We start from the raw sequence: 129925 nt of genomic DNA on the forward strand, positions 1-129925 counted from the left end.
ATAGATCTCGAAATATAGTCACGAAAATTATTAGTTTCATGAGTTTTTCTGGAACCATTATACTTTATTTGTCTCGGCCCTTCAATAAATTGTCTCTATTTGGATGATACAATTCCAATACTTGCTTGATTAGAAAGATTATGACTAGCCTATATAGATTGGCTTTATATAATTTATATTGACTTATATTTTGATAACCCCTATTGAGCTACCAATGTAAAATTGTCTCCTCTCACTCTCTTCCAGAGCATGCACTTTTTTTTCTTTTTTAAAGAACGTTGAAGTAATATCATTATTCTACAATTTCTACATTTCATTGCATCCCCCTTTTCTTTGCACCCATCCTGTCGCTGTCATAGTTTACGTTCCTAAGTGTGCATATAATCTGTTAACCTCATTAATGATCAAATATACCAAGTACATATTGGATGACCTTCGGGCTATTTGATTTTTATCTTATTGGCACTTGTAAATTAACATTATTTAATGTTATTTTCAACTGGTCCCTCTTGGTTTTTTTCTCCTATGTAAATATTTATTTTTTATTTATGGAATTATAATCACAGGGCTCAATGCTAAGCTAAGACAAGGGGAGAACGCTCAGAGTTGAGATGCCACTAAGGGAAAACCCAATAATTGCAATATATAGACAACAAAACGAATGGAAGCACAAAAGCGTAACATCATTTTCTCTGCCAGTGCTTTAATGTTCCTCCATCTTCTTCGATTTAACATCTTCACAATGTCACACTGCACACTAGTTTTGCTACCTTTCATATGACATATTTTAGCAATTTCCACTGACCCCTTTTGATGTTCTATTTGCAGATACATTTTCTTAAAAAAATATAAAAATGCCTCTTTTTTTCTTAATCATTGCCCATTGGCCCCCCAACCCCCTTTGCAAAAAAAAAAAAAAAAAAAAATACAATGGCAGATTTTTATGGTGTAAATTTGGAAGTTTGCATTAGGGGCGTATCCCCCAGCAGGCTACTTGAACAAGATCCTCATGGTTTTGTCGATTTTCTATATATATACATATATATATATATATATATATATATATATATATATATATATATATATATATATATATATATATATATATACAGTGGTACCTCTACATACGAATTTAATTCGTTCCACAACCAACTTCGGATGTAGAAAATGTTCGGATGTAGAAACGAATTTTCCCATAAGAATACATGGTAATTCATTTAATTCGTTCCTCAGCCTAAAAACCCATGATAAATCCGTAATAAATGGCTACACATAATTACACATAACAATAACATAACTGCATAATATGAAAGAAGCATGTAAAAAAGATAATTATAAAGAAATAATAAATAAAAAATGTGTTTTATTGCCACTTTACCTTAGAGACAGGCCAACGCAGGTGTAGGATTTGCTACGCCAGGAGAAGACGGATGATCGGCGAGAAGATAGACATGGTGTTAACATGTTCTTTAAATAAATACTCTCTCTCTCTCTCTCGTTCTTCTTTAATGTTAGTGTTAGAAACGTCTATTAATTTTTTCTGAGAGAGAGAGAGAGAGAGAGATTAAACAAAAATTAGAGATTAAACAAAAATGTGTTGTGTACATATGATTTTTAACAGCGTTAACGAGTTGAAAGACAGTTAAATGTAACTAAAAAAACAATATCAGCGAATCTGAATTCCTTTATTAACTAAAACAAATATTGATACAAACACACTCGTGTGCGTATGCGCAAACACACACACACACGCACGAGGAGACACGATCGGCGAGGTAGAGATGGTGACTGCGATAACATACCGTAACTTACACCATGGAAATTTTAATCTAACTTAGCTTATTTATTTTTACTTTTTATTTTTATATTTCATATTTTTTACATTTTTTTTCTTTTGATTTTTTATTTACATCACTTTCAGTGACGAGTTACGGTATGTTATCGCAGTCACCATCCCTACCTCCTCCCCGACCGTCTCTCTTACTGCGTAGCAATTTTTGCACCTGTGTGTGTGTTTGTGCATAGCACACGAGTGTGTTTGTATCAAAATTTGTTTTAGTTAATAAAGGAATTCAGATTAGCTGTTATTACTTTCTTAGTTACATTTAATTGTTTTTCAACTCGTTGACGCTGTTAAAAATCATATGTACTCTAAACACATTTTTGTTTAATCTCTCTCTCTCTCTCTCGGAAAAAAAAGAATAGACATATCTAACACTATAACAGCGAAGAAGAACGAGAGAGAGAGAGAGAGAGATTTTATTTAAAGAACATGTTAATGCTATGTTTAGAGAGAAACAGAAAAAGAGAGAAGTCTTATTTAAAAGAGCTTATTAATGCTATCATGGTTTTCTTTGCTTCACTTTTTTCTTTCTTTCTGTTCATCACGCAGGCCCTTCTCACAAATGATCGTTGCCAACAATCTCTTTGTCCTTTATCCCTATCAACAAAAGGCGTTCTATCTCTTCCAGGGTATTGCTACGATGTCTTGTAATAATGGTGATCCCCTTCGATGGTTATTTGCTTTAATGGCTGCCTTCAGCTTGATGATCCTCGAGATCATAGGCCTATTCCGGCCATATTGTTTAGCCATACAGTATCACTCACATGAACACTGCTCTCATGTTTTTCTATAATTTCTTGCTTCAATTCTAATGAAAGAATTGCCTTCTTCCTGTACTGAAACTTAGCTTCTTAGGCACCATGATTATAGGTAAAATCAAAAAGGAAATGTGAGAAAAGGAAGAAAATAAGCACTGTTAATAACAGACCAAACAGAGGACAACCGCACGATACACACAAGAATAGAGAACTGAGCACTTGACGTTCAATGGCGTAATGTTTACTTCGTGTGTCGAAATAAAATTCGGGTGTAGAGTAAAAAATTTGCTCGAATTTTACTTCGGATGTTGGAAAATTCGGATGTAGATACGTTCGTGTGTAGAGGTTCCACTGTATACAGATTACTAAAATACCTGAGAGAGAGAGAGAGAGAGAGAGAGAGAGAGAGAGAGAGAGAGAGAGAGAGAGAGAGAGAGAGAGAGAGAGAGAGAGAGAGAGTAATTACAAAACAATTGTATTTACATTACTATCACCTACTGATTATTCTATTTATTTACAATATAAAAAGCATACAAAGGGGAATGAGAACAGGCAGCATGACTCCCCTTCTTGATGGCTAATTAGGCACTAGAGCATTTCATGGATTTGCCTTCAGTGCTATAATAGCATTTTCAAGTCCCCAACTAACATAATAAATGCCCATACAACGAGCTATGAAGGTGCACTAATTTAAAAATTTAAGAATGTCAGATAACTGAGCTAGCCAGCCTGGGATGACTTCTGAAACACGTCATATGATGCGGTTGACCTATTATGGTTTAACTCTTTTAGTTTTCTCAATTTCAATCGTTTGACTGACTCTTCTTTTATCCATCACTACCAAATCACACTACATCAGTTTATAGTATGTTGTATTGAACATGCCTCAACTGGTATAACATAAAAACCTAAGGATTGTATTTGATTTTAGAAGGTTACGTCTAATGACTTGGCACTGGAACAATTATTTTGTTTAGTACAGCATTGCAGACAGCTTAGAACTACAACAGTGATGAATTGGTTACAAATAATGCAGTAACTTGAAAGAATACTTAATCTGATTATTATCATCATTACTAGCTAAGCTACAACACTAGTTGGAAAAGCAGGATGCTACAAGCCCAAGGGCCCCAATGGGGAAAAATAGCCGAGAGAGGAAAGGAAATACAGAAACAAATAAACTGCAAGTGAATTAATGAACAATTAATTTAAATTATTTTTAGAATAGTAACAATAAAATAGACCTTTATTGAACCTTATTGTGAAAAAGACATGACTTTTCGATTTAATTTATAGTAGGATAGTACTGTCTGGGAAGATCTGAATGCAAAGGATGGTGAGTTATGAAAAATATTATGCAACATGTATAAAAAACTAACTAAACAAATGCAGCAATATCCCTCACCTTTATAACAATTTCTTACATTCTTTGATTCTTTTTACCACCCCTTTACAGACTCGGCATTGTGCGTAATGTAGCAATTGGTCTCCCAGCAGATAATAGGGGCACCCCGTGAAGGTTTGGTACTTATTGAGGAACAGACCCTGAGACTCTGAGACAGACACCCCTTACACATTCTTACTCTACTGCAGAGCACTGTGCACCAGTGCATGCAAGATCATGTCATGCACATATGACAGACCCAGAGCTCAATACATTAAATCCTGTCGGATTATTACAGGTACCCTAAAAGCAACACCTCTACCATCTTTATAAAAAATAGCCGGTATCACACCACCCCATATCCGACAATCAATGCTAGCAAAAACAAATTACTGTAACGATATCCCACAAAAGCTTCGCAACAGTGGATGAACTTCGCCAATCCATGCAGCTGCTCATAGGCTAGAGAAGTGGCAGGGAAGTGACCGACAGCCATCCAATAAGGCACTGCCCAGCCCAAATGAAGGTTTGCCCAGTGGAACAACCCTCACTAGGAAGGACTGGGTAACCCTAAACAGAACAAGGGTAAAATTGCACAAAACGAGAATACCGCCACAAGTGGGGATTAGCCACTAACCCTGAATACCAATGTGAGGCACTGCCACAAACAATTGAACACATCATACGAGGGTGCCCATTTGGCCCTCATTGCTCAGATTAACACCTCAGAGAGGCAAGCGACAACAGCCCCGTGTGGGTTCGACATTGGTGCGATAAGATATGACAACGGTGACATTCTATGAACATAAAAAATTCAAGGGGAATCTACTGTAGTGCTGTTGGTTAATCAGTTACATCACAATCTGACTTTTCAACTATGCTAATAAAATCAATGAAATTATCATTCAGTGCTTGAAGTTGGAGCTGATAAAAAGAAACCTATTCTTGGTAACAAAAAATTGTGAAGAATGTCAAAACTTTTCGAATATAATTTTCACATATCTAGGCAAAATTGATTAAGGTAGAATGAAGCTTTAGTTCTTACACAATCATGTAAATTTGATTTATGAATTTTCCCAGCACTAAAGCCTGGGAGGCCATTCAGTGCAACTGGGGAAAACCCTTTCTGTTGCAATATAAAGTTAAAAGTTAAAAGAGGTTGGACAGCAAGATGGAAGAAAGGAAACCTCAAGGTATGGCAGAGGTGTTAAAAGGGACTGCAGCTGGGAGACATAGGTACACTGCAAAGTCATTACTGTACAGTACTCAGGTACAGTGTAAAATACTGGTATTTACACCAATTATAGTGTCTTGAGAAGGGATGACAAAAGATCAATAAATGTCACCATGCATGTTCTTCTTCTAAGGTACATCAAAAGATGGCCAACCTTCCCTGGTAAAAAGCTTCAGGAACCATACTTGTACAGATATCTCCTGTACAGACATTGTGAAAAGCTTTCAGCGAGGAAACTGGAAAGGCTCCAACCATGAAGTGAAAGTAACTTCATGGAATGGAGGTACTGTATCTTAAGGTGCAACTGACAGGGTAGCTCTCTAGAAATGTTAACAAATCATGAACCATTCGGCCTGTGGCCATCTGGGAGGAATGAGGGTCATCCTGTGACCTGGTGTGATGAACGCTCAGTTGGTCAGCTGGTGAAACAAGCTGAACTGAGGAGAGATAGGAGTCCAGGTGATTCCATGAGTGTTGGAGGAACATCCTTGAAAAATGTTTGTGGGTCTGGACATCCAACCTACAACCTGCCCCTGGCAACTGAAACTGTATGACAGTATATTCCTCTTGTCTGGACAGTAACTAGTTGACAGTTTTATGGTGTTGGTACATGATTCAGATGTACATCTGCTCTGTCATCTTGCAAAGGGGGATGGGGAACGAGGCTGTGGCTGCCATTGCTTGTTGATATAAGGTGGAGTTGTTGCATAACACTAAAGAGAGCCTTCTCACACATTCTTGGAATGTTTGCAGGTAGACATGCAGCATACATTGCAGGAATACTTCAACTAACCACACACCTCAGGTGATCAAGTCCCTCAGGTGTGGGCCCCACCCCTCATTTGACACATCTCAAAACTGTTACATGTCTAGAGGTGGAGAGTCAGGAGGGACTCCCTTGGTAGGGTCTTCCTCTTCTAGCCTCCAGGAAGATATGGCTGTGCCTCTAGCTCTCTGGGACAAGAGGCTTTGAGAGATCGCTGGAGGCTGACCAGTTAACCTTCAAATACCATTGAAGTTATCTCTGGTGGAGACGCCCGTGTGGTAGGAGCTTCTCCAGAGGAAGGTGACCGAAAGACACTGGCGGTGCCAAGCTGGTGTGATCAAGGCACTATCTGACTAAGAACCAGGGGGGAGAGGGGATCAGTGATTCAGAACAGGTAGCATGTACCCACCCCAAAGAACACTTGCTACTCAGGACTCGGCCTTGTTTTATCAGGATGTTCAAGGCATAACAGACATCCCACTAATTGTGGCAACAGGATTGGAAATGCTGACATCAGCTTCCCCTTCTACCTTCTATCTTCCCCCATTTATACCTACCAGGTTGGGGTCCTAGAAAGGACTGTGTGCACAAGATCACTTCAAGAGAGAGAGGTCGTATGTGGTCTCAATTGGGGAGTAGCGCCTTCTCATACTTGATGTTACAAACGATTTAGCCTTAGGCACCTTTGCAGAGGTGAAGCCCTTGAAAAAGACTGCAGTGCATGATTGATCAGGGACGCCCGCAAAGCAGTCCTTCCTTCTTCATAGCCGCCTGCATGAAGCTTCCCAGTAGGAGAGACATGATCTTGTTACCTCTGGACCAACTTGTTTTGAAAAGCTAGCCCACTGGTATTTTAACTGGTGTGCCAAGCAGGTAAATACCCTCCCACTCCACAGCACAGGACTCCTGTACTTTTCCAAAGACTCAGTGGTGAAAGCTCTTGTCTTTGTGAAGTACATCCCGTGGCTGAACATTGTCAGGTAAGGAGACCGCTTGTAGGAAGGCCAAGAAAGAAGCTGAGATGGACATGTCATCTGATTTTAATCCCTCCATGAGGAGTATGCTCATTTATCATTGGCCAATGGCCATTAGTTGTGTGCAAAGATGACCTCAAGAGGTGCCATCTTCTCAACACAAGATACCAAAGTACCCTGTCTAAAAGAGCAGTAGTGCCCAACTCTTCCAAGTGGCAGACATAAGGAGTACTGAACACAGGATCAAATGAGGCCATGCACTTTTGTCTTGCCTTACTACTGGGTAACTACGAGAACTCTGGGTCACAAGGCATGGGGCCACAGTCCCAATACTGGTGCATCCATCCTGGGAAGCCATGACATGAGGCTAAGGTAGCCTTTTCCTTTGGCATCAGGACCACCTGTGTTATTTATTCCCCCAAAAGAGGTGATGCTGTCAAAAACCATATTCTTGCAATAACTGACCTTCCTGGACTTCATCTTCTTGGAAGAAGTATCAAAATCAGAAACGGAAGGAAAAGAAGGAAGGGGAATCCTTTTGTCCGCTTACAAACTTTATCCCCAGGCTCCTCTGCATGTAGGGAAGTCGAGGTTCAGGGGACCATATGACAAAGCTTTCCCAAGGGGAGAAACCTAATGTGTTGCTCCACCAAGATGGGATGCCCTCTTCTCAACACGCGATATGGCAGTAGCCTGTACAGAGAAGGGAGTAGAGTCTACCATCCAGGACGGAAAAGTAAAGGAGAGTTCCCAAACTCTTTCAATACATTGCTGACAGAAGGTTGACAGGCCTCGTACCTCTGTCCGACCTGGCTACCAAGTAGCCAGGGGGACCAAGGTAATGGCCCCTATGGCCACAGAACAAGCTTGGAGTCCTGGCAGACGCATTGGCCTAGGGTGTGCATCAGACCTGGGATATTGTGCATCGGCATCCCTGGGATGTTGGATGGCTCGGGAGATCATGTATCGGCCTGCCATGGTACCTTGTGTTATCCGCTCACCCAACAAAAGAGAACAAGGAGGATGACGAAGTTCAGAAAGGAGAGGGAGCAAATCGCTCCTTCCACTAATCAAGTTTCTCTTCAAATTCTACAAGAAAGGTCGAGGTCTGCAGTACCCTGATTAGAGAAGCAAGCAGCGTCCCCTATCTGGGTAGGAGAGAGCCCAAGCTCTTTCAACACAGGCCAATAGAAGGTACACAAGAGCACAATATGCCCCTGTCCCACCTGGGTACTGCGTGACCAGTGGAATACGGGTGACACAGGACCACAGTCCCGTGCAGGGCACCTGGCAACAGTCCTAGCTCTGTGCAGTAGCCCCAGGGACCATAAACCATCTGGGTGTCATCAAATTGGCCAACCCAACAAAAAGAGACAGTGTTGTTAAGATCCCTATCTCGTGACTACTATTGGCTTTCCTGGAATCTTAATTTCTAAGAGCATATAGGGCTTTCATTTTAGGAAATTCAACCTAGTGCCTAACTCAACCTAATAGAACAAGAGGCTTATGTTTATAACACTTATGCTAGTTACAGAAGAAGTTCAAAAATTTTATCTTTATTCTATTTCCCATTTTGGAAGGGTAATTTAGATGTTTAAATTTTGTAATTCCATTATCCATTTGTGACTGATTTTTACTTGGTGTATATTAGAAATTACAAAACTTTTTTTTTTTCAAGGGGGTCTAAATTAAACTTCTTCCTAGCCACTCATTACATTTTTGTAATTACAGCTTCTTTTAGTTATGTTGGCCGTCGCCGAGTAAAGTCATGTCTGCGTGGAGCTCTGTTCAACACTTGCCCTGAGCCGTGTTTTCATGTCTTTAGCTTATGTTTCTCGTTTGTGAAACCATGGTAAAAGATATTAGTTAATCTCATGGAGAGACTAAAGTGAGAAGAAATAGTACATTATGTCTGTCCCTGACTCCCTATACTGTTCTACCAGGAACAGGCGGCTGTAGAAACCTGGTCCTGGGTGCAGGATCTCCTCCATGGCGCCCTTTTCCAACATCGTGGACACCTCTTCTTGAAGAGCCGCCGCCTTCAACGGGTCCTTGGGTGCCAACCACTCCGACAGGCTGGCCGGAATTAAAGGCGGGGGTTCTGTCAAGAACGGTAACCTGTACCCCTCCTTCAGTACGGATACTGTCCAGGGCTCTGCTCCGTGAGCCTTCCATGCTTGCCAATGTAGTCTGAGGCATCCCCCAACCTGAGGCTTGGGCAGGAGTAGGGGGCCTCCCACTCTACCTCCTCCTGGAGGAGCGGCCTGAACGGCCTCTCCTGGAGGCAGAATACCGTTCTAAACGAGGCCGACGCTGCTGGAGCTCCTCTACGGGGGGGCTGAGGCACTGAAGCCCACGAGGAAGAAGGGGCTTCTCTCCTCGTCAGGTTAGGTGGGGCCTGAGAAGTAGAGGGACCGTCTGAGGCTGACCTCTTGTAGGGGGGCCTCCTTACCGGTTGAGGCCTGGGAGCGTTCACTTCTTTTCTTTTAGCCACCTTTTCCATCATCTCCTCTAGCTCTTTCAAGGGGAACAAGGAGTCACCCCACACAGGAAGGCTACTCATGGCCCTCGCCTCCCTGTCTGGGACCTTCTGGGAAAGCTTCGCCAGAATGGTGTCCCTTTTGCGAAGAACCCAATTCGCTGACAGGGCAAGGGACTGATACGTGAGGAACTTCAGGGTCTTGCCCCCGGTGATAAGCTCCCTCAGGAGGCTTTGCTGTTCCGGGTCCGTCAAGTCATATGTGGCTTGAACACCTACCAGTGTGGAAGCCCACCAGTCCAACCAAGAGGAGACGTGAACTAAGTCTTTCGACATCTCCTCCATCATCGCAGCCTCCGACTGCGAAAAACAAATCGGGGCTGAAGAGGCTCTGTCCTCCGAGGCACCCTATCCCAGAACGTCGAAGGCAGGCTCCACCTTGCAGGCTCCCGGTCGTTGTCCCTCTGGAACATAAACCCTGCTCTATGTCTTGAGCCCTTAGAGCAACTTCGAAGAGCTCTGCGTTTTGGGAGCTTCGGCATTGCCTGCCACAACTTTATCGACATGAGCCCGTCCCAGGACGAGATCTCGGGCCACAGGTAGGGCCAGGGAGGTTTTCTGTTGGACGGGTGCCTGCATCAAGCGGGTCAGGCTGGACCTCCAGTAGTCCTCATCGGTTGTAACCGGTCCTCAATTCTATGATGCCTTCGAATCAGGCCTATAACCCTCCGATAGGCCGAGTCCTCGGTCGGGGAACCTTCTCTACCGTCAGCAGAACCTTCGGCCTGATCCCGAGGAGCCGGGTCACCGGGCACTCCCACCGGGCGCTTTGGTTCTGGAACAACAGGCACTCCCCTGCGGTGGTACCGGTCTTCCCCGGCGGAAACCTCCGCACCAGGTTCGGGGGTCAGAACTGGCATCGCCGTGCCGGCGAGGACTACCGTTCGTGCATTCTCTCTGGGGGACGAGGACGCGGATCCCGTGGGCTGACCTGACGGAGGGAACCGTTCCTTAAAGTCCGAGGGCCGATCCAGCTGTGCTGATTCGGCCAGGCTGCCCGTAAGGAAGCACGGTTCCCCCCGTTGGGCGGGGTGAACCGGAAGCTTCGCGGCCTTACGCCCTCCGGAAGCGGCCTTCTCGCATTTCTCCCTACGAGGGTCATATCTTCGTCTGGAGGATGGCCTCCGTGGCGAGAAATCACTGGATTGCCGGTCCGGGGAACACTGCAATTCAGACTTACGGGGAACGAAGACCCAATCACCACCGGGGGACCTACTCCTCCTGTGTTTCCTCCGTGGAGAGCGGGACCGTCTCCTGCTGAACCTCGAACGGGATCTTGAGCGGGAACGCCTGCTCCTGGACCGCTCCCTCCGGCGCCGATGTCTCCTCCTGGTTTCTTCTTCTGAAGAGAACGAAGCCCCACCATCCGAAGAGCCCGACGAAACTGTACCACCCGCACGACGGGCAGAAGCGGGGGCTACGGAGGGCTTCGCGACTCGCTGTGTACCAGAGGTAGAGGGTTGCAGGAAGGTTTCTGGAACCGCCGTCAGAGGAGCTGGAAGAGGGCTGACGCCCTACACTAGGGAACCAGGTATCCAGGCCCTCTTCCATTCGCATTGGGGACCTTGGGGACCTACCTGGCGTTTTAGGGAGCTTCCACCCGAAGGACTCACTTACTGTGGAGTCTAACTTACCCTGGGCATCGCCAGCTGCCGAAGAACCTGAAACACAGGCCCACGAAGCGGGCGAAGAAACAGGCACAACATTACTACACCATAAGGGGTCGTCGGAGGAAACGTGCCCCCCCCCCAACCACAAGGGCAGAGTCTCCAGAACCCCCCGACATAGCACTACCAGGGCCCCCACTAGCCTGAGAAGTCCCAGCAACCCCCACTTCACACACATTAGACTCCTGGGGAAGAACCCTCGGCTCTTTCCCCGCAACGGACTTACCTCGTCCCCTACTCTGGGTAGGGGAAGTCGAGACAGAAGCCCCGTCGGACCGTCCACTGGGCGACGGTAGCGGCGAAGAGATGCTAGATTTCCTGGGCGAACGTTTCGACGACTTCTTTTTCTTAGTGCCGTATCGCACCCACTGTATCTCACTCCAACTAACACACTCAATGCACGTATCCGATGGCGAACACATCCTGCCCCTACAGGAAGAGCAAAGGGAGTGAGGGTCTACTTCGGGCTTGGAGAGGAACGCTCCACACGACTTTCCAGCTCTAGGCCCAGGACAACGGCGGATCTGCTCCATAGCACACAACCACAAGGCACAGGAACGAAGGGAATCAAAGGGATACACTTGGGAAGCACAAGGAAGAGTAGTGAACACGCAAGAACACAAGGGATAAGCACAAAGCTACCACGCGGTAACCACGCGTGACACACGAGGCGGACACAAAGGGTCGAGAGAGACGAGAGCGACGTGAGAGTATGGTATCACGTCGCGACCAGAGAACTTACTGACTCACGGGACCCAAGCGGACCTCGACCTAGCTCAAAGGCTACCATCAAGGCACGTTCTCTCACTCCCGGGTTAGCCCTCCATAGAAAACGGGTATAGGGTATACTACACAAAACTCTGGTTGGTAGAGAGGAGATTACAGGTAACTCCTAAGAAAGTAGTTCGAGGTAAGTATTTGTGTTGGAACAAACTATCATTGGCTGCACAGTAGAAGACATCATCAGCTTCATCATCATCATTTCTACTGTACAGCAAATTCATCGCCATCATCATTCAAGTTTTTCTTGAACTTCTTTCGTGGTGAGTACAGTAACGATCTTTATTTTTTACTTTAATATTCTAACATTTTAATATTTGTGCCTGTTTTAGTTTAGTACTGTATGCATTAAGTTAAAGGGAAGGTTTTAAAAGTCTGAAGAGTATACATGTTGTAACCTATCATATTTTTTTTGTTTAAAATTTACATTTACGTACGTAAAACAATCTCTCTCTCTCTCTCTCTCTTGTAAATTTTTTCCTGCTTTGCTACGTACAGTATGTACTGTATGATTTTATATAGATACAGTAAATAATATTTGTAATAACATATTTTCTAAAAGCTTTTACTGCAAATATCATTATTTATCACTTTCATCATGCGCGTTAAATGCCTTCTTTGTTTACTGAGCGTACTTTATGACGCCGTCGTTTCAGGCGGCGTCATACAGAAAAACATTTCATTTGGAAGTCCTAAGAAAAATTAAGTAAAACATTGGTAATAACAAAATCAACATACTGTATAATCAATATAATCGATGCAAAAACTAACCTATACACAGATGTGTACAGTACACTAAATGCGTTTGTTTCTTCATTATGATCAGAGAAATGTAAACAAAACATTGGTTGCCATTTTTTATTGTGCTTTTTGGCGTGTTTAGGAAACGCATGATATAAAATCGCCTTTAATATTTGTGCCTGTTTTAGTTTAGGGTACTGTAGTACATGCATTAAGTGTTCTGTACATTAAAGGGTAGTTTGTTAACAGTACTACGTACAAGGGAAGGTTTTAAGTCTGAATATACATGTTAAATAAATAGGTAAATATGGTGTCAATACCTCGCGGATTTTCACCGATCGCGGTCGGGTCTGGAACCTATCTACCGCGATAAATGAGGGTTCACTGTAGTTCTAATAGGAGACACTTCTAAAGGGAACATCTTATCTGCATAATCAAAAAGGTATAAATCCCCACTCAGTGCATTTGGGGGGATCTAAACATAGCAGAATAGTCTAGGATAGAAGCATCCAGCAAATGTGGCTCAGGAAGCATAGCTGCCGTAGCCAGGAGATCCGCGATAAAAACAGGTTCAATTTTGTAATGCACATTACTGACACTTGGAGATATGTTAATGAAATTAGGGCCATTGGCTTCCGTAAAAGAACTTGTTGGGGGAGGCATCGCTCAACAATGAACTTACCTTGTGTTTCTTCTCACCACTCCACGAGGAAGGAGAGTGATCTCTCCTTGTTCGCTTCTTCTGACGAGAACGATATCTATTCCACTGGGAGGATGACAACTCACATGAAGATTCCACCACACATCTCTTTCCTCTACAAGATGGATATACTGTATCAGGTGAGGATCCCATCTATCCTGCCCATAAAGGTTCCACAAGGGTGACCATTACAGCTGAGACAGAAACGCATGGAGTTCATAGTCGAAAGGCACACACTTTAATTAAAAAATAATGAATACGCTAGTGACAAATAATGTCAAAGACACAAAGACAAGCAAAATAAGGGTGACAAGCAGGCAATGCGATTGTCTAATCATAGGAGTGAAGACAGGCCCATCTGACTCCCCAAGACAGCCAGATGTGTTATGACTAGACGCTCGGGACAAGCATATAGCCCATCATGTGCAGTAGCTTGCCAAGCAGCATAGCATGACACAATCTATGGAATTTTTTTTGGCCATAAAAAACAAAAACCACAGTTAACCCCTTTAAATGACTCAGAAGTTTGTATTTGCATAGGAATAAATATAGGCAAGCTTTTGCATTCATTTCTATTTGACAAAATAATGAGAGGGTTCAGGAGACACTGGACAAGCCTATAGGACTGTGGGTTCCAAACCTCCCATCACATGGTCTAAAATTACCCCTGGTATAGTTACCTTTGGACAAGGAGAGAAATAAATCTATATTCACTACAGCATGTGAAGAAAAACACTCAATTTAGCTTAAATTTATATTATGAAAAATCTGGCAATTCACAAGGGTTAACATTAAATTCTTGGTAATGATTAAGTTTGAAAAATGGATATTCTTATATAATCAGATAATATAAAGATTTGAGGATTAAAAAAGAATATCTATATAAAAATCAATTTCAGTACACTGTACAGTACTGTATTATGCAAAAACCAAAATTTAAATTTTAGGTTAAATACACAAATCATAATTTCTTTAGCTTAAATGAAGAACACTAATCATCATAAAGTGAAACATGCAATATAATATTTTTTTACAATACTTAATGTATATGAATGCTATTTAAAACCTCGTTTCATAAATGGGAAACATACAAAGATAAAAATCTAATTTACCTAATACACTCATAATTTTATCGAAAAGTATTTGAATGTTTAGGCATCTTTGACCTTCCAAGAAGCAGATATTTAGCCAACAATACTTGTATCACAGATTGAACCACCAGGTATGGTACTGGATAAAAACCAATTTCCTGCTTATAAAATTGATATCTACTGAGAAGAAACTGCTTGAAACATTCCTGAGGTATTTTATCCTTCTTCAATTTTATACTAGTAAATTATATCACTTATCTAAACAATAGAGTTAATCTAATTCAGCTTGCACCTTTACTCTGAAATTCATATTGTCACTAGTTCAACTCCAGTAAGCCACTTCTCACAAAATCATCATGACATAGCTTAAATGATCTTTCTTTATTTGTTTTAAAAGTGTCATTTACTGTTATGAATGTACAGTATATCGTGAATCATTGAGACAACCTTGAGTAAATACTATAACTAAAAGCCACCAATAATATATACAGGCAATAAATGATTCAAGCCAGATATCAGACATTCTAAATATGCTCAAGTGACAATATCTCAAAGTTATAAACTAGTGTAACTCTAGAAACGGGAAGGAACAAAATATTGAAACATGCCACATTAACTGTTATGCAAACTTTGATAAGTTCAAAGCCATTCGAACTTTACAGTTTTCCCTTTTTTTAACGAATCATAATAACTTAAAAGAAAATTGTTTATAATTTATCATGAGTTATGAAGATTCTAAAACAAATAAACATTTCATGGAAATGTCATTCAGCCACCAAATGATAGAGCTGTAATTAAAAAACTACTTAGAGCAAACTTATCATCTAGAATCATTGACTAATCTCTTTTTGCCCTTAGGGCTAGAGAGAGTAATAAGTGAAACTCTACGTGGAGTCTTGGACGTGCTTGTTGGTGTTTTCACTGGCGAAAGGTTTCTTGTGGATTTTACAGGACTTTCATTATCTCCTTCAAATCTCTTTGTTACTTCCTCATCTATTTCTACCTCTGCAACTCTGTCATTCTTTGGACTTGAAACTGTTTTCAAAGGTAATCGCCTTGGAGTCTTCTGTGCTATCTTTGACGGAGACTTGGCATCATTCGTAGCTTTGCCCTTAGGACTGGATACTGTAGTTAGAAGTACCCTCCTTGGGTTTCTTTGAGTACCTGTAGCTTTACTAGGTGAAAGGCTATCACTGGCTACCTTTGACGGACTTAGATTCTCTGCTTCTATTTTCACAGATGAATCTGTAACTGAATTCTTCTTTTTATCTTTAGGACTAGAAAGTGTGGTTAAACTAATGTGGCGAGGAGTCTTTGATGACCTTGTTGGGGTTCTAGCTGGGGAACTGGCAGTTTTTTCTGGACTTTCCATCTCAACATCTTTGCTTTGTTCCTGCACAGGAAAAATCAACCAAGAATTAAACTTGTATCCTATGCTTAGGATACAAAATAATTTCATCCTCAATGTACTGAATTATATTTTATAAGGATATCTGATTACAAAATAACTTCCTTAAATTTCACTATAGTATTTCAAAACATCGCTATCACTGTTGATACCTAAAGTTTAAAAGTACAATAATAATGCCCATTTATCATCAGTATTGAATTTTAATTGAGGGAATTATACATTTTAAAAAATACTCATTAAATTAGAATATGAAACACCAAAATTAAATGAAATAATAAAATCTCTATATCATCATTATCAAGTATTATTTCAGACCACCAAGTATTATTTGTAGACTCAAAGGATATGCTCACATATACATACATACATATACCAAGGCACTTCCCCCAATTTTGGGGGGTGGCCGACATCAAACCAATGAAACAAAAAAGGGGACGTCTCCTCTCTATGTTCCTCCTGTATTATAATCCTGTGAGACATCAAAGAGATGCTCACATATGGAGAATGAAAATTGAAGCAAGACAGTTGAAGTTCTGTTATTGAAAGGCTCGGTGGGACAAAATGAAAAGTATAATACTGATGATGTTAAAGACTCTTTGACAACCTGGCTGAATCAGTCTCAAATAGTGAGGGTTTTTCTGCTATTTCACAGCCCTTTTGAGGCAACTGTTATTTGGATGGAAGTGCCACGCCAGAATACACCCTTCTTAGTCAAAATAATAAAGATAAACTTGGAATCACTGATGGATCTGCTGCTGATAGGAGATTTCACCTTTCCCTAAGATTTTAATCAATTCTTAGAGGATTACCTCAAGGGCTCGCAGATTTTATGGAACTGCAAAGGTTATATGTGGTCTTTCTTTCCAAAAAAAAAACTGGATGCCTATGTAAGCATGAAGCAACAAGGTGATGGCTTACCCATCTCAAGAAACAATCAGGGCAGCAGAATTCAACGCTTAACAGTTTTGCTTTTTGTGTATGTTACGCCCTCCCTCTCAGAAAGTTGGAGCTACCAGTAGATCAGAGTACCTGCTCAGCTATAGCAAAGTCATTGTGTAAGCCTACATATGAGGTTGTACAGAACTTGCCAAAATTATGTTTGAGGCAATACACCAGGTATTAGTATCTGTCCTGTAATTTGGAAAATATTGAAGTAATTTTTCTACAGTAACTTTCTTCATGAGTCCCCTTTTCCTCAAGCCTTGGTGGATAGAGCTAGGCCAAATGCTTTGGTGACTTATACTTCTCTTACAGAAGTGGAGAAAAAAGAAGTTTTATCAGGGGCTATAATATAATTGTGATCAGTAGCAGTGCAACTTGCAACGAGACCGGCATCCAAACAGTTTAAGCACAGCCTGTCCAGTATGGTATCAATTTCCCTCAGGGTGGTTGAAGGCCACTGCAACAACCATCTTCTTGGACTAAAGCCGAAAATAATTTGGGATACTTCCACAGGAGGGAGAAAGGTAGGAAGTAGACTAACGAAGGTCAGGGTTCACAGGCCTTTTCTCAGGAGCAGCAGCATATCATCAGCTCGTGAAGAATGCTTTGCTGAAAGTATTTGAATGCACGGCAGAAGGATTTCGAAGTAAGTTTCAAAGTTATAAAAGTTCACAAAGGTGAGACCACTCAACATAGAGTTGCATTTAGCCTTGCTAGAGTATGTTTTCTGTGGAAAAAAGTCCAGCCACAAAGCGCTACTGTGAAGGATATGCTGTTAGAACAACAAAGCCTCCAGGAAGAGTTGCTACTGCTGTTACCCAAGAAGTAACGGGAACAGAAATGGCTGCTTCCTTTGTAGAAGCAGATGATGAGGGATGGTTCGTAAAAAATGGAAGTACTGTACTAGTATATTTTCAGCAAAATGTGGTACAATGAAAACAGTGATGGGCGTGGTAGGACATCAAATACTAGCCATAATGGATGGTGGATCTACAACCATACTGCTGAAGAAGAACTTGGTGCCCATTGAAAGTTTACCAGCAATACTGTGAATATTGTATTGGCAAATTCTACAGTTTATTGTTACCCAGAAGCTGAGATCGAGATAAAAACTTTGTACTTTAAAGGTAAAGTAAAAGCTGTATGTCTGATTATCCAGTTATTTGACCTTATCATTGGCAATATCCCTCCTTTTTTCCAATGGTTTAAAACCAGGATATAACACATGCTGTAGTAACACATAATAAAGCAAAGAAGAAAAGGTCATCGCCAAAAGTGAAAATGGCAGAACTCAACCAGATAAGTCAAGATAAGGATAACAGTGATCTTCAGAACAAAGCTAAATCCATAAACAACTAAAGTATGTTAATGAAGAAGAAAAAATGCATTATTATCATTAGCTAAGTTACAACCATAGTTGGAAAAGCATAATGCTAAAAGCCCAAAGGCTCCAACAGGGAAAAATAGCCCAGTAAGGAAAGGAAATAAGAATATAAATGAACTATATGAAAATTAATAAACAAAGTAAAATATTTTAAGAACAGCAACAATATTACAAAAGACCTTTCATATCTATAAAAAGAGACATGACAGTCTGTTCAACATAAAAATGTTTGCTGCAAGTTTGAACTTTTGAAGTTCTACTAATTTGACTACCCAAATAGGAAGATCACTCCACAACTTGGTCACAGCTGGAATAAAACTTCTAGAATACTGTGTAGCATTAAGCCTCATGATAGAGAAGACCTGAATGTAAAGGATAGTCAGAATCATGAAAAATTTTATGCAACATGCATAACGACTAATTGAATGACTGTGCCAGAGATTAATATCTTGATCAGGAATAAGAAATTTAATAGACGGTAAGTTCCTGTCTAACAAATTTAGACGAGAATCAGCAGCTGAAGACCAGACAGGAGAACAATACTCGAAAGAAGGTAGAATGAAAGAATTAAAACACTTCGTCAGAATAGATTGATCACCGGAAATCTTGAAAGACTTTCTCAATAAGCCAATTTTTTGTGCAATGGAAGAAGACACAGACCTAATGTGTTTCTCAAAAGTAAATTTGCTGTCGAGAATCACATATTCTCCTAAAATTTTAAGTGATACAGAGTTAAAGAAACATTATCAATGCCAAGATCCAGATGTTGAAAAGAAACTGTCCTTGACCAACTTACTATCACATTTTTCATTTTGTTAGGATTCAACATCATGCCATATAACCATATAATTTGCACCATGCACTAATTATAGCTACATCTCTATTAAGGGATTCAGGAACCCCAGATCTACATTCAGGAGATAGAATTAATGCAGAGAGAGTAGCATCATCAATATATGCCAAAAGCTTGTTTTCTGGGACGATCCACATGTCATGTGTATATAGTATGAAAGTAATAGGCCAAGAACACTATCCCAAGGAACACCAGATATCACATTCCTATACTCACTATAGGGCCCATCAACAACTCTTTGCAATCTGTTACTTAGAAATTCAACAATTCTAAGAAAAGACCCATTCACTCCCAACTGTTTAAGTTTGAAAACAAGGGCCTTGTGATTAACATGGTCAAAAGCAACACTAAAATCCAGGACAATCATACACACTTCATGACCACAATCAAGGGATTTCTGGACAGCATTAGAGATTGTAAGAACGGCATCGTATGCTCCAAGGCCTTTACAAAAGCAAAGTTGCAAACTATGTAACAGATGATTGCCTTCTGTAAACCTATTTAGACGTTTTTCTGAAAGTCATTCAAAAACTTTAGATAGTATGGGAGTTATGGAAATTGGGCGGTAATCAGTTGGACTTGAGCTACAAACCCATTCAAATAATGGAGTAACATCACAGATTCTCCAACAAGCACTAAAAGTTCCTCTTCTTGCTAACTTGCGCAAAAGAAACAAGATAACTTTGGAGCTAAGAAATCTGCAGTCTTTATAAAAAACAAAAGGAAAAATACTATTTGGGTCTGCACCTCCATAAGCATCAAGGTCCATCTAGAGAGCTTTAATTTCACGAGATCAAAAAGCTGAACTAGTTAATTTAGCCTCAGGAAAACTGGAATCAGGAAGATCAAGTTTCTCATGAATCTGCTTACTGACAAACACATCAGCCAAAAGAGTTACCTTTTTCTTTGGACAATGAGTGACAGAGCCATCTGGTTAACGTGAAGGAGGAACCATTGCGTCTACACCAGAGTACAGATTCAAGGTTAGCCCACTGCTCATGTTTTTGAGTTCTACAAGAAAGGGTTTCTTTTATGGTTAAATTGTATTCCTTTTCAGTTGAAGTATAAACCCTTTGAGCCAAAGCTCTTAGCTGAGTATAGTTATTTCATGTCAAATCTCCTGCTTCTCCAAATAACCATGTCTACAATCATCATTGAACCAGGGTTTGTCTTTCACTTGGTACCTTAGGACACGAGAATGGATACCCTTATCAATAATGCTGACTAGATTTTCATTCAAGGGAGCAATAGGATCAACACCATTAGACTATTATGACCAACTGAAGCCCAAAAGATCACTCAAAATGCCATTTCAGTCTTCTTGAGATTTTATATAAATCTTACATGAGTATGATACATCAGGGACAGGCTGCTCAGTCTTCACTACTAATGAAATCGAAGCATGATCAGATGTTCCTACTGGAGAACCAACCTTACTTGTTACAACCCCAGGGGAGTCGGTGTATACAAGGTCCAAGCAGTTACCAGACCTGCGAGTAGCTTTATTTTTTTACTTGCTCACAGCCTAATTCAAAGACCAAGTCCAAAGCTCTTAAGCCATGGCGATCAGTAGGAGAAACATTATTCAACCACTCGCTAGGGTGAGCATTGAAATAAACAAAAAAAACAAAAGGAGCCTTTCTAATATTATCTTGTATCTTAGCCACAATGGTAAGCATACAGCCTGGGTTCTGGTAGATCAAACCCACACAAAAGTTGTTATGTCTGCCACACACTTTTATTACCTGAATCTTATGACATCCAAATTCATAGCAGGACTTATGAGAAGCGTGGTACTCAATTCTAATATACACCGCCATTCACCTGGCCCAAGGAATGGCATCCAGTTTCAAAATTATTGGCTTCTTAAAATCAGTTATAAGTAGCTCAGATGAGTGCCTCATATCAGAAACCAAAGTTTCTGACCACAAAAGAATATCATACTGTCTGGACGCAACTGTAAGGTCCTGTATATTTGCATGAAGAGCACGAATATTTTATTTTAATTTTTCATTACTTCTTATATCTTTTATCTATTTTCTTGTTTCCTTTCCTCACTGTACTATTTTTCCCTGTTGGAGCTTTTGGGATTATAGCATCTTGCTTTTCCAACTAGGGTTGTAGCTTGGCTAGTAATAATAATAATAATACTGTAATAATACAGTAGACGTCACTGACGAAGGCTAGTAATGTCTCCAGACAAGATAAGAATTAATGGCAATAAGAAAGATGCATCATACTTAAAAACTACATTAACAATAATGATAACAAAAACAATATGTACAGAAATCAAAATAAAGTGATTGATAAAAAACAGACAACAGATACAGTCAGAAAAACTGCTCAACATGGCAGAGCCAATGCAACATGCAAGGCTAAATACCCTCCAGGATAGCCACGTCAACTGAAGGGAGGGGAGTAAGGATAGTTTTGATCAGCAAAAGAAACGCTAAAGGAAAAGATAACCTCTTGATAAAATACCAAGCATCCATGGCCCTTCTATTCAGCCTACCCAACACACCATTTAAAAAAAAAAAAAAAAAAAAAAAAAAAAAAAAAAAAAAAAAAAAAAAAAAAATGCCTGAGTGTACCCTTATGCAAGTTTACCCATACTAAGTCCAAAGAAGTCTCTCAGTTCATAGTGATGAGTAGGAAGCTCTGAGATCATTAGGAGGAGGTAATCAGAAGGATAACTGATTGCACCTCAGGTGTATCGTGAAGCTATAATGGATTTAGTATGATGGGAGGACATCATGGCATAGGTAAAACTAGTGACTGAATCTTAAACAAGTTTCATTGGCCTGGAGTATCACAAAAGATAACCAATCATCAAACTGATTTAGATACAGTACTACCTCTTGATACAAAATTTCCTGTATACAAAGAAGATACAAAGATTAATTTGGCTCATATTACAAAAAAACACCTCATAATACAAAACGAGATTCAACAGTCTGCCGAAAAATAACTTTAAAATTCGGGTGATGCAAAACTACTCACCACCATCGTCCTGCTCTCCCATTGGTTATCTCCCTACCTTGATGTTAAGTTTCACCGTCACATCCTGCTCTCCAATTCTAAATCAATAAGTATATTTTTAAGTTAAAAAAACATAATGAACAGTATTGTATTGTGTGTACGTACGCCACAATGCTACTACGCATATCAAAACATTAGTAATATATTTTTCTTTCATTTTGGTAAATAAATAACATATCGCAACCTATTTTACCTTTCAATGTCATGATCATTTATTTACAATTAATTCTATATTAATAAGTACATTTTTAAATTAAAAAAACATAATGAACAAACTCGTATATGTACGAACGCACAAAGCTAATACACATATCAAACATATTAGAGATATATTATTCGTTAATTTCAGTAAATAAATAAGAGATTGTAGCATTTTTTCCTTTTAATGTCATGATTATTTATTTAGAATTAATTTTATATCAATAAATACATTTCTAAAAAGAAAAAAAAAAACTATGAACAGTACTGAATTGTGTGTATGTATAGTATGTACGTACAAACAATGCCACTACACATACCAAAATAATAGCAATATATTTCTCTTTCATTTTGGTAAGAAAAAAAAAAAAATATTTAAAAACTATAGAACAAAGTTTATTCCTCTTACAAAGTAAGAGCATGTACATATTAACATCAATGAATCTTACTTTTATTACAATAAAACGGCTTAAAATAAGTGTAAAAAAAAAAAAAAAAACCAGGTAGGTTATTTATCGACATATTACCAATGAATATCAATTGTATTTCTGAACAATATATTAAGTACGGTTAAAAATATGCTCAAGTTGAAGAAAACGTACCTCTCAACACTAAGGGTAACATGAACTCTTCAATACGAGGCAACGGATCTGCTACTCAAACTATACACAAGATTTTTCACCATCGGATATACTTGCTCTTTCTCTATTTAACCTACACTTCCATCTTTATTTGTTTTACTACTGTGGGAGGGTGGGCTGTGGCACCCTAGCAGTACCAGCTGAACTCGGATGAGTCCCTTGTTAAGCTGGAGGAACGTAGAGTAGAGGTCCCCTTTTATGTTTGTTTCTTTTGTTGATGTCGGCTACCCCCCAAAATTGGGGGAAGTGCCTTGGTATATGTATGTATGTACTACTGATTACAGAATAAATTTGTCGAAAGTTTGCTTTATTTTCCATTGTATTTCACTCTAACCAACCAAAATATTTTTTCAATTCATTGAGAAGTGATTATAGAATAATTTTTCAGAAATGTGTCTTATATTACCTTCTAAAATAACAGTAAAGCACTGTGATTTTATGTAAAGATGATATTTTAATTATAAAATAAATTTTTGAATATACTTACCCGGTGAATATATAATAGCTGCAACTCTGCGGCTCGACAGAAAACACACTAAAAAAACTCGCGAGCGATCGCTATGAAGGTTGCGGGTGTGCCCACCAGCGCCAACTGTCGGCCAGATACCACTCTTGTATGTAAACAAACCCTTCAATTCTTCTCGTCCCGCTGCGTCTCTATTGGGGAGGAAGGGAGGGTCATTTAATTTATATATTCACCAGGTAAGTATATTCAAAAATTTATTTTATAATTAAAATATCATTTTTAAATATTTAACTTAGCCGGTGAATATATAATAGCTGATTCACACCCAAGGCGGTGGGTAGAGACCAGAGTTAATAAAGTTTACAGCGTATAAGCTAAGAGTTTTTTCATTTTGACAGTTATCAATATAACAAAACCAAAATATATAGGTACCTGGTAAGGAAGTTGACTTAGACGATTACTCTGCCTTGTAAGTCTGTCTTCCTCACGGAGCCCAGCGATCCTCTTAGGATGCTGACAGACTCCCAGGAGCTGAAGTATCAAGGGCTGCAACCCATACAACAGGACCTCATCAAACCCCTAATCTGGGCGCTCTCAAGAAATGACTTTGACCACCCGCCAAATCAACCAGGATGCGAAAGGCTTCTTAGCCTTCCGAACAACCCATAAAACAATATTAGAAACATTTCAAGAGACAGATTAAAAGGATATTGGAATTAGGGAAGTGTAGTGTTTGAACCCTCACCCACTACTACACTCGCTGCTACGAATGGACCCAGTGTGTAGCAGTCCTCGTAAAGAGTCTGGACATCTTTCAAGTAAAATGACGCGAACACTGACTTGCTTCTCCAAAAGGTTGCGTCCATGATACTTTGCAGAGATCTATTTTGCTTGAAGGCCACGGAAGTTGCTATAGCTCTAATCTCGTGCGTCTTAACCTTAAGCAAAGATCGGTCTTCCTCACTCAAGTGGGAATGAGCTTCTCGTATTAAAAATCTGATAAAATATGACAAAGCATTCTTTGACATAGGTAAGGATGGTTTCTTAACCGAACACCATAACGCTTCAGATTTACCTCGTAAAGGCTTAGTACGAGCTAAATAGAACTTAAGAGCTCTAACGGGGCATAAAGCTCTCTCTAGTTCGTTGCCTACGATCTCTGATAAGCTAGGAATATCAAAAGATTTAGGCCAAGGACGAGAAGGCAGTTCATTCTTGGCCAGGAAACCAAGTTGAAGAGAACAAGTGGCTTTTTCTGACGAAAAACCGATGTTCTTGCTGAAGGCATGAATCTCACTGACTCTTTTAGCCGAGGCCAAGCACACCAGGAAAAGAGTCTTAAGAGTGAGATCCTTCAGGGAGGCTGAATGTAAAGGCTCAAACCTGTCTGACATGAGGAACCTTAGGACCACGTCTAAGTTCCATCCAGGAGTAGCCAAACGACGTTCCTTAGAGGTCTCAAAAGACCTAAGGAGATCTTGTAGATCTTTATTGTTGGAAAGATCTAAGCCTCTATGCCAGAAGACCGAAGCCAACATGCTCCTGTAGCCCTTGATCGTGGGAGCTGAAAGGGAGCGAACTCTTCTCAGGTATAAGAGAAAATCAGCGATTTGAGCTACAGAGGTACTGGACGAGGATACAGATACTGACTTGCACCAGTCTCGGAAGATTTCCCACTTCGATTGGTAAACTCTAATGGTAGAAGCTCTCCTCGCTCTTGCAATCGCACTGGCTGCCTCCTTCGAAAAGCCTCTAGCTCTAGAGAGTCTTTCGATAGTCTGAAGGCAGTCAGACGAAGAGCGTGGAGGCCTTGGTGTACCTTCTTTACGTGGGGCTGACGTAACAGGTCTACTCTTAGAGGAAGACTTCTTGGAAAGTCTACCAGCCATCGAAGTACCTCGGTGAACCATTCTCTCGCGGGCCAGAGGGGAGCAACTAACGTCAACCTTGTCCCTTCGTGAGAGGCGAATTTCTGCAGTACCTTGTTGACAATCTTGAATGGTGGGAATGCATATAGGTCTAGGTGAGACCAATCTAGGAGAAAGGCGTCTATATGTATTGCTGCTGGGTCTGGGACTGGAGAGCAATAGATTGGAAGCCTCTTGGTCATCGAGGTTGCAAAGAGGTCTATGGTGGGTTGACCCCAAGTCGCCCAAAGCCTCTTGCACACGTCCTTGTGGAGGGTCCATTCTGTAGGAATTACCTGACCCCTCCGACTGAGGCAATCTGCTAGAACGTTCAAGTTGCCCTGGATAAACCTCGTTACCAGGGAGATGCCTCGATCTCTTGACCAAATGAGCAGGTCCCTTGTGATCTCGTACAGTGTCAGGGAGTGGGTGCCTCCTTGCTTGGAAATGTACGCCAAGGCTGTGGTGTTGTCCGAGTTGATCTCCACCACTTTGTCTCGAAGGAGACTCTCGAAGCTCATCAAGGCCAGGTGGACTGCCAAAAGCTCCTTGCCGTTGATGTGCATGCTCCTCTGACTTGAGGTCCACAGACCTGAGCATTCCCGACCGTCCAGTGTCGCACCCCAACCCAAATCCGATGCGTCTGAGAATAGAACGTGGTTTGGTTTCTGAACTGCTAGAGGAAGTCCCTCTCTTAGACTGATATTGTCTTTCCACCAATTCAGGCAAGCCTTTACTGTTTCGGAAATCGGGATTGAGACCGCCTCGAGCGTCTTGTCCTTTTTCCAGTGAAAGGCTAGATGGAATTGTAGAGGTCGGAGGTGTAGCCTTCCTAGCGAGACAAACTGCCCCAGGGATGATAGAGTTCCTACTAGACTCATCCAATTCCTGACTGAGCATCGTTCTCTCTTCAACATCCTTTGGATTACGAGCAGGGCTTGATCTATTCGGGGGGCAGACGGAAAAGCCCGAAAAACTGGACTGCGAATCTCCATCCCTAAATACAGTATAGTTTGGGATGGGATCAGCTGTGACTTTTCCATGTTGACCAAAAGTCCCAATTCCTTGGTCAGATCCAATGTCCAATTGAGATCCTTCAGACAGCGATGACTGGAAGAGGCTCTGAGAAGCCAGTCGTCCAAATAAAGGGAGGCTCGGATACCCGATAAATGGAGGAATTTTGCCACATTCCTCATAAGCCTCGTAAACACGAGAGGAGCAGGACTTAGGCCAAAGCACAGGGCCCGAAACTGGTACACCACATTGTCGAACACAAATCTCAGAAAAGGTTGGGAATCTGAGTGAATGGGGATGTGGAAGTATGCGTCTCTTAGGTCGAGAGAGACCATCCAGTCTCCCTTTCTGACCGCTGCTAAGACTGATTTCGTGGTCTCCATGGAGAACTTTGTCTTCGTGACAAAGACGTTCAGAGCACTGACGTCTAGCACCGGTCTCCAACCTCCTGTCTTCTTCGGTACTAGGAAGAGACGGTTGTAAAACCCCGGTGATTGAAGGTCCGAGACTTTGACCACCGCTCCCTTCTCTAGCAAAAGAGACACTTCTAGTTTCAGGGCTTGTCTCTTTGCTTCCTCTCGGTACTTGGGAGAGAGATCGATGGGGGAAGTCGCTAGAGGAGGTTTGTGTACAAATGGAATTTTGTACCCCTCTCTGAGCAACCTCACAGACTGTTGATCTGCGCCTCTCTTCTCCCAGGCACGCCAGAAGTTCTTGAGTCTGGCACCTACTGCTGTCTGAAGCTGCGGGCAGTCAGACTCTGCCACGTGAGGACTTGGCTCCTTTCCTCTTTCCTCTCTTTCCTTCGGCACGAGTACTTCCCCTGCTGGGGGCTCTGCCACGAAAGGGCGGAATAAACCTGGACGCTGGAGTGTCTATCCTAGGTCTAGCGGAAAAGGCAGTCGAAGGAGTCCCTTTGCGAGCAGAGGACGCAACCAAGTCATGGGTGTCCTTCTGCACTAGAGACAAAGCTATGTCCTTAACCAAAAGTTCAGGAAACAAAAACTTTGATAAAGGGGCAAAGAGTAGCTCAGATCGTTGACAGGGCATCACTCCTGCTGACAGAAAAGAGCAAAGAGACTCTCGCTTCTTAAGGACTCCTGAAGTAAACGAGGAGGAGAGCTCATTGGATCCATCGCGGATGGCTTTATCCATGCAAGACATAATGAGTGAGGAGACATCTCTATCGGCCGATGAGATTTTCCTACTCAAGGCTCCCAAACACCAGTCAAGGAAGTTGAAAACTTCAAAAGCTCTAAAAATGCCTTTAAGTAGATGGTCAAGGTCTGAGGATGACCAACTAATCTTCGAGCGTCTCATGGCTAGGCGGCGGGGAGAGTCTACAAGGCTTGAGAAGTCGCCCTGGGCAGAGGCAGGGACTCCCAAGCCGAGAACTTCTCCTGTGGCATACCAGACGCTCGATCTAGACGAGAGTTTAGAAGGGGGGAAGGCAAAGGCCGTCTTCCCTAAACTCCTCTTGGTTTCCAACCAATCGCCTAACAGCCGTAAAGCTCTCTTGGACGAGCGAGAGAGTACAAGTTTTGTAAAGGCTGGCATGTCAGCAGGTACGCCTAAAACAAACTCAGACGGCGGCGAACGAGGAGCCACAGAGACAAAGTGTTCGGGAAACAACTCTTTAAAAATGAGCATGACTTTTTTAAAGTCCATAGATGGCGGAACTGCTCTAGGTTCATCAATATCTGAAGGATGATCCTCAGGCTGAGGGTCAGCAACGTCCTCATCCGAAAGTTCCTCATCTGACAACTGATGAGAAACAAGCAAAGGGGTTGGCAATGCTTGACATGCAGCGTCCACCCGCACCGGTGCATAAGTGGCGGACCAGGACGCAGCGTCCTGAAACTGCTTGACAGTCTGAGAACTGTCAACAACAACAGGTGCGTGAGGACGCACAGTGTCCACCCGAGACTGCTTAGACCGCCTAGGCTGCGCAGTCAAAACAACTCTAGGTTGCGGAAGTTGACGCTCAGCGTCAAAACAAGTCAACTCCGATGGTTGGCGAACGTCCTGAACGTCACCAGGCGCATCAGCGAGTTGCCTAACGTCCACATGCGGCTGAAAATCCACACGAGATCGCATCGAGTGTGGTACAACCCCAACCGCTTGACGTGAGTTGGCTACACCAGCGTCAACAGGACGCACAGCAGAACGCTTGGGTGGCTGAAGGCCAGGATCTCGATGAGATAAACGGCTAGGCTCAACGGAAACCTTATCGGCATAGTAGTCTTCCATAAGGGACGCAAGTTTAGACTGCATGTCCTGCAGTATAACCCATTTAGGGTCCACGGGAATGGGTGCGGTAACCGACGGGGTTAGTGTCTGAGACGGCACAACTTTGCCTTGCTTAGGCGGCGAGCAGTCATCCGATGACAGCAACGGGTCCGAACTGTCCCAATGACTACATCCAGGATGTTGGACCTGTCCTGAAGGGACCGACTTCCGTTTAAGAGGCCTAGAAACCTTGCTCCACGGTTTCTTGCGTGAAAAGCCTTCGGAAGACGAGGTAAAAGTGGGCTCTCTCGTCTTATGGTAGGGGCGATCTTGGTGAGATACGCCTGATACCATAGAGGGAACGTCTGTTCGCTGATCAAGGCCTCTCGAACCCATAAGTCGTACGACATTACTTCTCCCCTGGGCTTGGGAGCTTGCAAGAGGTCCCGGACTAGGTGAACGACAGGCACGAACAGACGAACCCTCGGTCGCAACACTGTTCACAACACTTTGCGCACTAATCACTTTCCCACTTTCCGCCGTGGCACTATGGCACTTAAGTTCCTTCACGTCAGCCATGAGTTGATTACGGTCACTTGCTAACGCTTCAACTCTCTCCCCCAAGGCATGAATAGCACATAACATGTCTTGCATAGACGGTTCCTGAGTGCTAGAAGGGGGGTTAGGAACAACCACTACAGGGAAGGATTAGGTTCAGGGGCATGTGGAGAGGAAAAATCTACAGACCTAGATGAACTTCTCCTTACCCTATCTCTCTCTAGTCTACGTGCATATTTATCGTATTCGAGCCAATCGAATTCCCGAAAGGCCCACGCATTCCTCACACCGATCTCCCAATTGACAGGTTTTACCCCGACAATTGGAACAAACAGTATGTGGGTCGAGAGAAGCCTTTGGAAGACGCCTATTAAAGTCCCTAGCATTACACTTTCGAAATCTAGGTACTTGAGAAGGGTCAGCCATTTTGAATTAGTCAAAGAAAATTCCAAAAACAATCCAAGTCATCAACAAATAATCCGATTCAATAAAGAGTTCAAGAGTTTATGTTGAGGAAAAACACCTGCACTGCGAAAGCTCAAACCAAAATAAAGTACTTCACCGAATATGATGAGAAAACTCCAGGTTCTACAGCGAGTATGAATACGTCTTGTCGTCAACGTCGACAGAGAAGAATTGAAGGGTTTGTTTACATACAAGAGTGGTATCTGACCGACAGTTGGCGCTGGTGGGCACACCCGCAACCTTCATAGCGATCGCTCGCGAGTTTTTTGAGTGTGTTTTCTGTCGAGCCGCAGAGTTGCAGCTATTATAAATTCACCGGCTAAGTTAAATATTTAAAAAACCTTATATTCAATAAGTGACTATGTTATTCTGTAATAATTCCATGAGAAATATCCGTCGAAAGGTAAAACTACTCATCAGTAATAAAGGACTTTACATTAAGAAAAAATGTAAAGAAAATATCCATTTATTTCCTTTGACACAAAAGTATTCTCTAATAGCCATCGTAAGATATAAAACTAGTTGTCAGTACCAATGGACTTTACGTTATAGACTCTATAATGTAAAGCCCACATGTATTCATCTTCATCCTTTTCAAGCTGGATAATACCTAAAAAAAGCTACGATTCTTATCTTTCAACTGTGGATGAACATTTGCCAGATGCTACTTCATATGGAAAGATTTCATGATGCCATTAGAGAAGGTTTTCAAACACACAACACACTAAGGGATGTGTGCACCATCCTTAACAAGATATGTGAACCCGTAGTACAAATAGCTATCTTGATATAATCTTCGTTTCTGTGACATATGAAATTAGGCATAAAATAAGGCCTATCAATTTGGGAGAAGAAAATTAAACATAGGCACATTGTAATTCTGTATAGAAATAAAAAAACATTTCCATTCCTCCCCCTCCCAAATATAAAGTAAATTAATAAATAAACTTCTCAAACATACAAACTTTTGAAGAAAAGTACTTTAAATAAAACATCTCTGGAGTATTAACAATCTCATCCAAAACATAAAAATAGATCCATGAATTTTTATATATTATCCAGTTCACAAACTCACTTTTAAAATTATATTATTATTCACATACCTTGTACTCAGAAAACAAGCATGAGGCACTGAATCAATACAGGCCGGGTGTGTGTGTGTCAGATACTTCCTGATAACTGACTACTCATAATACTGTGGTCTGTGAACCTGTGAGGGTACCCCCGCCCTCCCTTCAGAATTCATATTTGAACGTGAACCGACTGGTAAATACGCACCACCTATCTACAACAGACATTCTCTCTCCCCATGCCCCGCCTAGCCCTCTTGCCCACTCGCCTGCCTCAGAAATGGGCATGAATGGCTAACAACAAAATGCCGCACGTACTATGAGGACATCTTCCGCTTGTTTTAGTTAGTAGGTAGTGTAATTATTTCCCCCCAGAGGGGAATTTCCCCCAGTTTGGGAACCAATGTTATAGAGAAATGTAATGAAAATATCCATTTGTTTCCTTTGACACAAGAAGTATTCTATAAAAAAAAAAAAAAAGAGAGATTGATTGATTAAGAGTTATCTGGCATCGTGACATCTAAGGTCATTGATGCCGGGGAGAGGGTGAGAGAGAGGGAGAGAAATCTTGATTGTTCGTCTGCCATTCCACCTTGTGTGACTGTCACTATGAACTGGATCCTTGCTGTTTTGGGTATTTCACGGGCTGGGAAATAGACTGCTGAAGAAATTGAGAAAGAAGTCAGAGTAAACTATGTAAAAGGTAGTGTAAATGTGTGCAGACTACCTTAGTATCAGTGTGTAAAAACTAATATTGTATATGCTTCAGTTTTAAAAAAGAACCTTGGCATTTTCTTCTTTACCCAAGTATGGGGGAAATAGTTAGGAATAATCTTCTAAAGGGAGGAATATCATGGATGTCATAAGAGCTTAAAATCATTTATTATTATTATTATCATTATGTTCTGGTTATGCAAACACTCAAATAAATGTCTAAATGTCATTAAATTAATTAAGAATCCCGATGAATTTTGCGTATCGAATACAAAAGCTAATGCACACCATGCACGTCTAATGTATTGTTTATTGTGTTTGATTGTGACATAGAAAATCTACTGCTAAGTGTTAAATGTGGAGGATTCTCGAAGAGGGATGTGACGTTTATAAAAGTGACTTCATTTGAAATGAGTGTCACTTCCAAAATCATATTTAATCTTAGTTAACAGGGATTTCTTTTAGAAACTTTTTATCCAGTGAATGCGAATAAATGTTATTTTCTTTATGATGAAAATGTAAAATTCTATTGCAATAATTACAGAGGCATCATTGAGAATGACAAAACAAGGGAGACCTGACTGACTGCAATAATTACAGAGGCATCAAACTTACGTCAGTTATGAAAATATATAGTATGGTTATTCTAAAGAGACTGTAGAGAAAGATTGATGAAAATCTCAGAGATGAACAAGCATGATTTAGAAAAGGTAGAAGTTGTACTGCCCAAATCTTCATTTTGAGACGTTGTACAGCAATGTGTAAAATATAGAAATTCACTTTTGATGCCATTTGTGGACTATGAAAAGCCTTTTATAGTGTGCACCAGCCAATTTTGTGGAGTCCTGCATTATTATGGAGTTCCTCTTAAATATGTGAATTTGATCAAAGTCTGTTCATGAGGATAGCAAGTGCAAAGATAATGTTAATGGAGTCCTATGAAATGCATTTCCAGTGAACAGCAGAGTACTCCAAGCAAATGTATTGTCACGTATGTTGTTTATCCTCCTCATGGATTTTGTGAGGTGTAGGACAGTCGGGGATGGTGGAGAAAGATTGGACTGGAGAGGTAAGAGGAAGTTGGCAGGCCTAGAGTATGCTGATGATGCTGTCGTTATTAGCAGAACACCAGAGAATATGCCATGCTTGCTTACCAGAATGCATGAAATATCACTAGAAGTTGGGCTCTAGATAAAAAGAAGAGACTCGGATGATGAGAATGGAGTATGCAATGGAAGATGAAATATCATTGGAAGGAGAAAGGATTAATGAGGTAGAATCATTCAAGTATCTAGGAGCTATGATCTTCAAATCAGGGTCTTTAAAATAAGTTAGTGATAGATTGAAAAAAGCAAATCAGACAATGGCAAAGTTAAGTAAAATCTGGAAATCAAATCTCTTGAAATTACATATAAAAATCAGATTATAAATCAGTTTAGCGAGATCAGTGTTACTATATGGACACGAGTCATGGTATAACAATGAAATAATCTCCAATAGATCTAGTAGATTTGAGAAAAAAGCCATCAGAAGGATATTAAGAGTTAAATGGTAGGACAGGATTAGAAATAAAACTATAAGAGATTACTCGAGTGCCATATGTGGATGAGATCATGATGAGGGGTAGATGGAGATGGTTTGGGCTTGCGCTTTGCATTCCCCAAGAGATATCAGTTCACCAAATGTTTAGCTGGGCTCCACAAGTTACTAGAAGAGTTGGAAGGCACAGGCCTACATGACTGAGAACTATAAAGTGTGAAGTGGGAGATGATGAATTGAGAAGTATTGATTTAAAAGCCCAACATAGAGACGACTGGCAAAATTTGACGGAAGCCCTATGCTTCAATAGGCGTAGGAGGAGATGAGGATGAAAATTCTATTTCAAAGACCCTTATAAGAAGCCTTTTGGAACTAGGTACAGATCACATGACAGTCTAAAAAGTCAAACTAAAGGGGGTATTTAAGTGGGAGGACAATGCAAATGAGACACAATCTGGTTAGACAACAAATGAAGGTGACCTTGCACTTGGTCACACTATTGAATACTAGTCATCTACAAAAGTTAAGTTTCTCCTCAGTTCCTGAATGTGAAGCTCGTTATTACCTCTGTCCTCGATAAGCCCAAAGCTCGATAAATACTAGAAGTATTTAAATCTAGTACTATTTTAAAAGTATCAGTAATTATAGACAAATGTTTTTTCTGTCACTTGGTCTATTTTTAGCTGGAATTATTGATAAATGCCACTATTGAAAGACCTGTTAACAGTAATAGATGTTTTTGTTACTCAGTTTACCATGAAGCCTATCCTTTCGCATAACCTATTGTTAATGTCAAGTTAAGTATTAATATGTAGATTGAAAACAATTGTATAATATAGACCAGTGATCTGGTATGAAAACAACACCTATGCATCTTTTGTGTATTACCGAGATTTCTCTGGATTTATTACCAGTGAGTGTAGATCAACATGGAAAGATTGAGACTAAAAAATATGTAAAGTATTATGTGTAAAATGAAACCTGCTTGATAAGAATTTATTGCACTCTAGTGTATAAAATGTGTAAAGTAAAACCTGCTTGATACCAATTTTTTGCATTGAGAGATATTTTGTATGTGTAAATTCTCTTTAGATAGTAAAGTATATTTTTGTTAGTGTAAATTCTCTTTAGATAGTAAAGTATATTTTTGTAAGCCATCTGTATTATTCAAACATTTGAATGTTTTGAATAACTGTTACCACCTCAAGCCTGGTCATTACACTTAAAAGTAATTAATCCCTTCGACCTAACGAACTCTCAAGATAGAGCATTTCAGAAATTTATTTTGATTTGTAAAACAACCAGACATAATCTAACATCATGGACAAATCACCAGGGGAGTCTCTTTATCGATTCTTTTGCCAATGCATAGAAGCGAGTCACGAAGAAGAGACCCTTTGAAGCCCTCCTCAGGTTGGCAGTAGGTGCATGTCCCCCTGCCTTCAAGATAACAACCATCAGATCGCAGAATCCAAGTTCCAACTTTTGAGTAAGGATTATCTTCCGAGGAGGGATACAAACTCTAATAAAAAGCTTCTTCAAGCTCCTTGATCACTTGACCTACACCGTGATCATCTGGAGACAACAGGCTGACGGGACCTAACAATTATGTACGACCCACGGGTTATAGGTTGTGATGCGGGGTAGCGGTCTCTCGTGGGACCAATCAGGTGTCAGTAGAGATGTCCTTTGTCCATGGTTACAGGTGACCCTTGGTGTAACTACAGGAAACCCTTGTCCATAGGGCTGAGGGAAGGGGGTGATCGGCCCAGAAGGGGCCCAATCATTTTGTTGTTATTATGGATGATCAGCCCCATATCAGGCAGCTGTAATTAGACCTACAGTCCGGAGCCTTAATCCACACATGATTGTTTACAAGGTAGGATCTATCTCCTCTCAAAAAGGAAGAAAGATCGCTCGAAGCTCTGCAGGGCTCCTGACGATCAACCTTCCTAGTTTATCCCCTTTCTTCTGAGAACTCAGAATCAAAAGAGGAAGAGGAGGCTAGTCACACAACAGCGTATCCTTACCCTCCCTCGCCTAGGTATGATCATTCAAACAGTGGTTACTATTGTACCAGTCGCATATTGCTGGGGGGAAAAAAAAATCTAAAGCAGCTTGAATGTCAACAGCAGAAGCCATTACTCTCCAAGCTCATGACCATTAACCACGAAACCCACAGGTATCGGATGGTACAGCTCGAGTGGCGTAAATAATACCCACATGGGGCTATGGCACAGAGCCAGAGATCTATCTGCAAAAAGACCTTTTACTGTACCTGCAACTAATGAAGTGGTGCCATTACACCAGGCTTACTATCGCTAACCAACATGAAGATATCAGTCAATGTGAGAGTTAATTTTGGCATGTGGATGTAGCATGATCAATACTCCTATTGGCCTAATGGTTAAGAACGTTCACCTGCTACTGATGAAACAGTGGTGACGTCACACCAGGCTAACATTTCCTAAGCAATCCTGAAAATAACAAGCGCTGCGTGAGCTTTTTATCGACATGAGGCAGTAGCATGAAATGTTTGATGAAGGAATGGAGGGAAAAAAAGAAATTGGTAGAGTAGGAAAAAGGATACACTCTCCTAACTATAGTTTTCTTCCTTGCTGTCATGAGGAGTCATAGTCAGAGACAGATAATGACTACACTCCCACTGAGAAGGAAGCTACAAGAACTTCTTCCCCTGCAACACTACTGTATTATCACATGGGGAGCAATGGGACCCCTCACTAAGCTGCACTACAGAGGAATCTCTATCAGGAGAGCACATCCAACAATTCCTACTATTGGGCATGCAGGTATGGCTGATACTCAGATCAAATCAGGAAACTCCCTCCAGAGGCAAACAAACTACCAAGGAGTGTGATGAGTTCATAATTTTCCTGATTGATTGATTGATTAATTTGAGGTTTTCTGGCATCCCGACTCATCTACCTGATGGGAAGAATGAGAGCACTCTAAACGAGGGAGGAGGGTTGTACCCTGCTTATAGTCACCCTTTCAAAAAGGTACATAACACACAGAATTTCAAAGGTTTGTATACTCATAGGGACAAAATTCACTCCGTTATGCTGGCTTTCACTGCACTTCTGTTTACAAGTGAGTGCACTCACAAAAAACATAAAATTAGCCCTCAATACAAAAATGTAAGAAAATGTCCAACAATCACGACAGCATCATAACAATATGTCTTTGTTTGTTACCCCCCCCCCCCAAAAAGTGGCTATTCTTTGATAGGAAGGGCTTTGCCCTTGTCACCCACCTGTCATTAGCTAAATACCTTGTTAATGAGTCCGTAGAGCATTCCAGCGGTGCTAAAGAAATATCCACATTTTAAAGGACAAAACGTTTGCATATACATAGGAATAATTAAGTTTTTGGTAAACCAGTAACATTTTCAATTTGTAATAAATGTACATGTATAAATCCATGAAAATGCATGATACCTACTTGTGAATCTTTTACATTTTGCTGCTTGGGGGTACTTGGCTGTGATGGTTCATTATTCTTTTGCGTGCTACTGGACAGTGTTGTTAACGAGACTCTCTTGCCAAGCTTACCACTGAAAGGAATAACTTATCTTAAATTCACGGATATTTTAGTGTTAAATGGCTGCAACACAAGTTCTTCCCATTAATTCCATTAAATTCAATTTAGTCTATAATTGTACCTTGATTCTTGGTTATCACTATGAATTACATGGATTAAAAATTACAGTTTTCTAACCTAACTAACACAATTTAGTATTACTCAAATCTATATTCTGAAGGTCTGTGTCCTATTATTAAAAGTAGTTTAACTAAACCACAATCATGATACTCTCACAAAAATAAAAAAATTAAAAAAATAAAGATAAGGAAATTAAAAAGATAGTCATGGATTTTAAAATATCACAACACTAAAAGTAATCTGTATTTTCTTAGTCATACAAACTCGAGTCCTTTTATAAGAGTATGATTTCAACAAAGCTGGCACTCTGGTGTTAATATTTTGAACAAGGTGTTAGTAGCTACCGACGAGTGGTATGGAAACCCCATCCCTTACTAGCACCTTAAGTACTATAGTCACTTTAACCTTCACTTAGGAATTACAGGGTAGATGAGGTGGGAGGTTTGCATTACTTAATACTTGGCTTTATCATCTAATGAAATTTAACATAATAAAATTTGACACTGGTTAATTCTTTATTTTCCACTAAAATCTAAGTGCTTTATCTTCCAGATGGAGTTAAATGAGAATGGGAATGGAATGGAATGGAATGGATTATGGGATTTAGACAATGCCAAACACTGGAACCGAAGAGGTCATTTAGCACTCCAATTAATTCTAAATGATATGTTGTGAAGAATGGAGGAAAAAGGTGAATAAATACCTCATTAAAAAGATATTACCTGTCAGTCAATCGCTTTACTGCAACTGGTTTTGGAGAGTTATTCTTACTGGCTGGTGTTCCATGAGAACTTTCAACCTTCTTATTCATCGGTGAATCGACAGATACCATTTCAACATTCTCTACATTATTCCTATTTTCTTGAGCTATACCTCCTGTCTTTTGATATGGTATACCAAGTTCCTCATCACTGAATGAAACTAAGGAACAATATCCGTCTGTAGAAGATAAAACCAAAATGCGCCCATCTGAAGACCTGCAATATAAATGTAATTATAGAAAAAATATTCCATTTCCTTATGGGAAAAAAATAAATTCATAAATAAAACAAATTTCTGTATACAATTTATAAATAAGGACAATATGCACTATACAATAGTGTCATGTTCCATTAAATGATTCAAACTAAAATCCAATTGACTAGACTGGGATAACATCAAAAGCAAATGGTTTGTGAGCTATCCACACACGATATACTTACCATGCAACATCACTCAAACGTGTGTAGTGCATATTTGAAATTTTAGCAAATGGAACAGGCTGTTGTGTATCATAGAGGAACAGTGCATTTTGAGTTGCTACAGCAAATATCATCCTATAGGGCAAATCAAGAAGATTTTTATAGTTCTTCCATTCTTCTGAACCACTGGCCTGAAATCATAATATAAAATTAAGCCTTTAAAAACTTTCCAAACAACAACTTTACAGTTTGTGTATCAAATACTCTGACCTTTAGATACATAAAAAATACTCAATAATAAAGAACACTAAAAACTGTTTGCAAACAATCCAAACTCCGTTCAAATCTATATTTTCCCTGTCACCAATTATTTGCTTAATTTCTATCAAGAAAACATACCAAAACTCCCATTAATGCATTTACTAGCTTCACAAAAATAAATCTTAAAACATAAAAAACTGGCAGAATCGTACATAAAAACACTAGAAACTTTAGAAACAATCTAAACTATGCCTTGAGCATGTAAGCATTTCTTCCTCTCTTAATCTTAGAGTTCCAACATCTACAATACTTATAACAATGAAGCCACTGAATCACCATCATCTATTAGCGTGCCTTTTTCCCATTCGTATGGAATCCCCATCATCTATTAGCGTGCCTTTTTCCCATTCGTATGGGGTAACACGGTTGTCTTCTTTTTGAAGGACTTATGGTTTTGGCTTTGGGGTGGACCTTAGTCCCGACCGGCGGCCCTGCCCGCCGTCACTAGACCCCGGTAGCGTATGCTTGTGTTGTACCAGCCACCATCGCCACTCCTCCCAGCAACGAGGAATCATGTTAGGTCGACAATTCGAAACGTGTGAGGTGTCTGTTATGTTTTTAGAAGGGTTGGAATGGCAGTGTTTGTGTGTGTATTAGTCTGTAACACCCATTTCCTTTATGCAAACCTATCCGTCAATTACATATATAATCCTGAGGTGTCTACACGGAGAGCAAAGTGTCTGCCTTTCTGACTGGTCGGGTGCGGAGTTGAAACCGCGACACAGACTTCTACGAAGTCCGAGCTTGCTGCCCTAACCGACTCAGCCATCGAGGCTCTAACAATGAAGCCATTGAATATTATACTTAAATATATAAAAAACTCAACACTCGCATAATAAATTGATTCACAATAAATCTATAATTCATATAAACCCTAACTTGTTATCTATTTCATTCCAAGGAATAACACTCGAGGCACGTTTACCTTGCTGAAAGCACGCTCTGCATTTCAACACTCCACTGCTCTTTCACTGTATTTAATATTTAATCATTTAAAGAATTTTACTTGCTTTCATAATTGGTAAAGGTTTTTCACCTTCATCAACTTAGCTCATCCACTTAGTAAACCAAGTGAAAATCCTAATGAAAATCCCAGACTTTTCCTGTAGAATCATCTTCAGAAGTTAACAATCAAATAGTATGAAGGCTGCTCATGAATGGTTGACATTGCCCTAGCATGCAGGACAATGCCATAGAGACTGACCATGCATACATTTGATTAGCACACAAGCCTCTCTCCACCAAAGCTAGGGCCAGGCAATGGCTGCTGATGATTTAGCAGGTAGACCTATAGGCTCTCAAAAAACCCCAATCCTTAGCTCACAAGGATAGTGATATTATAGACACTAAAGGAACTAACGAGTTTGAGCAGAACTCATACCACAATCTGGCCATACAGTGTATATATATATGAGAGAGAGAGAGAGAGAGAGAGAGAGAGAGAGAGAGAGAGAGAGAGAGAGAGAGAGAGAGAGAGAGAGAGAGAGAGAGAGAGAGAATATCAAGGTTATCCAACAATAAGTTTAAGGTGCAAGGAGAAGACAGGAATAAAAGATAAAGATATAATTGAATAAGTAAAATTCTTAGAATAAAGAATGCTGGATAGATTTGCTTTTTTTACCAATATGATGATAGTAAAATAAAAATTATTTCTAAAACTGACTACATATTTAAAACTATGGTTTTATTTCTTACAAGGAAAATCAACCAGACAATCTATGATGTAAATAACCTAAATAAATTTTATTGAAAGCAGGATTTGTAGGTCCAGCAAATACATTTGACAAAACTTCAATACTTCAAATTAAATGAATATTTAAAAGCTTACTTAACAATGCAAGACAGACTAAAAACAGAATGTTGTCATACCAAAACATATGATCCAGAGTGAAGAGAAATAATCAAGTCAAGAGGAACCAAACATAAACATTGGTAGCCACCATTTTTCAGCACCAAGATCTTTAATCTCTACCATAGAAGTGGATTTAAAATGTTAATTAACTATGCAAGATTGGATAAGAAGGGAATAGTGACATACCAAACCATGTGATCAAGAGTGAGGAGAAATAATTACATCAAGAGGAACCAAATATAAACATTGGTAGCCATCACTTTTCAGCACGGTGGTCTTCAATTTATATCATTGTAGTGGATGAAGCTAAAAGGAAGAGCTCAGGGATGTTCTATGAAAACACTAAATATAGATACTACAAATGTTCATAGCAGAATCCTCAAAGACTAATGCATTTTTAAAATAAGGAAGAGTATAGAATTGAAAGAAAATGTAAACAACAAAAATAGAATGAGAAAGAGCATGGGATAAGGAAAAAAAGTGTGGTGGATGTTGTTATGTTGGATAGGTGAATAAAAATATGTGGCCAACTGATTGAGTTTTCTTTCTTTCTCCTGTATCCTGTAATCTCTCTCTAAATACTCATTACCATTAGGTATTCTTCTATCACCTTTTTCCACAATATTCTAGACCCTCCTACAATTATGCTTCTCTACACAACTGTTCCATACCCTTTCAGAATCTAAAACATCTCAATCTTTGAGTTGTCTAACTTATCGGCTTCTAGATGTCAGTTCTTCAATTCCTTGTTTATACTATGATCTTCCCACCATACTCCAGCCAAGAATCTGAAAATGATTATGTTATCATCACCATCATCTCCTACGCCCATTGACGCAAAGGGCCTGGGTTAGATTTTGCCAGTTGGCTCTATCTTGAGCTTTTAAATCAACACTTCTCCACTCATCATCTACTTCACACGTGAAATTCACAACCCTCAGCCATGTAGGCTTGGGTCTTCCAGCAGTCCTAGTGCCTTCTGAAGACCAATTAAATGTTTGGTGAAATAATCTCTCTTGGGAAGTGCAAAGAGCATGACCAAACCATCTCCATCTACCCCTAACCCTGATCTCATCCACCTATGGCACTCAAGTAATTTCTCTTATAGTTTCATTTCTAATCCATTCCTGATATTTCATTCTGAATATTCTTCTCAAGACTATGTTCTCAAATCTACTGAATCTGTTGGATATTGTTTCATTGGTATAACACGATTCATGTCCGTACAGTAACATCGACCTCACTAGCCTGATTTTTATATGTAATTTCAGGTGATTTGATTACCAAATTTTACTTAACCTCGCAATTGTCTATTTGCTTTTTCAATGTTTAATTAAATTCCAATTCTAAAGATCCTGTATTAGAGATCATAGTTCTTAAATTTTCAAATAATTCTACTTCATCAATTCTTTCTCATTCCAATGATATTCTATCTTCCATTGCACATTCTGTTCTAATCCTTCTCCACCATCCCCAACTATTCTATGCATTACAAAATCCATGAGGAGGATAAACAACATAGGTGACAACACAATCCCTTGGTGTACTTCACTGTTCACTGAAAATTCGTTTGATAGGACTCCACTAACATCAACTTTGCACTTACTATGCTCATGAACAAACTAATCAAATTTACATATATAAGAGGAACTCCATAACGTAGGATTCTCCACAAAATTCACCGGTGCACACTATCAAAGGCTTTTTCAGTCTACAAATGTCATCAAAAGAGCATTTCTATATTCTACACATTACTATGCAACAACATTCATTTGTGGTGGATAACAGGGGAGGGTGAGCTGTGGCACCCTAGCAGTACCATCCAAACTCTGCTGAATCCCTCGTTAGGCTGGGAGGAGCGGAGAGAGGAAAGGTCCCCTTTTGTTCCTTTGTTTGATGTTGGGGGAAGTGCCTTAGTAAATAGATAGAATAGACTATACAATGTCTCAAAAAAAATTTTGGTCACTACAACTTCTACCTTTTCGAAATCCTGTTTGTTGATCTCTCAGCTTTTCATTAATTTTTAGCTTTAGTCTCTTTGGAATAAGCATACTATATATTTTTTGACAACTTACTTAAGTGTGGTACCTCTGTAATTATTGCAATCAGTCGGTTCTTGTTTTTTACGATTTTCACCAATAAGCATAGCTCCCATTCATCAGGCTTTACCTCTTCACAACACATTCTACAAAATTTTGTAATTATTCTGGGAGCTACGTAATTTTCAGCCTATACCTTCTCAGCAGTTATTTCATTGTAACCAGCGGCTTTCCATCTCCTGAGTTTTTCAAGGATAGCTTCGACTTCAAACACATTGAATTCATTCAAGTGCCCATCAAGGTCTTTCTCAGGTTCAGGTATGTCAATCAAATTATTCCTTTCATATCTCCTAATCCCGACCTCACTAAAGTGTTCCAACCAACGTTGCCTTTTCCTCATCTTCTGTTGTTATAACAGATCCATCTCTCTTTCATATGGGTATATGCTTCTTCTTCTTTGCCCCCATAGAGATTTCATTAATAATTCTATGAGCAATCCTTACACCATAGCCACTCCCTGAATTCATAGCTTTGATAGCCTCATCAGCCCTCCTGTCTAAATATTCCCTCTAGTCATTCCTGGATTTTCTTTTGACCTCACTATCAATACTGGAATACTAGCATGGTCTAAATTGTAATTTTCATTACTACCTCGAAAACATTCAACAATAAATTTCTGTCTTTGTCTCTCTCATCTTCTGGAAGCTTAGTTGTATCAAACCTAGGTATTCTATCTTCATTTCTGTTGGGTGCTTTCAGTTTTAACTTCTTGGCAATCAGGAGCTGATGATCACAACAAATATCTGCACCTCTATAGCTTCTTACATTTCTCAGAGTACCCCTTCTCTCTTTATTAATGGGTATGTGATCTATATTATCTTTTTAATTGCCACATGGTGAAGTCCATGTATATTTGTGGATGCCCTTGTGCTGGAAGAGTACCTTCAATAACAAGATTGTTTGTTGAACAAAACCTTATAAAATGTGCTCCATTTTCATTTGCAAATTTGCCAAACATGTTTCACTCAAGGCCATGATATCCAAACTATATTTCATAAATTCATTCTCCACTTGCTGTAAGTTACCAATCTGATTCATAGTTCTAACATTCCAATACCCAATTTTCTCTATCACAATGGTTTACCCTAGACCTCTGTTGATTGATTTGATGAACTGCTAGAGTTAGTGGGTCCTCTGACAGGCCAGACTACTACATTGGATCCTTCTCTCTTGTTATGGTTCATTTTCCCTTTGCCTACACATATACTGAATAGTCTGACCTATTCTTTACATATTCACCTCTATCCTCATACACCTGACAATAATGAGATTACCAAACCATTCTTCTCCACCCAAGAGGTTAACTATTGCACAGTAATTGTTCAGAGGCTACTTTCCTTTTGGTAAGGGTAGAAGAGAATTTAGCTATGGTAAGCAGCTCTTCTAGGAGGACTCCAAAATCAAACCATTGGTCTCTAATCTTGGGTAGTGCCATAGCCTCTGTACATTGGTCTTCCCCTGTCTTAGGGTAAAGTTCTCTTGTATGAGGGTACACTAATCTATCTTATTTCTCTTCCTCTTATTTTGTTAAAATTTTTATAGTTTATAAATGAAATATTTATTCCAATGTTACTACTGTTCTTAAAATAATTTATTCAAATTGTTAATTACTTCTCTTATTTCCTTTCCTAACAGGGGTATTTTCCCTGTTGGAGCCCCTGGGCTTATAGCATCCTTCTTTTCCTACTCGGGTTGAAGCTTAGCAAGTAATAATAATAATAACACAATGTGCTGAAGCTGTTTTCTCTTTTACTCCTTTCCTCTATTCTTCTACTTATTTGAATTCCCTATAAAGTACTCAATTCCTATTGAGAAATGTCTCAATTTAATAAACCTACACAACTTACCTTTTCTTCTTGATCTGCACTTAATGATTCATCCTGGGACTTCTCCTTCATCAATGGCTTGAGTTCATAGAGGACTGGAGAAAATCTGACAGCAACGGTATATTTGTCCTTTGTTGGAAGATACAGTACTGGCCTGAAAGAAAGTTTTGTTTCCTGTATTTCAATACACGAGACAAAATCTATTGAATTACATTCACTGTTACACGTGGTTTTCATATAAAGTTTTGTAACCTTACTCATCTTAATCAAACTATTAATAATTAGTAAAATGTTATTTTTATAATAAAATAAATTTTTGAATATACTTACCCGGTGATTATATAAGCTGCAACTCTGTTGCTCGACAGAAAACTCTACGTTAAAAATCCGCCAGCGATCGCAATGCAGGTAGGGGGTGTACTTCAACAGCGCCATCTGTCGTGCAGGTACTCAGTACTCAATGTAAACACAGAACTCAATTTTCTCCTCGGTCCACTGGGTCTCTATTGGGGAGGAAGGGAGGGTCCTTTAATATATAATCACCGGGTAAGTATATTCAAAAATTTATTTTATTATAAAAATAACATTTTTCAATATTAAACTTAGCCGGTGATTATATAAGCTGATTCACACCCAGGGGGGTGGGTAGAGACCTAAAATAATTGTTTACATTATTATGAGCTAAGGATTTTTTATTTCATTTTAGCAGTTATTCAAAATAACAAACATAGAATAAATAAGTACCTGGTAAGGAAGTCGACTTGAACAATTACTCTGCCTTTTTAAGTACGTCTTCCTTACGGAGCCTCGCGATCCTCTTAGGATGCTGAGCGACCCCTAGGATCTGAAGTATCAAGGGTTGCAACCCATACAACAGGACCTCATCAAAACCTCTAATCTAGGCGCTTCTCAAGAAATGACTTTGACCACCCGCCAAATCAAGTAGGATGCGAAAGGCTTCTTAGCCTTCCGGACAACCCAAAAACAATAATAAAACATTTCAAGAGAAAGATTAAAAAGGTTATGGAATTAGGGAATTGTAGTGGTTGAGCCCTCACCCAGTACTGCACTCGTTGCTACGAATGGTCCCAGAGTGTAGCAGTTCTCGTAAAGAGACTGGACATTCTTAAGATAAAAAGACGCGAACACTGACTTGCTTTTCCAATAGGTTGCGTCGATTATACTTTGCAGAGATCTATTTTGTTTAAAGGCCACGGAAGTTGCGACAGCTCTAACTTCGTGTGATCTTACCTTCAGCAAAGCTTGGTCTTCCTCATTCAGATGGGAATGAGCTTCTCGTATTAACAGTCTGATAAAATAGGATAAAGCATTCTTTGACATAGGCAAAGATGGTTTCTTAACTGAACACCATAAAGCTTCAGACGGGCCTCGTAAAGGTTAGTTCGTTTTAAATAGAACTTAAGAGCTCTTACAGGACATAAGACTCTTTCTAGTTCATTTCCAACCATACGATAAGTTTGGAATATCGAACGATATTGGCCAAGGCCGAGAAGGCAGCTCGTTTTTGGCTAGAAAACCAAGTTGTAGAACATGTAGCCGTTTCGGATGAGAATCCGATGTTCTTGCTGAAGGCATGAATCTCACTGACTCTTTTAGCTGTGGCTAAGCATACCAGGAAAAGAGTCTTTAAGGTGAGATCTTTCAGGGAGGCTGATTGTAGCGGTTCGAACCTGTCTGACATAAGGAATCTTAGTACCACGTCTAAATTCCAACCAGGTGTAACCAAACGACGCTCCTTCGTGGTCTCAAAAGACTTAAGGAGGTCCTGTAGATCTTTATTGTTGGAAAGATCTAAGCCTCTGTGACGGAAGACTGATGCCAACATGCTTCTGTAACCCTTGATAGTGGGAGCTGAAAGAGATCGTTCTTTCCTCAGATATAAGAGGAAGTCAGCTATTTGAGTTACAGAGGTACTGGTCGAGGATACGGATACTGACTTGCACCAGTTTCGGAAGATTTCCCACTTCGATTGGTAGACTCTAAGGGTGGATGTTCTCCTTGCTCTAGCAATCGCTCTGGCTGCCTCCTTCGAAAAGCCTCTAGCTCTCGAGAGTCTTTCGATAGTCTGACGGCAGTCAGACGAAGAGCGTGGAGGCCTTGGTGTACCTTCTTTACGCGTGGCTGACGTAGAAGGTCCACCCTTAGGGGAAGTGTTCTGGGAACGTCTACTAGCCATCGAAGTACCTCGGTGAACCATTCTCTCGCGGGCCAGAGGGAAGCAACTAGCGTCAACCTTGTCCCTTCGTGAGAGGCGAACTTCTGCAGTACCTTGTTGACAATCTTGAACGGAGGGAATGCATATAGATCTAGATGTGACCAATCTAGTAGAAAGGCATCTATATGAACTGCTGCTGGGTCCGGGATTGGTGAGCAAAATATTGGGAGCCTCTTGGTCATCGAGGTTGCGAAGAGATCTATGGTTGGCTGGCCCCAGGTGGCCCAAAGTCTCTTGCATACATCCTTGTGGAGGGTCCATTCTGTTGGAATTATTTGTCCCTTCCGACTGAGACAATCTGCCATGACATTCAAGTTGCCTTGGATGAACCTCGTTACTAGTGATATGTCTAGACCTTTTGACCAGGTGAGGAGGTCCCTTGCGATCTCGTACAACGTCAGAGAGTAGGTCCCTCCTTGCTTGGAGATGTACGCCAAAGCCGTGGTGTTGTCCGAGTTCACCTCCACCATTTTGATTTGAAGGAGAGACCTGAAGCTTTTCCAGGTCAGACGTACTGCCAGTAGCTCCTTGCAGTTGAAATGCATTGTCCTTTGACTCGAGTTCCATAATCCCGAGCATTCCCGACCGTCTAATGTCGCACCCCAGCCTACGTCCGATGCGTCCGAGAAGAGAACGTGGTTGGGAGTCTGAACAGTCAGGGGAAGACCCTCTCTAAGGTTGATATAGTCCTTTCACCAAGTCAGACAAGACTTTATCTTTCCGGAAACCGGGATCGAGACCGCTTCTAGCGTCTTGTCCTTTTTCCAGTGAAAAGCTAGATGGTATAGAAGAGGACGGAGGTGTAGTCTTCCTAGTGACACAAATTGGTCCACGGATGACAGTGTCCCTACCAGACTCATCCACAGCCTGACTGAGCAGCGTTCCTTCTTCAGCATCTTCTAGATGGATAGCAGGGCTGGGGGCTGATCGTCTTGTTCAGCAACGTCCTCATCAGAGGGTTCCTCATCCTAAACTGATGAGGAAACGGCAACGGAGTGGGCAACGTCTGACTCGCTGAATCCGGTCGCACTGGTGGATGCGTGACGGAGCCGGACGCAATATCATGGAACTGCTGCACAGTCTATGAACTGTCAACAACCATGGGTGCGCGAGGAAGTACAGCGTCAACCCGAAACTGTCTAGACCGTCTGGGTTGTGCAGTCAACACCCTACCGGGTTGCTGAGGTTGACGCACTGCGTCACAACAAGTCACCTCTGCTGGTTGTTAAACGTCCTGAACGTTAACAACCACCTCAGAGCGTCGCTTAACGTCAACGTGCGACTGGCAACCCACACTGGGTCGCATCGGTGGAGGAACCACCTCAACTGGCAGACGCGAGTAGGTTACCTCAGCGTCAACAGGGCGCACAACCGACCGGTTGGAAGGTTGTTGGCCAGAAGGAGGAACCACCTCAACTGGCAGACGCGAGTAGGTTACCTCAGCGTCAACAGGGCGCACAACCGACCGGTTGGAAGGTTGTTGGCCAGAAGGAGGAACCACCTCAACTGGCAGACGCGAGTAGGTTACCTCAGCGTCAACAGGGCGCACAACCGACCGGTTGGAAGGTTGTTGGCCAGAAGGTTCTTCTTCGCATTTAAGTCCTCTATCAAGGACGCAAGCTTGGACTGCATGGCTTGCAGCAAAGCCCATTTAGGGTCTACGGGAGCAGGTGTGGCAACAGACGGGGTTAGCGACTGAGGCGGAACCGTTTACCATCCCTGAAAGCCTTGTTATGTGTGACATAATAGTACAGCAAAACTTCAAAGGCTTGACAAAAGCTGAGAAGTTGACCTGTAAACAACTTGGAGCGTCTCCTGGCTAGGCGCCAGGGCGAGTCTACCAGAATTGAGAAGTCTATCTGGGCAGAGGCATGAACTCCCAAGCCGAGAACTTCTCTCGTGTCATATCAGACTCTCGCTCTATAAGCCAGTTTAAAAGAAGGGAAATCAAATGCTATATCCCTAAAAACTCCTCCTGGTGCAAAAACCAGTCGCCTAGCCAACGTAACGCTCTCTAGGAGAGCGAGAGAGCACTAGCTTAAAAACAACGGCTTCGAAGTAGCTAGGCCTAGTGTAAGTTCTGACGTTTAGGCGAACGAGGAGCAGCAGTTACAAGATCCGGACGAAGATCCTTAAAAAAAATCATCATGATTTAATTAAAGTCCATAGGAGGCTAAGCAGCTTAAGGCTCCTCTCCATCTGACAGAGTCCTCAAGGGAATATCAGTAGGAGGGAGAACAGCAACTTCCTCATCTACAGGAACCTTGTCCGATAAAAGCTAGGTTACCTCAGTGAGTCTCTCACTGGAGCATTAGTAGCAGACCAGAAGGCAACGTCATGTAACTGCTTGACAGTCTGTGAACTGTCAACAACTGAACTGTCAACCACAACAGGTGCGTGAGGACGTACAGTGTCCACTCGAGACTGCTTTGACTGTCTAGACTGAGCAGTCAAAACAACTCTAGAATGCGGAGGTTGACGCACCGCGTCAAAACAAAACAACTTAGACTGTTGTTGTACCTCGCGAACGTCAACGGAAGGTTCCGTGCGTCGCTGAACGTCAACATGCGGCTGGCAGGGTACACTGGAACGCATGGGTGGCGGGACTCTCTCAGCTGGAGTGCGGCAGAAGGTCGCCTCAGCGTCCACAGGATGCACAACCGTGGTTGGTTGTAGGCTAGAGGTTGGTGTCAACCTTCTCCGCACGAAAGTCCTGCATCAATGACATTAACTGAGACTGCATGGTCTGCAGCAAAGACCACTTAGGGTCTACAAGAGCAGGTGCGGCAACAGACGGTGTGACTGCCTGATGCGGTACCGCTTTGCCTCTCTTAGGAGGTGAGCAGTCGTCGGAAGACTGCAGCGAGTCCGAACTGACCCAGTGGCTACAACTGGGCCGTTGGACTTGCGCGGAAGGGACCAACTTGCGCTTAATAAGCCGCGAGACCTTGGTCCATGGTTTCTTACGAGAAACCCCTTCCGCAGACGAGAAATAAATGGGCTCTCTCGTCTTTGTGTGGGTGGGGCGATCTTGGGTAGATACGCCCGAAACCACGGAGGGAAAAACGTCTGTTCGTTGATCAAGGCCTCTCGAACCCATAAGTCGTTCGACATTACTTCTCCCCTGGGCTTGGGAGCTTGCAAGAGGTCCCGGACTAGGTGAACGACAGGCACGAACAGACGAACCCTCGGAAGCAACACTGTAACACTTTGCGCATATCACTTTATCGATTTTCTGTTTTGCACTTATTTCACTGAAATCGAAACTTTTACTGATTTCTACCTGAAACACGCAATTCTACCCTTCATTAAAAGGTAGTAATTGCAAAATCAGTCGTATAATGCAGCTCATTAATACTAGCAAAAAACAGAAAACATATATAAAGATAAAAAATTCAGTGGCTGGGAAAGAGACTAAACACTAGTTCAAATAAACTACGTTTACAATCTCTCACCGCACATAGCCTGGGGACAAGAATAAAACCCTAGAAACGTTTTACCTTCCTCCCCGTACAGAGACTAGGGACGAGAGTAACACGAGAACAACGTTACCCGCTTGAACGGAACGTTTTCTCTCCTCTCTCTCCCTCCGTCTCTATCTCTCTCTCTCTTTCTCTCTTGATTTCGCACCTAAGAGAAGAGCCCAATTATATATCGTCAAAAAAACATGTTATTTGACTAAAGGAAAAAACTGAAAGGTTTTCCAAATAAAAAGTTCCTTTAATTTAGAATTAAAAACATTAAAGCTAAGAAAGAATGAACAAAACGTCAGAATTGATTTACTCTTACTGCAAAGTGAAACCGTGATACACTCTCTCTCTATCGTAACGATAGAGCGCATGTTGAACGTCCTGAACGTCAACAACTGCGTAGTCTAAAAAACTAAACGTTAGTTCATCTTTGAAAACAGTACGAAGACTATCAAAGAATTTCTTTCATAAAACATTAAATTTAAAAAGTTTTAAATTCTTTAAAGGCTAAATACGATATAACGGGCTCAACGTTGATTAACTTCGGTTCCAAGTTAGGACCGCCTACTATCAGGAAAGGTCGCATATAAATAAAACATAAAAATGGAGTTTTTATGATAAAACCAAGTTTTGTGAATACTTACCTGGCAGTTATATATACATAGCTAATTATCTCTATTTCGGCAGAATTTTTCTAAAACTAGGCAACCGCCTTGTGGTGGTTGGGTGGTAACACCCGTTAAAGGGTGGTAGGAGGAATCATTCCCGTTTTCTGTTCTTCAGTTCATCTATGCCCGACCTGTCTCCTGAGGGGAGGTGGGTGGGCCTTCGAATGTATATATAACTGCCAGGTAAGTATTCACAAAACTTTGTTTTATCATAAAAACTCCATTTTTATGAATAGAACTTACCTGGCAGTTATATATACATAGCTGATTAACACACTTGGAGGAGGGTGATAGACAGTAACATCGTTGGGGAAACAACCAAAAAAGTTGTAGGATAAATAAACACCTTGATTCCTTACCTGCTAAGGTAGCTGACTTCAAAGGTTCCTGCCTCTTGAGTCGCTTTCCCTTAGGAGTGTCAGCCAGGATGTGACCTGCAGTGCTGAAAAACACTCAATCGAGTCTGTCAACGGGGTGAGACCAACAATCTGACTAGACTTCAGGACTACCTATTGCCCAAAATAAAAAACCGCAACTTCACCAAACCAACCACCTAACATTTGCAAAGTAGATATAAATAATCTAACTAGACTGAGGTGACTGTACACAAGTCGAAGCCCTCAGACAACCAATAAAAAAATACACCAACCTATGTACAAGTAAACAAAACTAAGGTTGAGGGGAGGTAGTAACTCCTTTGCCTAATACAGAAGCCGTAGCTACGTATGGTCCCAAGGTATAACATTTCTCATAATCCACCCTCACCTCTCTGAGGTAATGAGAGGCGAACACAGAGTTGCTCCTCCAGAATGTCGCATCCATAATTTGACGGAGCGACATGTTCTTGCGGTAAGCAAGCGAGGTCGCAATGGCCCTCACTTCGTGAGCTTGCACTTTTAAAAGTCCGAAGTGTTCCTCCTCACACAAGAGATGCGCTTCTCTTATCACTTCCCTCAGGAAAAAGGATAAAGCGTTCTTGGAAAGGGGCTTTTGAGGATCTTTCACAGAACACCACAGGGAGCTAGAAGAGCCTCTCACACTTTTTGTGCGAGACAAGTAGGTCTTGAGGGCTCGTACTGGACAGAGCAGCCTCTCTTGCTCTTGACCCACTAGGTTGGTCAAGTTAGGAACCTCAAAGGTCCTCGGCCAGGGCTTAGAAGGGTTCTCGTTCTTAGCGAGAAAGTCTAATCTCAAGGCACAAACTGTCCCATTCAGATTGAAGCCTACCTGTTTTTCAATTGCATGGACTTCACTAACTCTTTTAGCTGTTGCTAAGGCCAAAAGAAAGAGGGTCTTCTTGGTAACCTCCCTAAGGGGAGCCTGTGAGATGGGCTCAAATCTCTTGGTGCACAGAAATTTAAGAACCACATCAAGGTTCCAAGAAGGGGGCTTTAACTGGGTCTGCTTGGTCGTCTCAAAAGACTTCAAGAGGTCATGTAAGTCCTTGTCGCGAGACAAGTCCAAGCCTCTATGCCGACAGACGGAAGAGAGCATACTTTTGTACCCTTTGATAGTGGACACAGCTAGCTTAGCGTCCTGTCTGAGGTACAACAAGAACTCCGCAATCTGGCTCACAGAGGTAGTGGATGAGGAAATCTTGTGCTTCCTACACCAAGCCATAAAAGTCTCCCACTTGGACTGGTAGACCCTCTGCGAAGAGACCCTCCTCGCTCTGGCGATAGCTTTCGCAGCTTGCGCTGAAAAGCCTCTCGATCTGACGAGCTTCTCGATAGTCTGAAGGCAGTCAGATTGAGAGCGAGGGGGTTTTGATGATATCTCTCGAAGTGGGGTTGTCTGAGCAGATTTGGACTTGCAGGGAGGCTTCTTGGAAAGTCCATCAACAAGTCCACCACCTCCGTGAACCATTCCCTCATCGGCCAGAACGGAGCTATCAGGATCATCCGTCCCGAATCGAGGAGGGCGAATTTCCTGACTACCAGATTGATGATCTTGAACGGGGGAAAAGCATAAGTGTCCAGCCCCGTCCAATCCATCAAAAAGGCGTCTACTGCTATTGCCTCTCTGTCCGGAACTAGGGAGCAATAGATGGGGATCCTCTTGGATAAATTGGAGGCGAAAAGATCGATGAGGGGTCTCCCCCACAGCCTCCAGAGACTCTGACAGACCTGTTGGTTGAGGGTCCATTCTGTGGGAAGGACCTGCCCTTTCCTGCTGAGCATGTCCGCCCTCACATTCTTCTGTCCCTGAACAAACCTCGTCAGCAGGCTTATCCTGTTCTCCTTCGCCCAAAGAAGGAGTTCTCTTGCTGTCTCGAAGAGAGACAGAGAGTGAGTCCCTCCTTGCATCCTGATGTAAGCAAGAGCTGTGGTGTTGTCTGAGTTGACCTCCACAATCTTCCCAGACACCAAGTCCTTGAAGGCCTTTAGCCCCAGAAAAATGGCCATCAGCTCCTTGTTGTTGATGTGCCATCCCAGCTGAATTCCTTCCCAATAGCCTGAGACCTCCTTGCTTCCTAGTGTTGCCCCCCAGCCTGACTCTGATGCGTCTGAAAACAACACTAGGTCTGGGTTCTTCTTGTGTAAGGAGATCCCTTCCCCTAACAAGGTTGGGTCCAGCCACCACTTCAGAAGAGTCTTGACTTCTATTGGAATGGGGAAGGAAAAGGAGTCTTCCTGCATCTTTCTGTTCCATGTCTTCGAAAGAAAGTGCTGAAGAGGCCTTAGGTGGAGTCTCCCCAGAGAGACAAACAGTTCGAGGGAGGATAGAGTCCTCAGCAAACTCATCCACTCCTTCGCTGTGCATCTCTTCTTGTCCAGGAAAGTTCTGACTTTTACGAGACACTTGGTCTGTCTTTCCTGAGAGGGAGAAGCCCGAAAAAGAACTGAATTCAGAACTATCCCCAAATAGAGAATAGTCTGATTCGGTCTGATCTGAGACTTCTCCCTGTTGATGACCAGGCCTAGATCCTGAGCCATCATAAAAGTCTTCCGTAAATCCTCCAGACATTTCTCCCTCGATCGTGAACGAATCAGCCAATCGTCCAGATAGAAGGATATCCTTATCCCTTCCTGATGCAGCCAACCTGACACATTCGCCATTACCCTGGTGAAGACTTGAGGAGCCGTGCTGAGACCGAAGCAAAGAGCTCTGAATTGGAAGCACTTGCCCTCCATTACAAACCTCAGGTACTTCCTCGAAGTCGGATGGATGGGGACATGGAAATATGCGTCCTGCAAGTCGAGGGACACCATCCAGTCCCCTGGACGTACTGACGCCAGCACCGACTGAGTCGTCTCCATGGAGAACTTTGTCTTCTCCACAAATACAGTGATACCTCGGTACTCGACCATAATCCGTTCGAGATCCGTGTTCGACCTCCGATTTGTTCGAGTACCGAATTTTTTTTCCCCATAAGAAATAATGGTATATATTCTATTCCGTTCCCAAGCACTCGAACAGGCCCAAAATATTAATAAAACGTGTACCTAAACAACAATAATTATCTAAATGTGTATGAAATTGGTCAGAAAATCCTATAAAACAATTTTAAACCATTTACTGTACTAAAATAAAACAATTTTAAACCATTTTCTGTACTGTAGTGAACATACCTTTGAGCAGCGGTTCGATGGCATACAGGGATGGATGTGGAGAGGATGGAAGGGGGAGGTTACTGCTTGGAAGGAGAGTCCCCTTCCATGATGTGGCGGGGTAGTTCTCCTTCAGGAGTTGTTTCTCTCTCCAATGAAAGGGTGGGCAGATCTATTTCAGGGGTTTCTTCTCTTCTTTGTCTCTTCTTTGGAGGAGAAACAGGCTTTGATGTAGCAGCTTTCTTTTCTTTTGTGAAAAACTGGTCTATTGTTAATTGTTTCTTCCTCCTCTGCAGTATTCTTCGAAAATGATACATGACACTATCATTAAACATATGCACTGCCCGGTTTGCTACTGCAATTTCTGGGTGGTATTTTTCAGCAAAAGCCTGCACATCTGCCCACTTGGAACAAATTTCATTGATGAGAGAACTTGGAACATCCTCCCTTACCTCATCCTCTTCTGAAGATTCCTGCTCCACAATCAGATCCTGCTGCTGTTGTTGTTGCAGGTGCAACAATTCCTCCACAGTCAACTCGGTAGAATGGCTTTCTACAAGCTCATCAATATCATCCTTGTCGACCTCAAGCCCCAAACTCCTGCCCATGACAACAATTTCCTCAACGACATCAGTGTCATCAGAAATTACAGGGGTAGCAGTGCTTGGACCCGCCTCTGGTTGGAAACCTTCAAACTCCCTCTCTGTGACACATGATGGCCACAGCTTACGCCAGGCAGAGTTCAATGTCCTATAGGTCACACCTCGCCAAGCTTGGTCAATCATGTTAACAGAGTTGAGGATGCTGAAGTGTTCCTTCCAGAATTCCTTTAGGGTCAACTTCGTGTCACTGGTCACTTCAAAACACTTTCTGAAAAGGGCCTTGGTATAGAGTTTTTTGAAGTTTGAAATGACCTGTTGGTCCATGGGCTGGAGTATGGGAGTAGTATTGGGGGGCAAGAATTTGATTTTGATAAAGCTGTATTCTTCTTTCAAGTCATCCTCGAGACCTGGAGGATGTGCAGGAGCATTGTCCATAACCAGAAGACATTTCATTGGCAAGCTCTTTTCAATGAGGTAAGCCTTAACCTGGGGGGCAAACACTTCGTTTATCCACTCAGTAAAGAATTGTCTTGTGACCCAAGATTTAGTGTTCGAGCGCCACATAACTGGTAGTGCACTTTTACAAATATTATTTTGTTTGAACACCCGGGGGTTGTCCGAGTGGTACACTAACAAGGGTTTGATCTTGCAATCGCCACTTGCATTTGCACACAGCAACAATGTTAGCCTATCTTTCATTGGCTTGTGACCTGGCATCTTCGTCTCGTCCTTGGTAATGTACGTATTGGCTGGCATTTTCTTCCAAAATAACCCAGTCTCATCACAATTAAAGACTTGTTGTGCGATCAAATTTTGTTCATTTATGTACCGATCGAATTCCCCCACGTATTTATCGGCTGCAATTTGATCCGAACTAGCTGCCTCCCCATGCCTAGTAACACGATGAATACCTGTTCTATTACGAAACTTTTCAAACCAACCCCTGCTCGCTTTAAATGTAAATGAATCACTTTCACTGGTACTCGGACTTTTCTTCACTAATTCTTCATAGATATGCAACGCTTTTTCACAAATGAACGCTTCACTAACACTTTCCCCGGCCAACTGTTTTTCTTTAATAAATATTAAAAGCAACTTTTCCATCTCCTCAATCACTTGTGGCCTTTGCTTAGTTACCGCCGTAACTCCCGTTGCAACATTCGCCTTCTTAATCATTTCTTTATGCTTTAAAAACGTAGAAATGGTCGACTTCGCCATTCCGTATTCTACCGCTAAATCGGACACTCGTACACCATTCTCATATTTCGCTATAATTTCCTTCTTCAACTCGATCGTTGTTCGCACTGTTTTCCTCTTCTCCTTCCCCTTAACACTCATTACTTTCTTGGGACTCATTATGAAAGCTAAAAAAGCAATTAAAAGCACTGAAAATCACTAAATCACAACGAATGCTGATCGCGCGTTGTCTGAGTGACGCTCTCGAGAGAACTGATGCTTCCCGAACAAGCGAGAGTGGCCGAGATGGCGCGATCATCACAAAGCCCATGCGGTCGTCACGTGTTCGGCTGGTCGAGTACCGAATTTTTGGTCGAGCACCGCAGCAAAAATTTCTCGAAAATTTTGGTCGAACTCCGAATTGTTCGAGTATAGAGTCGTTCGACTACCGAGGTATCACTGTACGTTGAGAGCGCTGACATCCAGGACGGGTCTCCATCCGCCCGAGTTCTTGGGGACCAGAAACAGGCGATTGTAAAAGCCTGGGGAGACTAGATCCCGAACCGGTTCTATCGCCCCCTTGTCTAGCATCTGGTTGACAAGGTCTACTAGAGCCTTCTGTTTCCCAGGATCTGAGTACCGGGCTACTAAGGCCAGCGGAGCATCTGCGGGAGGAGGTTTTTTCAGAAAGGGGATCTTGTATCCTTCCTTGATGACTGAGAGGGACCAGGTGTCCGCCCCTCTCCTCTTCCAGGACTGCCAAAAACCTGACAGTCTTGCGCCTACTGTCTGGAGGAGACGAACTTCATTTCCTGGAGCGAGGTCTGAAAGAACCCCTGGTAGATCTTGGTCCTGAATCTTGCCTTCTCCCTCTAAAATCTGATCTTGAAGTAGTCCTGCCCCGAAAGGGCTGCTGGAATCTCCTTTCCTCCCGTTTCAAAGAAGAAGGAGGGGCTGCAAAGGGCTTACGAGCAGAACGAGATAAAAGGTCTTGGGTGGCTTTTTGGGCCAGAGAACGCGTAATGTCATTAACCAGGGACTCGGGAAAAAGATGTTGAGAGAGGGGGGCGTAAAGAAGCTCAGACTTTTGAGCATTGGTAACAGACCTAGAAGCAAAAGAGCAAAGCAGAGCTCTCTTCTTTAGGACCCCAGCTGAGAACAGAGCAGCCAACTCATTCGCCCCATCTCTGAGGGCCTTATCCATACAGGACATAATGCTGGTAAGGTCCCTAGATCCATCCATCTGTTCAGTTTTCCTTGCGAGAGTCCCAAGCGACCAGTCTAGGAAACTAAAAACCTCAAAGGCTCTAAAAATACCTTTGACGAGATGATCCAGCTCCGACAATGACCACATGACCTTGGCTGAGTTGAGAGCATGCCTTCTAGCAGAGTCCACTAAACCAGAGAAGTCACCCTTGGAGGAGGAAGGCACTCCCAGACCCAAAGGTTCTCCAGTTGCATACCACATACCCGCTCTTGAAGCAAGACGAGCTGGTGGAAACGAGAAGGAAGTCTTAACTGTTTGTCTCCTCTCCATCATCCAGTCATCAATCTTCGTGAGAGCCTTCTTTGCGGAGATAGACAGCTTCATCTTGATGAAGGCCGACTGTTTCTTGGCCTTCTTTCTGTTAAATTGGGACTGAGGAGATTGAGGGGCAGCAGGTTGGAATTCCTCTCCAAAAAGTTCAAGAAGGGAGCGAGAGAGAACTTTGTAATCTCCCACAGCGTCGGCAGGATTATCATCGTCATCAGAAACATCCTCGAGGGCCTGATCCACATCTGCAATATCCTTCGAAAGAGAAGGATCCTTAGAACCCGAAAAGGGCAAATCAAAGGCATCATCCTGCAAAAGACGGGTTGCATCCTGGAGTCCCGCGCTAGAAGAATCCTTGGAACGAGAGGCAGTATCGTCCCGAAGAGGCAGGGTGGTATCGCCCTGGGACCGAGAACGAGAGGCAGCGTCGTTCTGTCGTCGAGAGCGAGAGGCGGTATCGTCGTGGCGGCGAGAATGAGAGGCGGTATCGTCGTGGCGGCGAGAATGAGAGGCGGTATCGTCGTAGCGGCGAGAATGAGAGGCGGTATCGTCGTGGCGTCGTGAACGAGAGGCGGTATCGTCGTGGCGTCGAGAACTAGGGTCGGTATCGTCGTGGCGAAGCGAACGAGAGGAGGTATCGTCGTGGCGAAGCGAACGAGAGGAGGTATCGTCGTGTCGAAGCGAACGGGAGGCGGTATCGTCTTGGTATCGAGAACGAGATGCAGCGTCGTTCGATAAGGTATCGTCCCGGTATCGAGAACGAGAAAACGTAACGCCCTGGTATCGCGAAGAAGTATCGCCTGGCGAAAGCATACATTCCTCATCCTGGCGTAGAGACGGAGAAGTTCTCTTTAAAGAAGAACTCCGTTCTCTCTTAGAAGCAGACTTCTTAATCGGCAACGAGTCGTCTTTACGTCTGTCAGACTGGGCGTGAGGGCGGCTAAAGGCTTGTACTAAAGTCAAAAGTTGTTCCTGCATGACAGACATAAAGGATTTAGCAACATCAGCTGGGTCTTGCGGACCCGAAGGGGGGGGCTGACGAATAACACTCGTATCTTCGGCAGCAGGCTTCGTCCTTTTCACAGGCACGAAGTCGAAATCATCCTCCGACGGACAAGGTTCATAACTGCTAGAACCGGGAGAGAAAGAACGAGACCGTTCGTCGCGGTTCCATCTCCTCTTAGTAGGTCTTGAAGCTTCATACTTCCATTTACGTCTGGACGAATTCGGAGAAGACAACAACACATCCGACTCGTCTTTCCCGTGACGGTCAAGAGCAGCCTGGGAATAGACAACAGGACTGTCTGAGGCGACGGCTGACCGAGGGTACGTACCTCTCACCCCCTTTCGGTCATCGACGTACCTTCTCCCTTGGTCCTGGGAGCTTGGTAGAGGTCTAGGCCTAGGGGTATGACAGATTCGGTCGGTCGCCACCTCCACAGCACTAACACAAGCACTTTCACTTTCCTTACCTTTAAAGGCCTCCAGCTGTTCTTTAATGGCCTTCAACTCGGCCGCCAAGCTAGCGTACCGAGGGTCATCCGTAGATACGGAACCTGTAGGAGGTGCAGGAGTTACTACCTCAAGGGAAGGATCAACTTCCAAAGAGGAATCAATAATAGGATCAATAGATAAATCTACGCTAAGTTCGTCTTCCTTACCACTAACAGACTTAGACTTAGACCTAGAAGCTCTCCTAACTCTATCGAGCTCTAGCTTACGCACATAGCGCTTCATAATTAACCAATCTTTCTCATCCAAAACCTTACATTCCCCACACCTATTATCAAGGGCACAAACAAAATCCCTACAATGAGAACAAACAGTGTGAGGATCAACCGCCATTTTGGGTAGTCTCACCTTACATTCCGCATTCGCACAGATACGGTAATGACTCTTTTCACTCATAATGAAAAAACAGCAAAAAAAAAAAAAAAAAAAAAGCTAAGAGAAAACAAAATACAACGATCGCCAAAACCCCAAATCAGAGTACTTCACCAAAAAAGCAGACTGGTACACCGAGCAGGGAAAGCGAAGAAAAACTCTTAATGACGGACCAACGTGTTATCGATCCGGCCGGCAGAGATGAACTGAAGAACAGAAAACGGGAATGATTCCTCCTACCACCCTTTAACGGGTGTTACCACCCAACCACCACAAGGCGGTTGCCTAGTTTTAGAAAAATTCTGCCGAAATAGAGATAATTAGCTATGTATATATAACTGCCAGGTAAGTTCTATTCATAAAAATTTATTTTTATATGTTTATAATAAATGGAAAGTTAATCGAAGAGGCCTAATAAAGGCGGAGAGATATAAAATATATAGATCTATAACGTGTTAAGCAAAATTACTAAAAACCTAAACACACTTCCGTCTAAGGGAAGGGTCGGCCATTTAAAAGTGAAAGAGAGTCCATACTCTCTTTGTCACCATAATTAAATCTATCCAAAACGAGTTCAAGTTTTGAGATGAAGATAAAACACCTGCATAGCGAAAGCTCAAAACTAGAATAGTGTACTTCACCAAATAGTTGTGAAAACAAATCCAGTTAGTAACAGCGAATTAGTAGGTCTTGCCGGTAGCCCGACAGAGAGAAAATTGAGTTCTGTGTTTACATTGAGTACTGAGTACCTGCACGACAGATGGCGCTGTTGAAGTACACCCCCTACCTGCATTGCGATCGCTGGCGGATTTTTAACGTAGAGTTTTCTGTCGAGCAACAGAGTTGCAGCTTATATAATCACCGGCTAAGTTTAATATTGAAAAAAATGTTACACTAATATTAACTATCCCATACACCTGAGATTATTTTTCCTGATTTTTTTTAAACAGCAAATTATTGGATGCACCCTATACACTAAGTTGAGACATGAGAAAAAAATAAGGGGGGGGGGGGACACACAAAAGACAGATTTGGCTCTTGAAAAGAAGCAATGACTGAATAAACTAATTCTGATATACATTGGATTAGCACGTATTTCCAAGCTGTCCGAGACAAAACTTAATCAAGCTCATTACCTTGACTTTAAGAATTTGGGATATTAGCTCCGTAATACAAATGCAACCAGGGTAAATCCCAACAGTTACACTAACAGATAAAAGAGATTGGACAGCAAGGATAAAAAAACAGGAACAGAGGTAGAAAAGAAATACATAAAGTAAGTGTTGCTAGGTACTGATGAAATGCTGCAAAGAAATCTAAATGAGGTCTAAAGTGCTCTGCATGAAGGGCACTGGTGGTATTACCCCTCTAAAAGAATATCCCACCCTTTCCACTCCAATTACTAGGTTAATAGTATGAAACAATACCTATAAGAAATTAAATATTACTTAGATTAAATCTAATTAGATGGAAAAAAAATGGAAGAATCCTAAATATAATATTCACTAACAAATGATTGGGGACGTAATTTAAAAAATATAGGTGTACTGTACAAACATATATTGTTCTTTCATACCTAAAAAACAGAAAAGAAAAGAAAAGAAAATAAAATTGATAAAATTAAAATAAAAACTTACTGAAAATAGGCCAGAAACTTTTACTTTTACTTACTTTGTAAAATTATATCTTGAAAAAACATAAGTACCATTGGTAGTTTTGCCCTCTTCGTGTTCTAGAATACCAGATGGTGCAAGCAATATTTCTCCATCGGGGGAAAAGGAGAGACGACGGCAAAATGATTTTAAGGTATCATCATAAAATAGCTTTGATACCTGAAAAATAACCATAATTAGATATATAAACACACAGTAAGCTTAATAATGTAGATCCCTTGTATAGTTCAAGGAAACCTCATGGATAAAAATCTTATACATATATAAAGATCATGCAATTCTAATTAAATTCAATTTAATGTTCAAGACATCGATACAGCAATGAAAGATTTTTGGACGAATTGTTCAAATGGTGATACAACCTTCAAAGTCCATTTTATAAAAAGGAAATTTTAAACCAAGATTTAAAGCCAACTGAAACTCCAGGGCAAAAAACATTATAAAAATTGATTAATTGTCAAGTTAAAAATAGTGGTCTCAGTCACCATGAGAAGAAGAAGAAGAAGAAGAAGAAGAAGAAGAAAAAAATACCTTTCATTTCAAGCAAATTTACAAGCATGTAGTCAGTTATTTATATCTTGTATATGAATAGATTTGGATTTCTTTATACAAAAGCATAAAACATTGATTGTCAAGTTAACAGTAGTGGGCTCAGTCACCATTGAAAAAAAAAAAAACTTTCATTTCAAGCAAATTTACATGCATGTATTCAGTTATTCATATCTTGTATATGAATAGATTTGGATTTCTTTATCCAAAAGCATAAAATATTGATTGTCATGTTAACAGTAGTGGGCTCAGTCACCATGAAGAAAAAAAAGAAAAAAAAGAAAAAAAAAAAAGAAAGTAAAAAAAATTACCTTTTATTTCAAGAAAATTTACAAGCATGTATTCAGCTATTTATATATTGTATATGAATATATTTGGATTTCTTTATCCAAAAGCACAAAAAATTCTCTCTCACAAAATATAAAAACCTAACTCATTCCACCATATACACCAAATACATTTAGTAATTCTGATAACCACACATTTACAAAACACATCACTCATATCATCAAGCAAATAAAAACATCTAACCAGACAAACTGCATTTGTACCAATGTATTCTAGCTTCCAACAGTTCATAGTGTATACAGTTTGTTGAAAGCTTTTTATCATTAGCTATCACCTGGATATGTTAATGCATCTGTTCACTCATTCTCCTTCTCTCTTATTTGTCTTACAATATATATATATATATATATATATATATATATATATATATATATATATATATATATATATATATATATATATATATATATATATATATATATATATATATATATATATATATATAAGAATAAACATCTTTAATGGTTACTTAATAAAACACCAAACAAATACAGGATATGAAATAGAAATTATACTCTACATAAATAAATCTTTGATTGCAGTCTATGACAAAATAAGGCATTTGGTTTTCAAAAGTTAATTGTGCTTCATTGAATCATTTTTGTACTTTATTTTTAAATTTTGGGTGTATTTTAACAACCAACCACCCCTGAATTAAATTTTACTTTTTATTATTAGTTATCACTTGGAATTAGGAATGTTTTTTTTTTTCTCGTAGGCCTTACAATACTTACACAGTATACTGCACAGCAGAAGAAACAAAAAGTTTTTAATGTTTCTTTTAAAAGTATTAGAGTGATTAAATGTCACATAAAATAAACTTATACTTTATTTAAATCCATTTTTGATAGTAGGCTAGGCTTAAAACATGGTACTGTATTCCATTTCGTCACTTAATCTCTAACTTTAGCAAACAACATAAAGTTTATGTACTGGATTCTTATGTTAATTGAGCTTCATTTAAAAACTTGTAATTTTCTGTAATCAATTTTAAGAGCATTTTAACAATAATAATTAGCTTTTTAAATCATTGTTTGTTCTCAGCTGTTTTCAAGCTGCTGCTATCAATATACTCACTAATAATTAACAAAGTACTGTAATGTATCATTAATATAACTTCCCAACTTCGGGTGTGGTAAAATAGCCCCCCCCCCCCATCTTGATGAAGTTACTAGGAGCAGGGTGACGGATTGGGTTTAAGGCGATAGACAAGCTCTCTTCAGCTTTAACTCTTGATGCATCACACGGAACTAGCTATTATTTGATGAATCTAGCCAACAAATCTTTTATAGATTTAGTCAGTCAATGGAAAGAGACGACAAAATGGACCCCAGACCAGGGCGTAGCATGGTGCTAAGAATATCCCGGTTAATATAAGAAAAATTGAAAACCGGTCATTGGAATGTTAGAACCATGAATCAGATTGGGAAGTTACAGCAAGTGGAGAATGAATTTATGAAATATAGTTTGGATATCTTGGCCTTGAGTGAAATATGTTATAAGGGGATTTGGTAAGGAAACTTTAGATCAAGGCAATATATATCTAATTCATGAAGAAAAGATGGAGTTGGAAGAGAAGGGGTAGGAATGACGATGACAACAAGAGCAATAACGCATTGAGTGGAAAGCTGAAAATATAGATTGCTACCTGCAAAGTTTAAATCAAATCTGTGCAATAAGAGTATTGTAGTTTGCTATGCACCAACAACTGATGCCCCTGAAGAAAGGAAAGATGAATACTAAGAAGAACTGCAGAGTTTAATAGATGAGATACCGGAAAGTGATATGAAACTTTGATTGGTGACTTCAATGCTAAAGTTGGAAAGAATAATCAAGGTATAGAGAAAGTGATGGGTGATCTAAGTCTTGGCAAAGTTGCAAATGAAAATGGAGCACATTTTGTAAGTTTCAGTTCAACAGGCTATCTTATTATTGGATATTCTTTTCCAGCGCAAGGACATCCTCAAATATACATGGACTTCACCATAAGGCAATTACAAAAATCAAATAGATCACAAAGTCATTAATAAAGAGAGGAGGAGGACTCGGAAATGTAAGAAGGTATAGAAGTGTCGATAGTGATAGTGCTCTCCAGCTTCTCACTGCCATACTGAAATTAAAAATGGAGTTTTTACGATAAAACAAAGTTTTATGAATACTTACCTGGCAATTAAATTTATATATATATATATAGCTATAGTCTCTGACATCCGGCAGAATTTTTCAAAACTCGCGGCAACCGCCGTGTGGTGGTTGTGCGGTTAGGTGGTTAACAACCCTTACAGGGTGGTACTTAGAATCATTCCCGTTTTCTGTTCCTCATATCATCTTCGCCCGACCTGTCTCCTGAGGGGAGGTGGGTGGGACTTGAAATATATATATAACTGCGAGGTAAGTATTCATAAAACTTTGTTTTATCATAAAAACTCCATTTTTATGAATAGAACTTACCTGGCAGTTATATATATATAGCTGATTCACACATTTGGTGGAGGGTGACAGACAGCTAACATCGTTGGGAAAACAACAATAAGTTCTAGGAAAAAACACCTTGATTCCTTACCTGCTAAGGTAGCTGACTTCGAAGGTTCCTGCCTCTTGAGTAGCTTTCCCTTAGGAGTGTCAAACCAGGTGTGGACCTGTCATGCTGAAACAACTCAATCAAGTCTGTCAAACGGAGTGAGACTAACAACTTGACTAGACTTCAGCACTACCTATGCCCCTTTTTTTAAAAATTGCAACCTTACTCAAACTAACCACCTAACCTTGCAGAATAGAAATTAACTATCTAGCTAGACAGAGGGCGCTGTCCCACAAGTCAGAGTCCTCAGACAACCATAAAAAACAAAACCCAATCACAGACATACAAAAGTTAAGGTTGAGGGGAGGTAGTAACTCCTTTACCCAATACAGAAGCAGTAGCTACGTATGAGCCCAAAGTGTAACACTTTTCATAATCTACTCTACCTCTCTGAGGTAATGAGAGGCGAACACAGAGTTGCTTCTCCAAAACGTTGCGTCCATTATCTGTTTAACTGACATATTCTTATGATATGCCAGTGAAGTAGCAATGGCTCTAACCTCGTGAGGCCTTACTTTTAAAAGACCGTAGTTCTCCTCCTCACTCAAGAGGTGAGTTTCTCTTATTGTCTCCCTCAAGAAGAATGATAATGCATTCTTTGAGAGGGGCTTTTGCGGATCTTTCACTGAACACCATAAAGAATTGGATGCACCTCTAACATTCTTGGTTTGAGATAAATATGCCCTGAGGGCTCTAACTGGGCAGAGGAGCCTCTCCTGCCCTTGACCCACCACATTAGTGAGGTTAGGAACCTCAAACGTCCTCGGCCAGGGTTTTGATGGGTTCTCGTTCTTAGCGAGGAAGTCGATCCTCAACGCACATACTGCTCCATCCTGGTTAAAGCCCACCTGCTTCTCAATAGCATGAACATCGCTGATCCTTTTTGCTGTGGCCAGAGCCATCAGGAAGAGGGTTTTCTTAGTAGCATCTCTAAGGGTCGATTGTGAGATGGGTTCGAACTTCTTGCTGCATAGGAACTTCAGAACCACATCCAAATTCCAAGCCGGGGGTCTTAACTGAGCCTGCTTAGTTGTTTCAAAAGACTTCAAGAGATCTTTCAAGTCTCTATCCTGAGTTAAGTCTATGCCTCTGTGCCTACAGAAAGCTGAAAGCATACTCCTGTACCCTTTAATAGTGGATACGGCCAGTTTACAGTCTTGCCTGAAGGACAACAGAAAATCAGCTATTTGGCTCGCAGCGGTAGTGGTTGAAGAAACTTTCTTCTGCTTACACCATGCTCTAAAGGTTTCCCACTTCGATTGGTAGACTCTTTGTGAAGAGACCCTCCTCGCTCTGGCGATAGCTCTTGCAGCTTGCGCAGAAAAGCCTCTGACAAGCTTCTCGATAGTCCGAAAGCAGTCAGTCGTAGAGCGAGGGGGTTTTGATGATACCTCTCGAAGTGGGGCTGTTTGAGAAGCTTTGGACTTGGAGGAAGGCTTCTTGGAAAGTCCACTAACATGTCCACCACCTCTGTGAACCATTCTCTTGCTGGCCAGAACGGAGCTACCAAGATCATTCTTCCTGATTCAAGGAGAGCGAGTTTCCTGACGACTAGATTGATGATCTTGAACGGGGGGGAACGCATAGGTGTCCATCCCTGTCCAGTCCATCAAGAAGGCGTCTACTGCTATTGCCTCTACGTCTGGGACTAGGGAGCAGTAGTTGGGGATCCGTTTGTTCTGGTTGGAGGCGAAGAAGTCTATTGAAGGCCTCCCCCATACCTTCCACAGACTCTGACAAACCTGATGGTTGAGGGTCCATTCTGTGGGAAGAACTTTCCCTTTCCTGCTGAGCATGTCTGCCCTTACATTCTTCTGTCCCTGCACGAATCTTGTTAGAAGCTCTACGTTGTTCTCTTTCGACCACAGAAGGAGCTCTTTTACTGTTTCGAACAGGGACAGAGAGTGAGTTCCCCCTGCTTTCTGATGTAAGCCAAAGCCGTGGTGTTGTCCGAATTGACCTCCACTATCCTCCCCGAAATGGAGTCTTGAAGGCCTTCAGTCCTAACAGAATGGCCATCAACTCTTTCCTGTTGATGTGCCATCCGTTTTGTTCCTTTCCTCAAGAGCCTGAGACCTCCTTGCTTCCCAGTGTTGCTCTCCATCCTGAATCTGAAGCGTCTGAGAACAACACTAGGTCTGGGTTCTTCCTGAACAGGGAGATTCCTTCCCCTAAAATAGATGGATCCAGCCACCAACTCAGATGACTTTTGATTTCTGCTGGAATGAGGAAGGAAAAGGAGTCCTCCTGAATCTTCCTGTCCCACACCCTTGATAGGAAGTGTTGAAAAGGTCTGATGTGCAGTCTTCCCAGAGAGACAAACTGTTCGAGCGAGGAGAGGGTTCCCAGCAAACTCATCCAATCCCTCGCTGAGCACCTCTGTTTCTCCAGGAATTCCTGAACTTTCCCGAGGCACCTGATCTGCCTTTCTTGAGAGGGAGAAGCCCGAAAACGAACCGAGTCCAGAACTATCCCCTAATAAAGAATCGTCTGACTCGGTTCGGTCTGGGACTTCTCCTTGTTGATGACGAGACCCAGTTCCTGGGCCATCATAAAAGTCTTGCGTAGGTCCTCCAGACATTTCTCCTTTGACCGGGATCTTATCAGCCAGTCGTCCAGATATAGAGATACAGTGAACCCTCGTTTATCGCGGTAGATAGGTTCCAGTCGCGGCCGCGATAGGTGAAAATCCGCGAAGTAGTGACACCATATTTACCTATTTATTCAACATGTATATTCAGACTTTTAAAACCTTCCCTTGTATGTAGTACTGTTAACAAACTACCCTTTAATGTACAGAACACTTAATGCATGTACTACAGTACCCTAAACTAAAACAGGCACAAATATTAAAGGTGATTTTATATCATGCATTTCCTAAACATGCTAAAAAGCACGATAAAAAATGGCAACCAATGTTTTGTTTACATTTATCTCTGATCATAATGTAGAAACAAACTGGAGGTAGAGCTTTGCTTATTACCCAGAGATATTTCCCATACTTTTCCTTTAGAACTACATCACATCTTCCTACTTTAGATATATATATATATATATATATATATATATATATATATATATATATATATATGTATATATATATATATATATAAATATATGTGTGTGTGTGTATATATATATATATTTATATGTATACACATATACATACCTACATATATACATAAATACATGCATACATATATATATATATATATATATATATATATATATATATATATATATATATATATATATATATTACTGTATATATATGGGTTATGGAAAAAATCCGCGAAGTGGTGAATCCGCGATGGTCGAACCGCGAAGTAGCGAGGGTTCACTGTACTCTTATCCCCTCTTGATGAAGCCATCCTGCCACGTTCGCCATTACTCTGGTGAAAACTTGAGGAGCAGTGTTGAGGCCGAAGCAAAGGTCCTTGAACTGGAAACACTTGCCCTGGACCATGAATCTTAGGAACTTCCTAGAAGTCGGATGGATGGGGATGTGAAAGTAAGCATCCTGTAAGTCCAGAGACACCATCCAGTCCCCTGGACGTACCGCTGCCAGCACCGACTGAGTCGTCTCCATGGTACATTTTGTCTTTTCCACAAAGACGTTCAGAGCGCTGACATTTAGAACGGGTCTCCATCCACCCAAGCTCTTGGGTACCAGAAACAGGCGATTGTAGAAACCTGGGGAAGATAGTTCCAGAACCGGTTCTATCACTCCCTTCTCCAGCATCTGGTTCACCAGATCCAGTAGCACCCCTTGTTTCACGGCGTTCAAATACTGCGCCACTGGAGGCTTCTTCAAGAGGGGGATCTTGTATCCCTCTCTGATGACCGAGAGGTACCAGGCGTCCGCCCCTCTTTTCTTCCAGGCATGCCAAAAGTGACAGCCTCGCTCCTACCGCTGTCTGGAGGACTTGAGCTTCATCTCCTGGAGCGGGACCTGAACGAACCTCTATTCGTTCTACTGCCCGTCTCCTGCCTTCTTCCCCTGAAGTCTGTTCTCGTAGGTGCTCTACCTCAAAAGGGCTGCTGAAGTTTCCTTTCTGCGCGACCGTAATTGCTCTGGATGTGAATGAACATAAAAGGGCGCTCTTCTTTAAAACTCCTGCAGAAAATAGGGAAGCCAACTCATTTGACCCATCCCAAAGAGCCTTGTCCATGCAGGCCATAATACTGGTAAGGTCTTCTGTTTCTTCTAACCGTTCTGTTTTCCGGGCCAGCGTACCCAGAGACCAGTCCAAAAAGCTGAAGACTTCAAAGATTCCCTTGACGAGGTGGTCAAGCTCTGACATAGACCACATTACCTTAGCCGAGTTAAGGGCATGTCTTCTAAAAGAGTCTACAATACCAGAGAAGTCCCCCTGGGAGGAGGCAGGCACTCCCAGGCCCAGAGCTTCTCCAGTCTCATACCACATGACAGCCTTAGATGCAAGTTGAGCTGGTGGAGATGAGAAGGTGGTCTTTACAACTTGCCCACGCTCCTTCAGCCAGTCATTAATTTTAGCGAGAGCCTTCCTAGCCGAGATGGACAGCTTCATTTTGATGAAAGTCGACTGTATTTTGGCCTTCTTTCTGCTAAACTGCGACTGAGGAGAACGAGGAGCAGCAGGTTGAAACTCCTCTCCATACAGCTCAAGGAGGGAGCGAGAGAGAACCTTATAATCCGCAGCCGCGTTAGCAGGCTTATCCTCATCCTCTGAAATATCCTCTAAATCTTGCCCTACTTCCAACTCAGTCTCTCTTTGGGCTGAAGGAACCAAGTCGGAGGTTCCTTTAACATGCCGATCAGTACCAATACGACTAGCATAAAGATCACTTCCTTCCAATTGTTTACCTGCGTCCGAGAAAAGCAAATCGTCGGATGCGTCCTGTTGGCGAGGGCTGAATGCGTCCTGACACCGAGATGCTTGTGTCCTGGCGCCGCGTGCTGGAGGTGTCCTGGCGTCGCACGCTAGAAGTGTCCTTGAGGCGAGAGGAGGATGCATCCTGGCACCGAGAGATGGAAGCGTCCTTGCGCCGAGAGCTGCATGCGTCCTAATGTCGCAAAACGGAAGCGTCCTGGAGAGGCAGGCTAGATGCGTCCGGGCGTCGCGAGCGAGACACGGAAGCGTCCCGATGACGAGAATTGCAAGTGTCCTGGCGGCGCGTCGAGGAAGAAGCGCGGCGTCGAGCGCTTGACGAATCGCGCCACGGTTCCCTGGGAGAGGAGTGACGCTGTTTGTCCTGCAAGGGAGAGGCACTCCGTTCCCTCTTAGAGGCCAGTTTCTTAATCGGTAAAGTGTCGTCCTTACGCATGCCCGACTGGGGGGGAGGGCGGCTAAAAGCTTGCACAAGAGAAAACAGTTGTTTCTGCATAACCGTCATGAAAGACTTCGCAACTGCTGCTGGATCCTGCAATTCCGAAGGCGATGGCTGCCAAGTAACGCTGGTGGTAGGAGAAGGGTCTCTCGTCACTTAAAATAAGAGGAAAACCCTCCTTCCTTCCATCTCTAGGCTTTGACCTTTTCGCTGGAATGGCATCCAAGTCATCCTCGGAAGGAAAAGGTTCCGCGCTACTTGATAGGGGAGAGCAAGAACGGTTCTCGTTAGCTTGTTTCCACCTCCTCTTGGTCGGTCTCGAAGCCTCATACTGCCATCTGCATCTAGGAGAGGGGTTCGGGGAAGACACCATCACTTCCAACACGCCTTTTCCGTGGAGGTCATGAGCAGCCTGGGAAAAAGCAACAGGACTGCCTGAGGCGACGACTGACCGAGGATACGTACCTCTCACTCCCTTGCGGCCGTCGATGTACCTTCTCCCTTGGTCCTGGGAGCTTGGTAGAAGTCTAGACCTAGGGGCGTGACTGGTTCGATCAGTCGCCACCTCCACTGCACTTTCACAAGCATTAATTACACTTTCACTCTTACCTTTCAAGGCTAAAAGCTGGTCTTTAAGACCCTTCAACTCCGCAGCCATCCTGGCGTACTGAGGGTCATCCGTAGTTACCGTTCCTGTAGAAGGGGCAGGAGCTACTACCCCAGGAGAAGGTTCAACTTCTACAGGAAGGGATCAAAGGAAATATCTATGCTAACCTCACTAACAGACTTAGATTTAGATCTAGAAGCCCTCCTGGCTTTATCTAACTCTAACTTACGCACATAGCATTTCATACACAACCATTCCTTCTCGCTTAAAACCTCACATTCCTTGCACCTTTTATCAAATGCACATTCAAAACCCCTGAACCCCAAACAAACAGGGTGAGGGTCTACCGAAACTTTCGATAACCTCACCTTGCATTCCTCATTCACACAAACACGAAAATGAAGTTTATCAGTTATCGTAAACAAACAAAAAGCCAAAGAATAATCACAAATGCAATTGCCAAAACCCCAGGTTAGTGTACGTCACCAAAAGATAAGTCCGGTACAGCGACAAAGGGAAAGCGAACGAAAAACTCCAATGGCAGACCAACGATGTTGTCAATCCAACCGGCAGAGATGATCTGAGGAACAGAAAACGGGAATGATTCCTAGTACCACCCTGTAAGGATTGTTAACCACCTAACCACCACACGGCAGTTGCCGCGAGTTTTGAAAAATTCTGCCGGACGTCAGAGACTATGGCTATATATATAACTGCCAGGTAAGTTCTATTCATAAAACTGAAAGCACCCAAAAGAAATGTAGACAGACTACCTAGTTTTGATACAGCTAAGCGTCTGAAGATGAATACAGAGAAACATTTGCAAATGAATGAATGTTTATTAATTATTAAGCTGATAAGAACAGATACCACACTTTGATCTAAGCCAAAAGGCCAAGGACTGAAACTATAAGAGATTAAACGAGTGCCATATGTGGATGAGATCTTGGTGAGGGGTAGATGGAGATGGTTTGGGCAGGCTCTTCACACTCAACAAGAGAGACTAGTTCACCAAACTTTCAACTGGGCTCCACAAGTCACTGTTAATTATTATTTTTTGCTAAGCTACAACCCTAGTTGAAAAGCGAGGAAAGTTAAAGAGTTACATACATACATATACCAAGGCACTTCTCCCATTTTTGGGGGGTAGCCGACATCAACAAATGAAACAAAAACAAAAAAGGGGACCTCTACTCTCTACGTTCCTCTCAGCCTAACAAGGGACTCAACAGAGTTCAGCTGGTACTGCTAGGGTGCCACAGCCCACCTTCTCACATTATCCATCACAGATGAAGCTTCATAATACTGAATCCCCTACTGCTGCTACCTCCGCGGTCATCTAAGGCATCGGAGGAAGCAGCAGGGCCTACCGGAACTGCGTCACAATCGCTCGCCATTCATTCCTATTTCTAGCACACTCTCTTGCTTCTCTCACATCTATCCTCCTATCACCCAGAGCTTTCTTCACTCCATCCATCCACCCAAACCTTGGCCTTCCTCTTGTACTTCTCCCATCAACTCTTGCATTCATCCCCTTCTTTAGCAGACAGCCATTTTCCATTCTCTCAACATGGCCAAACCACCTCAACACATTCATATCCACTCTAGCTGCTAACTCATTTCTTACACTCGTTCTCACTCTCACCGCTTCGTTCCTAACCCTATCTACTCGAGATACACCAGCAATACTCCTTAGACACTTCATCTCAAACACATTCAATTTCTGTCTCTCCATCACTTTCATTCCCCACAACTCCGATCCATACATCACAGTTGGTGCAATCACTTTCTCATATAGAACTCTCTTTACATTCATGCCCAACCCTCTATTTTTTACTACTCCCTTAACTGCCCCCAACACTTTGCAACCTTCATTCACTCTCTGACGTACATCTGCTTCCTCTCCACCATTTGCTGCAACAACAGACCCCAAGTACTTAAACTGATCCACCTCCTTAAGTAATTCTCCATTCAACATGACATTCAACCTTGCACCACCTTCCCTTCTCGTACATCTCATAACCTTACTCTTACCCACATTAACTCTCAAATTCCTTCTCTCACACACACTTCCAAATTCTGTCACTAATCGGCCAAGCTTCTCTTCTGTGTCTGCAACCAGTACAGTTAAAGAGTTAAATTAAAATATTTTAAGAACAGCAGCAACATTAAAATAAATATTTCCTATATAAACCATAAAAACTTTTAACAAAAAATGAGGAAGAGAAATTAGATAGAATGGTGTCCCGAGTGTACTCTCAAGCAAGAGAACTCTAACGCAAGATAGTGGGAATTCATGGTACAGAGACTATGGCACTACCCAAGAATAGAGAACAATTGTTTGATTTTGGAGTGTCCTTCTCCTAGAAGAGCTGCTTACCAAAGCTAAAGTCTCTTCTACCCTTCCCAAGAGGAGAGTACCCACTGAACAATTAGTGCAGTAGTTAACCTCTTGAGCAAAGAATTGTTTGGTAATATAAGTGTTGTCAGGTGTTTGAGGGCAGAAGAAAATCTGTAAAGAATATGCCCGACTATTCGATGTATGTGAAGGCAAATGAAAAGTGAACCGTAACCAGAGAGAAGTGTGACGAGTCGAGAGAGGGGGGGTCACCAATGTGACGAGCCGAGAGAGGGGTTGTAACTCGGTCGATTGCTTCCTGCCTTTGAGTCACAACCCCCTCTCTAGGCTCGTCACATTGGTGACCCCGGAGTGACAGAAGGATCCAATGTAGTACCGTCTGGTCAGTCAAAGGACCCCATAACTCTCTAGCTGGTGCCCTGGCCAACCTACCACCTAGAAGAGTTGTAAGACCCAGGCCTAAATGGCTGAGGACTATGAAGTGTGAAGGAGATGATGAATGGCGAAGTATTTACTTGAAAGCTCAAGATAGCCACGACTGGTGAAATCTAACCGAGGCCCTTTGCGTCAATAGGAGTGGGAGGAGATGATGATGATGATGATGATGATGATGATGATGATGATGATGATGATGATTATGATGAATGTTTATTATAACCAAATTACATTATAACATATTGAGAAAAATTAATGTTCACACCACATTTTTACACTGATGTAGACAAATCAAAACATTGCATGATTAATACTGATCTTACCTTTTCAATAGTATTACCCTCAGAATCCACAACTGGTAAAGAAGCCCTGTCGATTCTGTATATCAACTTCTTAGACCCAGAACTGAAAATTCGACAGCCCCTACATGGAGAAAAGATAAAATGTAAGTTGAATATTCAAACTAAAGCTAATAATAAAGTAAAAACTAAAGCTTTTCTAGTTAAATATTCAAACTAAAGTAAAGCTAATAATGTAATTTTAGTCTCTTCATCATCAATTAGGTTAAGTTGGCTACCAGAAAATGAGGTGATATCTGACTGTTTTATTATTCTATATTTTTTCTTGTTAAAAGTAAATTCAGTTACAAAGTAAAATCTCACAATATATAACAAGGGTTTCAGCTTCATATTTGACAGAAAAGTTAACTTGTTAAATTTGTAGGATATCAAGACCCAATTCCTGTACTAAGTACCATTACTGCAACTTAAATTTATACAGTACAGGAGCTGTCATTCAAAATAAAAATAATTATGACTGAAATCACTCCAATAAGAATTATGTCAAGAAATAAATTCATATGATCAATTAATACTGCATTTGACAGCCCGTAAGACGCACCCTCATTTCAGCAGGTCAGATTCAGGAAAACAGTTTTTTGTGTATTTAGGCATATTTTGTTGAAAATAGTCTAGCTGTAGATTATACAAGCAGAAACATATGGTATATTTACGCGCATAAAACGACCATTAGTGCATAGGCAATACTATATCAATTTTTTCCTAACAAACGCTGCCTAGAACAGAAAAAGTTGTTTTGTTCATGTTTCATCGCCAATCATAATGAACAAACAAACGCATTTACACATTCAAGCAATGACTTACAATATTGAGAGCTTTTAGCAAAGATGTTATTACAAATATTCTACTTTCCATATTTCTAAAAAATTCTACACATCGCATAACAGAAAAGCCATTTTGTTTGCGTTTAGTCAACAATAACAAAGTACTGCTAATGACAGTATGATGTGATAGAGAAGATGGAGCTTGATTGGAGAAAGAGTGAGGATAATTCGATTCATGGTGGATTTTTAATGAAAAATAAATATGCTAAACTAAATTTGATTACTGTATTACCGTTATTAATGATACCATTAAAATTATCGAAAGCTAAGGAAAGAGAAAGTTAAAAGATTGCAGAGAACGCAACCATAACTTGTTTACATTTAGTCAGCTGATGTTTATAAATGAAAATCACAGGATTTACGTTTAAATTGTTTTGATTTTAACTAATTCATTTTTAAAGCATGGCAATAATACGATAATACCAGCAACACAGATAAAATAAGGATGCATAGAGTTTAGTGCAGGTAAAAGTACCTAGCGTAAGCTGGGTTAGATTAGCCTAAACCTACAGTAGGTCTCAAACTTTACCTACAATGTATTAGACGCAGGGCGATTTTTTTTAGCCAAAGTTTTGGGAAAAAGGTGCATCCTATAGGTTGTCAAATACAGTACAGTATATGATTCCAACGCATAACAGATAGAGTAAAAAAAAAAAAAAAAAAAAAAAAAAAAAAAAAAAAAAAAAAAAAAAAAAAAAAAAAAAAAAAAAAAAAAAAAAAAAAAACTTGGAAAAAGACAGCTATCAGGCTGTTGATAGTCTGACAAAACAATAGCAGAACCCCTACATCTTAAATAATGTAAATTCTCCCTTTCTATTTTTTTACATAATACTGTATAAGAAACTCTACCTCATTTAGGCCTCTACACTAAAAACATCAATGGGCCATTGAACAAAACTTACAGCACGAGCAGTACACATTGTGTGCGTCCTAAGGAGATCATATGGTAATCGTATAAAACAGCATGCACTACTATTGTATTCTAAATTTCTCTAATATGGAAGACACACCTGTGATTATCCATAAATATAAAATAATTCTCTAGCAATACAAAATAAATCAAGAGAATCAAAATCCAAAAATATTCAGAGTGAACAAAACCATGTTTAAACATAATAGCAGACTAAATGAATATGTTAAGGGGAGTTGATCAAAGGAGAGACCAGAGCTACCATTTCAGAAGGGCAAGTCATGCTATTTTTCCCTTAGTTGAAAAGGTTAATCTACTACAATACATTGCAGGGTAATACCATAACTTAAGTTAAAACTGCAAATATGAGATATGGAAGAGTTGGATGTTATCTATTCTTGTAGGTTACATGGTACACATTCTCAGTACTATATACTTTAATTTGTTTTTTGGAATTATCAGTTTGATTAACTGATTATTCATCCCCTTATATTAATGCACCCTATCTTAAAGTCACGATTTTCTTGCTAAACTATTTGCTCGGCTTTCAAGAATCCTTCGAATTTCTAGGGGAAGAGTAACCATCAAAGTAGGAAGCCGAGTAGATGTTAACCAACAATTTCTCCAGCTGCGACAATTCGACCGAGAGATCATATGTTATCATACACCAACTCCACATCCTTGATGTAGTGGGAAGCAAAAACTGTATTCCCTTTCCATAAAGCAGCGTTCAGGACTGACTTCAAAAGAGTTCTTCCAAAAACAAAGGGGTGTGGAATAACCCCTCAGACTGTGGGTACCTTTACCCTTCTTGGAAGCACTGTCTGATAAAGATTAGGGAGAGACCTCGACTACGAGTTTCCCAATAAAGAAAGAAACAGCATCTTTAGTCATGGCCTTCGACTGTAGTTTAGGCGAGACAAAGAGAGTCCGGGGTCTGTCAGGGATAGCCTTTGTTCTGGTTAGATAATAGCGTAAGGTTCTCACTGCAGAGTACAGTCTCTCCTCCTCCAGATGCCCAATTGTATCACTTAAAGAAGTAAGAAGAAACTCTCTGGAAAGAAAGTTGGACTTTGATTCCGTCTTGGCTCTGAAATCTGGAGAGTATGTAAGGACCACATCCCTTCCTCTTGTGCCTACAGTCTCTTGGCTGTAGCTAATGTAGCAAAGAAAAGTCTTGGTAGTCAAAGTCTTGGAGTAATGCTAACTCGAGAGATTAAAACGGGGTCCCTACTAGAAACTTGAAAACCACATTCAAGTCCCTCTTGGGAGGACTAACGGATAACTTGGGAACCTCAATCTCAAAAGATACTATCAGATAAAGAGAATTGGGTCCTAACACACCTCGCCAAAAGTCATCCTAAACAGAGGCTAGTGGTGACTTGAAAGTTTTAACATCTGACACTGAAAGCTCTCTCTCCTTCTGTAAGTAAAGGAGGAAATCTGCAATCTTCAGAACTGTAGGTCTAGACAAAGTGTGGTGGTTCCTCTTACACCAACCTGTATATGTTATACGCTTATGCTGGTTGTTCAAATTGGTAGTGTGTCTTCGTGCCTTTGTGAGCAGTTCAGCCACTGCTGAAGACACTCCCCTTGCTCTAGCGAGACGCTTGACAGTCTCCAGGCAGTTAGATGTAACAAAGACGATCGAAGATGGAACCTGTGGAAGTAAGGTTGGCATAAGAGGTTGTACCTGACAGGCAAACTCCTTGGAAGGTTTACGGGGAGTTCTTGGAGAATTGCATACCCTTCCTTCTCAGGCCAGAATGGGGCTATCAGTGTCATTGTGCACCTCTACGATGGAAATTTGTAAGATCTGGTCTATCATCCCTAAAGGTGGAAAGACCCAAGTCTGCAGATTCCACCAGACTTGAAGCCTGGTGTTGACCCCTGCAGATTGAGAACCTTTCTGAGGGCTGAAATATGCCGGAAGACGGAAATTTACAGCAGTCGCTAACAGGTCCATGTTTGCTGGCCAAAAGTGTATAACATGATCTACCACCTCTTGGCATAGAGTCAATTCGGAACCTATCACCTGCTCCCCCCTGTTGAGCGTCCGCAATGACATTCTTCTTCCCTGGAATGAATTGGGGTCGGAGAATAACGTTGTGATCCTCTGCCCACTGTAGAATCTCCTGAGCAAAAAGATTGCAAGGTTAGAACTTTGTTCCCCCTTCCTTTAGATAGATCGCAGTAGAGTTGTCTGCATGCACCGCAATCACTTCGGATGAACACAGAGGAGTGAAGTGGAGAAGGGCCCCAGTAGAAGAGCAGAAGATGGCGAGAGTCCTGATGAATTGGGGCTTGGATATAAGCATCCTGGAGGTCAATGGTAAAGAACTCCAATCTCTACAAAGGAGTTGAGGATAGACAGATCGATGATGGGTCACTACCCTCCTGAAGCTTTCGTTACCACAAAAATTTGGCTGAGAAAACTCCAAGAGTTAGGCAGGGCTGGCTCTATGGCCCCTTTGAACTCTAGCTATAGTATCTCCTCCTGAGAGCTTGTTGCTTTACGGACCTGCTGGAGTAACTGATAGATAGTGGCGAACGACTGGTAAAGGGTGATTGAGACTTGAAAGGTATCCTGTATCCTGTACCCTTCCCTTTGTACGATGGTCACCCAAGGGTCTGAATTCAGGACCCCCAAGCCTACCAATGCTGTTGTAGGCAGCTACCCACTTGTTCGAGTGAAGGAACTGGCCCCTATTTCTGAAAACCCTTTAGAACAGGGTTCTGTGAGGACCTGAAATCCTTCTTCTTGTCTTGTTTCCAAGCCTGGAAGTTTGATGAAGCAGCAGCTGTGGACTTGCCTTCCTTGCTAATGAATAGGGCATTTACCCAAATCCCTCTAGGTGTAGGACTGTTTCTGTTGCGATTTCTTTGACTAATCATTTAGCATATCTTCCTTCCGCATCTTGGAAGACAGTTGGGCCCGAGAGAACCTCCTCCAGAATTGCAGGTTCGAAAAGGTGATGCCCGAACATTTGGGATTCCCTCAGTATGTCTTAATGACGCAAGGAAAGAGAAGCAGGGTCTCTACTGAGAAAATGATCCCTCCTTTAACCAGTCAGGTAAGCCTCATGGAAAGTGGCCTCCTCCATCTGGTCAAGGCAGCGTCCAATGGACCTGGCTACCTGTAGGTAGAGGGGTTGGTGCATTGTGAGGAAAGAAGGTTCCTTAAGAAAAGCTGTCAATAAATACCACAGCCACGCCAGCATGTTCCCAACCTCCTGTACTCTTCTAACAAGAGGCTTCCAGTCTCTTGCACTCTTTTACTGTGATATCGACCATGGTGCGATTCCCTTTCACTCGTGACGGTAACATGTCACCAAAGGAACGGTTGAAAGGTGTGGGAGCTGGATCATAAGAATCTTCTTCCAGCTGCAGTTGTCTCTTGGTCTTGCCTAGAGCAATGGTAGGGTATGAGATGCTTCCCACCTAACATCTTTCCTTTGCGTATTTCCTGCCTCCCTGGTGACCTAACTCCAAGGACTCTAACGGTGTCCATTTAGTCAATCTGACCAACTTCTGGTTCTTCAGACCCTGAACAAAGCAATTCAGGTGGGTTATAATAGGAAGCTGAAACGTACTTCACTTGCAGAACTCTCTCTCGGAAGGAATTCTCAGAAAGACTAATCAATTACCTGAAGGAATTAGGGATCAAAGTCTCAAGAGCTATCTCATCCATTTTGTCATCCCAAAGAACTCCTGGAGAATTCTGCATCTCCATGGTTGGTTGAAAAACCTGTAGAAGGAGACCCGTGATCATACCGGGTCCTCGTCCAAGAACGTTGCGAAAACCTGGGGCCTCTGGTAGATAAAAGAGGAATAGCTTTGGGAGTGATGTCTCCCAGTATTACTGGATAAGGAAAGATAAGAATGTCTGAAGAACCTGCAGGATTTTGCAGGAGTGGCCAAAAGTTATCTAAAGTGGGATCTATCGGATGAACGGCTAGGTCACGTCTCTTGTCCTGCCGGTGAGTCCTGGAGTAAGAAGAAATGCGATCTGAGGAAAGATGGGACCCACTCCAGTTGCTTCTCTTTGAAGACTGGCCTCTGGACCTTCGGTCAGAGGAGACACTCTCGAGGACCTGAGGGATGAAAGTCCGGGTGTATGGTTTGAAGAGTGGTTCGACAGTCTTTTGTGACTGGGCCTTGATGTGGATCTACCCTTGGGGTGGACATACTTGAGGTGGACTGTTGAGAGGTATGCCTCCAATGACAAGATGAGCTCCTAGAGGAATATCTGTTGCGATTGGATCTCAGAGAAGACCTCCCTGGGTCTAAAGGTTCATGGTCGTGCGAAGGCGCATGGGAGCTCCCTCGCTGACAGTGAGAACTAAATCTTGACCTCCCTGGATCTGAAGATATAGGATCCTGCGAAGGTGTATGGGCGCTACCTCACTGACGATGTGGAGAACAAAGTAGCAAAGGGGTTTCTTTGTCCAAGTTGCTCATACACACATCAAGGGTGATGGCGAACTGGACCCGCTATCTGCCCTTCTTTATGGCGGGAACACCTTATGGTGTCCGCTCGCCTCAGCAACTGGAGTACCAAGGGCAGGTGTAGAGCTGGAAAGTAATACAGGAACATTTAAAGCACTAAAGGAATTCACTAAAGAGGAAATGTCCTCACTCAGATCTGAGAACTTTGCCTCCCAGACAGCTTACACTTTCTCAAAACAACTTATAATTGCTCAAGCACTGTCAGCGGTAACCATTCTATCTGGAGAAATGGACCGGGCAATGTCTACAGAAGAGTTTAAACTACCTAACCCTCATTCCGGGTCATTTTCCTCTAGAGGTTTTACCCCCCCCCCCCCCCCCAAGACTGAACTAATCTCCAGGGAAGGTGAAGATCTGACCTCGTCCTCCGGTAGAGCACTCTTCATGGCCTTACTCGACTTATAACTACTACGTTTCTTGACTAAAGAGTCCACATACTTGACATATAACTTACGGTCTTCTTTAGAACAACCCTTACACTCATTACAAGTACAGTATCATTAATGTCACACCTAATACTCCTACAGAGCTAACAAAGGGAATGAGTATCAAAAGAAAACTTTCTTCTTATCCTAGTTGAACAATTATTGCAGGAGCAATCAGTCCAAGTCAGATGGCATACTCATAGTACAATAACACCATCAAAGGATCCAAAAACCACTTGAAGGCAACAAATCCAAGGTGTAGTCGATGATGAATAGGTGTATCAAAAACATATGGAATTCTGAAGTGTTTCAGTGACAACAGATGACTAAAGAATGGCTCAGTAACCAGTTGATAGAGAGACCCCCACCACTTGTGGGGGCGGGAGAGAGAACCATGTGACCAACTGTCAATTTTCCGATTGACAAGCAGTTTCCTGTTTAACAGTTAAAGCCGACAGTCTACAGGTATTGTGCTTTTTTTGGTTTCATTTTGCCGAGATTTCCTTAATTCCATTATCTCGACCATGAGACTTTTTGGACTTGTTGTCGGTTGGTCACAATCAATGAGGGTAAGATAATTACTTATCTAATTAGTTACATCTGTTTAGAGCTGACACAGATGTGATCGGCTGAATTAAGTTATACAGGATAAGCAAGACAAACCAAATTTGATATGTATAAAATATGGCAGATGTCATAAGAGTGGTGGGAATAATGGAGAGAATAATGTCAAGTGTCAAGTAAAGCATAGAAAAAGTGGGGGGGCCCAAAGATCATGCATAAACACCACAAAAAATATACTAGCAATCACACACAAGTTAATGCCATTCAAACACCATGAATAAAGTGGCATAACCAAAAGGTAGATTTGTAGAATGAGATCTAAATTAACACAGCAGGAGGAACGGAGTAGGCTTTGAATAAATGATTAGATAATATAGAGAATAACTATAGGAAAAAACATTACCAAAAGCATGCCAAAGCTAAGCAATAAAGCTGCTAAACAGAATTTTTAAGAAGCCCAGAAAAGCAGAGATACCTTATAAAAGCAGATAAGCTGAACCACTCAACATCCATTTCTGAATAGATAGCATCAAGGAAAAATATTGTATGGCATTTAAAACATTACCTATTAGAGATTGAGCAGTTATTCAGACATATATTTCATAATCAATACTAAACCTCTTCAACTGCATTTAAGAATTATATTTAACCCCTTCATTACGAGGCCACGGATCAGCTACTTAAACTATATACGAAATTTGTCACCATTGAATATACAGTACTTCCTCACTCTATAATAACCTACATTTCCATGTTTATTGTTTTACGGCTGATTACAGAATAAATTTGACAAAAGTTTGCCTTATTCTCCATTGTATTTCACTCTAAACATCCAAAATGTTTTTTCTATTCACTGTGCAGTTATAGAATAATTTTTCAGGAATTTGTTTTATATAATTTACTCTAAAATGATGGCAAAGCACTGTTCTTTTATGTGTAAAAAGAATTTATTCATTGAAGTGACTATGTTACTCCGTAATAATTCCATGATAAATAACCGTTGAAAGATATACAACTACTCGTCAGTAATAATGGACTTTACGTTATAAAGAAATGTAATGAAAATATCTATTTGTTTCTTTTAACAAAGGATGTACAGTATTCTATAATGTATAATTTATTAGGTATACAATAAACACAAAACTGATGACAAAATAAACATATTTCTGGCAGAGAGACATAATACAAATTTAGTTCATTAGACAAAGTTTGTTCGTTCGTCTGTCATTCTAGTGTTACTGTCACTATGACCTGGATCATTCCTGTTTAGGGTATTTCATGGGCTTGGGAATAGAGACAGCGCATGAAAGAACATGAAGAATACTCCGTAGAATGACAATAAATGGGAATAATGACAGTAGGCTAACTTTTACTCGTGAAACCAATGAACAATACTAATATGAAATAAATAAGACATGAATATATTATTTTGTAGAAATGATAGCCGAGAAAAAAGGAATAAAATAAGAAAAAACAAATCTCGTCGTGTGTCAACTTGCATTACTGGTAAAACATTTTGCTTACGTTATAGGTGGGACTTGTGAAAATCAAGAAGCGGAAAATTGTAGAACACATATGCCAACATAGAAACACACTAAAATAGACCTTACATAATCGTGAGTAATGACTAGAATCGCAAGTATTCTGATTGGTGGTGGGTTGAAATGTGAGGATCCCTATGTCTCTAAGCTGGGGGTGTTAGGGGGTTAGAATACCGCCTTAGGTAGGGAATGTTACCATTGGCTAGTGTGTGGTATGATTCTACCATGGCAACATAAAAAAATACTAAAATAGCTCTTCCACAATCAGAAATAAAGGCTAGAATTCCAAAGACTTTCTTGGTTGACTAAAGAAAGGAGGGGGTAATATTACGGAAAGGAGGAAATTTTTTGGTGAAATTTTTCAAAGTGTGAATTGCGTGCAATATATGACCATGTGCTATACTCTCTTGTAGGATATATGAGCTATACAAGTAATTCTAACCTCCATAATGGTGTATATTTTTAGCTTAGCTTTTAATAATAATAATAAAAATTTTATTTTGATAATAAAATAAATTTTTGAATATACTTACCCGGTGATTATAATAGCTGCAACTCTGTTGCTCGACAGAAAACTCTAAGGTAAAACTCGCCAGCGATCGCTACACAGGTTGCGGGTGTGCCCAACAGCGCCATCTGTCGTCCAGATACCCAGTACTCAATGTAAACAAAGACTCAATTTTCTCCTCGTTCCACTGCGTCTCTATTGGGGAGGAAGGGAGGGTCCTTTAATTTATAATCACCGGGTAAGTATATTCAAAAATTTATTTTATTATCAAAATAACATTTTTCAATATTTAACTTAGCCGGTGATTATAATAGCTGATTCACACCCAGGGGGGTGGGTACAGACCAGCAATATATGTTTACATTATTATGAGCTAAGAGTTTTTATTTCATTTTAGAAGTTATCAAAATAACAAAAACAAAATAAATAGGTACCTGGTAAGGAAGTCGACTTGAACAATTACTCTGCCTTTTTAAGTACGTCTTCCTTACGGAGCCTCGCGATCCTCTTAGGATGCTGATCGACCCCTAGGATCTGAAGTATCAAGGGTTGCAACCCATACAACAGGACCTCATCAAAACCCCTAATCTAGGCGCTCTCAAGAAATGACTTTGACCACCCGCCAAATCAACCAGGATGCGAAAGGCTTCTTAGCCTTCCGGACAACCCAAAAAACAACAATAAAAACATTTCAAGAGAAAGATTAAAAGGTTATGGAATTAGGGAATTGTAGTGGTTGAGCCCTCACCCACTACTGCACTCGCTGCTACGAATGGTCCCAGTGTGTAGCAGTCCTCGTAAAGAGACTGGACATCCTTAAGATAAAAAGACGCGAACACTGACTTGCTTCTCCAATAGGTTGCGTCCATTATACTTCGCAGAGATCTATTTTGTTTAAAGGCCACGGAAGTTGCGACAGCTCTAACTTCGTGTGTCCTTACCTTCAGCAATGCTTGGTCTTCCTCACTCAGATGGGAATGAGCTTCTCGTATTAACAGTCTGATAAAATAGGATAAAGCATTCTTTGACATAGGCAAAGATGGTTTCTTAACTGAACACCATAAAGCTTCAGAAAGGCCTCGTAAAGGTTTAGTTCGTTTTAAATAGAACTTAAGAGCTCTCACAGGGCATAAGACTCTTTCTAGTTCATTGCCAACCATATTCGATAAGCTTGGAATATCGAACGATTTCGGCCAAGGTCGAGAAGGCAGCTCGTTTTTGGCTAGAAAACCAAGTTGTAGTGAACATGTAGCCTTTTCTGACGAAAATCCGATGTTCTTGCTGAAGGCATGAATCTCACTGACTCTTTTAGCTGTGGCTAAGCATACCAGGAAAAGAGTCTTTAAGGTGAGATCTTTCAGGGAGGCTGATTGTAGCGGCTCGAACCTGTCTGACATGAGGAATCTTAGTACCACGTCTAAATTCCAACCAGGCGTAACCAAACGACGCTCCTTCGTGGTCTCAAAAGACTTAAGGAGGTCCTGTAGATCTTTATTGTTGGAAAGATCTAAGCCTCTGTGACGGAAGACTGATGCCAACATGCTTCTGTAACCATTGATAGTGGGAGCTGAAAGTGATCGTTCTTTCCTCAGGTATAAGAGGAAGTCAGCTATTTGAGTTACAGAGGTACTGGTCGAAGGATACAGATACTGACTTGCACCAGTTTCGGAAGACTTCCCACTTCGATTGGTAGACTCTAAGGGTGGATGTTCTCCTTGCTCTAGCAATCGCCCTGGCTGCCTCCTTCGAAAAGCCTCTAGCTCTCGAGAGTCTTTCGATAGTCTGAAGGCAGTCAGACGAAGAGCGTGGAGGCTTTGGTGTACCTTCTTTACGTGTGGCTGACGTAGAAGGTCCACCCTTAGAGGAAGAGTTCTGGGAACGTCTACTAGCCATCGAAGTACCTCGGTGAACCATTCTCTCGCGGGCCAGAGGGGAGCAACTAGCGTCAACCTTGTCCCTTCATGAGAGGCGAACTTCTGCAGTACCTTGTTGACAATCTTGAACGGTGGGAATGCGTATAGATCTAGATGTGACCAATCTAGGAGAAAGGCATCTATATGAATTGCTGCTGGGTCCGGGATTGGTGAGCAATATATTGGGAGCCTCTTGGTCATCGAGGTTGCAAAGAGATCTATGGTTGGTTGGCCCCAAGTGGCCCAAAGTCTCTTGCATACATCCTTGTGGAGGGATCATTCTGTTGGAATTACTTGTCCCTTCCGACTGAGACAATCTGCCATGACATTCAAGTTGCCTTGGATGAACCTCGTTACTAGCGATATGTTTAGACCTTTTGACCAGATGAGCAGGTCCCTTGCGATCTCGTACAATGTCAGTGAGTGGGTCCCTCCTTGCTTGGAGATGTACGCCAAAGCAGTGGTGTTGTCCGAGTTCACCTCCACCACTTTGCCTTGAAGGAGAGACCTGAAGCTTTTCAAGGCCAGATGTACTGCCAGTAGCTCCTTGCAGTTGATATGCATTGTCCTTTGACTCGAGTTCCATATTCCCGAACATTCCCGTCCGTCTAATGTCGCGCCCCAGCCTACGTCCGATGCGTCCGAGAAGAGAACGTGGTTGGGAGTCTGAACAGCCGGGGGCAGACCCTCTCTGAGGCTGATACTGTCCTTCCACCACGTCAGGCAAGACTTCATCTTCTCGGAAATGGGGATCGAGACCGCTTCTAGCGTCTTGTCCTTTTTCCAGTGAAATGCTAGGTGATATTGAAGAGGACGGAGGTGTAGTCTTCCTAATGACACAAACTGTTCCAGGGATGATAGCGTCCCTATCAGACTCATCCACTTCCTGACTGAACATCGTTCCTTCTTCAGCATGTTCTGGATGCATAACTGGGCTTGGCTTGTTCTGGGGGCCGACGGAAAAGCCCGAAAAGCTAGACTGTGAATCTCCATCCCTAAATACACAATAGTTTGGGATGGGACCACTTGTGACTTTTCCATATTGACAAGGAGACCCAATTCCTTGGTCAGATCTAGAGTCCACTTTAGATCCTTCAGACAGCGACGACTGGAAGAAGCTCTGAGAAGCCAGTCGTCCAAATAGAGGGAGGCTCGGATGTCCGCTAAATGAAGGAATTTGGCTACATTCCTCATCAGCCTCGTAAACACAAGAGGAGCTGTGCTTAGGCCAAAGCACAGGGCTTGAAACTGGTAGACAACCTTTTCGAAAACGAATCTCAGATAAGGTTGGGAGTCCGGGTGGATGGGGACGTGGAAGTAGGCGTCCCTTAGGTCTAAAGAGACCATCCAGTCTTCCCTTCTGACCGCTGCTAGAACCGACTTTGTGGTCTCCATGGAGAACGTCTGCTTTGTGACAAAGACATTCAGCGCACTGACGTCTAGCACCGGCCTCCACCCTCCTGTCTTCTTTGACACCAAGAAGAGGCGGTTGTAGAATCCCGGGGTTTGATGGTCCGAGACTTTGACCACCGCTCCCTTCTCTAGTAAAAGAGACACTTCCTGTTTCAATGCTCGTCTCTTGTCTTCCTCTCTGTACCTGGGAGAGAGATCGATGGGAGACGTTGCTAGAGGGGGTTTCCGTACAAACGGGATCTTGTACCCCTCTCTGAGCAACTTCACAGATTGTGCATCTGCGCCTCTCTTTTCCCAGGTCTGCCAGAAGTTCTTGAGTCTGGCTCCCACTGCTGTCTGAAGAAGTTGGCAGTCAGACTCTGCCCTTAAAGGACTTGGTTCCTTTCTTCTTTCCTCGTTTCCCTTCGGCACGAGCACCTCCTCTGCTGGAGGCTCTGCCACGAAAGGGCGGAATAAAACGGGACGCTGGAGTGTCCATCCTTGGTCTAGCTGACAAGGTAGGCAAAGGGGTGGCTTTGCGAGCTGAGGACGCAACAAGATCGTGAGTGTCCTTCTGTATCAAAGAAGCGGCAATTTCCTTAATCAGGTCTTCTGGAAAAAGGCACTTGGAAAGAGGAGCAAACAGAAGTTCGGATCTCTGGCATGGTGTAACTCCAGCTGAAAGGAATGAGCATAGGTTTTCACGCTTCTTAAGGACTCCGGACACAAATGATGCAGCAAGCTCATTAGACCCATCACGTACGGCCTTGTCCATGCAGGACATAATGAGCAAGGAAGTCTCCTTCTCTGTCGGAGAGATTTTTCTGCTTAGAGCTCCTAGACACCAGTCTAAGAAGTTAAAAACTTCGAAGGCTCTAAAGATACCTTTCAAAAGGTGGTCCAGGTCCGAAGATGACCAACATATCTTTGAGCGTCTCATGGCAAGGCGGCGGGGAGAGTCTACAAGACTTGAGAAGTCGCCCTGGGCAGAGGCAGGAACTCCCAAGTCGAGAACTTCTCCCGTGGCATACCAGACGCTCGATCTAGAAGAGAGTCTAGCAGGGGGAAACGTAAAAGCTGTCTTCCCTAAACTCTTCTTGGACTGCAGCCATTCTCCTATCACCCGCAAAGCTCTCTTGGACGAGCGTGCGAGGACGAGTCTAGTAAAGGCAGGAGTGGTTGACGGCATGCCTAACACAAACTCTGACGGAGGAGAACGCGGAGCCACAGAAACAAACTGGTCCGGAAACATCTCTTTGAAAAGGGCCAAAACTTTCCTAAAGTCCAAAGAGGGTTGCGTAGACTTAGGCTCGTCCAGTTCTGAATGCGGTTCATCTACGTGTGCAGCAACATCATCATCAGAAAGTCCCTCATCCGATAACTGATGAGGGAACGGCAACGGAGTGGGTAACGGCTGGTTAGCTGAGTCCGGTCGCACGGGTGCATGCGTGACTGAGCCGGACGCAACGTCATGGAACTGCTGCCCAGTCTGTGAGCTGGCAACAACCATAGCAGCGCGGGGACGCACAGCGTCTACTCCAGACTGTCTGGACTGATGTGGGTGAGCAGTGGCAACCACACTGGGTTGCGGAGGTTGACGCACCGCGTCAAAACAAAACAACTCTGACGGTTGTTGAACCTCACGAACGTCAACGGATACCTCCGTGCGTCGCTGAACGTCAACATGCGGCTGGCAGATCACACTGGAACGCATGGGTGGCGGAACTCTCTCAACTGGTGTGCGTGAGAAGGTTACCTCAGCGTCCACCGGACGCTCAACCGATCGTGTGGGCGGTTGTAGGCAAGGAGCTGCACTAGCTGGTGCGGCAGCAACCTTCTCCGCACGAAAGTCCTGCATAAGAGACGTTAGTTTAGACTGCATGTCTTGCAGTAAAGACCACTTAGGGTCTACAGGAGCAGGTGCGGCGACAGACGGTGTAACTGTCTGAAGCGGTACCGCTTTGCCTCTCTTAGGAGGTGAGCAGTCATCGGATGACTGCAGCGAGTCCGAACTGACAACTGGGCCGTTGGACTTGTGCGGAAGGGACCGACTTGCGCTTTAACGGTCGTGAGACCTTGGTCCATGGTTTCTTGCGAGAAACACCTTCCGAAGACGAGGTATAAATGGGCTCTCTCGTCTTAGTTAGGCAGGGGCGATCTTGGGTAGATACGCCCGATACCACGGAGGGAACGTCTGTTCGCTGATTAAAGCCTCTCGAACCCATCTGTCGTACGACATTGCTTCTCCCCTGGACTTGGGAGCTTGCAAGAGGTCCCGGACTAGGAGGACGACAGGCACGAACAGACGAACCCTCAAGCGCAACACTATCCACAACACTATCACTCACTTTATCACTTCCCACTGCACTTTTGCACTTCAGCTCCTTCACATCCGCCATGAGCTGATTACGGTCACTAGCAAGGGACTCAACTCTCTCACCCAGAGCTTGGATGGCACGCATCATATCAGCCATCGAAGGTTCCTGAGTGCCAGGAGGGGGATTAGGAGCAACCACTACAGGGGAAGGAATAGGTTGTGGGGCATGAGGAGAGGAAATATCAATAGAACGAGAGGAACTTCTCCTAACTCTATCTCTCTCTAGCCTACGTGTATACTTTTGGAATTCGATAAAATCGAATTCCGAAAGCCCAACGCACTCCTCACACCGATCTTCCAATTGACAGGTTTTATCCCGACAATTGGAACAAACAGTGTGAGGGTCGATAGAAGCCTTCGGAAGACGCCTTGAACAGTCCCTAGCATTGCACTTCCTAAATTTTGGGACTTGTGAAGGGTCAGCCATTTTGAATTGGTCAAAGGGGAATTCAAAAAACTATCAAAAAGTCATCAACAAAGAATCCGTTATCAAAAAGAGTTCAAGGATTTGTGAAGAGAAACCCTGCACAGCGAAAGCTCAAAACTAGAATAATGTACTTCACCAATTAGTTGTGAAAAAACTCCAGTTTAGCAACAGCGAGTAAGTACGTCTTGTCGATAGCATGACAGAGAGAAAATTGAGTCTTTGTTTACATTGAGTACTGGGTATCTGGACGACAGATGGCGCTGTTGGGCACACCCGCAACCTGTGTAGCGATCGCTGGCGAGTTTTACCTTAGAGTTTTCTGTCGAGCAACAGAGTTGCAGCTATTATAATCACCGGCTAAGTTAAATATTGAAAAATAATAATAATGACATAGCTGGAGGTCACCGTATGTATCACCAGGCATGATTTTTGACGCATAACGACGCCATGGTAGTGAAGGGGTTAATGTGTCCAACACACACAAAATAAAACAGAATTTTTACATCTAAAAGGCTGTTACAGCAATAAAGTTGCATTAATCTCTCCTAGTCTACGATCAAAATATAATATTTCAATTGCAAAAACTATGGAAAGAGTAAAGGTTACTTCATTACAAAAAAACTGCTTGTTTGATCTGGCAATGTAAAATTTTTAAAGTTGATTGCTTATTCAATATCAACCATAAAATATACCAATGAAAACAAAATTACCGTACACACAATTAAATGAATGCAGAGACAAATCAAACTAACCTGTCAGAGCAAAGAGTGGCAATATACTGGTTGGATGGATCCCATGCGACACCTTGCACAAAACCTTTATGTTCTTTCAGAATTGACATGTGTTTACCTGAAAGTGGATAATTTATGGTATACTCTCCCATTTTGATGAGAATTATTCATATTGCTATAAAAATCAATCCTCTTTCATCATCACAACAAACTTGGCTTACTAATGAAAGTATGCTAGTATTTTGAATTTTGTACAAATATCAGTTTAGCTTATGTAATTTGAAAATTATAAGATAGTCACAGGAGCTAAATGTTAAAACTATGCCAAATTATTAGTCAAAGTCTTACCTTTACTAACATCCCACAATATTGCACTATTATCCACTGCCCCAGAAACTAGATACTGAGAACACTTAGACCAAGAAATGTCATAGACATCTTCCAAATGACCTCTAAGCATCTTGTGTATTACCCAAAGTTCTTTATTTTCCTTTTCTGAATCTTCTGTAAATATATCACCTTCAGCTAACTCCTGTTTCTTCCACAATATAATAGCAGCCTCTGTATAAAAAAAAAATTAATAAGAACCAATTTAAAGCAACAACATAAAGTTAGGCTGCTTCAACATTCATACAACTCCATATGAGAACCTTTTTTTTTTTCTTTTTGTGATTCACCTTGACTTAAAGTTTCTTATAATCCACACATAAATTACAATGGAAAACTTAGTACCATTTTTATAACAAACTCAACTATAATACAAATATCACAAATTTTTGCTAAAGTAACATACATTTTTCCTAAATATAAAACCTAGGACCTTTAACCTCTTCACAACAAGGCCGAGGAGGGCTACTCAAGCTATATACAAGATTTGTCACCATCGGATATACTTGCTCACGTAGTCTATAATAACCTACATTTCCATGTTTACGAGGGTAATTAAAAAAAATCTGTGGAATGCTCTCATGGCCTGAGTGCCGACAAGATAAAACATGTTCGAATATGTCAGCCAGAAAGAGCATGATCTTTGCTATATATCATTTGCTAGCAATTAGTATTTGCCTGGAAACGAAGCCGTGAGGTGATAGTTGATAAAAGGTAGTTTTTTTGCCCCATGGAATGTGAGCATTTTGAGATAAGAATGATCATAAATTTTATAGTACAGCTTGGTTGGAAAGGGATGGAGATCATTCAAGCTTTGCAGAACGTTTATGGGGATCATGCTCCCAAGAAAACTTGCGTTTACAAATGGATTGAAGCGAAAGAAGGACGGAACCCTTATTCCTGATGCCCATGAGTGTGGTTAGTAACAGAAGGAACAGAATATTTTGATACCACTTACTGGTTAGATAGTTTTTGGCACAACCAGGTCCTGGAATGAAACGGCGTACATGTAGTAGTAGCAGTGTGTGCAGATATTCCTAATGAGGAAGGTTCTCAGCATGCATTGCTTCTTACTCTCCCAGTGAAATAAGTAAAACGTCCAGGAAAGGGAACGAAGGCGGAGCCCTTTATTCCTACAGGCAGTGCGTGAATATTATTGTAACAAACCGAGCACAGGTAGCAGGTGAGTACCTGTACCACGTACTGATATGTCTACTCAGATATATGTACGTTCTAGATATGCATCAACCCACTTCATGAACAATATGAGAACATACTAGGATCCCTTCCTCGAGCAGATATGTTCTTGGTACCACATTCTATACCCCCATGGGTTAGAGAAATAATAGGAATCACTCATACGTGACTCCTATTGATAGGTTTTACTCGCCTTCTTCAATGACATTATCCCTAAGTTTCCTTGAAGCACCCTTTCTCCCTTTAGGATACTCGTAGTCAGTCTCTAATGGAATGGAGCAATTGAGTGCCTGTCCTTGGTTAGGGAGGATACTTGCCAACAACTGTGCAAGCACAGTGTGGCATCTTGTTGCTTGTATAAGTGTTCAGATTAGACTTAGAGTCGGTTCCAATCCCTACCGCACAAATGAGTTGGATGACTTTGGCGTATGAGAAAATCTCAGGGCATGAAAGATCCTATGTTCTACAATGGTTTCTGCGAGATAGAAGATCTAGATCGTGGAACAGTTTCACCATGTCAGAAGATCTCAAAAGATTTCTGGAATGGTGATGCTGAGAATGAATGTACCAATCCCCTGGTGACTCGAAAGCAACAATCACCCGATGAACAAGCTTAAAGTTCCGATCATAGAATGCAGCAAATCAAGTGGGAAACAATGACAGTGGAAAACAAGCATGGAGAAACTCATCTTGAATGGTGAGAACACAATAGGAATGGTTCTGTGAACACTAAGGGGAAGAGCACAGGGATATCTTAGTTCTAGTAAAAGAAACACAAAGGGGAAGAGCACGGGGAAATCTTGGTTCTAGTGAAAGGAAGATTTTGTAGTTCATACAAGCGATAAGAACTATCATATAGTAGGTTCCTCTTCCACCCGTATCGTGTACTGAAAAAGCAGGAACGAAGCAGATACAAAAATTCTGCGACCCTAGTCACTCAAGAACAGGCACGATGTGTCTAACAGTGTGAATACCTGAACCCTGGACTGTAAGTAACTCTGAATACAAGCATACAAATTGGAGTTGGGTTACGAGTGAGTCTTCAAGCAAATAATTTGCTCTGTATGGCATGTTTAGTGAATAAGTACTAACAAGCTATCATTTGTGGAGCAGAAATTTGTCACGCAGTCCCCAGACGCCACCCATGCAGTTTTCATGTGATTTTACCCTACTTTGTCTCATATTAGTTTGCAAGCCCCCTTGCTCAGAGCCTCAGACTCTTTCCCTCTCGAGTATCACTCATTAAAGCACCATCACATGTAAGCATCTTTGAAATGTTCTTTGTTGAGTTGTGACAGCGAGTTCTTTATAGAGTTGTGATCACTATTGTTCATCATAGACATTTTGTGCTGCATTTTAAGGTTAACAATATCATGAAAAAGGGGTCAACAGGATAATTAAGAGAGACAGTAAGAAGATAATTCCCTTAGAAGTGTAAAAGAAAATTATCATGATGCATGAACGCCGTATGCATGCAATCCACCTGCTCAAACCCTTTAGTTCCTTTGGTCGCTCCAACCTCTTTGTGAGCTAAGAATGATGGGTTTGGGGAGCCTATAGGTCTATCTGCTGAGTCATCAACTGCCATTGCCTGGTCCTCCTTAGTCCTAGCTTGGGTGGAGAGGGGGCTTGGGCACTAATCAAATGTAATAAGGTCAGTCTCTAAGGCATTGGCCTGCTTGATAGGGCAATGTTACTGTCCCTTGCCGCTGTTATTCATGAGCGGCCTTTAAACTTTTAATTGTACAACATCCACAATTGGTATAGTTACAATTCTGAACAAAATAGATTTCAAATTAATTGATATTGCGAAAGGGATGCTGAAATTGATGAAACAATGGCCACATATTCCTTCAGTTGAAACATTTCTACTTATCTGGATTAATGAGAAGCAGTTAGCAGGTGATATGATTACCAAAAACCTTATTGTGAAAAGCAATGATATTGGAGCTGCATATATCTAGACTCAACAGAATGCCGATTTCATCTGAGGAGGAGGACAGAATGACAAACCTCTCACTTCAAGTGAAATTAGGAAGTTTAGAATATGGAACATCTATAGTTTTGTAAGGCTTTGGTAGAGTGAGCAGAGAATGTATATACCAATAATACCAAATCTTATTTTTATGGCCATTTAAAAAAAAAAAAAAGCAAAAGTTGTCTTCTCTAGATAGATTCCTTGCCAAAGTTGAACACAAGTGTAAAAAAAAAGATGACCAAGTACCCAAAAATAGTAAATTAAGTGATTCTGTTAACAATAGAATTCAAATAGAGGGAGATTTTACTTCTAATCAGTAACCCCCTCTTCCACTATCTCGTCTCCCTCACATCAGCCATGACTCTCCTCAATGGTAATGTGCCAGTTAAATTGACAATTATTTCTATCTTTTTTTGTGAAATATTAATTTTGATTATTAATTTCTGATTTATGGAATATAATTTATACAGTAACTACCATTACAAAACATGAAGATGAGTATAATGTTTGTGTATTTATAGATGTGGAATGCATCGAGGGAATTTCCTTAGTTCTTACAGGAAAATATTTTAGGACTACAGCATTGTATGTTGCAAGCTCACTTCCAGAACAAAGTAAACTCGTAACCAAAGGTACTACTGTAGTAAGATCGTCCCCATGGGAAGATACAATTCCAGTACGCATCATCCCTCCCACATGTACATGGGGAGAGATTAGTCAGGGGCATTCTTGTTACTCGACTAACCAAGAGGAAAAGAGTGATCACGTTGTGACTGGTCACAAGTTTGGACACCAAAAGCAATCTGAAATGGAATGCAAGGAGATAGTGCACGTGGACGATCAAGTTTGAGTAGATCGTGTGCAAATAACGGGCTCGTAAAACATTGTGCACTTGGAAGAATGTTTTGTGAAGCTTGTGCATATGGATGACAGGCTCATGAAAAGGAGACTTATAGAAAGCTGTCTTAAAGAGAAGAGCAAACATTGGTCAGAGTTACTCATCCAACCGAGGCAGGAGTTTTTGCAGTTACTATCAATGTGCCATCAAAATTTTCATGAGAAGGAAGTGAACGAGGATGGCAGCCCATGTCCTGAACATCAGAGCTCATACAAGACCGAGTACTAGAAGCAGGCCCATGAACATCAGTACCACATACCAAAACATATACTAGGATAAGGAAGTGTTCCAGAAACTTACCCACTCACCTGTGTGCGAAGTGAGATCATATTAGGATCATCTCCCAGAGTACATATGTTTCTGGTACATAACATCTTTCCACTCGTACACATGGAGAGATCAGTCATGGGAGGGTCTCGTCACTCGGTTGAGTGAGATAGACAATTAAGACACCTTGACCACCAGTAAATTCCTTCGTTGGTCGTGTGAGTGGCAAAGGGGATACAACAGTGGCAGTGCACACTGATATTGCTTTCACAAGTACGCTTCTCTCTCTCTCACAAAAGAGAGAGATAATATAGGAAGGGGAAATCCAACCTGACCAGCAGTGCCTATGCTCAGCTTGTGTGAGTTATGGGTACAAATGTTTCTTCCTGTTATGGGACAACTCTTGTCCCTTACTCCTGTGGTACAAGACTGAGCACAGATAAAAGGTGTTAATATATGCACAGAGAACCATGACAGAATACCTCCTTAGTGTAGTATGCACAGATGTTTCTTCCCAATTCACACTATGGGACCACTCTCAGAACTCATTCTAGAAGGGAGGTTCATCTTCTCATTCTTCTACAGAAGGTTACAGCAAAGATGGACCAGGGGAGAAGGGAGAACTTAAAATTTGTCTTCTGAGTCGTGCAGACCATAGACACTCACAGGAAATGAGACCACAACAGCACAACCAAGTCCTTACAACTTTCGGGAATCTGCAGATATCATAGAAGTGTAGGGTGCACCTAACCTCTTCAAATTCAGAGGTTGCAAGCTCATTTTCCAATGAACACCAGCAATGTCCAATGAAAACCAACTTGCTGTAAGGATGTTGGATAACAGCAGGTACCACAAAAAGCTGTCATATAATCAAAGTTATCATGAAACACTACATATCACTGGCTTCTTCCATTAATATCCCTCAAACAGCTACCTGCAAAAAATTTCATTCAACCTGAAAGAAAAAGCAAAAGATTAAAACAGCCAGAAGCAGACAATGAGAAGTACATCTATGCTATCCACCAGCCGAGGTCAAAGTGAGGGTTGCTCCACCCGCCAGACAATTATGTTTACCTTGTTAAAAGTTTAAACAGTCGTTTCCAGCTGCATTAAAGTCATATTTCTATTGAAGGAAGATTGTTTGTATTCATGTAGGAACAAACTTCATAAGCAAAAGCGGTAGATAATTAAGAATTTCCAATATCATCTAGCAGTATTCAATATAGACAAAGGCAAATATTTCGCAGAGGTAAGATAAAAAAGAAATTCCTAACTAAGCAGCTCACCATCATCAGCAGAAGCTAACATCTCTCCATCCGGGGAAAATCGAACAGCATTAACAGCTCTACTGTGTCGTGTGAGATCACTCAGCATTTCCACGCTTATGCCTCCATTATCCAATATCCTTAACTGCCATATCTGCAATAACACAATGTATTAAGTATTTGAAAAACAAAGAAACCAATATGCATTAGGAGTACCTTAAAAAAAGACAAAATATCAAATGTAAATAGGAAAATTAGAAAGTCATGCATGCACAATTACCTACTCAATAAAAAAAATACTTAAATTTTCAATTAAAGAATGGCATCTAAACTCAAAGCCATTTAAAGTCTTCAAGCTCATACAATTCTTGTTTATTCTCCATTCAAGGAACTCAAAAACTTGTGACATTCCACGGAGGTGATCTAACTTCTAACTGGGGCAAGGTTGCTCAAAGCTCTGTCTGAGCATATACAATTCAGCCGAAGAGGGAGCAAATCCTTTCAAAATGACCCTACTCAAGGCCAGGCAATAGCCATTTATGGACCACACAAAGTAGACAAAGTTGAACGAAATCTGAACCCATCCCACTGAGTGGGCTATGTCATATGAAAGACCAAGCAGGGTGAGAAAGAAAACCGTTTGAGTCAAGTCTCTGTCAGAGGTTCCGCTCAACAGCTCATAAAGGGCTCCTTCAGGAAATGCAAAGCTTCTGTGATGTTCGAAGGTGGTGGTTTAACTTCCGACAGGGGGGCAATTTGCTCAAAGACCTGTATGAGCATAGACAATTCAGCCAAAGAGGAAATATCAACTCCTTACAGTCCCTAACTGGTGAACGCCAGACGGGGGGGTCGAGTCCCGCTCAAACATTTTAGTTTCTTTAGTCGCTCCAACCTCACCATCCTTGTAAGCTAAGGATGGGGGCGGGGGGCGGGGGGCGGGGGGCGGGGGGCGGGGGGCGGAGGGGGGGTCCTATAGGTTTATCTACTGAATCATCAGCAGCCATTGCTGGCCCACCTTGGTCCTAGCTTGGGTGGAGGGGGGCTTTGTTGCTGATCATATGTATATATAGTGTTTCTATGGCATTGTCCTGCTCAATAGGGCAATGTCACTGTCCCTTGTCCTTGCCATTCATGAATGGCCTTTAAACCTTTAAGGCCGAGCAATAGCCTTTTACAGAGATTAAAGGGATAGTGTGTCCAAGAGGAGACGCACGCCTTCCATGACACCAATAACAAGGTATCAAGACATCCGTTCCACAAATGGTCGAAAAAATCTTCGTAAACATCCAGGTTGCCCCACAGGTGTTGGAAGGCATCCTGGAATGGCGCCTGTGGGTCTGGTACTGGCAACCAATACACCGGAAGTTTCCAGTTGAGCATCGTTGCAAAGAGATCTACGTCTGGCAAACCCTCACAGTCATTACTTTGTTCGTTTTCTGTGGGGGGGGGGGGGGCTTGTCTGTTCTAGAGTAAGTGCCCAAGCCAACTCTAGCAGGAACAGAAACACTTCTGCTGAGCCCCACGAACCAACACCTCCAGTAGCCTGTCGTTCCCAGGGGACCCGAAAGTCTCAAGGAAGGCCACAAAAGATAAAAATTGTGTTGGGATGCAGTCCCCAAGCCCCTTTACTGGGAGAGAGACGAGAAGAGCTTCCTGACCACTAGGGTTAAATGCCCACCGCTCTTTCTCAATTGACAGCAGGAAGAGACCGAACAAGAAGAGGGAGGAAGAAGTTGGGACTTCTTCGACTTTGAGGAAGACCTGAAAGGCGAAGAATTCCTTTCGACTACTGCTTCCCCCTCCCGCCATACCTCTCATGATGGTTACTCCTGACACTCGTCGCATTAAGTAGCCTGAATGCAGGAGTGTCCTCTGCCTGTAGGACAAAGTTGGTCAAACCCAAATGTCCCGCAACCTCAAGCGCGCGCACACACCTGCGAAAGAAAAAAGAAAAATTAGTACTGTATTAAGCTAATTCCAAGAACATGGAAGAGAATGTCCACCCTCAACCAAGGCTGAAATCGAAGTGGAGTTGTAGTGAATAAGCGGGAAGGCAATGTTAATCCGCTACCCACTATTAACAACTACTGTAGTACAGTTGTTGACACCTCGTTAAAAATCACAAATTTTAAGTAATTTGTATTTTTCCTAACAGTACTTACCTCGAACTACTTTCTTAGGAGTATCTGGGATCTCCTCCCATCCGACCAGAGTTTTGTGTAGTTTACCCTATACCCGTTTTCTATGAGGGATAACCTCAGGCGGAGTGATATGCGCCCTGAGGCTAACCCCGGGTCAGAGAGCATGCTTGCTCAGGTCTCGACCTCCAGTAAGTTCTTGGTAGCTTAAGTCTCTAAGAATTCCAGGAGGCACTCGGGGAAGTCTGGGCGGGCCATTACCCGAAAGTAGTTCGAGGTAAGTACTGTTAGGAAAAATACAAATTACAAGTTCTTGGTAGCTTAGGTCTCTAAGAATTCCAGGAGGCACTCGGGGAAGGAAGGGCGGGCCATTACCCGAAAGTAGTTCGATAAGTACTGTTAGGAAAAATACAAATTACTTAAAATTTGTGATTTGTTCCAACACGGAATACTTACCTCGAACTACTTTCTTAGGAGACTTATACTTTAGGAGGTGGGAGTGGCCTTTTAACTTCTGAGACTGTGCTGAGATATATCCAAAGACCTAGATAGGAGGCTAGGTCCTGTTGACCCCAAAAAAAGCGAGAAAAGAGGAAACTACACAAAAAACTCATCTTAGTGTCTAAGAAACTCACCTCTGCAAAAAATCCTGGGAGACATGTCCTTCCAAAGTTGGGGTACTTGTAGCCGGCTCAGGATCCTATCTGAGACCATTTGAAGCGGAAATAGGGGGAGGAAGAACAAGGGGGGTTAAGGAACGAACCTGTGTCTCTTGTACTTACTACCCGCGGTTATCACTGGGGCTACACCTTTAAACCGTTTGGAGCACGGAAATGACGGTACCTATCGAGAACCCGTCCAGGGATTTTCTTGAATAGTCTTTCAAGTAGTGAGCAGTGAAGGTAGACTGGTTAGCCCAGGTGCCTGCTCTCAGGATCTGGCCCACTGCCACATTCTTCTCGAAAGCTAACATAGTACTAAGACCCCTAATGTCGTGGGGTCTGGGTTTTCCCGGCAGGGGGATACCTGCCTTACTGTAGGCCCTGATTATCACCTGCCGCAGCCAGAAGGAGATAATGTTCTTCGAGACTGGCTTCTTCACTAGGCCTGTGGAAACAAAAAGACTTTTGATCTCGGTCCGAAGTCTGGCTGTCCTCTTTAAGTATTTCCTTACCGCCCAGACAGGGCACAGACGCAAGTCCCTCGAGTTGTCCGAGCGAGGGATTGCTGGTACAGTACTGAGAACCCTTCAAACCTGGGATCCCACACGAACCTGAAGGTAACCTCCCGCCAACCCTTCGAGTGAGCGACTTCGTAGGACAGTCCATGGATCTCCCCCACTCGTTTAGCCGAAGCTAATGCCAATAGGAAAACTTTCTTGAGGGTGAGATCCTTGTCCACGATGTCCTTTAGGGGTTCAAAGGGAGGTTCTGACAACATCTTCAGGACCCTGGCCACGTCCCACTGTGGCACCCTAACGGCTTGCGGGGGACACGATTGCTCGAAACTCTTAATGAGCATCGAGAGATGTCTGAAGGTTCCCAGGATGATGCCCTTCAGGAGGAAGACTTGGCCCAGAGCAGCTCGTACTCCCTTGATGGCCGGGATGGACATGTTGACCACGTCCCTGAGATAAACTAGGAAGTCCGCTATCTCCGGGATGGAGGCCCTCAGGGGCTTGATGTTCTTAGAAGTGCACCATTTAGTAAAGGTGGCCCACTTTGCCTGGTAGACCGCTGCCGATGATCGCCTCAGGTAGCCTGACATCCTCGCTGCCGTCCCTGACGAATAGCCTTCTTTCCTCAGGAGACGCTCGATAACCTCCACGCGTGAAGGCGGAGGGACCGAGGGTTCTCGTGGAACCTTTGAAAATGTGGTTGCCGGAGAAGGTCTGGCCTGTCCGGAAGGGGCCAAGGTGGAAGTTGTGCCAGTTCTTTTAGATCCCCGAACCATTCTCTCTCCGGCCACCAGGGCGCTACCAGTCATCCACAGGTTGTCCGCCCTCCTTACTCTGTTGAGGACCTGTCTGAGCATCCCGAAGGGGGGAAAGGCATAAACGTCGAGGGTGTCCCAAGGGTGCTGGAAGGCATCCTCGAACGCCGCTCTTGGGTCTGGCACAGGAGAACAAAACACGGGGAGCTGTGCGTTCAACCTCGTTGCGAAGAGATCCATCACTGGCGATCCCCATTTTTGAATGATGGTTTTGGCTACTTATGGGTGCAGGGACCATTTGGATCCCACTACTTGTCCCATCCTGCTCAGGCCGTCGGCTAGGACGTTCCTTTTTCCCGGAATGAACCTTGCTGAGATTCTGATCTGTTCTACTTCGGCCCATTCCAGAAGTTCCAACGTGAGGACGCACAACTCCTTCGATTTTAGTCCTCCTTGTTTCTTTATGTAGGCCACCACCGTGGTGTTGTCGCACACCAGAGCCACGGTGTTCCCCCGGAGTAGATGGACGAACTCCAGGCACGCCCTTCGCACTGCCCGCATCTCTAGCACGTTTATGTGCTGGGGCTTCTCCTCGTCCGTCCAGCTCCCTCTTGCTGACCTTCCGAGGAGATGGGCACCCCACCCCTCCTTTGATGCGTCCGTGAACAGGAGCATCTCCAGAGGGTCGGCTGTGATGAGCATTCCTTTGAGGGTGTTCGACCTGCCGCACCACCACTCTAGGACCTCCTTCGTCTCTGGGAAAACCGGAATCACCTTGTGGGGGGAGTCCCTCTGGTTCCAGCTCTCCTTCAGATTCCACTGGACCTCCCTGAGCTTCAGCCTGCCCTGGGGGACCAGTTTCTCTAATGACACAAGGTGGGCTATCAGCCTCTGCCAGTCCTTCACTCTCCTGGGCTGGCCCGACAGGAAGGGACGGAGGACCTGGTCTAAGTTGTCTAGTCTCTCCGCGGAGGGGAAGGCTCTCGCCAACTGGGAGTCCAGGACCATTCCGAGGTAGGTCATCCTGATGGAGGGTATCAACTGGGACTTCTCCAGGTTGATGATGATACCCAGGACGTTGCAGAACCGCAGAAGCTTCGTGCCTTGGTCCCTCAGTACTTCCTCTGAGGCTGAAAGTAACAACCGGTCGTCCAGGTACCGAATCAGGCGAATGCCCTGTTCGTGTGCCCAGGCTGAGACCGTCGTGAAGACCTGAGGGGCTGTGAACAGCCCGAAGCAGAGGGTCTTGAACTGCAACGTTCGGGTACCCCATTTTACCCGTAGGTACTTCCTGCTGGAGGGGTGAACTGGAATTTGGAAGTAGGCGTCCTTGAGATCTACTGACATCATGAAGTCCCCTTCCCTCAAGGACGCTAAGACCGACTTCAGAGTGTCCATCTTGAAGTCGGTCTTGCACACGAACTTGTTGAGGGCTGAGAGGTCTATGACCGGTCTCCAGCCCCCTGTCGCTTTCTCCACCAGGAAAAGCCTGCTGTAAAGCCTGCTGTAGAGCCCCGGACCTGGGTCCTTGACTGGTTCTATCGCTCCTTTCGCCAGCATCGCTGAGACTTCCTCCTGCAGGGCTGTCTTTTTCAAGGGGTCCTTGGGGGCTAGCCACTCTGCCCGCTGATCTGCCACTCTGCCCGCTAGGAAGGGTAACCTGTACCCTTCCTTCAGGACTGCCACAGTCCACGGGTCTGCTCCGTGGTCTTTACATGCTTGCCAAGAGTGTTTGAGGCATCCCCCACCTGAGCCTTCGGCAGGAGTAGGGGGCCTCCCTCACTATCTCCTCCTAGAGGCGCGGCCTGAACGCCCTCTTCTGGACGCTGCGTAGGAAGGTCTATAGGAGGATTGAGCTGAGGCTGCTCCCCTACGGGAGGGCTGAGAGGACTGTGACCAGGCCGTAGTAGGGGTGTCTCTCCTGGGCTGGCTAGGTGAAGCCCGAGGAGGGAGAGGAACATCGGAGGTAGACCTTCTGTGTGCAGGTCTCCTCACTGGAGGAGGTCTGGAATCGCCCGGATCCTTGAGTTTCCTGACCCTTTCAATTGACTCCCCAGCTGCCTTCAGGGGGAAAATCGAGTCGTCCCACAGGGTTAGGCTTCTCAGGGATCACGCTTCTCTGTCAGGAAGCCGTCTAGTAATCTTGTTGAGGACCGTGTCCCTCCTCCGTAGGACCCAGTTGGCGGCCTGCGCTAGGGACTGGTAAGACAGAAACTTCAGGGCCTTACCTCCCGAGCTAATCAGCTCCTTGAGTAAGGCCTGATTCTCTGGAACCGTGAGGTCGTACGAGGCCTGGACGCCCACTAGGGTGGAGGCCCACCAATCCAGCCACGAGGAGACGTTCATGAGGTCCTTCGCTATCTCCTCCATCATGGTGGCTTCTGATGGAGAAAAGCAGATTGGTGCTGTAGAGGCACTCTCTTCCGCCGCTCCCTGGCCTAAAACGGCGAGTGCAGGCTCCAGTGTACAGGCGCCTGCACGATGGCCCTCCGGGAGGTGAAACTTGCTCTGGGACTTCAGGCCCTGAAGCAGTTCGGAGGAACTCTGGTTCTTGGGAGCCTCGGCGTGGTTGGCCACAATCTTGTCCACGTGGGCTCTACCTAGCTCCACATCCCTGTTGAGACTGGATCACCAGAATTCCTCGGAGGAGGCCTCGGGCTCGTCCAGCCTGTGGTGTCTCCGAATGAGCCCTATCACCCTTCGATAGGCTGACACCTCCGCTGCTGAACCCTCCCCTTGGTCGTCCAGCTCCTCCGTAGGACGTACTGATGCTTGAGACGGGGCTCCTCCGGCGGAGGTCTTCGTCCGGGGAGAGGACAAGGCCTTGGCACTCTCCATCTCCTGGGGTTCTGGCCGAAGGACGGGCATAGCCATCGAGACGGAGGCCTCCGTCCTCGGTCTATCTTTCCTCACGGAGGTCCATGTATCTGCGGGTCTGCTCGACGAGAGGAGCCGTATCTCACGATCCTAACGGCTCAGGAGCACCTTGGAGGTCAGGACACGGCTGCCAGACCGAAGGGGCGACTCTCTCCGCTGGGCGGATGGAGTCGGAACCTTTGCGAACTTATGCCTGTCTGCTGGGACCTGGAATGACGACTCCCTCCGTCGGTCGAATCTGCCACCGGACGAGTATCTCTCCGGAGAATGGGCTCTAGGGCGCCAACTTGAAGAGCCCGGAACTGCTGCCAACTCTAAAAGTCTGCTACGAGGGATGACTACCCACTCTTCATCCGGGGAGCCACTTCTCCATTTCCTTCTGGGGGATACGGAACGCCAACTCATATTCCTGCGGGACTTCTCCCGACGTCTTCTGAGTTTCCTCCGGGCTTCGTCCTCCGAGGAGCAGGAAACCGCCTCGACTGAAGAGCCCGACGACTTGTAGACTCGTTCAGGCGGGCCCGACTCACGCGATGACGTAGGAGGGTTCCCTCGACGCTCGATGGACGACGGGGCCTGCAAGACGACGTCCGGAAACGAAGCAGATGACGCTGGAGGGGAGCGTGGACGCTCTTCAGTGGAGGACCAGGTACCGAAGCCTTCTTCCATTCTCAGCGGGGACCTGAAGGGCGTCTTCGGGGGTACCCACGCAAGGGGGTCTGATGGCGGTGAGTGTTCTTTCTCGATGGCGGTGAGTGTTCTTTCTCGGCGGCAGATGTTCCTGAAAAACAAGCCCAAGAGGCTGGAGAAGAGTTAGGAACATTTTTCCCCCACATAGGGTCATCCGAGGAGACGTGCCCTGCTTGCACCAGGACTCCGTCCCCCACACACTCCCGTCGCTCCCTCAGGCCCCTCACTTGCCTGGAAAGACGCCACAACCCCACTATCCTGCAGATCAGACTCCTGGGGAAGGGCCACGGGCCTCTTCCCCGCAACGGACTTACCTCGTCCCCTACTCTGGGTAGGGGAGGGAAGCTCGGTCCGATGACACGCCCAGCAAAGCAAGGGGGGAAGAGATGCTCGGCTTCTTAGGTGACTTCTTTGTCGCCTTCTTCTTCTTGGTGCCATAACGCAACCACTGCACCTCGTTCCAGGACACGCACTCCGGACACGTGGCAGTAGGGGAACACACACTGCCCCTACACGACGAACACAAGGAGTGCGGGTCTACTTCAGGTTTCGACAGAAACGCACCACACGATTTACCGGCCAAAGGCCCAGGACAACGGCGGGGAGCACGAAGCACCACGAGACACAAGAACGCACAGGGAAAGCAAAGGTAAGAGCACAAAGGAACCACGTGGGAACCGCGTGAGACACAAAGTCACACTGGGATTAAGGGGTGGCGAGATGATATCGCGACGCGACCAGAGAATTTACTGGAGGTCGAGACCTGAGCAAGCATGCTCTCTGACCCGGGGATAGCCTCAGGGGGCGTACCACTCCGCCTGAGGTTATCCCTCATAGAAAACGGGTATAGGGTAAACTACACAAAACTCTGGTCGGATGGGAGGAGATCCCAGATACTTCTAAGAAAGTAGTTCGAGGTAAGTACTCCGTGTTGGAACAAATTTATATAGCCGTGTTCCACCTTACGCCGTTCTCTTCTCATATGTAAAGAACGAGGGTTTGTATTTGTGTCGGAACAAGAAGATGCAGTATTAAAAAGCCAGAACATTATTCCTCATCACTTACTACAACATGAGTATCAGTCCCTGCTGTTGCTAATCGATAAATTCCATCTGGTGGGTTAGGCTGAATATCAAGCGCCAACACAGGGTCTCGGTTATGCCATGAAATCTCAGGAATGGTGACCTTCATTTCTTATCCTCGTTTTATTCTGAAAACAACAAAACTTTCATTAACAACAAAATTTGGCAATACTGTACACTTGTACAGTATAGGTACAGGAAAAAATTACTTCATCAAAGTTATCCTACAAATCAAAATACTGTAAGCAAACAGCACTCAGTACATAGCACAGAAATAAGAAGTTGTAATAGCTACAAATACAATATTTTCCTTTATGTACATCTTTAACAAAGAATATAAACTACAGCACTATGAAATAAATCACCAGTTATTTTTAAGCACTAAGTTATTTAACAAATCAATTTTCTACTACCTGTAACATCAGTACCTGCACTACATTAAACAAGTTTTTTGGAGTGGTGATTGCAACCAATTAGGTTAGGCTAGCACACCACACTTACCTAATTATTTAGACTATGCTCTATGCTAAGGAAAATACAGGCACTACCTTAACTTACTTGGAGTTAGAGCCTAAGCAAACTGATACTTAGTTTTATCTACCCTGTATTATTATTATTATTACTTGCTAGGCTACAACCCTAGTTGAAAAAGCAGCATGCTATAAGCCCAGGGAACCCAACAGGGAAAATAGCCTAGTGAGGAAATGAAACAAGGAAAAATATATTTTAATAGATTAAAATAAATATTTCCTATATACACTATAAAAACTTTAACAAAACAAGAAAAAGAGAAATTAGATAGCATAATGTGCCTGAGTGTACCCTCAAGCAAGAGAACTCTAACCCAAGACAGTGGAAGACCATGGTAGAGAGGCTATGGCACTACCCAAGACTAGAGATCAATGGTTTGATTTTAGTGTGTCATTCTCCTAGAAGAGCTGCTTACTTTAGCTAGAGAGTCTCTACTACTCTTACCAAGGCGAAAGTAGCCACTGAACAATTAGTGTAGTAGTTAGCCCCTTGGGTGAGGAAGAATTGTTTGGTAATCTCAGTGTTGTCAGGTGTATGAGGACAAAAGAGAATCTTTGAAGAATATGCTAGACTATTCGGTGTATGTGTAGGCATAGGGAAAGTGAACCGTAACTAGAGAGGAGGATCCAATGTAGTACTGTCTAGCCAGTCAAAGGACCCCATAAGTCTATAGTGGTAGTACCTCAACGGGTGGCTGGAGCCCTGGCTGTAATTTACCCTGTTAAGCTACGTCCACACAAGAAGCGATTCATCATGTACAGGAAGAAGCAGTGTGAAGGACAAATTTAGAACGCATAGAATACAAGCCCACTCAAACAGAGTTGAAGAAGCTGACTGGGACGGTCTTGTTGAAATCAATAAATTTCTTCAAGATTCAACCTATTCCTACCAAATCTAAGCTAATGTTGAAGCATTCTCAGGCAATTGATTTGTGGCTGAGGAAAAGATGGAATAGGCTAGCTCAGATACAAATGTTTATATAGTGCTATACTGTAAATGCTCTAGGGCTAAGCTACACCTGTCAAGTGCAACCATTGAAACCTTCCAAAAACTGTGGGCCCTTATGAAGACCTGCTAACATTAAAGAACAACCTCCCAAGCTTGATGTATGAACTCTGATAAATATAGCTTTATGCAAAATTTATGTACGGGGTATAAGGGATGGATAAGGTTCGGGTCAAACAGGATATTATATGCTATGCTTGGCATGGATAGTGTGCTTCTATTCAACTACTTCTTGAACATTTTCATCCTTATTACTTGACTTCTCACTCTCAAACTTTATTGATTACACATATTACCACATATTATATACTGCATTCCTAATTTTCCTAAGTCTCTTTAAACTGTTTGATGTTAAATGGGGAAACACATCAATGATAAAACTGCCACAATTGGCCAAGATTATTGATAAAAATCATCTAAATTTCAACTTGTGCAGTCAAAAAAAAAAAAAAAAAAGTAGTCGGAGAGCAATGTCCTTAGTTCTAGTATATGGAGAGTGCAGAGTAAAAAGACAGCAGGCTAATTTTGGGTTGTGGAGAACGTTAGGCTTTAATGTTTAACCAAGCCAGAGCATGGGTAAATGTTTAGTTTTCCCCTTCAATATTCAATATAAAACAGATGGAATATGGTTTTTCGGGGCTTATGTAGAACAGTGGCCTACAGATCTGAATTGAAACTCCTATATTTTATGACGGGGTAGACAGTTACTAAGTGGATCCAGTGACTGTTTTAATTAAATCACAGTGATTCATTCTAGCATAAGGTACACCAATGTGGGATAAATGCATATTGTGTCAATAAGATCTGACCCAAGATATGGGCAAGAATGCCAGTTAATCTGTACCCACCCTACAGATAGGGTGCTCCGCAATACAGGATCAGCACGATAGTGACTTGCTCATCCCACTCATCAAGTATCTTGTAACCAACCAAACCCCTAAGACCCTAAAAAGATTTACCAATATCATACCACAAATATTGAAAAAAATAATAATAATAATGCTGTACTGTATCAAAATGACAGCAGGCGTATATAGACCACACCACAAGAGTGCTTTTTCAGTCATAACTAACGGAATTCTAAAAAATGTTATTTTCATTAGTAAAATAAATTTTTGAATATACTTACCCGATAATCATGTAGCTGTCAACTCTGTTGCCCGACAGAATTCTATGGAGGGATACGCCAGCTATCACAATACTAGAAGGGGGTGTTCTTACCAGCGCCACCTGTGGCCAGGTACTCAAGTACTTCTTGTTGACACCTCCTCAATTATTCCTCGGTCCCACTGGTTCTCTATGGGGAGGAAGGGAGGGTCAATTAAATCATGATTATCGGGTAAGTATATTCAAAAATTTATTTTACTAATGAAAATAACATTTTTCAATATTAAACTTACCCGATAATCATGTAGCTGATTCACACCCAGGGGGGTGGGTGAAAACCAGTGTACAAGATTAAAGGATAGCTAAGTATCCCATATTTCATATAACAGTTATCTCAAATAACAATGAAATAATAAGTACCTGGTAAGGAAGTCGAATTGAACCGTTACTCTGTCTCTTTTTTAAGTTCGTCTTCCTTACTGAGCGCAGCGTTCCTCTTGGAGGCTGAATCAACCCAAAGGTGCTAAAGTATACAGGGCTGCAACCCATACTAAAGGACCTCATCACAACCTTTAACCTCGGCGCTTCTCAAGAAAGAATTGACCACCCGCCAAATCAACAAGGATGTGGAAGGCTTCTTAGCCGACCGAACAACCCATAAAAAGTATTCAAGAGAAAGGTTAAAAAGTTATGGAATTATGGGAATGTAGTGGCTGAGCCCTCGCCTACTACTGCATTCGTTGCTACGAATGGACCCAGGGTGTAGCAGTACTCGTAAAGAGACTGGACATCTTTGAGATAGAATGATGCGAACACTGACTTGCTTCTCCAATAGGTTGCATCCATAACACTCTGCAGAGAACGGTTCTGTTTGAAGGCCACTGAAGTAGCCACAGCTCTCACTTCATGTGTCCTTACCTTCAGCAAAGCAAGGTCTTCTTCCTTCGGATGAGAATTTGCTTCTCTAATCAGAAGCCTGATGTAGTAAGAAACTGAGTTCTTAGACATTGGTAGAGAAGGCTTCTTGATAGCACACCATAAGGCTTCTGATTGTCCTCGTAATGGTTTTGACCTTCTTAAATAGTACTTAAGAGCTCTAACAGGGCAAAGTACTCTCTCTAGTTCGTTCCCCACCATGTTGGACAGGCTTGGGATCTCGAACGACTTAGGGCAAGGACGGGAAGGAAGCTCGTTTTAGCCAAAAAAAACCGAGCCGCAAGGAACATGTAGCCGTTTCAGATGTGAAACCTATGTTCCTGCTGAAGGCGTGGATCTCACTTACTCTTTTACCTGTTGCTAAGCACACGAGGAAAAGAGTTTCTAATGTGAGGTCCTTAAAAGAGGCTGATTGGAACGGTTCAAATCCTGATGACATTAGGAACCTTAGGACCACGTCTAGATTCCAGCCTGGAGTGGACAACCGACGTTCCTTTGAGGTCTCAAAAGACCTAAGGAGGTCCTGTAGATCTTTGTTGGAGGAAAGATCCAAGCCTCTGTGGCGGAAAACCGCTGCCAACATACTTCTGTAACCCTTGATCGTAGGAGCTGATAGGGATTTTACGTTCCTTAGATGTAACAGGAAGTCAGCAATCTGGGTTACAGTGGTACTGGTTGAGGAAAACTGCATTGGCCTTGCACCAGCTTCGGAAGACTTCCCATTAAGACTGATAGACTCTGAGAGTGGATGTCGTCCTTGCTCTGGCAATCGTTCTGGCTGCCTCCTTCGAAAAGCCTCTAGTTCTTGAGAGACTTTCGATAGTCTGAAGGCAGTCAGACGAAGAGCGTGGAGGTTTGGGTGTACCTTCTTTACGTGAGGTTGACGCAGAAGGTCCACTCTAGGAGGAAGAGTCCTGGGAAACGTCGACCAGCCATTGCAGTACCTCGGTGAACCCTTCTCTCGCGGGTCAGAGGGGAGCAACCAACGTCAACCGTGTCCCTTTGTGAGAGGCGAACTTCTGAAGTACCCTGTTGACAATCTTGAACGGCGGGAATGCATACAGGTTGAGATGGGACCAATCCAGCAGAAAGGCATCCACGCGAACTGCTGCTGGGTCTGGAATCGGAGAACAATACAAGAGGAGCTTCTTGGTCATCGAGGTAGCGAATAGAACTATGGTTGGCAGACCCCACAGGGCCCAAAGTCTGCTGCAAACATTCTTGTGAAGGGTCCACTCTGTGGGGAAGACCTGACCCTTACGGCTGAGGCGATCTGCCATGACATTCATATCGCCCTGAATGAGCCTCGTTACCAGCGTGAGCTTTCGATCTTTGACCAAATGAGGAGGTCCCTTGCGATCTTGAACAACTTCCTCGAATGAGTCCCTCTCTGCTTGGAGATGTAAGCCAAGGCTGTGGTGTAGTCGGAGTTCACCTCCACCACCTTGTTAAGCTGGAGGGACTTGAAGTTTATCAAGGCCAGATGAACTGCCAACAACTCCTTGCAATAGATGTGAAGTGTCCTTTGCTCCTGATTCCATGTTCCCGAGCATTCCTGTCCGTCCAGTGTCGCACCCCAGCCCGTGTCCGATGCGTCCGAGAAGAGACGGTGGTCGGGGGTCTGAACAGCCAAAGGTAGACCTTCCTTGAGAAGAATGCTGTTCTTCCACCACGTTAGAGTAGACCTCATCTCTTCGGAAACAGGAACTGAGCCCGTCTCTAGCGTCATGTCCTTTATCCAGTGAGCAGCTAGATGATACTGAAGGGGGCGGAGGTGGAGTCTCCCTAACTCGATGAACAGGGCCAGCGATGAAAGTGTCCCTGTTAGACTCATCCCCTGCCTGACTAAGCATCGGTTCCTTCTCAGCATGCTCTGGATGCATTCTAGGGCTTGGAAGATCCTTGGGGCCGACGGACAAGTCCGAAAAGCTCGACTCTGAAGATCCATACCCAAGGAAACAATGGTCTGGGATGGAACGAGCTGAGACTCCTCAAAATTGACCAGGAGGCCCAGTTCCTTGGTCAGATCCATAGTCCATTTGAAAATCTCCAGACAGCGACGACTTGTGGGAGCTCTTAAAAGCCAGTCGTCTGACGGAGCCGGACACAAGATCATGATACTGCTGCACAGTCTGTAAACTGACAATCATGGGCAAGCGAGGAAGTACAGTGACAACCCGAATCTGTCTAGACTATCTGGGTCGTACAGACAACTCCTTAACGGGTTGCTGAGGTTGCCGCACTGCGTCACAACAAGTCCCTTCTGTTGGTTGTTGAACGTCTTCCCCGTGACACATTGACTCCGTAAACAAAAATCCTCTAACAAGGACTAAGCTTGGACTGCATGTCATGCAACACAGCTCAAGGTCTATGGGAGCAGGTGTGGTAACAGACGGGATTAGCGGCTGAAGTGGAACCATTACCTTCCCTGTAAGCATGTTATGCTTAAATAAAAGTCCATAAGAGGTTATGCAGCTAAAGGCTCCCTCCAAATGACAGAGTCCTCAAGGGAATATCAGAAGGAGGGAGAAAAGAACTTTCTCATCTACAGGGACCTTATCCTAGAAAAGCTAAGTTCTCTGAGTGAGGGTTCACTGGTGCAAAAGCAGCAGACTAGAAGGCAACGTTATGAAACTGCTTGACAGTCTAGTGAGTTGGCAACAACCCAAGATATGTTGAGAAGCATGCGGTAAGGTATGCAGAGCATGATGAATGCAGAGTATGCTGTATGCAGAGCATGCTGTATGTAGAGCATGTTGTATGCAGAGCATGCTGAATGCAGAGCATGCTGTATGCAGAGCATGTTGTATGCAGAGCATGCTGAATGCAGAGCATGCTGAATGCTGAGCATGTAGTAAGCAGAGCCTGCTGTAAGCAGAGCCTGCTGTAAGGAAAGCAGAGCGTGTGCATGGCGTTTAACATTTCTCAGAAATTCCATGACCAGTGCTAGAGTGCTTTATGCATGCTTGCATGGGGTTTAAAAATCAACATAATGTTTACCTTACATTCATAACTCATGATTCATATTTTTGCCATGGTTTGAAAATGGAGGTAAGGTATGCTGAACAGCAGAGTCAGAACGAGCTGGAACAACAACAGTGGAAGGTGCAGAAAGTTCCTGTTCCTGTGGTATGAGTGGAGCGTGAAGAGACCGAGGTTGCGCAGAACAAGGTAAAGTTCCCGCAAGCAGAGGTGTCTGAGGCGCAGGATCAGGGTGCACGGGTTGAGCTCGGTGCAGCAGCTGAGGAGACTGACTCACAGGTGGAAGAGGTTGTACCTCCACCGAGAGTTGCACCACCGGTGGAGCAGCCAGGGGAGGAGGAGGAAGAGTGGGGTAATCCTCCTGATCCCAAACCGAAGGTTGCCTTAAAGAAGGCTGAGGCTGAACAACACTGGGAACAGCGAACACAGAAAGAGGTTCAACATCGTACGCCTGGCAGATGGTGCTGCGACTGGGTGCAGCGAGTGCAGGCGGGTTGAGCACAGGCTGAACGGGTGCAGGGGAGGTGCAACACTCTCAGCCCGACACTCACACAACAGGTCCGAAAGCTGTGCTTGCATGGACTGTAGTAGAGTCCACAACATCGTACGCCTGGCAGATGGTGCTGCGACTGGGTGCAGCGAGTGCAGGCGGGTTGAGCACAGGCTGAAAGGGTGCAGGTGGAGGTGCAACACTCTCAGCCCGACACTCACGCAACAGGTCCGAAAGCTGTGCTTGCATGGACTGTAGAAGAGTCCACAACATCGTACGCCTGGCAGATGGTGTTGCGACTGGGTGCAGCGAGTGCAGGCGGGTGCAGCACAGGCTGAACGGGTGCAGCCGGTTGGTGCACCACCGGTGCAGGCGGGTGCAGCACAGGCTGAACGGGTGCAGGCGGTTGGTGCACCACCGGTGCAGGAGGAGGAGGAGGTGCAACACTCTCAGCACGACACTCACGCATCAGGTCCGAAAGCTGTGCTTGCATGGACTGTAGTAGAGTCCACAACATCGTACGCCTGGCAGGTGGTACTGCGATCAGGCGGAGCGAGCATAGGGGGGGGGGAGTGTAGGCGCACTCTCAGCCCGACAAACTGATGACTGAGGAGAGTCAGAGCTAACCCAATGACTGCATCCGGGTTGTTGAACTTTACTTCGTACGTCTGGCATAGGTCTGGACTTTACGTTTAAGAGGTCTTGAGACCTGAGACCAGCGTAACTCTGCCTTTATTTTCTCCTCTAAATCTCTTCTGCAGACGAGCAAAATAAGGGCTCAATCGTCTGCGGGTGGGAGTGACGGTCTCGGTAAGACACGCCCACAACCACCGAGGATACTTCTGTGCGCCGATCAAGGCCTGCCGAACCCTTATGCCCTTCGACATTGCTTCTCCCCTGGGCTTGGGAGCTTGCAAGAGGTCCCGGACTGGGAGGACGACTGGCGCGCACAAAAGTACCCTCACGCATAACACTGACATACTTTGCGCTAATCACTTATCACTTTGATTTCTGTTTGCACTTATTTCACTGAACTCGAAACTTTAAGTGGTTTGTACCTGAAACACGCAATTCTATCCTTCTCAAAAGTTAGTAATTGCGAAAACAGAATTACAATGTAACAGAAAAATCTAATGAAAGAAAATTCAGTGGCTGGAAAGAGACTAAACACTAGATCACTCTAGAAACGTTTAGTTTCTTCCCCTAAAGAGACTAGGGATAAGAGCAAAACGATAACGACGTTACTCGTACGCCTGGCAGGCTTGAGGGAAACGTTTATCCTCTTTCTCCCTCCGTCTCTATCTCTCTCTCTCTCTCTCTCTTGACTTAGAACCTGAGAGAAGAGCCCAATCATATATATCGTTAAAACATATTATTGTTAAAGGAAAAAACTGAAATATTTCCCAAAAAGAAAAGTTCCTTATTAGGATCAAAACCATTAAGTTAAGAAAGAATGAACAAAACGCTAGACACGGTTACTCTTACTGCAATGTGAAACCGTGAACATTCTTTCTCTATCGTAACGATAGAGTGCAAGTTGAAACGTTCTGAACGTCAACAACTGCCGAGACAAACAAAACGTTAGTTCAACTTTGAAAAAGTACGAGACTATCAAAGAAATTCTTTCAAAGACCTTAAAATAGCATAATATGTTAACAGGTAAAACCGAAATGACGGGCTCACGATAATTAACTTCGGTACCAAGAAAAGACCGCCTACTATTAGGAAGGTCGAATATAAACAAATATAAAAATTAATTTTAATAAGTTTATAATAAAAGGAAGTTAATCGAAGAGGCCTATAAGAGGCGGAGAGATATAAAATAAATCTATAACTTTTGTTAAGCAAAATTAAGAAAGAGAGTCTATACTCTCTTAGACACCAACACTTCCGTCTAAGGGAAGGGTCGGCCATTGAAAGGTGAACGAGAGTTCATACTCTCTTCGTCACCAAAAATAATCAATTAATTCCAAAAGCTAACTAAGCTAAAATAGAAGTTTCCAGTAAAGCGACAGCCGAAATCAAAGAGAAATACTTCACCAAAGTCGTGAAAATACTCCAAGAACATAAGCGTATCCCAGAACGTCTTGTCAGAAGCACGACAGAGGAATAATTGAGGAGGTGTCAACAAGAAGTACTTGAGTACCTGGCCACAGGTGGCGCTGGTAAGAACACCCCCTTCTAGTATTGTGATAGCTGGCGTATCCCTCCATAGAATTCTGTCGGGCAACAGAGTTGACAGCTACATGATTATCGGGTAAGTTTAATATTGAAAATCTAAAAATTTTGGTCCTCCAAAAATTATTAACATCCGAACAGTTCTAAATACCTATAAATGGGTAGTTTGTAGCGCTACGGCCAAGCGTCCTAATTTGCTTATTATCGCTCCGACTGTTATCTTGTATAGATTAAAAACGTTTGGAAATGGTCTACGGATCTTAAATATGTTGTGTAAGGGGGGGTCCGTAAGGGCGCAGCCCCCTGGGTAAGGACACAGCTTTTAGCATTGATTAGGTGGGTTTTTTAAGTTAGCTTCTCCTGTCGTACTCGTAGGTAAGGAAACTGTTGTGAAGGGGGGGGGTGTGGGATAAGGATACGGCTTTTAGCATAGGTTAGGTGGGTTTTTTAAGTTAGCTTCTCCCGCCAAAATCGATATTAGAACAACGGCCAGTTCAGAATATTCCCGTTTTCTACGGGATCTGACCGTCACCCTACAAAGGCTCCCTATAGATACACCTGGACCGTCCCAACAAACTACAAAGGCTCCCAAGTTGCATATAAGAAAATTATTTCTAAGTGTCGTAATGTTTTAAGAACCCATCATATCGTATATCCGGAGCAAGTTAACATATACAGGTTTACATGGGGTTTTGCCATCTCAGTAACTCTTTGCTTATATCATAGGAGTCCATTAAATATGACCAGATCCTGGCATCTTGAATATAGTAAGGTCAGGCAGATGCACACCCTTAATTCGGACAATTCGTATTGTTTTCTCCAGTCAAAATCCTGGGTTTCCACATAGGGCACACCCAAAACTTGTTAAATATTGCCTACATAACAAAATCCAAATTATTCAATAAATACCTGAATATTACATATATTTTAGCATGTACGGCTTTAATTGTAACATGATATATTTGAGTCAACAACAGACACGGAACCATCATTACCCCTTTAGTGGGTCCCGGTTTGGCCCAACGTAATATTAGTGCCATGTAACATACATATACATATATATATATATATATATATATATATATATATATATATATATATATATATATATATATATATATACACACATTTATACATACATACACATATACAATAAAATAAACTGATTAGACATAGCTGGGAGGTGGTGCTTTCCTTTGTGAAAGGATCAATTCAATATAAATATGGGTAAATAACACTGAGCTATGATACGTACAAATCAACCTCAACTTCATTATTAGTCTAAATAACAAATAACACTATCATTACACCTTGACAAACTTTAAACAACGAAAATACCTGACAATCAAATACTGTTGACAAAATCCCGAATTCCCGCGCTCTCCTCTAATTTATTTACTTCTTTTTTTAGTTTGGGTTCGGACGTTGGTTCTTTTTTCAGAATGTAAAATCAACGTTATTTAGAACTACAAATTAAGATTTTGTCTACTTCCTTATCAATAACTTTACAATATTAATTTTGAATGATCTAATGGTCTTAATACAGGAATCAAGACATAATTTTACGTTTTAACGAGTTGCCAATAGATCTCGTACTATGTGTTGTTATATACCTGTACTTCGTATCCTAAATCATATTCTGCTTTATTTCTTTTACATACATATAGAATGCTGAATCAGTTAAATAATTCAACATGAAATACTACATTGTTTAAAAAACCAAGGCATTGCGTATTTGATCTGTTGTATTGTATATTTGTAAAAGCTCAATGCAAGGCAGTGTTTTTTTCTTTTTGCCTTGTATGGAATCAGTATTTTCATGTTATACAATAACTATGGCACAAAGATAGATATATTCTTTTTTTAACGAATTGTCCTTTTTAAAGTATTTGAATTGCTTTATATTGCCAAATACAAAGAAAAGTAGCTGTATTCACATAAGTCATCGTACGACCTCCCAGGGACTGATTCGTCTGAACTTCCCTTACTGAGAAGTAATGTGAAGCCACAAATGACTAAGAAGACGGTGATATGAATATATAAAACAGCGAAAAGTCACATCTTTTATAAGTCTTCATAATGCTTATTAAATAAAGCGAAATATGTTTATCAATGGATGTGGTGTGAAAAGGGTAGATGGTTTTAATTATAAGTGTATCGTATATTATTATTATTATTATTATTATTATTATTATTATTATTATTATTATTATTATTATTATTATTATTATTAGCTGGAAAAGCAGGATGATATAAGGCCAAGGGCTCCAAAAGAGAAAAATAACCCATTAAGGAAAGAAAATGTGGAAATAAACCGCGAGAGAAATAATTAAAAATGAAATATCTTAAAAACAGTAATAACATTTAAATAGACCATTCATTTATAAACTATAAAAAGGGACTTATGTCAGCTTGTTCAAAATAAAAAAACTTTCAATGCAACTTTGAACTTTTGAAGTTCCGCAGATTCCACAACTTGGTCACAACTGGAATAAAACTTTTAGAATACTGCGTAGTGTTGAGCCTATGATGGAGGGGACATGGCTATTAAAACTAACTGCATACCTAGCATTACGTACAAGAAGTTGTTTGGGAAGATCTAAATAACAGCAAACGAGCAATATGCAGCGTGAAATACTTGGAATACATATAATGAAATGAATGTAAAGGTCCTGTAAAGAGTAGAGTTCCCCTGCTGTATAGGACCAGAAAAGCAGCCCTTAGAGTAAAGTAAAGGTTGGTTAGAATCGTGAAAAACTGTATACAAAATGCATAACGAACTAACTGAACGACGATGACAGAGGTTTATATCTAGATCAGAAATGAGAATTTTAATAGACCCTAAGTTCCTGTCCAACAAATTAAGATGTGTTTCAGCAGCTGAAGACCAGACAGGAGAACAATACTCGAAACAAACCAGAATGAAAGCATTAAAACACTTATTCAGAATAGATTGATCATCGGAAATATTAAAAGATTAATAATTTTTTTTTTTTTTTTTTTTTTTTGCAATTGAAGTAGTAGAAGAGAGACCTGTGTTTCTCAGAAGTAAACTTGCTATCAAGAATCACACCAAAAATATAAAAGATTCATAAAGAGCTAAAGACAAATTGTCAATGCTGAAATCTGAATATTGAGGAGCCACTATCCTCGACCTACTTACAATCATATTTAGAGTTTTGCTATGGTTTAACTTCATGCCCCATAATTTGCACAATGCACTAATTTTAGTTAGATCTCTATTAAGGGATTCAGCAATCCCAGATCTACATTTAGGAGAGGGATTTGACGCAAAGAGAGTAGCATCATCCGCATATGCAACAAGCTTGTTTTCTAGGCCAAACAACGTGTCATTTGTATATAGTATGAAAGATAAAGGGTCAAGAACACTGCTCTAATGAACACCAGATATCACATTCTTACATACTCACTATGGTGTCCATAAAAAATGACTCTGTAATCTATTACTCAAAATTTGATAATGATGCTAAGAAAAGACAAATATACTTCCAACTGTTTGAGTTTTAAAACAAGGGCTCACGATTAACAAGGCCAAAGACTGCACTAAAATCAAGGCCTATCATACGAACTTCCTGACCACAAGTAAGTAATTTCTGTACAGCATTGGAAGTTATAAGAAAGGGATAACATGATCCAAGGCCTTTACGAAAGTCAAATTACAAACTTGAGAACAGTTTATTACCTTCAGCATACCTATTTAGATATTTTGCCAAAAGAGGTTCAAAACCTTTATGGAAATTGGCAGTAACCAGCAGGGTTAAAGCTACCACAAACACATTTTTTACCCAATGCCTAATTATTGTTATTATTATCATTACTTGCTAAGCTACAGCCCTAGTTGGAAAAGCAGGATGCTATAAGCCCAGGGTCTCCAGCAGGGAAAATAGCCCAGTGAGGGAGTGAAACAAGGAAAAATTATATTTTTTAGGAACAGTAACAACATTAAAATAAATATTTCATATATAAACTTAAAACATTAACAAAACAAGAGGAAGAGAAATGAGATAGAATAGTGTGCCCGAGTGTACCTTCAAGCAAGAGAACTCTAACCCAAGACAGTGGAAGGCCATGGTGCAGAGACTATGGCACTACCCAAGACTAGAGAATAGTTACAGATGGCTTCAAACTGTTGGGACCTAGATATATGTCTACTTTAGGCTCCAGAGCCTTTAAATATGCTGCCCCGAGACTATCCTATATAATAAGCTCCCACGAAATATTCGAATGATTGAAGACATTAAGGCTTTCAAGGGGGAACTGAAGACTTTCTTATTTCATGAGTCTTTTGACAGTGACGATTTAACAGTAAATGAACAATATGTGATATGAAATGTTAAATACTCTGAACGAACAAGGTAAAACGACAGTGGAGGTCCTGTAGAGAGTGGGGTTCCCCTGCTGTATGGGACCGGAAAAGCAGCCATCAAAGTAAAGTAAAGTAAGTAGAGAACAATGGTTTGATCTTGGGATGCCCTTCTCTTAGAAGAGCTGCTTACCATAGCTAAAGAGTCTCTGCTACCCTTACCAAGAGGAAAGTGGTCACTGAACAATTACAGTGCAGCAGTTAACCCTTTGAGAGAAGAAGATTATTTTGGTAATCTCAGTATTGTCAAGTGTATGAGGTCAGAGAAGAATATGTAAAGAATATGTCAGACTATTCGGCGTATGTGTAGGCAAAGGGAAATGAACCGTAGTAGACTAAGTTCGTAGGAGTAGACCAACGTCACTTTCCACAAAATGAAATTAACAAGACTCAAATAAAGGGGAAACAAAGGAATGAAAGACACTGTGTTAATTTTAAAATATAAACGAGTCCAATAACGATTGAAATTATAAACGAAATGAATTACTAGCGTAAGCATTTGTATATATATATATATATATATATATATATATATATATATATATATATATATATATATATATATATATATATATGTGTATATATATATATATATATATATATATATATATATATATGTATATATATATATATATATATATATATATATATATATATATATATATATAAGTATAAGAACATCCGCACTTTCTAAACACACATTCCTTCAAAAGAACAAACGTCAAAAGCAGCAGCAACGAAATCCCCTGCAACACTCTTTTAATCAACAGAGATGAGACATAGATCATTACTTATATAATAAAAGACATAAAAAGTTCATATTAAAGCAAAAAACAACGTGATAATGATGAAACATATAAATAACAAATAAAAAACATAATAAATCTATCTGAACACGACTAAATTCCTTTATTCACAGTTCGTTTTTTATGGTTGACTGAACCACAGTTGATATACCTAGACCATGGCCATGATCTTTTCTCTTGGACAAGGAGTCAGCTCCCAAAGTCCCTTAGTGTTATCAGACCATCATGAAATTGCGTGATACTCGATGCCACTATTAACCACAAGTAAACAGTTCCAGAACTATTGGCTGATGTTAATATTATAGAAATCTAAATAAAAGGAGTATTTTAGAATTTACAGTAGATGATAGACTTAGCAAAGGGAAAAGTCTGACTTGTTCTTGATAAAGATTTGCTTTTACTGTTTCTTTACCGGGTGGACAAATGGTCCAATATATGGATATATTCATAAGATTTACAACTTTGTGTATTTCTGAAGGAATAGTTTAGAAAATATGAACTTCGCAGAAGGAACAATTCTGACATTTTCTTGTACTAGAATAGTGGAACAAAACTTTGTGCTTAGTTATGTGAAAATATAAAGAAATTATAAAAAAATATAGGAAAATGAAGCAAAATAGAAAACGTAAATTAAAATTTCATAAGCTATAAAAATGCAGATGATTAAATAAAAAAATCGAAATAGAAAATCTAGAAGAATTACGAAAATGTGAGGATCCTCCAAAATCAAATAGAAAACAAAAACGATGCAGGCCACAAGAAAAAAATTATACACACACACACACACACACACACACACACACACACATATATATATATATATATATATATATATATATATATATATATATATATATGTATGTATTATATGTATATATATATATATATATATATATATATATATATATATACATATATATGTATATATATATATATATATATATATATATATATATATATATATATATATATATATATATATATATATATAGTGCAACAGGTTTTAGTTTAGGTTTAAGTTCTTAATGTTAGTTTAAGTTTATGGAAAGTAAACCTCTCAGTTTAGTTTGAAGAATAAAATGTTAGTTGATTTGTGTAAGGAAAATTAAGTTTCATTGTCTACGTTGGGATACAAAGACTAAGGAATAGAAAATACAAAAGATAAGAAATAGAAAATATGCAAAAAATATTGCAAAACCTCAAAAACCGTAAGGAGTAAAAAAAAAAGAATAAATGATAGGTAAAAACAATAGAAAAACTTAAAAATTTGAAGAAGTAATAAAATACTAAAATAAATAGTTCTGATGGATACAAGCTGCTATGGCATCTATTGGTCTTCTAAACTGAGATAATAGGAAACAGCGAATGTCAATAAGTAGGCTTACCAGAGAAGAGGAATTTAAAATCTTTCTATGTTCTCTCTCTCTCTCTCTCTCTCTCTCTCTCTCTCTCTCTCTCTCTCTCTCTCTCTCTCTCTCTCTCTCTCTCTCTCTTTCTCTCTCATAGGCAATTTTCATTAAATGCTAGAACACCTGTGACATCAACTATTCTAAGGCAACACTTATGAATTTTACTGCTTCTCATCGATATTTTTATTATGCTACTATTCATCTAACATTATATATATATATATATATATATATATATATATATATATATATATATATATATATATATATATATATATATATTCATATATTATATACATATATATTCACACACACACACACACACATATATATATATATATATATATATATATATATATATATATATATATATATATATATATATATATATATAGATATATACAGTATATATATTCATATATGTATATATATACATACATATATATATATATATATATATATATATATATATATATATATATATATATATATATATATATATATATACAAGGTTAGATGACTAGTAGCATAATAAAAACATTGACGAGAAGCAGTAAAATTCATAAGTTAAAGCAATGTTAAAGCAATTGTGGCATCAGACATCAGTTATTCCAAGGCAACATTTTTTTTTAGTCTTCTGTATCTTTTCTCGTCTTCTGTACCTTTTCTCGTCTTCTGTATCGTTTCTAGTCTTCTGGGATAGATTTTCGAAGGAAATGACAGACTTTGTTACTGTGCCACTGCATTTATTAAATCTAGCTGATATCTCTTCCAGCCCATCACTATTGGCCTTTATCAGGGCATGTCCAGGCCGACCTACAAAGAAATCAGCATCCTTATACAATGGCAATGCATTCTTACAAAAAGAAAAGTTAAAAGGAAATCTAAAAACCATTAAAAAACAATAATCATGAAGATATGAAGATATTTTGCACGCAAATCTTTTTGGAAAATACTATCTGAATCTTCAATGACGCTTCAAAATTCCAATTAGATTTCAGAAGACCTTGCGGTGGAGAAATATCTTGATATTCACGCAAGAGCCCGTGTCTAGCACAAGGCTAGACGATCTATCAAGCAAGCAACCAACATAGTCCCGCAGCATCAGGTCTAAATGCTTTAGGATAAGTTCTGAAAGCATACTGTGAAATGTCCTCCTGCTGGGGGGAAGGACATAGTCTGGGGAAACATGAATGTTCAGCGTAGACAACTGAATCCTGATGCCCACTGCATAAGCAATCACCAGCCTCCCGTAGACATCCTTCTCCTGAATGACATGTGTCCCCGAGAAGGCAATTTAATGTAGGATTTTGTCCTGTGTATTAACGAAATGCTGATATATAGTACCATTATTGCTTGAAGTCTTTTGAGTACTGACGTAATCGGGCCAATGTAGCATATATTGAGGGGCTTCGCCACGCCTACAATTATGAATATCCAAAAGTGTAAATTAGTCTGAGAATTTGTAGAGATGCTCTGGTGGAAGCAAATAGTTATTGGATGAAACATCTGTCGGCTATAGAGTTGAATAAATGGAGTAGCACAGTAACAAAATCCGTTTTTCCTTCAAAACTCTACTCTTGAAGAAAAAGAAGATACAGAAAACTAGAAATGTTGCCTTGAAATAATTTGTGCCACAAGTACTTTAGTATTTAATGAAAATTGCCTTAGAGATGGATTATGCTCCAAAACACACACACACACACACACACACACACACACACACACACACACACACACATATATATATATATATATATATATATATATATATATATATATATATATATATATATATATATATATATATGTATATATATAAAATATATGCATACACAAACAATGCCTAGAGCTATCTATCTATCTATTTACTTATATATATATTCTGTATAGATATATATATAAACACACACACACACACACACACACACACACACACACACATATATATATATATATATATATATATATATATATATATATATATATATATATATATATATATAATGCCTAGAGCTATCTATCTATCTATTTACTTATATATATTCTGTATATATAAACATACACACATACACACACACACACACACACACACACACACACATATATATATATATATATATATATATATATATATATATATATATATATATATATATATATATATATATATATATATGCGTATGTGTTGTGAAGTGAATATAGTTTTACTGCATATTACCGTTCCACGAAGCTGACAAGCTAAATAGCCATATAGTATAATGTAGTACTAAATCAATGCGAAATAATTTATTTAAACCGAATCGCAGTGAAGATCAGCCATGGTATTTTTTCATAATAACTCAGTCTAAATATGAGGCTTTTCACGTTGATATTAACTCTATAGGCATATAACTTAATATACATTCACTTGACAAAATGAATCTACAGTGTATACAGGTAAATACACAGATGGAGAAGTAAGCAGATTTTTTTTTTTTTTTGCAATATGGGTGGAAAACTGCTGTGAAGTAATTCTACAGGAAAACATTGCTAAAAATAAAGAAATGATTTGGCGGGCATAACAGATTTAGTGAGAAAACTCCAGAAAAGAAAGGATTTGGCGGGTAAACTTCAGAAAGGAAAGGGGTTTGGCGGGAAAATCCCAGCCGCTAGTACTGAGAAAGTTTATGCCTGACCGCTTATTATGTGTCAGTCAGACTGTCAGACATTTGCTCTGTGTTGCTATCAAGGAGGTTAACCTCCTTGATTGCTACCTGGCTTACTATTGTACCAAAATGGTACGATTTGAACATGGCGGTACTGTGGTCCCTTTTTTTCTAAAAAGAAAGGAAAAAAATTATTGTTGCATTTTGCTTCTTTGCTGTACGATTTTTGTGCACCGCAATCAGTCTTCAGATAACTACCTAAGAGTAAGTCTGGTCGTTTTAAGGCAAGTCATAAAGGATTAAAATCTAAACTTCAGCAGGTGTCCCACAATTTATTCATTATTACTTGTGATTTTCACTCCCTGTACATTTTTTTTTCAGCTGCCTGCTCAAAATTACCAATAGAAGTAGAAGATTTATATAGAGATATCTACAATCATCCGTCCTATCTCCAAACGATTGGAAACAAAGAATTTCAACGATTGACCAATTATTTCAGCACTGACAAATCCAGTTTATAAGAAGTGTTTTTTTTTTTCTTAGGCTATGTGCTACCTTATGACACTAATATGAATAAGGAGTTTCATGGAGAGGGTGATCAAATACATCATGTCTACGTAAAATGTGTTTTTATTCAGAACAGGCCTTTCAAATTACACGAATTCAGAGGCGTTTACCATCAATGACACGTTTTCTGTGAATATCCTTGAATGATCCCATACTTTACACGCAGGCCTATAGAAGGCACCCACTAGGGAACAAAAGTAAACACATGCTGAAAAAAGCAATGTAGGCCTATATTCAGTATCAAATGGGTTCATTTTATATGGGATTATCAATCCAGGTTAAGAAACGGTTCATTCCACTGATGATAGTAAATCTAAAAACAATGATAATAATTTCAATAATAATAGGCCTACTAATTTTGATAATTGCCTCATCATGATGCACTTGACCCTGGCAATACAACCATGGAAAATAATTCCAATCTAGAACTCGTAAGATTATTCCCTAATTTTGTACTTAGAAAATCTGGTCTAAGCTTATTATTATTATTATTATTATTATTATTATTATTATTATTATTATTATTATTATTATTATTATTATTATTTTCAAGTAACAGATTACAAAGAGTTGTTGATCATCGGACACCATATTGAGCATTGGAGTGTGATATCACATAATAAAGATGATACTGTAATAATGACTACCAAAAATCTATGGGCAATCAGAGTATGATATTTATATTGGTTAAAAGATTACTATTTACAAAACCATCAACGTCTTTGATGGTCAAAATAAGTCAAATGCCTGAATATTAATATTTTCATTCTAATTATGGTGCGTTTTTAAAATAGGATATTGTACTTTTGACCATATTTCGCCTAACAGCATCTAACAGTAAAAGAGAGTTCATTTAACAGAGAGAAATAAATGTCTATTACTCAGTCTTAAAGAATGGGATAATTTACAAGAAAGCAGACACTCGGGGGAAATCTTTCGCCAGATGTCTCTAGTGTTTCCATGACAAAACAGACAAGGTGTTGCTCTTCTTGCTATTTCTACGAAATGGGCGGAGCCCTCTCCAACCTTACCGACAGCAAACGGGTGTTTTTGCTAGTGAAAGCATTAAAATTTTACAAATCGAGTTGCCATATTTCAGTCTGTTATATCATTTGACGTTTCGAATATCCACTGCAAATACTGAATACACACACACACACACACACACACACACACACACACACACACACATATATATATATATATATATATATATATATATATATATATATATATATATATATATATATATATATATATATATATATGTGTGTGTGTGTGTGTGTGTGTGTGTGTGTGTGTATGTATGTGTATGTATATATAAACATATCATGAATCCACAAAATCATGTAGAAATTGTTGGAGTATCGCAGCTAAACAATTCCTTCTGTTAACAGCTACATTATATGATTTCGACAAAGTCTTGTTCAAGTCACCGATGAAAGAAAAAGTACTTTCAGATATGATTCGATATAAAATGATAATAAAAAAAACACCATACATGAGTTATACCGGCCTAAATAACATTCAGAGAGAGAGAGAGAGAGAGAGAGAGAGAGAGATTCGGCCTGAATACATCGTTTTTAATATATTTGTAGTACTTTAGTCAAAATTCGCCTGTAACTTTTTGAGTTAGGTTGGTGACAAACAGACAGGTGAAAACATGACCTCTTTGGCGGAGGTAATAATAATAATAATAATAATAATAATAATAATAATAATAATAATAATAATAATAATTATTATTATTATTATTATTATTATTATTATTATTATTATTATTATTGGACCAAAACGTAAATTTTGAGAGTTCTGACGAGGTGAATATTGACCCGCGCACTGACCCCTTTTATAATTTGGAATTGCAAAATATTTCTTTGGATTCATTAAACAGACAAGGCGTAAGCCACGTAATTAGTTCTTCTTACCTTATAAATTCCTGGAATTTATCCATTTATCCAAATCTACCGAAACCTTGTAACCCTTCCAGAAACCACATTATTACATCCATTCTTGTGTGTTTGTCTTTCGCCAGTTCCAACTCCTAGTGAGATAAAGATTCACTTCACGAACATCATGTCTCTAGAGAGTGGAACTTGTAATGTTTCTCAAGATAATGTTTATTTTGAAATTGAGTGTGTTATGTAAGTGGGGGATATAAACTCGACGCTATCTTTTATCATATATTATGGAGAGAGAGAGAGAGAGAGAGAGAGAGAGAGAGAGAGAGAGAGAGAGAGAGAGAGAGAGAGAGAGAGCGAAGGGGTGAAAGAGTCCGAGGGTGGTGAGAGCGAGAAGGGGTGAGAGCGAGAAGGGGTGAGAGAGGAAGAGAATAATGAGAGTCAAAGATGTTCATTCCATACCAGTTATGTTACAGCTAAACTCTTTATGATTAGTTGGCAGCTTGACTCTGCGTTATCCATTTCAGGGTTAAAATTACAAACTTCATTTCTAACTAAGCTGATATTATCTAGTTACCGATAATCTGTTGCGCTACGTCTTTATTGTGCGATTTGTGAAACGACAGGAAAAAATCAAAGAATAAAGTCACGCTATTTTTAAGGAACAAGACACCAAGGATTTCAATAGATTAAACAGAATTATATTTGAATACGAACTTATTTTGGGTCAGAGTTCGTGAGCAAATGCACAAAATCTATCTAAAATATGGTACCAATGGGGTAAGGGGTGGGTGCGCTTTAAAAAATTTAATTTCAAGTTTGTAAGCAATGTTTTTCTACCTTTTTAGCTTAGCATTTTCAGTTCGTATTGTATAGTTTCTTTTTTTACGGTACATATGTTTATTTTTCTAGTTTTATTACCCTGGTTTTTGGACAGCTTACTGGAAGATGTAAATGAGAATATAGCAGCTGGACAGTAATCAGTTTCAGTAATCAGTAATAGGGATGTGGTTAAGAATCAACCTGAAGGAACAATGTTTCATGGCAACTGAGACTTCTTTGATCAGCTGGTGTCTGATGTTTATGGAACTGGATCAGTTGAAAGTACAGTTGGAATCTACATGGAAGAATTTGGATTCTGTAAAGATGATGGGCTGAAATTAGTCCCTCGTATGACTGAACCCATTCCTGAGAAGATTCAAAAGTCCAGTTTAAGAGTTTCCACCATACTACCTAAGAAAATGATCTGAAGAACAAACTCTCATAGAGTCCTCAAACTGTGCTGGAAATTACAGCATCAAGATTCTGATTTTTTCTCGATTATTGCTTGTCATATGCCCTTCGATGGTCAATTTATCCTTGCTATATCGGGATCTGTGTCTGGTAGGCTACTGCCAATTCTCCAAACTGTACGACAACTATGTATGTATATATATGTATATGCATATATATCTGTATATATATATATATATATATATATATATATATATATATATATATATATATATATATATATATATATATATATATATATATATATATATATATATGCATATACAGTATATCTATCTATATATATATATATATATACTGTATATATATATACTGTATATATGTATATATATATATATATATATATATATATATATATATATATATATATATATATATGAGTGTATGTAATATATATATATATATATATGTATATATATAAATATATATATATATATATATATATATATATATAAATATATATATATGTATATATATATACATTTGATAAATTTTGCACATTTAGACGGGTTTTTCATATTCAAATAAGCCACATATTTTTGATACATTAATGTCTGGATTCTCTTAACGACCTCGGAATCAGAGCCCCAGGCGAAATCACACAAAGACAACAGCTTCTGACTGGCCAGGAGTCGAAGGTGGGTCCAGGAAACTTGTATGAACATTGACATACCACTTGGCCAAGTGGTATGTCAATGTTCATACAAGTTTCCTGGACCAGAGTTCGACTCCCGGCCAGTCAGAAGCTGTTGTCGTTGTGTAATTTCGCCTGGGGCTCTAGTCTTGAGGTCATTAAGAGAATCCAGACATTACTGTATAAGAAATATATGGCTTATATGAATATATATATATGAATATATATATGTATATACATATATATATATATATATATATATATATATATATATATATATATATATATATATACATATATATATATAAATATATATATATATATATATATATATATATATATATATATATATATATATATATATATATATATTTATATATATATAATTACAGTATTTCTTAGATTCTTTAACGGGGAACCCAGCCATGCCAGCTGGAAAGGGGGAGCCCCGCTGTGCCAGCAGAAACAGTGGAGCCCCACCCTGCGAGCAAGAAAGGGTAGCCCTGCCTTGCAAGCAAGAAAGGGTAGCCTCGCCCTGCAAGCAAGAAGTGGGGAAGCTCCGCCCTGCGAGCAAGAAAAGGATATCCTCGCCCTGCAAGCAAGAAGGGGGGGGGGGGAGCTCCGCCCTGTGAGCAAGAAAGAGTAGCCTTGCCCTGCTAGCAAGAAGTGGGGAGCTCTACCCTTCGTACGGGAAAAGGGGAGCCCGCCCTTCCAGAGGGAAGAAAGGAGGCCCGCACTGCCAGTGGGAGGGTGGGAACCCCGCCCTGCCAGCAGGAAGGGGAGAGCCTTGCCCTGCCAGTGGGAAGGGAGAAGCCCCGCTCTTCCAGCAGGAAGGGGGGAGCCCTGTCCTGCCAGCGGGAAGGGGGAAGCCCCGCCCTGTCAGCGGGAAGGGGGGAGCCCTTCCCTACCAGCGGAAGGGGGGAGCCACTCCCTCCCAGCGGGAAGGGGGAGACCTGCCCTGCCAGCGGGAAGGGGAGCCCCACCCTGCCAGCGGGAAGGGGGGAGCCCTTCCCTGCCAGCGGGAAGGGGGGGAGCCCCGCCCTGCCAGCGGGTAGGGGGGAGCCCCGCCCTGCCAGCGGGAAGGAGGAGCCCCGCCCTGCCAGCGGGAAGGGGGAGCCCCGCCCTGCCAGCGGGAAGTGGGGAGCCCCGCCCAGCCAGCGGGAAGGGGGGAGCCCCGCCCTGCCAGTGGGAAGGGGGGAGCCCCGCCCTGCCAGCGGGAAGGAGGAGCCCCGCCCTGCCAGCGGGAAGGGGGGAGCCCCGCCCAGCCAGCGGGAAGGGGGGAGCCCCGCCCAGCCAGCGGGAAGGGGGGAGCCCCGCCCTGCCAGCGGGAAGGGGGGAGCCCCGCCCTGCCAGCGGGAAGGGGGGAGCCCTGCCCAGCCAGCGGGAAGGGGGGAGCCCCGCCCTGCCAGCGGGAAGGGGGGAGCCCCGCCCAGCCAGCGGGAAGGGGGGAGCCCCGCCCAGCCAGCGTGAAGGGGGGAGCCCCGCCCAGCCAGCGGGAAGGGGGGAGCCCCGCCCAGCCAGCGTGAAGGGGGGAGCCCCGCCCTGCCAGCGGGAAGGGGGGAGCCCCGCCCTGCCAGCGGGAAGGGGGAGGCCTGCCCTGCCAGCGGGAAGGGGGGAGCCCCGCCCTGCCAGCGGGAAGGGGGGAGCCCTGCCCTGCCAGCGGGAAGGGGGAGGCCCTCCCTGCCAGCAGGAAGGGGGAGGCCCTCCGGGCTAGCAGGAAGGGGGGAGCCCCGCCCTGCCAGCGGGAAGGGGGGAGCCCTGCCCTGCCAGCGGGAAGGGGGAGGCCCTCCCTGCCAGCAGGAAGGGGGAGGCCCTCCGGGCTAGCAGGAAGGGGGGAGCCCTGCCCAGCCAACAATAGAGAGTTCCTGTATCTGGCTTATTTTTAAAAAAAACATCAAGGGTGGAATCAGGAAGGCAGTCATGAAAAGCAAAATAAGAATCTTGAAGACTTCTTCCTCATGGAAAGAAAGAAGTCTTCAAAATTCTTGTGTTGCTTTTCATGACTGCCTTTCTGATTCCACTTGTCGTTGATCCCTTTATTCTTAGAAGAAAGAAGTCTTCAAAACAAGAATCTTGAAGACTTCTCCTTTCTCTCCATGAGGAAGAAGAAGTCTTCATGATTCTTGTTTTGAAGACTTCGTCTTCCTCAAGGAGAGAAAGGAGAAGTCTTCAAGATTCTTGCTTTGAAGACTTCTTTCTTCTAAGAAGAAAGGGATCAACGACAAGTGGAAACATGAAGGCAGTCATGGAAAGCAAAACAAGAACTTTGAAGACTTCTTTCTCTCTATAAGAAAGAAGAAGTCTTTAAGATTCTTGTTTTGAAGACTTCTTCTTCCTCATGTAGAGAAAGGAGAAGTCTTCAAAATTCTAGTTTGCTTTTCATGACTGCCTTTCTGATTCCTCTTGTCGTTGATCCCTTTCTTCTTAGAAGAAAGAAGTCTTCAAAACATGAATCTTGAAGACTTCTCCTTTCTCTCCATGAGGAAGAAGAAGTCTTCAGGATTCTTGTTTTGAAGACTTCTTCTTCCTCATGGAGAGAAAGGAGAAGTCTTCAAGATTCTTGCTTTGAAGACTTCTTTCTTCTAAGAAGAAAGGGATCAACGACAAGTGGAATCAGGAAGGCAGTCATGAAAAGCAAAACAAGAATTTTGAAGACTTCTTTCTCTCCTTGAGGAAGAAGTCTTCAAAATTCTTGTTTTGAAGACTTCTTTCTTCTAAGAAGAAAGGAATCAACGACAAGTGGAATCAGGAAGGCAGTCATGAAAAGCAAAACAAGAATCTTGAAGACTAATAACTGATTTGTTTGAAAGGATTCCAAACAGAAAATACAGGAGGAAGAGGGAGACAGGAAGGAGAACGGGAGAGAAGAAATAAAGTATCCGAAAAGGAGAATTAAAAATTATTTGTTGATCAGTTTACGTTTGTACGGATTTGAAATGAGTAAGTATAGCTCATAACGTTGAAGATTCAAATTAAAGATTGTGCAGAATAAGGCGGAAACTGTACAGAAGTA

General features: G+C 41.9%; 1 protein-coding gene and 1 pseudogene across 1 annotated transcript; both read right to left on the reverse strand.

The window, feature by feature from the left end:
- Positions 1–14552: 14552 nt before the first annotated feature.
- Positions 14553–114708, reverse strand: Caf1-105 (chromatin assembly factor 1, p105 subunit). Its single transcript, XM_068345129.1, has 12 exons — positions 114609–114708; positions 104025–104169; positions 95344–95476; positions 89679–89891; positions 89352–89448; positions 73174–73273; positions 60660–60820; positions 43889–44021; positions 37791–37960; positions 37311–37565; positions 36370–36481; positions 14553–15870 (listed from the first exon to the last, which is right to left on the reverse strand). Exons 2-12 carry the CDS (start codon positions 104148–104150, stop codon positions 15298–15300), a joined length of 2073 nt encoding a protein of 690 aa, XP_068201230.1. The 5' UTR covers positions 104151–104169; positions 114609–114708; the 3' UTR covers positions 14553–15297.
- LOC137615555 (U2 spliceosomal RNA) lies at positions 70811–70962 on the reverse strand (annotated as a pseudogene).
- Positions 114709–129925: the final 15217 nt, after the last annotated feature.

The sequence above is a fragment of the Palaemon carinicauda genome, chromosome 21 (assembly GCF_036898095.1).
Source record: "Palaemon carinicauda isolate YSFRI2023 chromosome 21, ASM3689809v2, whole genome shotgun sequence".
Classification (NCBI taxonomy): domain Eukaryota; kingdom Metazoa; phylum Arthropoda; class Malacostraca; order Decapoda; family Palaemonidae; genus Palaemon; species Palaemon carinicauda.

What these genes read in the sequence shown, in the direction of transcription:
- Caf1-105 (XM_068345129.1), bottom strand. Translation starts at nt 104,150, where the DNA reads ATGAAGGTCACCATTCCTGAGATTTCATGGCATAACCGAGACCCTGTG. An exon ending in TCAAGATATAATTTTACAAA is followed by an intron (nt 44,022 to 60,659) that starts GTAAGTAAAAGT and finishes ACTTTCTTTCAG; the next exon opens with GCCAGTACTGTATCTTCCAA. An exon ending in GTGCAGATCAAGAAGAAAAG is followed by an intron (nt 37,961 to 43,888) that starts GTAAGTTGTGTA and finishes TTATGATTTCAG; the next exon opens with GCCAGTGGTTCAGAAGAATG.